At 41.4% G+C, this 144,179-nt stretch overlaps 1 protein-coding gene across 2 annotated transcripts; it reads left to right on the top strand.

Moving 5' to 3' along the window:
• The first annotated feature begins 56,762 nt into the window (after positions 1-56,762).
• On the top strand, positions 56,763-138,027 carry GCP1 (glycoprotease 1). 2 transcript variants are annotated; one of them, XM_087691624.1, is made up of 13 exons: positions 56,763-57,058; positions 57,190-57,234; positions 100,323-100,397; positions 102,414-102,510; positions 102,618-102,708; positions 103,479-103,528; positions 103,712-103,902; positions 134,590-134,690; positions 134,768-134,846; positions 135,186-135,269; positions 135,351-135,465; positions 137,182-137,270; positions 137,350-138,027. In XM_087691624.1, exons 1-13 carry the CDS (start codon positions 56,807-56,809, stop codon positions 137,506-137,508), a joined length of 1,428 nt encoding a protein of 475 aa, XP_087547750.1. In that variant the 5' UTR covers positions 56,763-56,806; the 3' UTR covers positions 137,509-138,027. The 2 variants fall into 2 exon arrangements, with proteins under 2 accessions (XP_087547750.1, XP_087547751.1); XM_087691625.1 differs by having other exon boundaries at positions 56,764-57,058; positions 134,590-134,675.
• Positions 138,028-144,179: the final 6,152 nt, after the last annotated feature.

Here is a 144,179-nt window from a genome sequence, read left to right as displayed (position 1 = left end):
TGCTAGCGACGAATTTCCTATGATTCCTTCAACCAACTACCTCCCTGGGTGCTGCCACGAAGGACGAAGGACGTGTGCTGTGAAGACACTTTGTTACCTCCAGCCGACAATGCCTCCAGACGCAATCTCGATAGTCGACATTCCTCCTCAACAATATGGGCCAAGTTTTTCTAACCCTACGCCTTTTGTTTCTCAATACTCATTATGTCTTAAGTGTGGGGACGTTTGTGGTTGGTCTGATGTGAGGTGCCAAGTCCTTGATGTTTGGTTTATCCTTCCTGTTAAGGTCTTAAGTGTGGGGATGCGTCCCTACGCATCCATGTTGCATACCCCCATGCATATACCCTGTTCTAATCATGCATCTATGCCCTGACTTTATTTTACCCTAATGGGGTCCCTTCCTCACCCTTACATTCTATTTCACCCTGTCATCGGGGTTGTTCCTTGACCGGTTGCCCTTATTCTTGGTTTTGTGCTTCTTTCATACGAACGGACCTTACGTTCACCGGAATCCCAATTTAACCTTACAGCCATGTTTGTCCCTTCAAATTTCCTATTTTTCCTTTTTACCAACCCTTGTTCCGACAGACGGTTTTCAAGTTATTCATTTTTTAAGCAATTCCCGTAAAATTGGACAGTTTTCCATGTGAACGCATCATGATTGCTTCAGAACCCTGATTTGATGAGTCAAGCCTATCTTACCCCTTCCCCCTGACATTTTTCCTTTTTATTCCATGTCATTTCGATACATGGTTCATCCATTATTAATTTTTGCGAGTTTTCGAGTCTTTTTTGTGCCTATTTTTTACATTTTTCCATGTGAAACTGCCCTATTTTCATCGAAATTCCAGTTTGATTTGACAGTTGTGTCCTACCAACCTTTCCCCCACTTTTTCCTTTTCTCTCTCCCCTCTTTTGCCTACCGTATTTTTAGTTATTAATTTTTTTGAGCGTTTTTAAATGTATTTTTCATGTTTTTTCCACGTGAATCTATCCTAATTTTTCCTAAATTGAGCTTTGATATGCTAGTCCTGTGAATTCCTTTCTTTCGGACATTTTTTCTTTTTACCGGCTGCTATTCTGATGCACGGTTCTTCTCGTATTAATTTTCGAGTCTATTTTTTGGCCCATTTTTGGGGTTTTTCCCATGTGAACGCATCCTATCTCGATCGAAACTGTGTTTTCTTGTGATAGGCTTGTCGTACACATTGTTTTTCCCACTTTTCCTTTTTCATACTTCATTCCAATGCGCGGATCTTTCGATATTAATGTTCGTATGTGTTTTCGAGTTTTTTTTTGTGTTTTCTCCATGTGAACACCATGATTTTGTCCCGAAACGTGCGTCACATGTTTCCAACATTTTCCCCTCGTCTCTCGGCCCATTTTTCCTTTTTACAGATTTTTTATCCGACAAACAGTTTGGATTTTATTAATTTTTCTTCAATTTTCCCGTTAACCACGTTCCTCGCCTCGCGCGTGAACACACCTATTTTTGGTTTTACGCACCTCGAGACGCCCCGTGGCGTTCGTGGATCGCGCGTCCTTGTCCCTGCCTGTTTGATCCTGGCATTGCAAATTTTTTTTACCCCTGCCCGCGCATGCGCACGGGTCGGGGGTGTATTTCTTGCCCGTTTAGTTTTCTTTTTTTTATTATTATGAATTTATTTTCTATTTTAAAAAAACAAAATTATTATTTAAAAAACAAACCAACATTAATTAACTTAAAATGAATTAATTTCAACATTGTTTTTTAGAGGAAAAAAAAAACAAACAACCAAACTTTAGATTATTATTTTTTTTTTTTAAAGAACAAAAAGAAAACGGACATACATGTTCGGGTTCCCCCTTTTCCGCCTGTGCTCCCGTCGCCTGTTGCTACTCCCTCCTCCCTCCTCAGTGCTTCCTCCTCCCTCCAGCGCTCCCCCTCCTCCCACCATCACCTTCTTACCCGCCCATCTGCGGTTTCCTCCTCCCCCCAGTGTTACCTCCTCCACAGTCGTCTCTCCTCAGGCGGTCCCTCCTCCAACTGCCGTCTCCCCCCAGTGTTACCTTCTCCACCCGTCGTCCGCCCCCGGCGGCCTCCTCCAACCACCGCCTCCCTCTCTCTCTCGCGGTCGTCCCCCCCCCCCCCCACCTTCTAACTCCGCCCCTTTCGCCTCCTGGCTCCCTCCATCTCCTCCACCCTCGCCTCCCAGCGCCACCGCGGCCTCCTTCTGGTACTCCGCCATCGTCCACCACCTGCGTGGCCGCCTACTGGTCCTCCGCCACCCACCATCCGCCAACCGGCTCCCCCTCCTTCTCCCCCACCTCCACCTCCTCCTCCTCTAACCACAATAAGGTTAGAAACTAACCTAAGTTTAGTTAACCACTAACCTAAGTTAAGTTAAAACTAACCTACGTTAAGTTAAAAACTAACCTAGGTTAGGTTAAAAACTAACCTAACTTAAGTTATTAAACCCCCTTTTAGTTCCCCTAAACCCACTAGGATTCCACTAACCTAACTAGGGTTAGGATTCCACTAACCTAACTGTAGTCAGTCTGACTAACCTAACTCAGGTTAGTTCCACCCCCACTAACTAACCCTAGGCTAGTTAGGTTAACCCTGGTTAGTTAAAACTACCCCTAGACTAACTTAACTTGACCTAACTGACCCTAGACTAACTTAAGTGACCTAACTAACCTAGCCTAACTCAAACTAACCTAATCAACCCCGACTAACCTAACTAGATCAGACTTGACTTACCCTGACTTACTTGACTTATCTAGACTAGCTTGACTTAGTTGACCTGATTTGGCCTTACTTACCCAACTAACCTGATTTACATCATTTAATTGATTTAGTTAATTTAAAAAATTCATTTAAATTCAAAAAAATTACAAGAAATTTTCTAAAAATTCCCCTATATTTTTGCCATTTTTTGGAATATTTTGTCAAGTGGAAATTTAAACAAACAAAATTACAAAAAATTAAAAATTTGAAAATTCATTCAAAATGACCTGAAAAATGGATCAAATTCATTTAAAATTAGTAAAAATATAGAAAAATTTCAAAAAAATCTCCCAAAAAAATTTCACCCATCCCCCTAACCTTTTTCCACTAATTTTTCACCTCAAAATATTTTCATAAAAGATACACATATTCTTTAAAAAAATAAAAAAAGCATAAAAATAAAAAAAATCATAACATAAATTGTGGATATTTCCTCCATGGTTGAATATTTATTTTTTCCCTTCATCATATATTTATGTGCTATATATCTTGATTTCATTATTATTATTATTTAAAAAACAAACCCAAACAAAAACCAACCACCAATAATAACAAATTAAAAAAAACAAATAAAATAAATAAACCAAACCACACTATAAAACCAAACCAAGCACACCTAAACTACAAAACAAACAAAATACAAAATAAAAATTAAAAATACAATAAAAATACTAAGGTGTTTTCTTTTTTTGTTCAGTCAGTGGTCTTTGATTTTATTTAACTGGATTCATTGCTTTTGGGGGACTCCTCCATGCGCCTTCCGGCCATTGCATACACACCCCTACCAGATATTTATTTTGTGAGCTTTATTTATTTTTATTTCCCCTTAATCACAATTAAATGCTAAAATGAACTATTTATTTATCCACATTTTCCACGTGCATTCGTGCTACACACACAATTTAATAATTTTAAAAATCAACCAGCCATTCACTTTGCACGCACTATGTGCGCTTCAGAGACACCTTAATTGTTAATAAAAATGAACCAGCCGTCACGAAGAAGCACACGCTGGCAAAAAAGCGCTCCACATCACTATTAATTTTTAATTAAGGAATTTGTATTTAGAGACCCAGTCTGGGAATCATAGTCCGGGTTGCGCTAAAGCACTGTTTCACCATAATAATTTGTAATTAAATTTTTATAAAGGAACCGCCGTTTTCTTATTAAGGTTTATCACCTAATAAAATTTACCCATTGTTAATAATTTCTTAAAATGAACCATTCATTAAAATAATTTTCCCTCACTGCACTTTTTTTTTCCCTTTTTAATAAACACGCTTCGTGGGATGGGCGCATCACAGTCTTTTTAGTTGACACTGATGATCGAGGTTATGGTCAAGTCTTGATGTACATTTTTATGGTAGTTTGATTTGTCTATGTGTTATGATTACGGGTACGGTGTGTAGTTCTTTCTTTCTTGCCTGATACGGGGATTTGGGTGCTTATTTGTTGCATTGCATGAAGTTTTCGGTCGCATATGTGTAGAGGTCATGCCAAATTTTTTCTAGGCTATGTATTGTCTGGGGTGGTAAATGGGTTAGTTACCTCTATGTCTGTATAAGTGTCCTTCTTTTGGATTGATTCCTTTTTGATAGCCCTTTGGTTGTTTTGCAGGCATTCTTTGTGATTGTCTGTGTTGTGGTGTGTGTGTTTTCCATCTGAATGGCACCTCACGCTCCTCCCCCTATCCAGTATGTCCCACTGGTTAGTAGGGATTACTCTTTCCTACTCACTTTTGAGCCTATCGCGAAGGCAAGACTCGTGACTTTCGTGGCTACCTCCTTCCCCTTGATTCCAGCAGATCCATCCATGTGTGATGAGTTCCTTGCTTCATACAGCAAGAAGTTGGGACCGGTCCATGGTACTTCCATGACATTGAAACCCCGAGGGTTAGGGAAGGCCCTGTCTCTTCCCTACAAAGGAGATCCCTTTGTTGTAGCTCGACAGCTATTCTCTAACTATGAGATTTTGAAGCTGTTACAGAAACAGACCAAGGAAATTTTGGATGTCAAGAAAGTGATCAACACTTCAGGAGTTTCCTTTTCCATGATCACTAATCCTGTGTGGAAGTTGGTCTGCCAGTTCCTCCAAGACAGGTTTATGCCTGCCAAAACACCATCCCATTACTTGTCCAAAGAGCTCTTTACAGCTTCCAGGATGGTGTTAAAAGGAGTAGCTATTGATTGGAGCACTTACCTACTCACAAAGATGGGTCAACATTTCATTAAAGTAACCAGGGGCAATGTCACAAACGCCACCTATGGATACTATCTGTCTGCTTTCTTGACATACTCAGGTTTAAAGAAGGGTGTGCCTCCACCTCCTCTATCTGATCCAGTACCTCCTCCTCCACCTTCAGAAGAGTCACAACCTATTGATATAGAGGATCTGGATTCTCCTCCTCCATTGGTCATTCAGCGCAAACGCTTGAAGCGGGTGGCAGATAAAGCTCCTTGTGTTCTTCCTTCAGTTACAATTCCTGCTACATTTGGCAGTGATCTCCTTGCTTATCTCACATGTAACAACATATTCAGGGCACATAGAGAGGGTTCCTTGGACATATCAATCCCTTCACTGAACAGTTTAGTGTCGGGAGATGCCATTCCATTCCTATGTAAAGACATCTAGAGTTCAATTGAACTTTCAATGATAACTTGTGTTCAACAGCTGTATGCTTCCTTTTATGAAGAAATGATGAAGTCCAAAGACCAGTTGCATAAGGCAATATCAGAATTAGCCTCTGCCAAAGAAACCCTGGCAGATCTGTTTAAGCAAATGGAGCAACAAACCCAACTGATTGAGACCCAAAGAGAAGAGATATCTTCTTTGAAGATTCAGTTAACAGAAGCTCAATCAGAGGTCACTAGAATCTCAGAGGAGAAGGAGAGGATGTCCAAAGAAGCACAAGAGTTTCAGACTCTTTTAGATATAAAACTCTCAACCTTACAAACTGCTAATGACACAGTGGAATCACAAGCTTCCCAAATCAAGCAGTTGCAAGACCAACTGGCACAGTCACGGTCTGCTCCTCCCAGCCCTAATGTTCCACTGATCCCTTCTCTCTCACAGCAGGACTTGGCAGTTCTCCAGAGACAGGCTACCTTGTGTCCTTTATTCCAAGATAAGGTGGAAAGATTGCAATCCAAGATGGATCTGCTATGGTCTACATTTGAGCATTTCCAGGAATATGTTCCTCCGGACCATTCTTTCTTTGTCCACTATCAATTGCAAAAGTTGGCCTTTTACATGAAGCTTTCAACGATGGATCTTCCTCTTCCAGAGGATGGTTGGAGTGGAGCTTGGTCTCCTGAGTTACTGACAGAAGTGGTCCGTATGGTGTTTGAAGATTCTGTCACGATGGACACCATGTTGCTGTCATATATGTATCTACGGGGAGATCTGTTGATTCCAAATGAAGTAGACATGGCCTGGTATGTGGGAGACGTGGTTTTACAAGCTGTTTTGTATGTCAACTATTTGGAGTTGCGAATAGATGACATGTTCCAGAGTTACTCCTCAAAAGTGACTACTTGTCCTGATAATTCCTAGCACTCAATGATTGATTCTGTGGTCCTGAATCAACGACAGAACACAGCTTCTACCTATGTACAGAGCACTAACCAACTGAGGGTGGATCTCTTAGCTCACCTTTCCAAAAACCATCCATTTGATTCAACCTTTTTTTATGCCTATAAGAGAAGATCTATCTTAGGTCCCTCTGTTCCTAGCCTACTGTACTACCAACAAATGGCTCACCGTTATGATACCTATCTTTTCCTTTATCAAACCAATTCAACAGCAATTTTACCCCTTCTTTTCCAACCTCAATCTTTTCCTCAAATTTCCATATTTACATATTGCTCTTTTATCCAAGATAGAGTTTTTTTTCCTTCTCCACCATGCCCTTCTCCATCCATCCATATACCTTCTACCTTTCCTATTTATCGATTAACACCCTTCCTAGCTGATTCCCTAAAATTTTCAGACACTCCTTCTTTAACCTATTCCTCCTTTTATGATTTTGCCTACCCATCTCTTCATCCACTTTTACTTATTCCACTTTCATCTCCTGCCACTTCTATCTCTCAACCCCCTCAATTGGTTAGTGAATATGAAGGATTTGATCAGCAGATTACCAGAAGACGAGGATGGAGCTCGATTGATTCTTTTATGGGACCTTAGATAAACTGGCCAATAATTCCAGGAGATTGGACAACTGCCAGTCAAGCATACCAGAACTACCTTCATTTTGCTCACCAACATTCACAATTTCTAGATCCTTTGATGAGATTGATAGCTCATTTTGCTTGGTATCTAGCACATATGCATAGGCATTCCCATAATGATCAAAAGGCCATTCCAAAACTTTGTATGAATGTCAATGTAAACATTGACTCCCACCAGTTGGATATCCTTTATTTTCATGCCCTATGTCTCCCTAGTAGATACCTTGTCTTACTCGAAAGGATGTGCTACTTGCAGTTCTTTCAAAATCCTCCAAAGACATTTGTAGATGAATTCTTCTCCATGGATCGTTTTCAAAACCACCAAGCCTTCAAAAGGGATCATCTTCATTGATGCCTTTGCAATGTATCTTGGATGATTCTTAATGATAAATATCTCTTTTTGGAGGTGTCATTCAGATGGTTATGTTAGTATTTGTGTGTAATGTAATAATTGTATGTGATGAGTTCGTGTTGATTGAGAATACTTTGTTCGAGAGCTCTTTTCATAAGATTGATGGTGGATGAAAAGCCTATGGTGGAAAGCTGAAGCGAACCTTTTATATCCTTTACAAAATTGTTATGGTTTCTTAAAATGATTAATCATATGAGTTAATGAATAATGGGAGTTTTCCTTTAGTAGTTTTTTCTATCAGATACAGGTGATAAGTTGGGGTCGTGTTTTGGAGAGATTATTGAAGATTCTACGGAAGATCCAAATTGAGCTCTTTAATGAACTTATATTCTTCTTTTCCTTAGGTCACGAGGATACTTTCTTTCTAAGTGTGGGAATATGTTGAGAGTGGAAAAAGACTCAAATTTTGACTAATTTTTGTTGTTTTTGAGGTCTGAATGATTGATTTTTGATGGATTTAGAGTGATGTATGGTTGTTAAAAGAAGTATTTGAGAATGTTTTAAATAATATTGATTATATTTTGGAAGTTCATGATTATTTTTAGTAGAGATATGAAGCTCTATGAGGTTCTATTGAGGTTCTAATTGGTTCTGTATACCTTTTATATAGCTTCTGTTTTATTCTGATTTTCTTCTGTATAAAGCATGGATTGATGATTGATGAAAATTGAGATCTTTTGAAAGCCCATTGAATAGTTTTTTATAGTTTGAAATGGTTTGAGTATGAGTTACGAGGTTCTGATGACCTTCTGTAACCCTCTGTAGAGCTTCGATAGAGCCTCTGTCTCTGCTCTGTCTCTATACAATAACTGTACCGTAGCTGCTCTGGTGCTGTACTGTAACTGTTCTGTAGACCTTCTGTAAGTGTTCTATAGAATGTATGTGTGACTTTGGGAAAGTTTTTTAACCTTTGGAAAGGATTAATCTAAGTTCAAAAGAGCTAAAACAAGTGGAAGAAGCAGCTGCTGAAGACTGAAGAGAAGACTAAGTGACAGTGACAGAGGACACTGTAGTGGCTCTGGTGACTCTTCATATCAAACATACCTCTTGGGAGGTGCATTCACGACCTAAGAAGGATAATTGAGGGTTATTATGAGAGCATTGTAGTGAGGAGATGATGTACTATTGAGAGAGAGAGAGAGAGAGACCCAGAGATAGTCAATTCTATCAAAACAGTATAACTGTAAATGAGAGATTGAGAGAGAGAACTATGAAGACATTGAAGATGAATACTATGTGATTGATTTCCATTCAAATATGGTGTATTCTTTTGTGTTCTTTGTTATATTGGTGGATTCTATAAAGATGTTGAAGATTATGGTTGATTCTATCAAATCCGTGGGAGATATCTACTATGATGTTACGTGAAGAATTGCTATTTTCTTTGTTTTGGTTATCAAAAGAATGAAATAAAAGCTTGTTGATGTTATAAGATGGATTTTCTTGCAAGAGAATTTCCTTTTCCTTGGTGTTCCTCTTGGGGCTCCGTTCACCCTCTTGATCCCTCACTCCCACACACTCACTCCCTCACACTCTCACACTCCCTCTCTCAAGAACACACAAGCAAGGAGAAGAGAAGAAGAGAAGGAGAGAATAGCTCTTGTTAGCCACACACCAAAGAATGAGCTTCCATTCACTTTTTGAACTTTATATATACAAACCCTAAAACCCCATGGGCGCCCATCCCTTTTTACATGACCGGCCATCGTGGCAAGGTCCCTTTTTCTAATTCCCTCTTCTTACTTCATGCCCTAAGCCTATACCCGTCTATTCTTTTACAAGTGGCACAGGAGGGAGCTTGGTGCTCTTTTATAAGAGTTTTTAGAGTTTTGAGGCACCTTTCATTTAAAATTACGCTTTTGGCCCCGGCTTAGCTTTAGAGGCTGCCTGCGTGTCTTTGCTCCTTTTCCATCTTCTTCCCGCTTTTTCATTCATTCTTCCACCTTCTTGGCTTGGGGTTTAACATTACCCCCCTCCAAGACGGGTGCCAATCCCATGGCACTCTTGCCGACTGTTGGGTTTAAGAGGCAGTTGGCGAAGTAGTCATGTAAGGAAAGGGCCACGTGTAAACTCGAGTGCTCATGGAATCTTGGTAATAAGGTTTGTTGGAGAATCCAAACGGATAGCAAGTGGTTGATGGGGGCCTCCGAAGTTGGTGGTTGGTCACCTTTGTGATGCTTGGAAGGAAAGGGTGCGATGCTCTACCTAAGGGGCGTGTCTACCTTATTGTGTAGTGCATTGTGCTTGTGTTGGTGGGATGGGGAGTTGGGTCTAACCACAGGCTAGCCTGGGTAATATCCCACGCTTAGAGACCCCATTCGTGCAAAGGGAGATGCAATGCAAATAGCTTAGGGTGACAGGTCTAACCATAGGCGAGTGTTACCTCCCTAGGTATGTCCTACCCTTGATGGGCCCTAAGCATGAGGTGGGGGAGCAAAAAGGGCTAGGGGGTTAGGAGCAGAGCCAGCCGACCGAAGCCACCGGGCACACCTAAGTTGAGGACCCCAGGTGCAGTGATCGTGCTTTATGTGGTGCTAAGTGCTTCTGTAAGTGAGTCGTTTTGTCCATTCCATGCGTAATGTTCCACTTGCTCTTCCTTGGATGCTTTTTCTTTTTCTTTTTCTTTTTTTGGAATAGTATTACACTAGTAGAACGACAACCTGTACCTAATCTTCCTCGTCTAATTTAGGCGGAGAAGGGGGTTGGATGGATTTGCTCAAAAATTGATGACTTTGCATGTATCCTTCTTCCTTTGTTTTTTCTTCTTCTTGTTTCTTCTTCTTCTCCCTCTTCTCGGCCTCCTTGAGGGATTGTCTTTTTGCCTTTTCCAAATCCTCTTTCTCCTTCTTGCGGCCTTCATCTGGCTTCTTTTTCTTTTGTGATGTCTTTTTCTTGGGTTTCTTGGCCTGCCTTTTGCTCGATTGTTCTTCTTGTTCCTGTCCTTCCTTATCAATCTCGGTCCTGTAGCTGGATCTCTGTTAATTGTTAGACGAATAAGGTGGAAAATCTAGAAAAGCAAGCGCATCATGATTTAATTTAAGGAGCGCCGAGCTCTCACTCGTGCAATTTGTAAATCTAGACGGGCAATGGAAAGGAAGCTAGGAAGATAGAATGACAATGGAAAAAAGAGCCTAGGCCACGGTCGGCCATGTAAAAAAGGGGATAAGGGGATGACCGCCCAAAAGGGATTTAGGGTTTTGTATATAAAGTTGAAAAGTGAATGAAAAGCTTATTCTTGTATGTGGCCAAAAGTGGGTCTCCTCCTCTTCTTCTTCTTCTTCTTCTTCTTCTTCTTCTTCTTCTTCTTCTTCTTCTTCTTCTTCTTCTTCTTGCTTGCTTGCTTGAGCCTGTGCTTAAGGGAGGAAGTGTGAGAGTGTGAGGGAGTGAGTGTGTGAGGGTGAGGGACCGAGGAGGAGAAGCTCTCCATCTTCTCCTCTCTTCTTCTCTTCTCTTCTCTTCTCTTCTCTTCTCTTCTCTTCTCTTGCTCGCAACGATGGAGCTTGGAGCGTGGAGCTTGAGGATGGAGCTTGCTTGAAGCTTGTAGTTGGATCGTGGAGCTACTGGAGTACGCGAGAGAGGAGGTAACTCGATCGGCATGGAGGTAAGCTCACTACACCCGTAGATATGGATGGTGCATCAACTATGTGAGAGGTAGCCATTAGTGCTCAGCTCGGAATGCTTGAAACAATAAGCGGTCCGTGGGTCTTGACGGTTGAGTGAAAGCTCCCACATTTTGGTTCCGTTGCCGGGACCAACGAATTCAAGCCTTGAGCGCTTGCGCGCTTCGAATCGAGCATTGTAGTAGGGTTTTCCCTAAACTGGTGCTTGAAGTAGATAGGTAGGAAGCAAGGGAGTTTGAAGAGATATTCGATCTCCTTAACAAGTAGGTTTTTGTTGTTCTAGACTTGGGAAAGTATAATGGAGTAGTGTAGGTATTTTCCTTATGATTTTTTCTTGCATTTAAGAAGGATAGAAGAAAAACATTGGAGCAAACATTAGGGTTTTTTATTGCTGTATAATAGGCTGAAACAGGGAAAAGAATGGCTAAAAATGAAATTTTGGGTTAAATGTTAGTAAGGGAGGCAAGATTAAGGTGAGTACATGCTTGGGCAAGGTGATAAGGGGCCAGGAGTGGCAAGAAAGGCCACATTATGCATTGCAAGGTTTCAGGAGAGCAAGAAAGAGGGAGGAAGCTTCGTTGCATAGATCCGCTTCGATCTGGCCATCCGGGAGTTATTTGCCCAGCCCAGGTAATTCTACACATTTCCCTACATGAGTAGGTTGGATTTGGGGCTGCTCGACCAGGGGGAAGGCCTCCAACGCTCAGCGCGGCGAATTTCGTGAAGTCTGGGAAAAAACACGCCGCGCTCGGCGTGTTCTAGTGATAGTGATTTTGGGCCCAGTCCCAGAATCGGCCCTCGGACCGCTCAGCCATTCGGCCCTCATCCCACTACCACTCGGACCACTTGACTTGACTCACTCAACTCGAACACCCACCGCTCAACCCATCCGAATTGATCATTCGGACCAACTTCAAAATTCGGCCTCGGCCCACTGGACTCGGCCTACCTGACTCGGCCCTCGGTCCACTCAGCTCGCGGACAACCGGGGCCGAATTTGACATTCGGACCAGTTACATTCGACCCTTTCTACTCGGCCCTCAGACGGTCCGAATCGGGCACTTGACCCCTGGAATTCGGACTTGTTGGGCCGAATTTAGATTTTTTCGACTTTTACCTTGAAGACAGTGAAACTAACTGAGAGACCATATAGAGCCGAAACCATATCATAGATCGATCACTGGGCTGAAACTTAGAGGCAGTAGTTCAAAATTTGGCTATAAATGATCTTTCAAATCATGTATGGCATTTACCATAACGGCCCTACGAGCCGAGGCTCTACCCCCTCCGCACCTCCCCCGAGTAGGTTAGAGAGAAAACGCGCGCCGTGACAAGTCCTCCAAAACAGACCCTAGTGTAGTAATGGCTCTACATGAGCATGGATTCTCACTTGCAAAAGAGCAACCAAAAGCCCGTACCCGAACAGAGACAAACAGAGACCCTAAAACCTCAATGGACCCATCTAGCCAACAAGGGCAAAAAGACCACACTGCAAAAACACATACATGTTGCATTCAGACTGTATCTAGTCAAAGCGGAAAGCAACAACATCAAGCTACAATAGCGAGAATGACTAGATATGATAGTCCTGATGATAGATGCTCCTTGAATAGCACTACACTGAGACGATCCAAGACACCAGTGGATAATCCATATCTGGTCGTGCAGTCGGGGACTCAAGGGCATTTGTCAGAAGGCTTAAATTTACAAGCCAAGACCCGGAAGATGAAGACATAGTACCACCTACTTATCTTAGGGTCAAACTCACCGCGAAAAGAGAGCATACTATTGATGCTCTGATTGATGAAGGAGCAGATTTTAATATCTTGACCTATGAATCATGGACCCTACTAGGCCAACCAGAGCTCACACCGACTAATGCAACTCTTAGCCCTTACGGGGGACACCCACAAGCACTCATAGGGAAGTGCAAAATCCTTGCGATAATTGAAACTGACAACTTGCCTATCATATTTCATGTTCCTCCAAATAGTGCTAATTGCGAGAAGGGAACCCTCCTTGGAAGACCCTTCAAAAGGGCTACCAAGTGTGAGGCCGACTATGTAGCACACAGGATACACCTGACACTACCGGGTGTAAGGATAGTCACGACCTTTAGCAAGGGTGACCTCATTAAACCTCGAGGGAAAGGCAAGGAAGGTGCTGACATAACAGTCAAGCCTGCTAACGAGAGCAAGGACTTGTTGGAAGAGTTGATACAAGCACAGGTCGAACAATGAGAACCAGTGAGTGAGGCCATGCCTGAAACAAGAAGGTCAAGAGACAATGCCAAGGACGGGCTTTGGACTTACAAATATCGTAGAAGACCCCAAAAGAAGCCCAAGCCTTACAGACGAAGGCATCGATGGAGGATCAGCACAATGCCGCGATGGATATCCAAAGCGTTGCTATGTGCTCAAGGATATTACGTAGCTAACCGATGGATTTGGGTGCCAAAACCCCCTACTAAACCTCCTCTGTCGACTAAAGGCCAGATCGTATCAAGAGCAAAGAAGTGTAGGAGGAGATCTAAATGAAAAACCAAGTCTCAAGTCAAAAACAGTGGAGTGACCGAGCCCCTCACGATCGAAATCGAGAAACCAAATAGGACCACTCAAAGGGTAGATCCTCAGCCTAGCATGCTTCACAAGCAGATATCAACTGTAATCCTTGAGGATGTACAAAAGCCATTAGTGCCCAAAAAGCCTTTGATTTTCCAAGAGGATAACAGGCATCATAGGCACAACATTGCTCATGGCAAGGTTAAATGTTCAACAAAGCGAATAGCAAAATCATCTAACAGCCACGAGCAAATCTCCTAGCCAGTGTTAAAGCCACTTAGGAGTCCCAAGTGTCCTACACTCTCTTTCCCTAAACGGACACAAGAAGCACAACAATCATCAAGTGGTGTGGCTACTCAATCCCAATCTCTACCTACATCTGAGCTTCCAAATGTCCAAGAGGCAGGACATGACACCATCCTTAGCTCTCAACCTAAGGATATGCCTATGCAATCCACTGTGGCTAGCTCAAATGATGCTCGATCTACACAAGTGAATGCTCTAAGGGCAACAAAAGACACGACCACTTCCAATCAACCCAAGGACTTGACACCGCAATCCACCAAGAGTAGCCAGCCCACTGGACTAGCTACTACTACTTCCAATCAAGGATCACAGCAGTCACAGCCCTTGGCCGTGACAATGCCCCTTGTGAAACGTGTCCTTAGTAGTTTACCTGTGGAGGAGGTGTCACAACCAACTTCCTTGACAACTCCAGTACTTCCAAAGCGCCTAAAGCCTAGGCTGGATGAGTTAAATAGAAAGGAATTGGCTAAAGAGCTAGACTCTCCAAAAAGGGAGGCAGTTGTACCCTCACAACCTAGCGAGGCTATTCAACAGGCCACGACTATGCCCCATGAGGACACACTAGAGAAAGAGAATGCTGAGGCTCAGCCAAGCATATCAACAACTGACCTAGTTCAAGGTCCCGAGTCTTCAAGGGATACACCTCGATTGCCTAAGAAAAAGAAGAGAAAAGAAAGAAAACAACAACGACAATTGCAAGTGGCTGTAGACCCCGAGAATATTGAAACCAAGAGTGCTGAAGAGCTGAGGAATAAAGCATCGAGACCATCCACCAATGAACCCATTGATATCTCTCCTAATAACGGTGAAACCTCAGACATATCTGTGTGCTCTAAAAAATCAAAGTAGCCGCTACTATCAATGGTTGCTTGAGGGCATGCGACCCTCATTATCACCATACGAAGCTCTGTTCAACATCTTTGATGGTGTAGATGGGGCACTGTCCCTTTCTATATACCTTTCCCCTTTTTCGGTCTATCCTTCCAGGGATTAGCCCTATTCCACTCCATGACAACTAGTCCACACAACTTAGCATAAGCCAAGATCTGCTAATGGCTGGAGGCAAAACAAACATCATCATGGGGGCCATCCCTCTACAACAAACACTACTTGCCTCACCTCTCCCCTCCTCATCATATGCGCTTGATAACCCACTATATAATCCCTTTCATGCCAATAGTTTTATTCTACCTCAAGGCCTAATCCTTGGTTCACATTTTGCAGGTCCCCCTACAGTAGCCGACATGGAGCACCCAGTGTAGTTGGCTTGCAAGGATAATATCCGTCGTCGAAGGGAGCATGCAGCATAAGCTCCTCCGCCAAGACGCTATGTACCTACCCTTAAAAGATACGCAAAGAAATGAGGCCCTAAACGACATCGCCCAGGATGTAGGCCGAAAACCCCCCAAACCAAGAGGACGAGAGCTCAAGGGAGCATGCAGGGCGTGGCAACACCAGTCGTGCAGGCCCCCAACAGACACTCGGGCACCAGGTGCTCGAAAGAGGAGAGGGCAGCTCAAGATAAGCAAGAATTTGATGCATTGTTTAAAAGCATTCTAGAAATAGTTATGGCCAGGGACTACACCATCAGGGTCCCAATCGACATCTTTCCTGTCCAACCTCATAGGAGCCTCGCACTAGCAGAACCTCAGTCGCCCGACCATCCGAACTCGCCCCGCCTCGTACAAATAGAGTAGCCCCATATTGTATAAAAGGCTTATCAAATGCTACCTAGCCATGACTTTTTGTCTTTAAAGGGTTAAGTGCTTACATGTTTCCCAATTGTACAAACTTTTCATATTTATGTTTAATATATTTTACGTCTTTAGCAAAAGAAAAAGCTAATCAAGCATAGGTGATAACTAAGTCAACACCATGGAATTCAGATAAGCGATGTCTCCTTGCATTGCACTAGTTTATTATAGTTGTGGCATATGCTGTGCATGTACTCTCATGAAGTGAAAAATGGATGCAGGATGACGCAGGTCTTTGTGCGAAAGTGTTCAATGTCTAAGTCACCACAAGACCATCGACCCCACAAAGAGCCGTGACAAAGCCACGCTGCCGAAAGCAAAAATCACCCTTGCCGATCATCCACATCGCATGGCCCAAAATATAGTCATGGGCTACGCTCTCTTTTTGGGTCAAGCTCTACATTTGGCTCACGACAGTTGTTATCTTAATTGTACCAACATTGCGTGTAGCAAAGAGGTTTGCAAAATCTCAAGTGTATCTCCCTATCTCAACAATTGGTTCTCTAACAACGAAGCTAGGGCACAATCATCGCTGTAATACACACTTCCTGAGCCTTTGAAGCTCGACATTTTCCAGCCCATGGAAAGGCTGATAACCTCAACATATTGCAATGGTTGTACTCAAGCAAGTCCCAAAAAAAAAAAAAAGAGAAGAAGAAGAAAGAAAGAAAGAAAGAAAGAAAGAAAGAAAAAAGAACAAGAAAAGGAAACGAAAAAGAAAACGGAAATTTAAAAAAAAGAAAAGAAAAGAAAAGAAAATAACGAAAAGATACGAAGCACCCACGATCACATCACAACACCTAGGGGTCCTCAAATTAGGTACATCCAGTGACCTTGGTCAGCTGGCTCCGTCCCTAGTCCCCTAGCCCTTTAGCATCACCCACAATTGTTCAGGGCACATCAAGGGCAGGACATACCTAGGGAGCTTGTCTCGCCTATGGTTAGACCCGTCACCCTGACCCATTCGCACGATTCCCTCTTGCACTTTGCCTTAATACCATTGCACCTTCAGGCGTACTTCTTCTCCACATGGACAACTTTGCTTCATCCACACATTGTTACGAGAAACCAAGTCGCGGTCTTCTAACTACGTAATATCTAAGTATGCACGAGCACTCATATAATATCTGCACTAAAATATATACACAATTTGGGTCCTCAAGTGCAGGACAATACTCTCAGCTTGCTTAGAGTTCAACATGTCTTCCAAACTAATTGAACTATGTCTTGTGCGCGATAGAGAAGACTAGCACTACCCCTAGGGAGAGACCACTTATGAGAGGTTTTCAAATTGCAGGTATTGAACACTCCAACGAAAGTGTCGTTTGCTCTTTATCGACACCCAACTCTGAATGCTTATCCTTTATCATCCTGCAAGCCCGCAAAGAATCGTCATGTGCAGAATCCCCAACAAACCAACACTTGTGCTAGCCATTAGTACAATCCCCAACAAAGAACAGCCCTACCACCAACTCCAACAACCCTTCCACTAGCCACCTAGGCCACCAACGTGTCCCCAAGGACCTTCCTCCACACCACCACCAACTCCTCCACGGCAACCACAGGCGTCCTTGCCACCCACGTCTTCAGTGTATGCTAAAGCCTGCTACCTACAATGGTGAGTGCCATGGGACTGGCACTCGTCTAGGAGGGGGATAATGTTAACCGTCAGATGAAAAATGTGAAATTTTTGGAAAAGCTAAAGCAGAAGACAAAGGCCAAGGCAAAGTGAAATGGAAGACGAAGGCACGCCAAGAAAAATCTAGAAACATGAGAAGCACAGAAAAGTCCTAAATAAGGGAAAATGCGCACAAGGAAAAGCGTAAGTCAATACTTTTGTAAAAGAACGCAAGCGCATCATGATTTAATTTAAGGAGCGTCGGGCTCTCACCCGTGCAGTTTGTAAATCTAGATGGGTGGTGGAAAGGAAGCTAGGAAGATAGAAGGACAATGGGAAAAAGGGCCTAGGCCACGACCGGCCATGTAAAAAAAGGGGATAAGGGGATGACCGCCCAAAAGGGATTTAGGGTTTTTTATATAAAGTTGAAAAGTGAATGAGAAGCTCATTCTTGTGTGTGGCCAAAAGTGGGCCTCCTCTTCTTCTTCTTCTTCTTCTTCTTCTTCTTCTTCTTCTTCTTCTTCTTGCTTGCTTGAGCTTGTGTTTGAGGGAGGGAGTGTGAGAATGTGAGGGAGTGAGTGTGTGAGGGCGAGGGACCGGGGAGGAGAAGCTCTCCATCTTCTCCTCTCTTTTTCTCTTCTCTTCTCTTTCTTCTCTTGCTCGCGGCGATGGAGCTTGGAGCATGGAGCTTGAGGATGGAGCTTGCTTGAAGCTTGCACTTGGATCATGGAGCTACCGGAGTGTGCGGGAGAGGAGATAACTTGATCGGCATGGAGGTAAGCTCACTACACCCGTAGATATGGATGGTGTGTCAACTATGTGAGAGGTAGCCATTAGTGCTCGACTCGGAATGCTTGAAACAATAAGCGGTCCGTGGGTCTTGGCAGTTGAGCGAAAGCTCCCACAACCTCTCTTGGTCCTGGTGAGGGGGTGACCTGTCAGGCATTTCTCCTTCCCCTTCTTTTGCATCTTGTGTCTCTTTCACTACCTCCTGGATGATGCAGTTAAAATGCTTCCATAGGCAATAAACGAGGCCTTCTTTCTTTCTATGGCCTTGGAAGCTGGGGACTCTCCTCCTGCTGCTGGTGTGCTTCCTAAAGCCAGTGCTTTAGATGTCTAGTCGATGGTTTTGTACACATAACTGTTCCAGTCGACTTCATGCAGGGTGACAGCTGTACATTCTCTAGCACGCACTGGCATGCTGATTTAATCAATTAAGGCGTTGTAGCACTGGCTGGAGAAGAGCGCATATACTAGCTTTGCTTGTAGTCTAGCTTCTGCATTAGGGATGTCTCGGATGCTGATGCTGTCGTTAGTTAGCACATTCTCCTTTTTCATTTTTAGCATGGTGTACACATCTCTCTTCTGCTTCTTCTCTATCTTTGGCTCCATTCCCAATGCCTTTTCCACCAAGGCAGGGGTTAAGTGAACATGTACTCTGTTTGGCGTTTTCTCCCCTTCCTACCGTGATGGTGCCGCACTCATTGTCAGGGTCGTAAGACCTGAGAAACTTCACATACTTTGTGTGGTTAGGTTCTTGCGCAATTTTTTTAAGGTACTTGGTGAAGTTGCATTGTTCAATGACTCTCTTGGCCACTTCCACTTTGGCCACCACACCCTCTATGTTGTGAATGGTTCGGAACTTAAGCTGGTTGTAGGCGTGGCTCTCAAGAGTGATGCTATATTGTGCTCTTTCCTCTTCCGTGAACGGAAGTCGGTGGGCACAGTCTTGCTATGACATCTTTTGTTCCTGTCATAATCCCAAGTTTCCATTAGTGCTTCCAAATTAACAATTCGCAAGAAAAGTCATAGTTTAAAAAGAAAGACTCTATATGTTTATTGAATGAAAGCATTAAAATCCCATCCAATGTAGAATCTTCCCTTCCGACTTTAACTTTTTGCCCTTTATTTCAAAGTTCTCTTGCCATTTTCCTACCTTGCTCATTGTTTACATGTTTATGCTCTTTGCTTGATTTTCCTTGGTTTTAATTTAATTCACCTCACTCCCCTCCCCTCCCAGCTCGAGAAGAACCCTTCCTAGGATTGAAGGTTTTGGAGGTTGAAGACATTCTGCAATGGGCCTAGGAGTTATCAACATAGGAACCAAGTGTAGAAATCAAGGTTGTACTCTAACTGAGCTGTGCGATCTAGATCAAAAGGTCAAGTGTCCACGTGTGTAATGTAAGTGAGGGCTTGCTCTTTAGAGATCTCACTATTGAGCAATACAACAGCGGAGTTTGTTGCCTTTGCGAAGGCAAGTTCAAACGTCTCCCAAGAACAAGGCATCGTCCGAACTTCGGTTGCAAAAGGCTCGGGCAACAAACCTAAGTCCAAGCGATCGTAGCTTAGAGCTAGCTCTCTAAAGGTGGCATCGAGCCATCTAATGAAATCAACTACGTCATCCCCTTTATCTTCGGCTAGATCTGAGGCCAGTGTCAAAAATGATTTCCGCTCATCATAGGAGGGTTTAAGACGTGCTAGTGGTTGGGGTTTGATAGCACTAGAGCCTTTGACAATGGACAGTTGTGGCTACGGGTGTTCTTGAGGTTGCGGTTGGGCTTCCTAGCTTAGGGCTGGGGAAGTAGCATCTACTTCTAATGGACTCCTGCCTTCAGAGTGGATCATTGTAGTCGGATGGGCTCTAGCGGGTAATGGCTCATGTGACGATATCTGTCGTTTGGGCCGATAGGCTTGTTCGACTCTCTTGGGCATGTGTGTGGATGAGCTTGATGGATGTGGGCTTGGGGAGCACTACAGTTTATGGTTTTGAGGTTCTATGGGGCTGGGGGTGATCAGGCTTGGGGGTAGCGTATGAGTGGTGCCCTTGGCCATGTGAGCTTTAAGGATCCATATCCAAGCATTCCCCTCATAGTAGCCTTGCGCGTGCAAGAGGGCTTTAGGGACCCACCTTTGCCTGATTATACGCTAATTTTTGTAACTGTGCCTTGGTGTCCTAGGTTTAGAGCTTTGGGTCTTATGAGGTTGTGTGTGATGACTCCTAGGTGGTGGTTGTGAGTGTTTAGGTCTCCATTGAAAACTAGGTTGTCGAGCCTTAGCTTTTGCTGCCACGAGCAGCAGTTCTTGAGAGGTGGTGGATGGTGGCCGAGCACTACCCTTCTCCTTAGATTTGGTTGCTAATAGTTCTACTGGTGGCTGTGTGAACTAGGATGAGATCGTGCAGCCCTTGCTGAAAGCTGTATCAATGTAGATGTTGCCTATGGCAAGGTGAATGCATTGCAACTCATAATCAACGTTGCAATGAGTTTGCTTCTTGAAGGTTCGCCCTAGCAGCATCTTCTGCCTGCATCCTTGGCGTCTGGCAACACGTAGAAGATCATTGGTACAGTCTCAGACTCGATAAAAATGGTGACCCTGCACTTGATGAGAAGTGCGTATGAGCAGTCCCCATATGGGCTTAATTTGGAGTTAGTGGGTTGTAGTGGTGGTTTACCAAGTTGGGTCCAGTGATCATGAGTCAAGACATTGAAGTCCGCTCCCTCGTCAATTAAGGCATTGAAGATGCATGTTCACTTGGCAGTGACCGTGATGTGTAGGTATGCAAGCTCCATGGTTTCCTTATCCTGGTCATCGATTTGGGTGATGGTGGCTACTCGTACCTTGACAGGCGGTTCCAACATTGGTGGCTCATGCAAAATATGCATGGGAGGATAGTATTTCTTGACATGACTGCCATTGAAGAAGCCTATTCCCTCACTATCTAGAGTCTTGAGCTCGATGTTTCCCATTTGGTTGATCGTATGGACTCTGAAAGGTCCAAGACCCCTAAACTTCATTTTTTGCTTATGCCCCTTAACTGAGTATAGGAGCACTAAGTCGCCTTGTTCAAAGTCGCGTTACTTGACATGCTTGTCAAACCAGCTCTTGCATCATGCCTTCTCACATATGAGTGCATGAGTGGATAGAAAGCAAGTCTCCAAGAGGCATTCGAGCTCAACTAGGCATTGCGTCCATGCCTTCTTTCCTTCCCATCGCTCTTGAAGTGCAATTCACAGGCTAGGCATGAAGAATTCTACGGGGAGAATTGCTTCGGTTCCATAGGTCAACCTAAAGGGGGTCTATCCAACAGCCGTTTTATAAGCTGTGCAGTAAGCCCACAAGGCTGCCATCAGCTTGTTATCCCAGTTGTTGTGTGAGTCAGAGACTACCTTGGTTAGGACATTCACAAGAATCTTATTTGTGGATTCTGCCTGGCCGTTTGCTTGAGGGTAATATGGAGAGGATTTCCAATGGATAATTAGGAAGGTGGATAGGAGATGCGCTATCACTTCATTGATGAAGTGTGTCCCCTATTCACTAACTAGTTCGATGGGGCATCCGAATCGTGAGATCACCTGCTCCCACAAGAACTTGGTAGTCGTTCGAGCATCGCTCTTTCGTGTTACTCTCACCTCTACCTACTTCGTTAGATAGTCTGTGGCCACAATGATGTATTTGGCTTGCGAATACTGTGTAGTGGGGCTAATGGGTCCTATGAATTCGATTCCCCATTTTTAAAAGGGTTGTCATGCAATGATTGGGGTCAACTCCATTTAATCCTTGCAAATCGGGACCTTCGTCCACTAACACTCGTCGCAATGCTTAACAAATCGTGCGGCATCATGGAACAGCGTTGGCCACCATAGTTGAGACTGCAACACCTTGCGGGCCATCGCGTCTCCATTAAAGTGCCCTCCAACAATTCCACTGTGTGCCTCTGAGAGCACGTTGTGCATCTCATGTTCGCACACGCATCTGCACAGCAATCCATCTTGCTCTAAGTGATACAGCTGGCCTGCTATCAATTGGTAGGGTTGGATTTTGAGAATAAGTCACCTCAGCCTTGCCTTCTCTATCGGTCGTTCAGGCAGTCCGTGCTCAAGCACTTGGACTATGTCATCTACCCAATATGGCGTTAGATCGGCCTTGAATAAATCTCTCTCGCGGGAGAGGTTAAAGATATGGGCGTTTGGTAATTCATTGGTAATGCCTTCTCCAGCGGCTTCTCCTGTGGGGATGTGTGACGTATGATCAGCCATGTAGTGCTATTTTCCCTTCCGTACAACCACGGAGAAGTCAAACTCCAAAAGCAGAAGGAGCCACTGAGCTATGCGTCTTGTAGCGCAAGGTTTATTCACTAGGTATAGCAAGGCTTGATGGTCCACAAAGAAGGTAAAGGGTGTAGCCAATAAATAATGCCAGAACTTCTTTATAGCAAACACCATGGCCAAGCCCTCTCTTTCTGTCGTCGAATAGTTCATTTTCGTCTCAGTGAGTTGACTGCTAGCAAAGCTCACTAGATAGTCTAGGTTGTGCTCGCCAGGTTGGCACAACACTGCCCCCACAGCAAATTTAGAAGCATCGATATGCACGTGGAAGGTAATGGTCCAATCTGGGGCTCGTAGAATTGGTGCTGTGGTTAGAGCCTTCTTCAACTCTTCATATGCTCGTTGGCATGCTTCAGTCCATTCAAAGACAATCAGCATCTTGTATAAAGGTCTGGCCATCAATGCATAATTCAGTACAAACTGCCGATAGTATCCCATATGGCCTAAGAAGCATTGAACTCCCTTGTAGTTGGTTGGGGGTGAAAGGTTGACAATAACCCTGACTTTCGAGAAGTCAGTGGCAATGCCGTTCTTCGACACCATGTGGCCAAGGTTGCATCCATGCTTTACCCAAAACTGGCATTTCAAGGGATTCAAGGAGAGACAATATAGGCGACACCGCTCAAAGACTGCTTGGAATTTGTTTAAGTGTTCCATCTAGGTCGAGTGAACGTAGAGGTCATCGACAAAGACTTCCAACTCCTTGCAAAGCATATCTTTAAATATGGTGCACATGAGACGTTGGAAGGTGGAAGGGACATTAGTCAACCCAAAACGCATGACTATGTAAGCAAAGACGCCCCACTCGGTGGCGAAGGCAATCTTATGCCTCTCGGCAGGATGCACTTGCACCTAATTGTATCCTGAGAAGCCATCCAGAAAACTGTAGGCCTCCTTGCCCGCCACTCTTTCAAGGATGTGCTCAGTGTATGGCAATGGATAATTGTCCCTTTTAGTAGCAGCATTCACCTTCTTGTAATTGACACACACTCTAATTTTTTCGTTTTTCTTCATCACGATGACTATGGGTGATACCTAGTTCATGTGCTCAATTTTGTAAATGAATCCTGCTCTCATCAGCTTATCAATCTCTTCCTTGACAGCATGAGAGTGCTTTGGATTCATTGGATACGGTCACTGCTTCACCGGCGTTGCGTCTAGTGTCATGGGTATATTATGAGTCACTATACTCGGGTCTACCCCTTTAAGCTCTTCCAAGGACCAAGCGAATACATCTACATACTCTTACAAGAGAGCTACAAGACTTGTTTCCTCTTCCTCAGTCAAGTCATCGGCAATGAAGGCTAGTTCGGGGTGTCTCCCCTTCCTGGGCTAAGTTCACCTCCTTGACCCTGGTTGGTCCCTCGATTGGTTCGCTTTTTTGCCCTTGCCGTTTGGCACCCAACAGGATTACTACCCTATCTCCTTTCTTGAATTTCGTAAACCTTTTAGGGAGGTCCCGCGGTTTTCGTTGTTCGTCTGTTTGTGTGTCCTTGGGTTGTTTCGCCCTTTCCTGCTTCAATTGTCTACGCCTCAGGTGGACGGGTAGGTCCCCGTTGGTGTGTCAGGTCTTGGGCGGCCTAGGTATTTCTGGGTCTCTATCCGAGCTTACCTCCGACTCAGAACTCGTCGTCTTTGCTAGAAGAGGGGGTCTCCCCTGGTGGTCGCAGTTCAGATGGTGATTCTGCCCTAAGCACCGGTGTCACTCCAGGTTGAGCTAGACCTGCTTGCTCAAGGTCTATGGCTCCTACATGTTCTAACCAAGCGCGATCACAATCCATGCGCATGATTCCTCGCTTTATCCTGTAGACACTCTTTTTCTGTGGCTTGGAGTTCGCCCATATTTGTTCTATTTCATGTCCCTCAGTGTCGTATTCTACCGTGTCCATCTCACCCTTACTTCCATCACTGAAGGATTGGCAATCTTCGTACTCGTCATCAGAGTACTTTGTATCAGACTCTCATTGTCTCCTAGGGCCTGGTATATCTCTTGTCGTTGATCAAGGACTAGGGCCCAGTTGTACATAAGGTTCAAGTCATGCACCCTGGTCCATTGCCACTTGGATTTGCCTAAGAGATCGTGGAGTGGTTTGAAGTTTGCTGCTAAATTGTCAGTCAGCTTGTCTTTTAAGTATTCCAGAGCCTCCTGGAGTTATCTCTTCTTGCTTGGCACTTGAAAGGTGACTGGCTTAGGTCTCCCAAGAAGGACTCCTTCCATCATGCAAACTGGTACAGAGGGCATGCCATCAGTCGTGCCCATCATCTTGATGGCTTGCTCATATGCCTCTTGATCCGAGAATAGCAGGTCGACTGTAGCAAAGACATGCATCCAATCTCGCTCATCCTCTGGACATGGGATATACTTGGTCAAGGACCCATAAGACTTCTCGACTTGAGCGCCACCCTTGAGCATCGCGGAGATGGCATCCAAGTCGACTAGTGAGGTCTTCCAAGTGTCCATCTCTACCCTCACAGCTTCCGTCCTGTTGCCTAAGAAGATCAAGCCGTTACCCCAATCTTCAATAACTCTGGCATTGTGCATCCAGGGTCGGGCTAACAGGATATCGTAGTCCACCCCCTTCATGACTATAAAGTCGACAAAGAACTAGACACCTGCGATTTTCACTGGCCAGTTTTTAAGTACCCCGAATGGCTTCACTCTCATGCCATTTGCTAATGTGACATTAAACCGAGCCGTCTCAACAGGTGGGTTTCCCCAGGTCTGTAGTACTGCATGGCTCAACACCCCAACCCCGGCTCCCGTGTCTACAATCCCCTTTCTCGTTGTGTCACCTAAGGCTAGGACTAGTAACACTGCATGCATCTCGGTGCCTTCCCAGAAAGCATTAACGTGCAAGGATTTTGATACAGAGTGCAGTGTTAGACTCGGTATTTGTGTTTCTACATCATGATCATGCAGATCCGCAACTTGTTCTCGTGACCCCTCAACCCACTGCTTGAGGTCTTGCCATAGGGTGGAATGCTGCTTAAGTAGGTCTTCCAGGCTTAACATCACACGGGTGGTCACTAGCGTGGTAAGGAGGTTGTCGGCTACTCATCCCTCTCCTAACCCGGATTGTCCTGGCTAACGGCCGTGACTGATTTGTGGGCCTACAGCATCAAGGCTTGGCCTAAGTGGTGCTGCCTGCGGTGCGGTTGCATCTCTTGACTTTGGTCAAGGGGGTGAGACCGCCGTGTTCATGCTAGTGAGATCATCGATCTCATCCTCTAGGATGGGCTCAGCATCCCTTAAGTGCTCTTGGGTCTCTTTCACCCAGTCCTTCACTTTCTCTATGGCCTCGAGTTGGCGCTTCGGATGCGTGTACTCCCCTACCTTGGCACTTCCCTTTTCGGCCATCTTGGGGGCTGAAGTTTTTGCCTCTACGTTCGTGACCTTCTTTCCAACAGGTAGAGTCAGAGCACTCTCAATTCTTAGTGCGGTCTTAGCCTCCGACCTCTTCTTCCTTCGCTTGCGGCTCTTCTTTCCTATCGAGGCTACATCAAGGTTGCTGGGTCCTGGTAGTGATATGCCGGCCTGCTTTGTCTAGGCATGGGTCATGACCCGCAATGGGATGGGTATGGCCTCCCCATCAAGGTTCTCGACACTAAACAGTCCCAATGGAACAGATGGTATGTTGGTTGAACTTGAAGAAGGTTTCCGCTTTGGGCAATCGATGAAGAGATGGGTAATTCTGCACTCAACGCACCTTAGGTCAGCTTTGTTTCTGTTCTGCTGCTCCCTCTCGGGGCAATGTGATGAGACATGACCCGAGTGACCACAAGTCCAATAGATGATTGGATCCTCGTCTGCTCTCCTAGGCCTCTACCTCGTCCTCTCCCCAATGCCATCACTACTACTGGTCGATAGTCCATAAGGACTGTGTTGCCCTCGTCGTCATAAGAGACATAAGGGTATAAGTAAGTCTCTTTCTCATTTGGGCTCTTCCATGTAGTGGATTGGAGTGTCACTCGGTGGTTGGATGGGTCACATAGGGACCAGGCGGTCTAGGTATACCTGTAGGGTTTATGTCCACCCTAGGGACAGCCGACTTAATGTCATTAGGCACAGGAAGGGCCAATGGGGCTCCCCTTCCAAAGAGTGGCTGCGGCTTGTTTACTAACCGTATGGTTGGGAGTATGGAAGTCTCCTGGGCAATTTGCAATGCACGATGTCATGACCGAACCTGCCGTAGTTAGCACAAGGTCTCAACTGAGGGTCTTGACACTCGAGCAGCAAATGGTTTCCACCATAGTACACACACATTGGACATGTGGGCGCGTTGGTCATCTCCAAAGGTCTTGCAGCTTGACTATCTCCATCTTGACATCATCCAAGTCTTGGTTCGTCTCGGTGGCCTTCCCCTTATCTTGGGATGATGGGGCTGGTCGTTCACTAGAGGCTGACACTCTTTTCGAACTTCGTGAGTTGGCTTTTTCTAAGTTGGGGCTCCTGGAGCTCCGCTCTTTCAGCTGATCATCAACTCTAATACCTTCCTCAAAGACCCTAGCTAGCGCATCTTGCTGCAAGCTCGAGTTGGCTACCAAAGCCTTATACAATTTCTCATTTCAAATTCTGCTTATGAACACAGTTGAAACTGCTCTTTCAGTTGGTCGTTTGCCTGTAGGGATTCTCTTGAAGAGGCTCCTCACGTGGTTTACATAATCGCGAATGTCCTCCTCTTTCTGCTTGACATTCATCAGTCGTACTAGCAAATTGTCGGAGTATCCAGGCTCGGCAAATCTCTTGATGAAGAGATTTTTGAGGCTATTGAAATTTGCTCACTCTACGACATCTAAGCTTGTATACCAAGTCTTGCCCTTGTCACCTAAGCAGAGCCCAAACGCTTGAGAGTGCTGAGTCAGGTGGATGAGGCCGTTGGCTTCGCAGACTTGCTCGAACTGCTCTACAAAGCTGTATGGATCGTCGTAGGGTTGGTACTTGTCGTGCTGCTTTTTTGCGACTATTGGGATTTTAGACTGGCTCTTAGAGCCTTGGGTTGCTCCTAATCCTGCCAACAGTGAGGTCGCCAATGCTGCAGCGCTTTGCTCTACTGCAGTGTTGTCTAGCAATCGCTTTATAAGAAGCTCGCTCAGCATTAAGTCTCCTTCTAGGGCTCTCTCGTGATCCATTCGATTTCTGCTAGCTAAGTTCAGCACTCGTTGCACCTCACACAACTCCGTGCTTTGCCTTTGACTCCTGGCCTGCTTGTCTCTATTGTATGTGGCTATTCTTTGCAATGCCTTGTGGGCTAGCTTTCTCTCTTCTTCTAAGTCTGTGATGATAGCATATGCTGTCCACCGCGGTGCTCATACCAAACGTGCACATCGTAGCTGCTAACCAATTACTGAATAGCCTCTGGGAAGACACGTAACTCGAGTTCCTCGTTAGACCTGCAGTCTGAGCTTTCTTCTGCCATAGTCGAGTTCTCGTGCTCCACCAAGCTATCGATCAGGTTGAGTAGGTTTGTCAAATCCACTTCGTTTGCGCCGCTTGCTTGGTCCTACTTCGCGTGTTGATGGTTTGTCTATGTTTGTGAGTTCTCTCTTATTCGTGGGTTCCTTGAGTGGCTTATCTGAGTGAGTTTCTTGACTTATTAAATACAGTCCTCAATTTATCTCCACTTAGTGCATGTGTTCTTTCTAGTGCACTTATACTCAATCAGGCTTTTAGTTTTCCTTAAGTGCACTTGAAGTGTGGAAATTCAAGGTGAGTGCGACAAACAACTCCTAAGCGTCTTACGCACCCTCACTTTGTTTTGGGCCTGATAGGCTTTGTCGCTCGATTCTCTGGCCGTCTAGACGGGATTTAGGATTTTTCAGTTACGTTGCCTTGCCCGTTTTTGGGTCCAATCAGGGTTTTATGGCTCAGTGGGTTGCCTCTAGGTCTCTAGGTTTCTAGGCATCGCGATAGCCCACTCAAACTGCTAAGCGGCTGCTCCTTACGATTTTGTCTCTCCCGCACACCAGAATCAAGTTCTGAGCATCAGGAGTGCTTGCGACAGTTTGCGCTGCTGAGCTCCAGCTGGGTCATGTCAAATTTCTGAAAGGTTGAGGCAAATACGCACTTGGCCCAACTAGTCCGAATTGCAAGGGCCGAGTGGGTGACTCGGACGGGCCGAATTGCACTGGTTCAAGTACAAAAAATTTTCGCGGGCCGAGGTCCGAGTGGCATCACTTGGACGGGCCGAGTCGTGTTGGGCCAAGGGCCAAGTCGGAGCCTGGGCCGAGGGCTGAACTGGTAAATGGGGCCGAGTGGACTTCGGGCCGAGTGTCAAGTTGGTCAAAGGGCCGAGTGTCGTCACTCGGATAGGCCGAGTGGACTATGGGCCGAGGGCCAATTAGGGTTTTCGTGTCGAGGTCCGAATGGCAGGGTTCGAGGGCCGAGTCTGGGACTCGGCCTAACAAAGGTTGCTCGAACAGGCCGAACTGGGCACGATGAATGCCGCGCGATGACACTTTTGATCAAATCTCATGAGTCAGGCAATCACTCCAAGCACAAACTTCCAAATCCTAACTAAGGCACCAAGGGAAGTGAGCGGTAGGCTCTCCAATGACGAGATCGAATCGAATCTTTGCAGGGGCTCTCTCTCTCTCTCTCTGCAATGGTTGCAAATGAGCTCTCCCTTAGCCTCTTGGCTCTTAAACCCCCTCCCGAGTAAGGCTTTGACGCTCCCAATCACTCACTTGCCGACATTAAGCATTCGAAGCAAGCTTTTTGCCATTTTTTGCATGATTTATGCCATGTTTTGCAACAGTAAGCCCTACCCTTTCCCAGTTTGATTTCCTAATCCTATCCTACACTAAATGCAACAAGAATCGAAAGCAACAAACTGAAATGATTTCTCCCTGTTTTCCAATCATCAAACTAACTAACTAACCCAAAATACTTACTTGTTTCGAAGATCAAAACACCCAATCTTCCTACCTATCTCAAGCTTTGTTTCGGGGATGAATCCCTTACTTCGATGCTCGATATGAGGCGCGCAAGCGCTCAAGCTTGAATCCGTTGGTCCCGATAATGAAACCAAAATGTGGGAGCTTTCGCTCAACTGCCAAGACCCACGGACCTTTTATTGTTTCAAGCATTCCAAGAGAGCTCTAATGGCTATCTCTCACCTAGCTGACCGCCGTCGATCCTACGAGTGAAGTGAGCTTACCTTGATGTCGATATGAGTTGCCTCCTCTCTCACACACCCCGGTAGCTCCACGATCCTAGAGCTAGCTCAAGCATCCTCAAGCCTCCTCCATCTCCAAGCTCCATCCACCATACCGCACATGCAAGAGAAGAGAAGAGAAGAGAAGAAGAGAAGAGGAGATGGTGAAGAGCTTCACCCTCTTAATCCCTCACTCCCACACACTCAGTCCCTCACACTCTTACACTCTCTCTCTCAAGAGCACACACAAGCAAGGAGAAGAGAAGAAGAGAAGGAGAGAAGAGCTCTTGTTAGCCACACACCAAAGAATGAGCTTCCATTCACTTTTTGAACTTTATATATACAAACCCTAAAACCCCATAGGCGCCCATCCCTTTTTGCATGACTGGCCATTATAGCAAGGTCCCTTTTTCTAATTCCCTCTTCTTGCTTCATACCCTAAGCCTATACCCATTTATTCTTTTACAAGTGGCATGGGAGGGAGTCTAGTGCTCTTTTACAAGAGGTTTTAGAGTTTTTGAGGCGCCTTTCATTTAAAATTACGCTTTTGGCCCCGGCTTAGATTTAGAGGTCGCCTGCATGTCTTTGCTCGTTTTCCATCTTCTTCCCGCTTTTTCATTCATTCTTCCGCCTTCTTAGCTTGGGGTTTAACAATCACAAAAATATTAAAGGATTGCCATGCAAGAAATGGTTTGATGATGAACGTTAGGCTACACGTAGAAAGCTGAAAATCCTCCCTAAGGGACAAGAATGAAGTGAGGCGGAAAAATGATATAATGCTCTCACGCATAAAAAGCAATGACGATATGTAGTGGCCAAAGAAAGTGAAGATGCTAGGGAGTTTGAGAAATGTCCAAGGCAAGCATGGTGAAAATTTCAAACCCAACATTCAAATGTTATGGGGGATTTTACAGATGTTGACATGCTATCATATGTTACAAAAATTTACATTTATGAAGGGGTACAGCCCATCAAATGTGATGTACATACGCAACCATTTAGTGCTATGTTCACTTTAGAGACATTGAAGGCAGGCCTCAACAAGATGGCTAATGGAAAAGCATGTGATACTTTGCAATTGAATGTGGAGATGTTGAAATGGACAACAAAGGAGACGAGACTGTTTATGTTGCATGTGATACATCATGCTTTTGCATATGGTTTTCCCCAAGAATGGAAGGAGAATTGGATACAACCGTTGTATAAGGGAGGAGATCACAATTTTCTCACAAACTACCTCACGGTTATGGTTAGTTCAGCCATGACAAAACTATTCAACACTATCTTGGAAATGCAATTGAGTAAATGGGCAAAAAGTAATAACAAACGAGCTTATGGACAAGCAGGTTTTCACCTTGGTCATAACACCATAGACCATTTGGTTACTTTGTGTGTGCTTATGGATGAGAGTCAGCTTGAGGGAGCAACCTTGTATTGCTGTTTTGTGGATTTTAAGAAGGCTTTTGACACCATATCAAGGGTTGGCTAATGGCAACGAATGCAAGAATTAGGGGTCCCAAATGATCTATGCATGGGAATTTATAGGATATATCAACGAGTGGTGTGCCGCCTCAGAGGTCACAACGGGCTGTCACAAGTATTTGAGAGTAATATGGGAGTCAAACAAGGTTGCCCGCTCTCCCCTACATTGTTTGGTTTATGCATTGATAAGCTAGAGGAAATACTTCTCATGGCTATGAATGAAGAGGAAGCCAAAAGCTCGCATATTGGTATGTTTGCCATCTTGCTCCTGCTTTATGCAAATGATGTGGTCTTCTTTACATATACTGGGGAACATATGCCACAATTCATGGGGATTCTTGAACGATTTTGTCAAAATAGTGGTTTGACGGTGAATATATAAAAAACAAAGCTGATGGTTGTGTGCACCAAGCAATCAAAGATCCCACCAAAAGTAAATTATGCAGGATAGTCTATAGAGGTAGTATCTACTTTCAAATACTTGGGGATTGAGATACCTGCAGACCATAGATGGCATACATATGTGGAGTGGCGATTAGCAACATGGAAAAGCAAGTATTATCACTTTGAAAACGATTGCAACTGTACAGATACTAAATGATGGAAAATACATTGTATGATTTTTTATGCATATGTTCTACATATGGTATTATATGGAGTGGAAGTGTGGGGGGAGCATCTCCTCATCTGCATGGAACGACATTGAGAAGCTGAAAAAAGCTTTTATTCGTAGACATTTGGGCATTAAAAGCACCACACCATATGTACTTATGCTTTTGGAAATTGGCCGTCAGTCAATTGAGGTACATGCTATGATCCAAGTACTGAGATATACCACTCGAGTGTGTCAAATGGATGATAGTAGGCTCCCCAAACAAGCATGGGGTGCTAGCATATGCCTACAGAAAACGTGGAAAAGTGAAGTGCTTTCAACAAGATGGGTGCTGGATATGCAAAAATGGTTTAAAGGGTAGGGAGTGGATAGATATCTAGATATGGCATCCGAATATATATGCATGGACACATTTCAATCAGACCTCTTATGAGTGTATCAATCAAATTGTTAGCATTGTCAATATTAAATATTTTTTGGGTACTTGTAATCTTTTCAACTAAATAATGGTTGTAATTATATTATTTTGAAGAGAGATAAGCTCACTCTCGTGCAAGTTGTAACAAATTGTCAAGTTAGATTAATTAATCACAATATGCACAAGGTTGTGAGCATAGATATTCTATTTGCTTTAGTTGGAGGGGGCCCAATTAGCCTAAGCTACATGTATAAATCAATGGAGGATTAGTAGAATGCCAAATAGAAGGGTCCAACCTAACAATTTTGAAAGAGCCTACTCTTAGGCTCTCTCCCTCTCTCTCTCTCTCTCTCTCTCTCTTCTTCTTCTTCTTCTTCTTCTTCTTTGTCTCTCTCCCTTCTCACCTCTCTTCTTCTTCTTCTTCTCTCTCTCTCTCTCTCTCTCTCTCTCTCTCTCTCTCTCTCTCTCTCTCTCTCTCTCTCTCTCTCTCTCTCTCTCTCTCTCTTCAGCAAGGGGGGAAAAGAATAAGGTTTCCCTTTTTGCTTAAGGAGGGAGTCCATAAGGGTTTTCATGAATGACTTTTGTATTTACAGCTCAAAGAACATACATCTACGCAAGGTTGATGAAGGATTTACTCGCTTAGCTAGGTTGGGTGGACAACTAAATAAGGATAAATGTCACATTGGGGAAAGCAAGGTTACACTACTAGGGCATGTAGTGTCAATTGAAGGAATTGAGGTAGATCCAAAAAAGGTAGAAACATTGCTAGCTCTACCTTCCCCAACCTCCATCAAACAATTAGTCTCCTTCTTACAAAAGCTAAGATATTTGGGTAGATTTATACACTTACTCTCTCAGGCCATATATCCCCTACAGCAACTGACATGCCAAGAAACACTTGTATGGAGTGAACAAAGTGAACGACATTTTAAGGAGATAAAGAAAATGTTGGGATCACTTCCTATTATCCTCCAGCCTTGTTGGGAAGAAACATTCTTTGTAAACCCTAGCATGGGAGAAGAGGCCATTGGTGCTACTCTCCTACAAAAAGATCTAAAAACATCCTTCATGAGGCCTGTGTATTTTGCCAGCCGCCTCATGAAAGCCTCAAAGAAGGCTTACACCTCCATGGAACAACTAGTGTTGGCCATCATGTTTGCAGTAACCAAATTTCGGCCATATTTTCTCCCAAAGAGGTTTGTGATCATCACTGTGGAGGATATGTTTCCCTATGTACTACAACATATGGAAATCTTTGACAAAATAGCAAAGTGGGTGGTCCGACTTCAAGAGTTTGATTACACAGTGCAGGTTGAAAAAACAACTCGAGCATGCATGGCTGACATTTTGACAAACATGTGCTATGAAAAAAATCTCAGGGTGAAAAGAAAGGACCTTCCACAACCCCCATCCATAAAGACTCTTGTAGATGCTTATAGCCTCTACTTTGATGGTGCATACAAGAGAACTAAGGATAAGGCAGCCACATGCATTGTTGTTTTCTATCCTTTAGGAGAGAAAATCTATGGTGAAGGAATCATCTTGGAAGGTGTCCACTCTAACAATGAGGTAGAATATCAAGCTTTAATTCATGGTCTTTGTTGGTGTCTTAGTAATTCAATCCAGAGGTTGAATGCCTTTGGAGACTCCATGCTATTGGTAAGGCAGATGCAAGGTACATGGGCATGCAAAAATACAAACCTCTCTAGTAAAATGAGAGAGGCCAAATCTCTTATGAGAAGATTTAGGGAGGCACAAGTACATCATGTGCCAAGAGACAAGAACAAGGATGCCGACCATCTAGCATCATCAAAGCTAAATGAGTCAATGGTGGGAGCAGTGGCTATCAAACCCCCACTTCAGCAAGGCAAGGAAGACTTAAAAGATATTCTACACCTCTTAGAGCAAGGAGAAGCTCCCAAACACCTGACTAACGGAGAAAGACAGTGGCTAGCTCAGAAGGCTACAAGATATCGCATGGTAAATGATAGTTTGCATTTTCTTGGTAAGGATGGTGTGCTTAGGAAAGTGCATTCAAAGTGGGAAATTGAAGAAATCTTAAAAGCTTGCCATGATGATGTGTATGGAGGCCACTTTGCACACGACATCACAAGTAGAAAGGTTCTACAAGCCGACTTTACTTGGCCCAATCTACATCGAGATGTCAAATATTGGTGTCAAACATGTGAAGAATGTCAGAAATCAGGACCACGACGGCTCATAGCAGAACCCCAAACCCCAATCAAGGTCTATGGACCATTTGAGAAGTGGGGAATTGATGCCATAGGGCCTCTACCATGCACTCCATCAGGAAAATAGTATATTATCATGGGGGTAGATTATATGACTAGATGAGCCGAGGCTATGCCAACTAGAAGAATCACTGCGAAGGAAGTCAATAAATTCATCTTTGACCACATTCGTTGTAGGTTTGGTACCCCTCTTGAAATACTATCAGATAGAGGACCAGGGTTTAGAGCTAATGTGGTGGGTGAACTCATGCAAAAGCTAAATATTCAACGACAACACTCTACCGCTTACTATCCTCAATGCAATGGATTGGTGGAGAAGGTAAATGGAATGATTTGTAAAATCATCAGCAAACAGGTACATTCAAGGCCCCGGGATTGGGACAAGCACCTTAGTGGAGCTCTATGGGCTTACAGAATCTCCTTCAAAACCATGTTAGGGTTTACACCTTTGCATCTAGTTTATGGACAAGAGGCTCTTTTGCCTATTGAGGTGAAATTAGCTAGCCTTCGGGTATTAGGTGGCACAGTAGGCTCTCAAAAGAAGAAGTTACATCAAAGATTACTGGACCTAGAGAGGCTACAATTAGATCGTGAAGAAGCCATCAACCACTACTCCCAGGAAGCTGAGAAGCATAGAGAAAAGTTCAACAAGAAGCTAACAGATAAAAACATCAAGGAGGGATCTTTAGTGCTTCGATATGACAATCACTTTGATAAAAGAAAGGATGGCAAGTTTCTCTACCGGTGGGAGGGACCATTTTAGGTCACAAAAAAATTCAACAATGGCTCCTACAAACTTCAAAACATTGAGGGAAAAGTGCACAAGACCAGGGTAAATGGATGGTGCTTAAAACCCAATCACATTAGGGTGGGGTTAGCTCAAGATACCAAAGAGTATCTAGAGGCATAAATACCTCTAGCCAGGTTGGGGGGGCTATATGATCTGAGAAAATCACAAAAAAATATTTGTCTAATATTTTATTGATTTTTTTTACATTTGGAGGTTTGAAATAAAGAAGAGGGTGGGAACAATCTCTTGGAAAATCCAAGAAATCATTAGATGGAAATATTTCATGGACCGGTTTACTAAGGGGGGATGCAGAGTAAAGATCAATGGAGGAAGATGAAGGGAAAATGTGTAATGTGAAAAGAAAAGACATGAAATGGATTTGGAGCCATCCAAAGGGCATGTGAGGCTCATAATGTCATGGCTTTTGAGCCTTATGATAATTCAAACAAATGGGACCCTTCTTGGAAGCATTAGTGGAAGAAAAATCAGGCACATGATTTTGTAAGATTTTTTAAAAATACTTTCACTCCAATCCAAAAAAACTTTTCAACATGAAAGTTGTAGCGCGTGAGCTGAAGTTTTGACTAGTATTTTTTTATAATTTTTTGGAGCTACGAGTCGGGAGATATGGGCAAAATGGTGGACACCAACTTTTTTCAACTACGGCGGAGACCACCTCCCAATTTTATACACACCCACACTTTCTTCCCCGCACTTAACACTTCCATAAAACATCATTCATTAGACTCCCAACCCTTTCCCCTCTCTTATCCTCTCTCTCAAGCTAATAAACCATTATAATTCCCCTCCTAAATCACCCTCAAATCATCCTTAATTGTATTAGCAATATATGAATTCTCACTACTCTCTCTCCATTATTTCTAGATATGCTCTTATTTTATGAAGATTCTCTATTTTTTTTTTATAGGAGAGCTCTTGGACTCAAGCTATGGGGGGGAGAATGGAGACAACTCACCTATGATGAAACTTGATTAAGTACAAAATTGGTCAACAAAATATCTAGATGGAGCTTCCACATTGGTGGAACCGCCTTAATGCAGCTTTGGTGGTGTTAATTCCTATTCTATCTTAACCTCCTCCCTAAACACCCTCAAGGCCTATATAAAGAGACCTTCTCCTTTGTAATTTGCAAAAAGAGAGAGCCAAGAGGCCTTCTTCAGCCCTGTTGAGCCTTCCCCATTCTCTCTCATGAGCTTATGTAGTTCATTCTCTTACTATAGCTTATGCATGCTTTACAGTGTAATAAGCCCATGCTATTGGTGTCCATATTGTGTATATTGGTTATGTCTTGAGGGTTCTCCATCTCTTGTGCCCTCTTAAGTTTTATTGATTCATCTATTTTTTGTAGTTCTCTCTCTCTCTCTCTCTCTCTCTCTCTCTCTCTCTCTCTCTCTCTCTCTCTCTCTCTCTCTCTCTCTTAGTTTTCCTCTCTTCTCCCTCACAAGCTCCTCTCCCTCTTGCATAGCATCCTAGTCCGCTCTTCCATGACTAGGTGGTGCCCTTACCTCATTCACTTTGTGGTAGAAGGGAGTTTGGCATAGTATAGAGGCTGCCATACCGAATTTCCTTCATCAATAGTAAAGCTTACCATAGGTAGATGCCACAAAATATATCTAGCCACATGTATTCCCACACTTCCTCTTTGTCCACATCTTCTATCATGCATTCCACACCCAATACATTAGAAAGTATTGGTAGCGAAGAGTTCTAGCCTCTTGATAAATGTGATTGCATGCAAACCATTCAATAAGAGTAGTCTTTTAGAGGTCTTTATTTTGCACAACATCTAGTTATTATCTTTATTTTAGAACACCACATAATTCTCACTAGGTGAGTGTACTTGTAACCATTATATATCAAGCTTTTCATTGTGCAATAGCTAATTATAGATTTGCCAACATGCCTCAAAAGTTGGTGCGCAGATCGGACGCAGGTAGCTCACGTAGTGAATTCCCAAAGGTCCCCAAGAACAAAGCACTCTACTTTTTAGCACAAAAACCAATGTAAAAACAAGCACGACATGAGACAAGAGACAAATTGGGTTGAATCTCCCCCATGCCTTGTGTGAGCGCTTCACAAAGCATGTATTTAATATATATTTCCAATCTTTTTGCTCAAAAATAGCCCAATTACAAAAATATGACAAGCTTTTAGCTTTTGAGTTTGCTTTCTACCAAAAATAGGAAAATAAAGCTAATGGACGGTGCCCAAAGAGTCTGGCACGCCCAATCTCAATGTCCAAATAAAAATAACATATCCAGGCGCATAAGCGCATACAAAATAATAATAAATAGTCGATGTCTCTATAGACATAATCAAAATATAGGCGTGGCGCCTATCAAAATATAGTCGAAAGGTCGAAAACCCGCTAGACTCCAATGCTTTCCTCCGCCACTACTGCTATCTCTACACATCAACTGAAGCATTCACAATTGTTAGTAAAATAACACAATTAAACCGACAAAAGTGAATACCTAGCAGTCTTCAGCTACATAAATAAATCAACTGGTTAGAAATAAATCCTAACCTTAATTTATTACGAGTGCGCACTCTAAACTCATAAGCGTTTATTAATTTAATATGCATTTTGCGGAATCACCCGCTATGGAATCACCCATGTACACACTAAATTAATGAAACGCCCGAAAAGGACAGGCGTCCCCATCAACTTCTCGCACAAAGAATCCTCTTTGCGTATGAGCCCCGGTCATCTAAGTTTACGGAATCCACCGTAAAATCTCACGGAATCCACCGTGGAATATGCCTCCTGGCATCATACCCCCGGGGTGGGATAGCAATTGACCTCAATTGCTATTAGCTCAATGTGGAGCTAACAGAGTGGGGAAAGCATTTAGGTCTCTAGCGTGCATCCATTGTGCTTCTTCTACAGGATGATTCTTAAATTTCACGAGATATCTAGAGTACCTTCGGCCAGTTCTAGTGGTCATGTAATCAGTGTCTATAATGGCTTCTGGTTCAAGGATTTCAGTCTCTTCTTCTAATAAAGGTGGGTTTTCATAGACAGGGTGGATAGGTAATTGTCCTCTAAATGGTCTCAATAAACTAATATGAAAGGTATTATGAATTTTCCAATGAGATGGCAATTCTAACTTGAATGCATTGTCATTAATTTTATGAATGATTCTAAATGGTCCATAGAATCTAGGGGCTAATTTGACAACTGGATGTCTATCTACACTTTGTAGTCTACGCTTTTCTATTCTAAGCCAAACATAATCATCAACTTTGAAATTCATGGCTTGTCTTTTCTTGTTGGCTTGTTTGGTATATGATTGTTGGGCTTTAGCAATCATATCCTTTACCTCATCAAAAATAGTGTTATGCATAACAGCAATATCATCGGCACTTTGTATTCTATTAGACAAAGATGCAACAGGTGTAGATAATCTATGTCCATAAATAACTTCAAAATGTGCTTTCTTTGTAGATGTGTGAGGTGTATTATTATATGCAAATTGTAATAAATGTAAATGAGTATCCCATGTCTGAGGTTTAGAGATAGTGTATGCACGTAAAAGATCTAAAATAGTGCTATTTGTGGCTTCTGTTTGTCCATTTGTTTCTGGATGAAATGCAGATGAAAAATCAATCTTTGTGCCTAGATTTGCAAACAGTGTAATCCAGAAATTATTACAAAATCTAGAATCTCTATCTGAAATAATCACTTTCGGCAATCCATGGTTAGTAAAAACAGTTTTCAAAAATAATTGTGCTGCTTGTGATGCTGTTAAAGTTTTCTTACATGCAATGAAATATGCTTGCTTACTAAATCTATCTACAATTGTCCAAATCATGTCATGGTTAGATTTAGTATTTGGTACGCCAGTAATGAAATCCATAGATATATGTTCCCAAGGTTTAGATGGAATAGATAAAGGCATTAATAACCCATACTGTTTACCATGATGTCTCTTTATTCTTTGACAAATCAGACATTCAGAAACAAAATTAGACACATCTGCATCCATATGCGGCCAATAAAAATCTTCAGTTAACATGCGTAATGTAGAAATGATACCTCTATGACCTTGATATGGGGGACAATGAATTTCATTCAAAACAAAAGATCGGAATGGAATAGTAACACACTGTCTCTTTTCAAAGAACATGAATCCATCATTATATGACAATGAATCAACAGGAATGAAATTATTTTGAACTAATTTTTGCCAATCAGAATGAAAAGTAATATCCTGGTGATATGTGTATTTCATAGCAATCAAAGAATCAAAAGATATGATAGAAATGTTATGAATTGCAGGTCTTCTACTTAATGCATCGGCAACTACATTTTCTTTTCCAGGTTGGTATTGAATGATAGGATGGAAACTTTGAATGAATGAAGCCCATTTGATATGACGGTCAGAAATTTGGGGTTGGCTAAGTAGATGTCTAATGGTTTGCTGGTCGGTCTTTATCATGAATTCTGAACCCATTAAATAATGCTTCCATTGTTTCAATGCTTGGACAACTGCTAAGAGTTCCTTGTCATAGGTGGAATATTTAAGCTCAGAGGGTTTCAGCTTAGAACTAGAATATGCTATTGGATGGTTATCTTGCATTAACACGGCTCCTATTCCTGATCCGCTAGCATCAGTCACAACTAAAAAGAATGGTCTGTTAAAGTCAGGCAATTGTAGGACAGGGGCATTGGTCAATGCACGTTTAAGTAAATCAAAGGATTTCTGCTGGTTTTCAGTCCATTGATAAACAATGCCTTTCTTAAGAAGTTTGGTCAGTGGTAAAGCAAGTAATGAGAAATTACGTACAAACTTCCTATAGAAACTAGCAAGACCAAGGAATGAGCATAGTTCATGTACATTTTTAGGAATAGGCCAATGCAATATTGCGTCAATTTTCTTAGGATCAACTTTTATTCCTTCTTCTGATACAATATGACCTAGATATTCTATTTCTGTCTTAAAGAATTCACTCTTGTCAGGATTTGCAAACAATTGATTTTCTTTCAGTAATTGAAAAACTAATGATAAATGCTCGTAATGCTCTTTTTCACTTTGACTGAACACTAAAATATCATCAAAGAAAACAATCACACAATACTGATATTTTAGAAAAATACGGTTCATCATTCTACTGAAAGTAGCAGGTGCATTAGTTAATCCGAATGGCATAACTAAGAATTCGTAATGGCCAAACTGTGTCCTGAATGCAGTCTTAAATATGTCGGATCTATCTAACCTCACCTGATGATATCCAGATTTAAGGTCAATTTTACTAAATATAGAAGATCCTTGCAGTTTGTCCATAAGGTCATCAACTCTAGGTATAGGATACCTATTCTTTACAGTGATCTTGTTTAATGCTCGGTAGTCAATACACATCCGATAAGTATTATTCTTTTTCTTGACTAAGAGCACAGGTGCACCGAATGGGGAACTGCTAGGTCGAATTAAACCTCTATTTAGTAATTCTTCTACTTGACTCTGGATTTCTTTTTGCTCTATTTGATTGTGCCTATATGGGGCTTTGCAAGGTGGTTGTGTGCCAGGTATTAGGTCAATCTTATGGTCTTCTGGTCGTGATGGAGGTAAACCTGGTGGTAGGTCTTCTGCAAAACAATCCTTAAAATATGCAAGAAATTCCTTATGCCTAGGGTGCATATGAGTTTCTTTTGCGTGCAATTCATTCACCCAAATGAGATATGATTTAGTATTCTTGCGTAGTGCACGTTTTGCTTGAGTATGCGAAAGCAGTGGAAACATATGAGATGCATGCATACCAAATAAGGTAATAGATTTTCCTTGAAAATTAATATTCATTGTGTGTGTGGAATAATCTATATTAGGATTATGTTGGTGTCTCCATGGCATTCCTAGAATAATGTCGCTAGATTGTAATGGGACAACTAAGAAATTTCTTCTTTCAATATATGGACCAATTTGAATTTCTAAATCTTGAACTTCTTGTGTGCCATTGTACCTAGTGCCTAAAAATGCAGCTTTTATGCTATAGTGCGTAGGTACTGTATGCAGTTTCAATTCCTTTACCAATTTTGCTGAAATAAAATCATGCGTACTACCGTCATCATGCAATATAATTCTTTCTTTTCCATGCACCATACATTTCATAGTCAACAATGAATGTAAAGTAGGCATACCTGGTAAAGTGTCGGAAGTAGTAGTAGGATCATCTTCTTCTTCAGTGAAATCCGGCATATCCTCATGCTCGTCTTCGTCCATAGCTCCAAGGTAGTTGATATGTGCTGATGGCTTCTTTGAATGACAATTTGCTGCGAGATGCCCTGGCTGGTGACACTTGTAGCATACGATGGGCTTGGCTTTGGTCACATTATTTGCAATGGCTGGGAGTCTGGGTATATTTGGATTTGCTTGTTGGATAGGCTTAGGATTTGGATTGACAGTGGATGGTAATGCAGGTGGTTTAGGCCAATTCTTGCGGAAAGATGGTGATGAAAAACGACCTGGATTAAACCTTCTGAAATTTGAATTGAATTGTTTAGATCCATAATTACCGTTTGCTTGGAATGGCTGTGGTCGTCGATCTCTTCCGCGTAACTTATCTTCAGTGTCGTGAGCTAAGGAGATGGCATCTTCAAGAGTAGCAGGCTTGAACATATTCACCTCAGCGTAGTAATGTCCAAGAAGTCCAGACATGTACTTCCGCTTATGTGTCGTCTCTGGTACGTCTTCAAGCATGCGTAGCTGTAAAAGTGCATTCCAAAAACGCTCTGTATACTGTGGAATAGGCTCACGATCGCGTTGTTGAAGTAAATCCCATTGCTTGATAGCCTTCTCATGAAATTGCGGTGGAAGGAAATTTTGCATGAACTTCTTCTTGAAATCTTCCCATGTAGCAGGACATTCTATACTCTTGCGGACTACAGTCCACCAAAGTGATGCTCTATCTATCAGATGATTAGTAACACACTTGATTTTATCTTTCTCAGGATAAGTTTCCTCATGGAAATAGTCATCAAATTGGCTAATGAATGATAAAACAGTCTTTCCTTCTCTTATGCCATTGAAAGTGCGAAACTTGAAACTTCGTTTACTTATCTTGGATTCCTTGCGAATGGTTTGTGCTTCAAGAGTGGCGTCGATGGTACGGCGTATCAAATCTTCAGCTTGAGGTTCTTCTTTATCAGTGGACGCTCCTTGTAGCTTTGTCAATTGCGCTTGCAAGGCTTGCCTAGCTCTTCGCTCTTCGTCCAATTGCAACATGATAAGATCCAGCTTTTGCTCCATGGTAGGCTCGGGTAGGTCATCTTCAGCCATAGGATCATCCATATGTGGGGTAGTCATCCTGTAAAACTCAACAAACCTTTCTCACTCAAAATCAGTTAGCGGGATGAGCGTAGCTCAAATTTGGGGTTACAAGGCTATGTATTTTGGGTATTTTCTTCTTCAATTTTCAGAAATTCTGAAATATTTCTGTCTCCGTTTGCTGAAAGTACTTCAACGAACTTGTAGATAGGTAAAACAGCTTGCTGCGAACAACTTTCCAGTTCAGAGTTTTTGCAAACGAACAAGTCTTCTAGGAGTTTCGAACGTTAGTCAGTTCTGATTTAGTCTGACTTGCAGAGTTGCAGACTTAACAGACTTGCAGGGTTGTTGACTTGCTGAACTTAGTTGATTTGCAGGACTTGCAGTACTTGATTAGTGTCGACTTACAAAACTTGTCTTCTAGAGTGCGTGACCGAGAGTTTGCAGACTTGTCTGACCAGTAGAACTTGCAGAGTATAGTAGGATTTAAGCTTAATTAGTTAAGCTTAAAGCTTAATAAGCTTAAGTAAGAAGCTACAGTCCGCCGTTTTTTTCGTGAAGAGGGGGGGGGCCGTTTTTTTTTTCCGCGTGATTTTCGGACCTCCCAGGATGCATCGATTTGTTGATTTGAAGCTAATCAAGCTTCTCTAATACCCTTAAGCTTTATGATTAAGCTTTTGATTAATAGGATTAAGAGCTTTTCTCACAGTTTCATCACGACTTGTTCATGGAGTTGAGGGAGTGGTCCTCCGCCGACAGAGAGTGGTCCTTCGCGATCTGAGAGTGGAAACAGGGGTTCTTGATCGCCAGAAGTCTGCCTGTATCGACGGTTCGCGACGAGATTGACTGTAGAGGCCGTTTGTTCCTGGAGCTCCGCCTTCGCCCGAGATTGGTAGCGATTGGAAGCCCTTGATCTCTGCTCCGCTCTGATACCACTGGTGCGCAGATCGGACGCAGGTAGCTCACGTAGTGAATTCCCAAAGGTCCCCAAGAACAAAGCACTCTACTTTTTTAGCACAAAAACCAATGTAAAAACAAGCACGACATGAGACAAGAGACAAATTGGGTTGAATCTCCCCCATGCCTTGTGTGAGCGCTTCACAAAGCATGTATTTAATATATATTTCCAATCTTTTTGCTCAAAAATAGCCCAATTACAAAAATATGACAAGCTTTTAGCTTTTGAGTTTGCTTTCTACCAAAAATAGGAAAATAAAGCTAATGGACGGTGCCCAAAGAGTCTGGCACGCCCAATCTCAATGTCCAAATAAAAATAACATATCCAGGCGCATAAGCGCATACAAAATAATAATAAATAGTCGATGTCTCTATAGACATAATCAAAATATAGGCGTGGCGCCTATCAAAATATAGTCGAAAGGTCGAAAACCCGCTAGACTCCAATGCTTTCCTCCGCCACTGCTGCTATCTCTACACATCAACTGAAGCATTCACAATCGTTAGTAAAATAACACAATTAAACCGACAAAAGTGAATACCTAGCAGTCTTCAGCTACATAAATAAATCAACTGGTTAGAAATAAATCCTAACCTTAATTTATTACCAGTGCGCACTCTAAACTCATAAACGTTTATTAATTTAATATGCATTTTGCGGAATCACCCGCTATGGAATCACCCATGTACACACTAAATTAATGAAACGCCCGAAAAGGACAGGCGTCCCCATCAACTTCTCGCACAAAGAATCCTCTTTGCGTATGAGCCCCGGTCATCTAAGTTTACGGAATCCACCGTAAAACCTCACGGAATCCACCGTGGAATATGCCTCCTGGCATCAAAAGTAGAAACGTACCATGCATCCAGGTAACTCTGGATCTCATCTACTTCAGAAACATTGCCACCATTTTATGCCGAATCAACCCCACCAAAAAATTTTATGGTTACATGCTCATGTCCCTTGAACACATACTTGTGCAAATACTTAACAACCACTACTATTGAGCACACCTCCACATTTATGTGTATATTATATTTCTTACTCAAGTAACGATTATATAAAACAACCCATTGATTATCAATACCATTACCATTTATGATCATTGTGTTTCCATCATCTCATCTTCGATAGATGGGATAGCAAAAACTATCAACTGTTGCCATGCCCACTAATTTTTCAAGGTAATATCTAGTATATATTTACCCTTTTCCATGCAAGAACTCTTGGGGTTCAACTGTTTGCAAGGGCCATGAATATTGCATTTTGAAATTGTCTCGAATGAAGTAGGAAACTTAACTTTATCACGCAACTTAGCACAAACCATTCTATTGTAGTGACATGCTTCAAAAGTTTTAAAAGACTGCTCTAAAATTAGCAATGTATGAGAATGTGGTAGCCCTCTCTTTTGGAATTTAATTACGCTAACATAGCCTACAATCTTTTCAAAGAGGTCTTTTCGTACCAATGTGTGTATCAAATCAGCATGTTTTTTGTTTAACACTCAAGCAATCGAATTCAAACGGTCATAAGCACTTTGTCCAAGTAATAAAGCATTAGTTATCTCCAATCATTTTGGATTGCATATCATTGTTATAAAAATGTTAGATTTCCCATTGCATTGCACTATAGCCATGGCATCTATTAACCCTCAAACGAACAAGGTGGAAAATCTAAAGCGGAAGACAAGACTAAGACAAAAGTGAAACGAAAGACGAAGGCGCACCAAGAAAAATATGGAAACACAAGAAGTGCAGAAAAGCTCTAAATCAAGGAGAAAGGCACACAAGAAAAAGCGCAAGTCAATACTTTTGTAAAAGAGCACAAGGCGCACCATGATTTATTTTAAGAGCGTCGGGCTCTCACCCATGCAAATTGTTAAGGTAGATGGGCGGTAGGAAGGAAGCTAAGAAGATAGGAGGACAATGGGAAAAAGGGCCTAGGTCATGGCTCGCCATGTAAAAAAGGGGATAACTGCCCAAAATGGATTTAGGGTTTTGTATATAAAGTTGAAAAGTGAATGAGAAGCTCATTCTTATATGTGGCCAAAAGTAGCACTCTTCTTCTTCTTCTTCTTCTTGCTTGCTTGAGCTTGTGCTTGAGAGAGGGAGTGTAAGAGTGTGAGGGAGTGAGCGTGTGAGGGTGAGGGACCGTGGTGGAGAAGCTCTCCATCTTCTCCTCTCTTATTCTCTTCTCTTCTCTTGCTCACGGAAATCGAGGTTGGAGCATGGAGCTTGAGGATGGAGCTCGCTTGAAGCTTGCACTTGGATTGTGGAGCTACCAAAGTGCTCGGGAGAGGAGGCAATTCGATCGGGCATGGAGGTAAGCTTACTACACTCGTAGAGATGGATAGCACGTTGGCTATGTGAGAGGTAGCCATTAGTGCTCGCTTGAAATGCTTGAACAATAAGCAGTCCGTGGGTCTTGGGGTTGAGCTTGAGCTCACCTCTACATTTTGGTTCCATTGCCAGGAACAACGAATTCAAGCTTGAGCGCTTGTACACTTTAAATTGAGCGTCGAAGTAAGGGTTTTATCCTCGAACCGATGCTTGAGGTTAATAGGTCGAAAGCGAGGGAGTTTGAAGACATATTCAATCTCCTTAGCAAGTAAGTTTTTGGTTTTTTGGATTTGGAAAATCATATTGGAGTAGTGTAGGTATTTGCTTTGTGATTTGGATGCATTAGGGTATTAAAAAAGAAGAAGGAAAACAAGCATTGGGGTTTCTGCTGTCATAACATGGCAAGAGGGTTTGATTTGTTTGCTAATTTGTATTTTGGAGTTTATTTTCTATTCCATGTATATACAATCCTTCATTAGGGTCTATTCTTACATTCTAGAAGTTTGTGTGACCCCGCGCAACCAAAATCATTAGAATCGAGTTGATTTTTGTCATTCCTAAAACTCATCCATAGGAATTGGACACTGCTACTAGAGTCTGATTCCCAAAATCGTACTCGGTCTAATACCCAGAATCAGACAAACCCATCATGTCCAATCGAACATACCCTGTCCAATTTTGAAAATCAAACATCCCAAAATTGGACGCACGAAAATTGAACCATCCAGAATCGAGCACTCTAAAATTGGACACTTGTCAAATCGAACATCCCAAAATCGGACGCATGAGAATCGGACACTCCAACATTGGATACCTATCAAATCAGACGTCTAATTCCCAAAATCAGACGCACAAAAATCGGACTAACCCATTATCGGACCACCTGAATTGAACCAACCAAAATCGAACCACTCGGACTCGAATCGTCCGACTGGTCGATCGGACCAACCCAAAATCAGATGTCCGATTCTAATAATTAGACTCCTAAGAATCAGACCTCTGAGAATTCGACACAAAATTGTTAAAATCAGACATGTGAATCGAATATAGATTTGACACATTTAAGCCCTGAAATCGACCTAAAGACCGTATACAGCCGAAAGCACATCATAGATCTATCACCGAGCTGAAATCTAGAGCAAGTAGTTCAAAACTTGGCTGCAAACGATTCTTCAAATCGTGCATGGTTTTTAGTGTAATGGCCATGCGGATCAGGGGGGACTGTCCCCTCCCCCCCCCTCGAACCCTCGCAGAGGGGCCTCTGCCCCCTCCACACCTCCCCCAAGTAGGCTGGAGAGAGAACACGCACCGTCACAGGTCCTCAAAATTAGATCCTAGTGTAGTAGTCGCTCTACACAATCATAGATTCTCACTTGCAAAACAACAACCAAAAGCCCATACCCGAATAAAGATAAACAGAGACCCAAGAACCTCAATGGGCCAATCTAGCCAACAAGGGCAAAAAGGCCACACCACAAAAGCATGTATAGGTTGCATTTGAACTGCATCTAGTCAAAGAGCAATGCAACAACATTAAGCTACAATTGCGAGGATGACTAGAGATAACAGTCCTAAGGATAGATGCACCTTGAACGGCACTGCACAGACAACCCAAGACATCAGTGGAGAATCCACATCTGGTTCTGCAGTTAGGGACTCAAAGGCATGTCTCAAAAGGGTTGAATTTATAATCCAAGACTCGGAAGATAAAGACATAGTACCGCATGCTTATCTTAGGGTCAAAACTCACCATAAAAATAGAGCATAGTGTCAATGCTCTCATCAATAAAGGAGTAGATTTTAATATCTTAACCTATGAAGCATGGACTCGACTAGGCCAGCCAGAGCTCACACTGACTAATGCAACTCTTAATCCTTGCGGGGGACACCCTCAAGCACTTATAGGGAAGTGCAAAATCCTTGTAACTATTGAAACTAAAAGCTTGCCTATCCTATTCCATATTCCTCCAAATAGTGCTAATTGTGGAAAGGAAACCCTCCTAGGAAGACCCTTCAAAAGGGCGACGAAGTGTGAGGCCGATTATGTAGCACAAAGGATACACTTGACGCTACCGGGTGTGAGGATAATCACAACCTTTAATAAGGGTGACCTCATCAAACCTCGAGGAAAAGACAAGGAACATTCTAACATACCAGGCAAGCCTAGTAACGAGAGCAAGGACTTGTTGAAAGAGTTGATACAAGTGCATGTTGAACAGAGATAACCAGTGAGCGAGGCCATGCTTGAAATAAGAAGGTTAGGAGACAATGCCAAGGATAGGCTTTGGACTTACAAATATCGTAGAAGACCACAAAAGAAGCCCAAGCCTTATAGACAAAGGTATCAATGGAGAGACAACACAATGCCGCAATGGATATCCAAAGTGTCACTATGTGCTCAAGGGTATTACATAGGTAACCGATGGATTTGGGTACCAAAACCCCTTGCTAAACCACCTCTATCAGCTGAAGACCGCATCAAAAGCGAAGAAGTGCAGGAGAAGATCTAAACGAAAATCCAAGTCTCGAGTCTACAACATTGGAGTGACTAAGCCCCTCATGATTGAAATCAGAAAACCAAAGAGGGCTATTCAAAAGGTAGATCCTCAACCTAGTGTGCTTAACGGGCACATATCAGATTTAACCGTCAAGTGTGCATAAAGACCACTAGTTCCCAAGGAGCCTTTGACTTCCCAAGAGAATAATGAGCATCACAGGCACAACACTGCTCATGATAAGATTAATTGCTCAACAAAGCAAATGGCAAAATCGTCTCATAGCCATGAGAAAATCTTCCAGCCATCGCTGCCAAGTCCACCTAGGAGTCCCAAATCTCCTACACCCTCTTTCCCTAAACAGACACAGGAAGTACACCAACAATCGTCAAATTCAGCTACTCAATCCCAATCTTGATCTCCATTTAGGCTTCCAAATGTCTAGGATGTGGGACATGACACCACCCATAATTCTCAGCCTAAAGATGCGCTTGTGCAATTCACCTTGACTAGCTCAACTAATGCTTGATCACATAAGTGAATGCGCAAAGGGCAACAAAAGACACAACCACTTCTAATCTGCCTAAGGACTTGACACCGCAGTCTACCAATGGTAGGCAGTCCATTGAACTGGTCGCTATTACTTCCAATCAGGAATCATAGTAGTCACAGCCTTTGGCCGTGATGACGCCCCTTGCAAAACGTATCCTTACCAATTCACCGGTGGAAGAGGTGTCACAACCAACATCCTTGACACCTCCAGCACTTTCGAAGCATCTAAAGCCTAGGCTTGAGGAGAAATCTCTCAAAGATTCGGCCAAGGAGAAGGCACATCTAACCAATGAGCCAAAGATGAAGTGTCTGATGAAGGTTGATCACAAGCTGACAGCCATCACACGTGCGTACGTCCATGTGGACATTGGCAAGCCAACACTAGAGCACACAAAGCTCATAGCTGAACCCTTGACATGGGACGAGCAACAACATGTTTGCTCCCGCTATGTAGCTATCGCTGAAGAAGTCATAAAGGATATCCCAAAATCCACAACTAGAGAACTGCACATGATACCCTCACTCTATACTGCTCAATGTGAAACAAACAAGGAAAAGCTTGAAGCAATCAAACGAAAAGGGAAAGGACAAGGTAACTTTGTGCAAAAATGGTACTGCAACCAAAGTTTGGCAGCCAAAATTGGCCACCGACTAATGACACCCATTGAGCAAAGGAAAGCCCTTTGGACATCAATACACAATCCCACATACATTGCCCCAATCTCATTAAGAGTATTGACAGTGGTCCATGAGGTCTAGCTTTCTGCCATTGTCCAAAAACATCCCTTATATGATAAACTACTTCTAGAAGAAGATCTAGACATGGCTAGCAGGCTAGGAGTAGGGAGCATGATACTTGATGTTAGCACATATGTCTTCTATCTCACTCAAGACCCTTCCTAGATCTCTATGCTTTCCATCAATACAACCCTGACTTCTTCAGCTAGTTTCATCCAAGACTGCATGACAGGAACCCTAAACCATCTCTTGGTTCTACACTAGAGTCACTCAAACCTCTTGAGCAAGAGAAAAACAGCTTTAAACACGGCACCCACTCTGATAAGAAGCAATGGAGGCATGTTCTAATGGGTAAGGACAAGAGTCTAAAGAAAACACCTGACTAGGAGCAACTGGCAATGCAATTGGATGAGGAACTAAATGGAGGGGAATTAACTGAAGAGCTAGACTCTCCAAAAAGAGAGGCAATTGTACCGTCACAACCTAGTGAGGCTGTTCAGCAGGCCGCAACTATGTCCCATGAGGACACACTAGGGAAAGAGAATGCTGAGGCCCAACCAAGCACATCAACATCTGACCTAGTTCAGGGTCTCGAGTCTTCAATTTGCTAAGGATGAGAAGTATTTTTCATACAGATTGAGATGGAGTATTTGGGCCATATTGTTAGTGAAAAAGGGACACATACTAGTCCCAAGAAGGTGCAATGTATTAGATGTTAAAAAGATGAAGGGATACACCTCGATCGCCTAAGAAAAAGAGGAGAAAACAACGAAAACAATAGCAGTTGCAAGTGGATGTAGACGCAAAGGGTGATGAAGAGCTGAGGAATGAAGTATCGAGTCCACCCACGAATGAACCCATTGCCATCTCTCCTAACAGCGGTGAAACCCCAAACACATCCGTGTGTTCTAATAAGTCAAAGCAACCATTACCATCATCAACCATTGCTTGCAATGCTCAATCCACCAATAGTAGAACTTGCATTGACCAATCAAGAGTGGACACAACACGGTCACAACAAGTTAATAAAACTACACCAGTCATATTTGAGGAGAACCATGACACAATAGCTGCAGAGCCTCAAGAGAAACATGAAAACCTCAAGGATATAAAAATCCTAGCAGTGACCAATCTTGCTCATCTAGGCCTGAGCCCCCAGCTATGCTAAAGCTTAGGGAAACTCTTAGAACATTGCATGACATAGCAATCGAGAAAGCCCTCATCGAACATAGAAGTGTCGCAAAGAGTGCTTGACCGAGTTGGATGCTAAACTCAAATTATTTGCACGTGTCTATGTCCTTGTAGACATGGGCACATTCTTTAGGGAGCAGTTTGAGGAATACTTGCTATCTGGGGAAGAGCAAGAATATCTTAATGAGCACTATGACAAGCTCCTACATGAATACATGCAATTCATCTATGACGAGGAGACTAAAGAACTACGCTTAATTATGACATTCAACGAAGCGCTTTGCCAACCAAATCTCTTAAAGATAGAGCAACTAAAGCGACAATCAGAGGGTCGAAGTTAGTTTGAAAAACATTGGTTTGAAAACTGCGCTACAATGGCCGAACTTGGAGCCTAGATTATGACAGTCTCACTGGAGTGACTAGCCAAATGGCAGTCTCTAAGAGATCTAACCTATGTGGTGCCAACTTCCTTTCGAGTACTAATTGTCATTCGGGGTATAGACTTAGTTGGAGCTAGCCAAGAGAAATCTCTGATTGATAAAATTCTCTCTGAGGAGGAGCTACATGTTACTAGTAGACTCGGATAAGGTACCATGCTACTTGATGTTGTAAAATACTTGTTGTTATTGAGTAGGCTGCCATGAGTACTAGATGAGTGTGCCACACTCTAGTACAATTCTGAGTTCTATAATTGATTTTTGTCTCATGAAGTGATATGGATTCATAAATGTGTACATAAAAAAAAACAATGAGTTTTGTGACTGTGTATAGATAATGCCAAAAAAAAGCAAAGCCAGCACACACACAAGCAACGATAATCAAGCGTAGATGATATGCATCGAAGTCAACACCATGGGATTCAGATAAGTGATGTCTCTTTGAGCTACACCTGTCCATTATGGTTAAAGCATATGACTTGCATATACTCTCACGAGTTGCCAAGTGAATGCAAGATGACATAGGTCTCTGTACGAAAGCGTTCAATGTCCAAGTCACCACAAGACCACCAACCCCGCAAAGAACCATTATGGAGAAAGCGACAAAAATACCAAGAACAAAGAGCCACGACGAAATCCCCACGAGAAGAGAAAATCACCCTTGCAGAAAGCACACATTGCATTTGAGCGTGGCCCAAAGCATAATCATCGACTACTCTCTCTTTCTTGGCCAGACTCTACATTCGGGGCAAGATTAAGGTGGCAAGCTCCCATTCATGGCAGCGGGAGAGCAAGCAAAGTATGGCTTAATGGTGGAAACGAGGGGTTTCAGCTAGTTTACATTCAAGCTTACCCTAAACCTAAGATGGCATCATGGAGGAGCTAGTGGTAAAACAACTCTTAAACCAGTGCAGTCTATCGAAGTATGTAGAGAAGGTTAGGTAGGCTATCGATTACAGCAAGTGTGCAGAATTTTCGAGGAGCTTCGATGCTGAAAGAAACTGTGGCATGGTGACGGTAAGAAGAGGAGAAGAAGCTTGTCAAGTAGAGGTGGAGTTGAGCCCTGCGATGGTGGAGAAGGCCTTGGGTTTATTAGCCAACAGTAGGATTGAGAAACGCCCAAGGAGGGATGTGTATAATATGCTGGGAGTGAGCCATCACCAATCTAGAAATATGAGGGAGACAAAGTCCACAAGGAACATCGGGACAACATGGAGAGAGTTACTAATAAAAAGGAGAATGACCAACCATCTCAACAACAAGAGAGTAAGAGGATAATTCGTAAACAGCAAGGCTAAAAAATTGTCAACTCAAGTGGAAAGGAAGGATCACACTCTCAAGATCCCCATAAGAAGAACTTGATCCACCTCAAAAGAAAATAGAGAGCTGCAAAGGGTGGAGGAGGAATCAAAGAGATTAGAAGAAGAGCGCAAGCAAACGCCAGAAGAGGAGGAAGAATGACTAAGGCAAAAAGAGAGGAGGAAATTACACTAATGAAGATGGAATCAAAGATTTAGCCTACAAGCTGGCACATCACTACAACATGGACTCCATGCCATGACACCTAAGCCTAACACTGGCTTAGGAGTAGAGAAGCAATGTGCTCCCCTAATCTCAACTAGTTGAACCTCACCGGAACTCTCCTTGCAAGGGGCTTGGGGAGCCAAAACAACAAAAAATGCCGCCTCAATAGGAGAGTCATTGGAGCTGGTCCACAAAGAAGAGCGTGACTCTAAATCAGATCAACGAAAGAAAGAACGAGTGCAGGAACGAAGTCCCCCTCCATTGCCATTATCCTTATTGTGAATAATCCAAAAGGATAATGGCAATAAACAATAAAAACTAGGTTGAGATGTGCAACTATGTTGAGATAGTGGAATTCTTTGTTTTTTTGTCTATAATATTGATTTTGAATATTCCAATGGGACCTTTGTTTTTAATTACATGCCAATAAGAGGAAATGTTACTAACATTAGATACAAATTTAGTGTCTCAATGACAAAAAAATCACATGCATAGATGTTTCCTTTTTTACAATATTAAATGAAATCTTAACATGTTATGCACAAGAGAGAAATAGAGAGAACTCAACATTCCCATTACATATTAAAATCTTAAAATGTTGTGAATATGTGAGAGAGAGAGAGAGAGAGAGAGAGAGAGAGAGAGAGAGAGAGAGAGATCTACTTTGCTAACAAATTGAAATCACATAATTTACGAAGAAGAGTAAAACTATCCCCTTTCTGATAAAATAAAAATCCACTCAAACGGGATTCAAACATTCAAATGCCAATAGTAAAGTAAATATTTTTAACATTAGATATTATTCTAACATTACTTAACTATTAACAAAATACTAATTTTATATCATATGAAAGAGGGAAAAATCAATCTCACCCAAGAGTTGTAAAATATATTTTATTATCGACTCACAATCACACGATCAAAGCTCTAATCACAACATTCCAATAATTAGAATCTCTCTCTCTCTCTCTCTCTCTCTCTCTCTCTCTCTCTCTCTCTCTCTCCACCCTTGCCCCCCAACAAACAAGAAAGCCCTCTCTCTCTCCCTCCCACCCCCACATTACATCACATCACATATCTAATTATAAACAACCTTGCAAATTGATAACTAGCTAATAAGCTAGTCAATTAAACGAACCCAAACTAACTAATATAGTCAATAAACTCATCTAAAGTAACATAAACCAAGCAAATAAATAAATGAACCAACAAATAAACACATGGAACATTACACCACATCACTCACTCACTCACTCCCCCCCCTGATCTCTTCCTCACACACACACACACACACACAACCCCCCTACTCTCTCGCTCTCTCGCTCTCTTGCTCTCCCCACATCACATCACATCACATTGTACCCTGTCCCTTCTCTCCCCTCCCAAACTAAACATCAATATAAACACAAAACCACGTTTATCTATCTCCTCTCTCTATTCTCTTTCATCACATATTAAAAAATAATTAATCTAATTTATTATTAAATTAAATTTGACTTATAAAAAATAAAAATCTAACCTCTCTTTCTCTCTCTCTCTCTCTCCCTCTCTCACTTTCACTCCTTGCCACACACACACAGACACACACACACACACTCTCTCTCTCATTGTCACACACACTCATTCTCTCCCTCTCCCTCTCTCTTTCCCTCACTCTCTTTTCTCTTTGTGTGCCACACACACACATATATAAACACACACACTCTCTCGCACATCACATTGTACCCCCTTTCTCTCTCCCCCTCCCAAACTAAACATCAACATAAACACAAAAGTTTCTCTATCTTCTCTCTCTATTATCTCACTCACTCTCTTGCCACCACACACTCTCTCTTCCAAATTCTCTCTCTCTCTCTCTTTCTATTACAAACTCTCTCCCTCACTACTACACGCACACACACACACACACACTCTCTCTCTCTCTCTCTCTCTCTCTCTCTCCACATTGCACCACATTACATTGTACCTCTTTCTCTCTTTCCCCTCCCAAACTAAACACAAAACTAAGTTTAACAAAACACTAAATTGAACTAAACTAACTTAAAAGAAAACTAATAAATAAACCAATCTCACACACACACACACACACACACACACACATTAACATTAACACAAACATCAACATATACATAAGCAATAAAAATGAAACTAAAAACTAAACATAATTAAACTAACTTAAAAAATAACAAACTAATCAATTAAACTAAACTAACTAATATAGTCGATAAACTAAATAATTAATTAAACTAACTTGAAAAAACTTATATTAATTGATTAAATTAATAAAATATTAACATATTAATCGATTAATTAATCAAATTAATAGATACCAACTTGGAGAGAGATACTTCACCCATCTTATTTACTTAAATACTCCCTCTCTCTCAATTATATAAATAAAATAAAGTTAATGATTTAAAAATAATTATAATTGTTATCTATCTCCTTCCTCTCTTCTATTTCTATACATATTAAATGAAAATAATAATCAATTTAAAAGTTAAATTGATAAATTTAAAAATTAATCTAAAATAATAAATAATGAATAAAAATCCAACTTCTCTTATTCTCTCTCCCTCTCTCAATCTCTCACTACCTCCCCACACACACTCTCTCATTGTCGCACACATCCTCTCTCTCTCTCTCACACACACACACATGCTCCACTTGGATGCCATGGCAACAACGGTTGCTTATCTCCATCGGAGCTTACACACATGTAGCTATCCCTCTCCATCCTGGGGAGTCCACCTTATAGAACATGTAAGATGCCATGTGAGTTTAAAGGAAATATTATATTATTTAATAAAATTTACATGATTATATTTACAAGAGAGATTTTTTATTACAAATGTTAAAAATCAATAAGTTTACTAAAGTAAAAGGGATCATTTATGGCTTTATAGCATGTAATGAAAGGATATTTCTTAATACCCTTCGAACGCATGCTATATAGACGATTTCTTATAGATGCACCCCCTAGGCTTTCCATCTCCTTTGTCTTCTTCTTCTTCTTATTTTTCTCTCTCCCACCTTCTTGCCCCTCCTCTTTTTGTACCCCCTTCATGTTGCTCTTCTCTGTTTACTTCTCTCTCATCATGTTCCTCCACCCTTTCTTCTTCCTCCTCTCTCCCTCCTTGGGTGGATGCATCCCTTATGGTTTTGATAGTGGTTATGATTCATATATTTGAATTGTGTGAAAGGAACCGATTTAAATGTGCAATAGAAGGGAGATGGCACAAGATATGGAGGCTCAATTCATCATCATCTTCTTCTTTATTCTTCTCATGCACATGATGGACACTCCTCCTCCTCTTCTTCTCCTTCTCTTTCTCTCTCACCTTTCTCCTCCTTCTCCTCCCTTCCTTCTTCTTCCTTTCTCCCTCTTTGTGACACACTCCTCCTCCTTCCTCCCTTCTTCTTCTTCTCTCCATGCTCCTCGTCCTCCATTCGTCTTCCTCTTTGCCTCCCTGCATCGTCTTGGTGTTGCCACCTAATGTCACTCCTTGCACTATGCTACCTCTTGCCTCGCCTAGTCGCACTATCGGTGCCGCTCGAACCATGCTACTCCTTGGTAACATTGCATTGTGGGCCAAGCTCAAGGCTGCTGTGGGCTAAGCTCAAGGCTACCGTCTAAGTGGCCGCCATCTAAGTGGCCACTTGTTTGAGTGTTAGACAAAGTCTTTCCTTATTTCTTTTCGCGCTCTGTAGCAATTAGCTTTTATAGCTGGCCTCCATGTGTGAGAGAGAGAGAGAGAGAGAGAGAGTGTGTGTGTGTGTGTGTGTGTGTGCGTGTGTGCTCCATCAATGGCTCCCTCCAAAACACACACACACCCCCCTTTGCATGGTCTTGCAAGAGCATGGGCTGATGTTGCTCGTCCACACACACACACACAACCTGTGGCAAACCTGAGTAGAGGCAAATATACATGAGCAATGAGTAGCAGGACTAGCACTTGCGTCATCCAAAGCAAAGAGGTAGGAGGAGGAGTGGGTCATTAACTACACTCTAATCATGATGATAAAATGAGCCAAAAAAAAAAATCCCATTTGAATTTTGAATTTAAAGAATCTCTAAGAAGGTGCAATAAGAGGCTTGAAACCGAGGCCGAGGAGTTAAACAAAATAGTACATTAGTATAAATATAGATATAGATACGTCTTTGAATTTGGACGGCTCATCACCGAGCATCCGTCGTGGGCATGCCGACGGCTGTTGATCGCTCCTCGACCATCCCCGAAAGGATGCTGGTGCACTCCAGGGTTCTGGCGACGCGGGCCACGCAGGTCCTATGGTCTCCTCGGACGAGCTTCGGAGCAACGCCAAAGTCGTGGCGAGGACTGCGACTGTCCAACGTTTTCGCTGCCCTGTCGACGCCGTGCAGCAGCAATGACCTCAAAGGCTTGGTCATACTTGGAATCGAGACTAGCTGCGACGATACAGGCGCTGCCGTGGTACCTTCCTATACTTATACCATATTGTGCCACAAATACTGTAATCTCGTCGAGTTCTGAGTCTTTTCTTTGTCGCCTTTTCGTCCTTTTGTGTCGCTTCTGTTGATCTCATACTGTCATGCTTTCGCCAGGTTACAGGTGATGGTGAGATTCTAGGTGAAGTCGTAACCTCCCAGGTCCACATTTCTTCCTTCCTTTCTTGCCTTAGGCGAAGCACTAGTATCCCGGCCTATGGTTTTTGGCCTTGTCATGTCGCATTACCACTTCAGTTTGTGTAAAATTGGTCCCTTGAAAACATTGTAAACGTGCTTAGATGCGGTGATTTAGCGACATTGGATGTTTATATGGAAGAAGAAAAAATGTACTTTGCTATATCATACTTACCACCTAGAAAACCCATAAATCAAGTAAGAGATGGCACTAATATGGAATATGGAGTGCATCAAGTAAATTCAAAGTCAGCTAGATTTCCCACATAGTTTCACAAGTAGTATCGTCCATTCATGCTGGTGATATATCGCATCTTGTACATTTTTAACTGTTCAATCAAAAAATAATCTGGTCTTGGCATTAGTTGTATTCTTAACTTTCACCATACCTTTAGCCGTTTCATATCTTAATACTGTAGCCTATTGCCCATACGTTATAGGTTTGCAAATATGCAGGAGAACTTAGTGATTGATGAAACTGTTGGCATTGTGAGTATTGAATTGAAATACTCAGCATTTGAGTCAAAAGGAGTGGAGTCTCCAAGAAAAGAAGTTGAAGTCTATCCTAGGAAGCTAAGCAAGCAATGCTTGCCAAACTAAGAACCCTTGGGTCGTCTGGAACCTGACATGAATCATTACACTGCTGCAAAGGCTGGATGTGGAAGTGCTGGCTGAAGGTCTAGACTGCAGTGGTACTATCTCTTGGACTCTAGGGATCGGATTCATCGATGAAATATGCCATCTAATTGGCCCATGTACTATGTAGGAACCTACAAGCCACAAGTATCTCATACATACTGCTGTTGAGCATCATCACATGCATTAACATCTAATTGTATTGCATGTATCTATTAGCAATTATTGTACATGGTAGGACAAATGGTTCCAATATCCCCTTTTTTTTCTTTCATTCTTCATGAGATGATTTTTCCTCAACACTCTCTACTGCTGTCCACATCCCTATAGCATGATCTCTTAGTAGTTATTCCAAGTGCTGCTCTCTATTTCCAGAGATTGTCCAGCCTACCACGGCCTGTCCTGGATGTCCTTTAGTGCAGGTGACATCAGTCTACTACTGTGTTTACTATGCTGCTGTCCCCCAAGTTCCAACATTGATGCGACATCAGCATTTTGCTTGATGGAGACTCTCTTCTTGCTGTCAATTGCATTCTGCCTTTTTGCAACCAGCTGAATGCTCTCCTTTTGCTACATTTTGAATGGGCAAATGATCTACATGAAGGTGACAGCCAATCCTATTCTACTGCTGTGTTCTACAACATTCCTTTCTCCTACAACAGGGAACTTTTTGCTTACTTTCTGTTTATACCAGGGTGTTGTTGCCAGAAACACCTATATAGGGAATAGTAGTGGCTTTGAGCCTTGCTTGGTTTCCACTCTATGTGTGATTCCCCATACCAAGTAGTGAACCCTCACATGTGCGGCACCACAAGAGTGTAGTCTTAGGATATGCCTATGTTGTATTGTTTCTTTCTTTGAATAAAATAAGAGTATACCTTGCTCTTGCATATCATGTTATCTTTATGTGTCATGTTAAGTGAGTGATTGAGTGCAGGTGCATTGCACCTGGTATTAGAGCAATTCTTGCTTAAAGTGAAGAAGTGCTCATGGAAGTAGGAGAGAAGATCCAGTGTCTTGAAATCGTATTGTGATGACTTACGTTGTGATGCCCCATGTCGCGTCGCCCCATGTTGTGTCACCCCACGTTGTGTCGCCCCCCGTCGCATCGATCTCTATCACGATGTCCCTCGATGCGATGACCCTTGACATGTGATGCGGCTTTCTCACGGCACAACCATTATCCAAAGGTGAAATGCGGCTTCCTCGTGTCAACAATACCAAAGAGTAAGTATCCCATGCCCTTGGTTGAAGACCTATTAGATAAACTATATGGAGCTAAATATTCAGTCGTATAGATCTTAGGCCTAGGTATCATTAAATCTGTATAGTGGAAGAAGACATTTTCAAAATAGCCTTTCGTATTCGTTATTGAAGTTATGAGTGGATCGTTCTAGGGTTTGGATTGAGCAATGGGTCGGGTATCTTTTGTGTTCTAAAGATGGAGTATTCCGGTCTAAGATAGATGTATTTATCATTATCTACATAGATGATTTTCTAGTGTATAGCAAAACCTTGGAGGAACATAAGCAACACTTAAGATTAGTCTTTGAGAAGTTGAGATTACACAATTTGTAAACCAAAATTTAAAAATGTGAGTTTGCAATGAAGGAGTTAAAATTCCTAGGGTTCGTCGTAGGCAAGGAAGGCATCAAAGTAGACCCTAGAAAGTAGAGGCAGTGAAGAATTGGCCTATGCTAAAGACCATTAGAGAAGTTCAAGAATTCCTAGGGTTCACCTTGTTTTGTAGAAGATTTGTCAAGGATTATAGCATAGTAATTGCTCCACTATCCCATCTAACCAAAGGAGATGGAAATTTTACATGGGGAAGTGAGCAACAAGCTGCTTTTGAGTTGATGAATGAATGTACGAGTCAAATCCTCGTACTCAAAGTCCCAAACTTTACCAAATCCTTTGAAATCTATATAGGTGCATTAGATTATGGCACAGGGGGAGTGTTGGTGCAAGATGGGCACCCCATAGCTTATGAATCCAAGAAGTTCATAGATATAGAGTCTAGATGGAGCACATACGAGAAGCAAATGCTAGTAGTAATTCACTGTCTTAAGAAAATGGAAGCACTATGTATAAGACAAACACATAGTTGTATTCACAGACAAAATATCACTCAAATGCTTTTAGTTTCAAAGCTTGCACATGAGATGCACTTGATTTGTTGGAGTTGTATTTTCATAAGTATCCATTAACTTTTTCCATACAACATACGCTATATCATGATGCTTAATGTTTGTAAGTTCATCATCAGATACAACCATTTTAATGTATGCAAGGCCTTCTTGTTGAGTCTAGTAGCCCAGTCCTCATTTGCCATAGTTGCAAGCTTAGTTTTCGAGAGAGCATCATCATAGTCTTTGAGAAACAAAATGACTTGCGTACATAGATCAAAGCCAATGCCATCAAACCTCTTGATTTTAAGGAGGGATTTGTCACTATTGCCAGAACCATTAGTGGCCATTTGTTAGCAAAGTGCCAAGTATCGAGGCTGTAATTTATGACAGCAAATAACAGGCTGAATATTCAGCTAATTTCAGCCCAAAATTTTAGGAAATAAGAGCAAGATTTAGTGTCATTGTATTATAGACACAGTGTCCAAATACCAGTACAGTAGTAGAGAAAATGACTTTCAGCAATATAATTGAAATTTCAGCATACATTACATGCATACATCAGTGCTAGGTGACTCCCACTTTAGCAATGTCACCAAAAATACATCTACAACGATCCTAGATTTGCAAATGATCTCGAAGATTGTTGCACCATGAATATTCGGCAATACATCAACTCAATAGGAGCTGCTTGATATGTATACCACATATATATTTGTCCAAATCAACTTCTGATACACAAAATATACACAATAATTCTTTTTAATTTCTTTAAAACCTCGAAAATGGGGGATAAAACACTCAAATTACTATGCTTACATCACCAAGATTGCTTCAGCAATGTTACCAAAATACATTGCACACATCAATTTTGCTAAAATCCACAACATCACCAAGATTGCTTTAGCAATGTTACCAAAATACATTGCACACATCAATTTTGCTAAAATCCACAAATTTCAACAAAAGCCCTAAAATTTCATTGACTAATTTGTCCCAATTGCATTAATGTATATTCTTGAGAGTATAAAAGGAGTAAATTTAGCAAGTTTTCACAAAAATTTACAAAAGCCGTAAATTTTTAGGTCCAAATGTGCACCAATGTCAATAAATTCAGCTCAACTGAACAAAATTTCACTGATACATGAAAAGTACCAAATTTTTTAGAGTCAATGTGCACTATATTTGTAATTTTTAGGTCAAATGTCATTGTATTTCATGAACAACATTACATCTGGGAAAAGGCCCAAATTTTAGCCATGAAATTTAAAAAAAAATCTCAATTGTGCTTTCATGTGTGAACCAAGGTGTGTATAGATGTGCCAAGTTACACAAAAAAGTCAAATGGATTGTCGATTGATTGAATGCTAAGATGAGTGTACCAAATTGTGACGGTGCACAAAGAATAAATAATGTATTTATATATTAGGGTACAAATAAAGGTGTGTTCATACTCATATAACTTTATATGGAGACAAAAGGACTTTATATCCAACATTCGTGTCCTTTTTTTTTAGTTAGGTCATGCGCTTCCGCGTTTGTTGCACTTTGATGAAAATAATATATATGGCCGTGGTTGCATATGTTCATTCTCATGTATATAGCAACCTATTGCAATACAATAAATAACAAGTGGTCGTGGTTGCATATGTTCATTCTCATGTATATAGCAACCTATTGCAATACAATAAATAACAAGTCATGTTTTAAAAGGTATCAAATGTAGAGATAGTTAAATAGCTTGAAACTCTAATGAAGGAACAACCTTTATGAAAAGATTTGTCAAAATATCTTTTGAATAATTAGTCTAATCATGATCCATGAATCCATATATAAGTGAAGAAATAACCTTGAATAAAAGACTTAAATCCTTGGTTTCCATGAGATATGTGATGACATTTTTCATTGCTTACCTATGGTTCATAAAAGGACGGTCAATAATGAAGCTTGATTGGAAAGTTGAATGATGGAAGAATCAGCCTTTCTCCATCGTTGATCAACGATACATTGATATGGCTTGCTTCTTTTTCTCGAAATGTAAGAAGAGCTAAAGGAGGAGTTGTAATGAATTTACAGGTCTGCTCTTCTATAAAACGGCAATGAAAGAATAGGAAATATGGACGTATTTGATGATGGAGGAGTGGATGAAGATGATGTGGATAGATGGGGTTAACTTTAGACTATCTTGAGGAGTTGTACAAGAGGTTATAGCTAAAAAAATTAATGCAGAATGAGAAAAAATGAGCTCTTTTTAAAGAAGGAAGGAGAGAGCTAGTGCAAAAAGGAAAAGTGGAGTAGTACAAGACAAGTGCCAAGTCACAATACAATGAATGATAAGTCATGTTCTAAAAGGTATCAAATGTAGAGATAGTTAAATAGCTTGAAACTCTAATGAAAGAACAATCTTCATAAAAAGATTTGCAAAAATATCTTTTGAATAATTAGTCTAATCATGATCCATGAATCCATGTATAAGTGAAGAAATAACCTTGAATAAAAGGCTTAAGTCCTTGGTCTCCATGAGATACGGGAAGATATTTTTCATCGCTTATCTATGGTTCATAAAAGGGCGGTCAATAATGAAGCTTGATTGGGGAGTTGAATGATGGAAGAATCAGCCTTTCTCCATCGTTGATCAACAATACATTGATATGGCTTGTTTCTTTTTCTCGAAATGTAAGAAGAGCTCAAGGAGGGGTTGCAATGAATTTACAGGTTTGCTCTTTTATAAAACGGCAGTGAAAGAAGAGAAAATATGGACGTATTTGATGATGGAGGAGTGGATGAAGATGATGTGGGTAGATGGGGTCAACTTTAGACTATCTTGAGGAGTTGTACAAGAGGTTATAGCCAAGAAAATTAATGTAGAATGAGTTAAAATAAGCTCTCTTTAAAGGGGAAGGGGAGAGCTAGTGCAAAAAGAGAAAGTGGAGTAGTATAAGACAAGTGTCAAGCCACATGCCATGAGGTGTGACAAGTGGTAGGATACTTGAAAGCTTGTGTGATAAGTGTTCTGACACTTGTCTCTTCTTTATAACCTTTTCTTTTGTGTTGAGTATTATTAAGAATAAAAATAGTTACATTTAGTAAATTCTATTGAAATACTAAACTTACTAGTTTTAGAATGTTGATTTCTGTTTTTTTAGAATTAGTATTTTTAGACCAATTAGAAGCTTCTCAAATTTAGAGACCCCATGAGTTTTAGGCATCTCTCATTATAGGTTTCATATGAAAACTTTTTATGAGTATATTATAAAAGTAGTGCTAAAAATCTTTATACGAGTTTTCTATGTAAGGATATGTGCATTATAAGCATATATATGCACATTGTACAAAAATGCTTTCTGCTTACACATGCACATTGTAGAAATATTTTATAATCATACTAACTTATTGATTATACTATCTCTTCTGGTGGATCTAGCTTATACTTCAAGGCATTAATTCTTTTTGTGTATGAGTTGACCTTGATATGCTTATGTTTTGATCACATTTTTGAAGTATGTATTCAATGTGGTTGGTCTACTAGGATGTGATGTTAGGTGAATCTTATACAGTGAACTGATGTGTCCTAATTTTGAAAATTAGGATTTTTAAACCTTAATTATTATATGCTGTGGATAATAAGTTGATTTTATTGTTTAGTACTTAGATTCGGTCAAGATAAGTAAAGAGAGCTTCTTGAATGAGTGCTAGATAAGCATGTTCAAAGCATGTGGTTGGAATTTAGGGTTAAAGCTTATTGGAAATGAAGAGAGAGACCTTCAATATATAGGTGTAGGGCTTGGATAATCAAAAGTGAAAAGTAGAGGTTATAAATGGCAAGTGTTTGTTGAAAATGATAAGTGTAGAGACATTGTCTCTTCAAAATGATACATGTCATATTCTAGATGCTACATGTTACTTTTCTAGAGAAAGAAGCTTCGAAATCGTTTATACTAAAAATCTCTCAAATAGTTTTAAAAAATTGAGATAGTAATTGAAGACAAATTTGTTCCTTGCAAAATTTTAGAGCCTTTGATACAAATAGAATTTTTATTTAAATAACTTCCAAAAATAGCAATCTCTTAAGTTTTAAGAGTTGCTAAATTTGAATATAGGAGAGCTTAATTGTATAGGCTCCTTGGCGTATGGTTTGTTTCTTTGATAATGACCATTTGGTTTCTCTTTTTGAAACCTCTCATTATGCAGACTTCTAATCAATGTAACTACTCGAGTTTTGTCTTAGTCATCCAAGCTTTTTGATCAATCTAACCGCTCGACTAAACTTTTTGATTTCTCTTGGGTAGCTCGTCAATGATAACCCAAATATAATTAGAGGGCATTCTAGCTATTGGTTACCCTTGTATGAAAAGATAAACATATAGCCAAATTTTTAAAATACTCAAATAATATGTAAGCCATCTTTCAAGGTATATAATCATGAAATTAATTTGAATTATTAAGCCAATACATCTTGGTAATGACTGATATACAAAAGGTTGGTTACAATTGTTGTTGTAAGTTTCCAGCCATTGGTAATTAACCTAGCCATTGGAGATTATCAAAGAGCAGCTCCAGTTGATTAGGAGGCCATTGGAGGGAGATAACAATCCCTATAGGCTTTCTAAAAGTAGGTAACTTTAATTTTGGGACCTACAAGAGCAGGAGACTGCATGGGGGGCTCCTATTGATAGTTGGCTGCAGTAAACCAGTCATTCTCAGTAGGACATCGTCAAATTTCAGCCAATTTTGGCGATGAAACTTTGAATTTTCTCTCTCCAGCTTTCTCTCTATTCTTTTAGTCAGTTCATAGCTTTTCTTAAGATATCTTAGTCAAATTCAGTTCAAGAAGAGTGCAATTGAAGAACCTCTGCTGGTAAACCCTAATATTGTAAATTAGGGTTTACAAGTCATCGTAGGAAGAGTGCTTAGAATTTGGGGCCTAATACTTGGAATTCAACAGTTAAATTAGGGAATTTTAGAGAATTTTAAGAGGTTAGTGAACATTAAGTTTGTGAAATCATTTGTCTTTCAAGAAGCAAATTGAAGGTCAATTATCAAGCAAACCAAGGCCAAGCAAACCAAGGGGTAAATTGGTTTGAAGGTTTGGTGGTTGCTATGGATAGCAAGATATATTGAAGGTTGAAGGAAGAGTTGGTTGGATCTCAGTGTACTTTAACCTTTAGTAATACAAGTTAAAAAAACACTGCAAGGGGGGCCAGTAGTAACATTTGCATTTTCAGTTTATGTGAATATTATGCTTGCCATAATTAGTGCTCAATCAGATTATTTACGACCCTTGCTAAGAAGGAAGGCTAGTTTCATTGGGTACATTCTTTCATTGTATTGATCATTACTCTCAGTTCAAGACTTTATTGTCTTGATTCTTATGATAAACAACATGCTAAGATTTCTCTTAATCATACTCCTTTAGTGAGTGATCTTTTCATGGCATATTTTTCTTCAACATCTTATATTTCAGATTTGGTGATTTCTATTGTACGTATTGCCATGACACAACTAAAAAAACATTTATGTCATTTTTATTAATTTGTACACTTAATTGTTTATTCAATAAGTTTTCTTTACACTCACAAGATATAAAGAAAAGTGCATTAGAGTTGGTCGCTAATGAGTGGCCACCGGTTATGGTGGACCCATGCAGTGGACTAAAGAAAAGATAGTATATACTTTCACCTTTATGATTGGATTGGGCGTCAGTGACTAAAACTCAAGTATATGAGAGTCAGACTCGCACATAGAAATGATTAATGCCTTGAAGTATGGGTTAGATGTTAGAACAAATGGTTACAATTAGCAAGATGGCATGATTGTGAAATGTTTATACAATGTATATGTGCATGCTAAAAGTTTGAAATGCATATATCTGTGCATGGAAAACTTGTATGAAGATTTCATTACTATTTTTGTAACGTACTTGCAAAGAGCTTTCACATGACACTTTGTTTTTTGGGTGACAAGAAGAAAGTGGCTAGTTATATTACTTAAAAGACTTTACGACTAAGGACATGTGCTCAACAACTTAGTTGGAGTTCATACAAGGTCATGTTGGAATCATATATACAAGCCTCTCATGATGGTTTGAGGGAATGGGGGATAGAAGCCATGGAAGAGAGTAACGCCACTTGGGGTTGTCTAACTATATCATGAAGAATAGACCACCTGAGGTACGTAAGAAGTGGTGTTGGAGATCCTCAAGAGCTTAAGAGTCACCTTGCATGTGATTCCAGTTGCCGCAAAGAGAGTTGATAATCAAGATCTAGAGCTTTGTCAAAGTCTCATATGTAGACAAGTACTCATTGCCCAGAATCAATTGGCAGCGTGCCTTTTAGATGTACTAAACCAAGGCTTCTAATAAGCTCCCATACCTCTAACCGCTCTATTTTTCAACTCTAGTAGCTGTTGGATGGGTAGTGTCTTCAAGCCGACCATAGCATAGGAACTTGTCTCAATAATAAGAATGTTATCATGCATCTCAGCCTCATAGAGTAGGTGGCGATTGCTATGGGGATGTGAAATTTTGAGATGCTTTAATCTTGTTGATGACATTTGATTAAGTTATTAATCAAACGTGCAAGGTTGTTTAGCACAGATGCACATGATAGTTATTTCATGGTAACAGGCCAAGGATCCCGAGAATGCAATGGGTATCAAAGGTAAAGTTGTGATAAGTTATGTCAATTGGGTTTTGGTGATTAGTAAGTGTTAGTTTTGACCATTATGATAGTTAGTTGGCCCATAAATGTCAGTGGTGACACTAGGGACTAGTACTAATTAATTAATTAATGCTAGTCTAAGGGTCAACAAAGGTTGGGGACCACTGTAGATTGCAAATGGCCTAATTTGAGTAGGGTTAGAAGGACCGAAATTTATTTTCAGGAATATTTAATTCTGAAAATTAATTAAATAGTTGAATAATGCTGAAAAATGGGTTTAGAAGGCTGCCACTTGGCGAAAATGTCCATGTAAATTAAGAAAACGTTTTTCAGGTTGGGTCTCAATCATTCAGTTAATTTATAGTTTGGGGGAGAGAGAGAGATGGAGCTGTTGGTTCATTTTTTAATCAAAGAATAACAATTTGCTATAGAAAACAACCATCTGGGAGCCTTAGCAGGCAAGGGATAGCAGGGAGACACCTTCCAGGGGCTGGCAATAGCTTTGTTGATTAGGTGACAACATTTTGGAGGGGTTTAATAGTAGGTGACTTCATCAAATGCAGGTGGGAGCAAGTAGCAAGCAAAGTTTAGGGTTTTCTCGTGAAGAAAATCGAATCTCTCTCTCATCTTGGCTTTCTCTCACCTTCTCCAAACCCTTCTTAAGAGATCTCAGCATTTCTCAGTCCTTTTAAATAGATCTTTGTCAATTTGGTGGACAAGAGAGGGATCTCTACTATAAATCTTAAATTTTTGTAAAAATTGGGAGGTTAGTAGTCACCTTGGGACCCGTACCAACAGTATAAGGTATCGTACACTGAAATCAACACTTGCAATTTGTTGTATGACAGGGATTTCAGATGCCAAGCCATCCATTGTGAATTGGGATAGCATTTGGCTAGTTGGTGGTTTCATTTGTGTAAGCCTTAGGTAAAAATCAAGGGGCAATTGCTGCAAATTGCTTGTTGATTGTTTATATAGCAAGGGGATTTTGGATTAGCCAAGGAGATTGGAAAATCTTAACTTGTAATTGATACATTGGCAATTGAAGTTAAAGAAATACTGAAAGAGACACTAGTTTTGGGATCAACAAGGTGTTCCTTCTTCAAGATTGTTAGAGTAATGTGTGCATTTTAGTTTATGCTCAATTATTAATTGCTGTAATTAAGTGCTTGGTTAGGGTTTATCACCCTATTCGAGAAGGAAGGTTGGCTTTAGTGACCCAAGCTTATTTTCTATTAGCAGACACTTGCGTAGGAGATAAAACCCAAGCTAGGTGCTATTCGATAAAGGGTGTAGCATACTCCTCTTTTTACCAATTGCACTGTCTCATAGGACTAGAGGCAATGCATTGGAGTTTCCAAGTGCTACAGTTGACAGCGCTTACAAACTCCATGTTGTTGCATTTGAACCGACCAACTCTCAACTGCCAAGTCTCCATGTGTCAGTAACCATAGGAAATAAGACACCCTCCGCAGCCTCTAGCTATCCCACAAGGGTTACCAAAAGTTGGTTGAAAGGTCTCGATAGTGTTGTGTTTTGCCCAATGTCTATTGTATGAGGGTGCACAATCCATTTTCTCTTGTAGCAAGGCATGCTTGTCAATTTGTGTTGTGTAGGCCAAGAAGCCTTATGGCTTTTTGGTGTAACAAACCTTTTATATATCAATTGTTACCGAGACATATTGGCTCAATGATTTCAAATTAATTTGATGCTCATGTATTGTGAAAGGTGATTTGTATTATTTAAGTGTTTAAAAATAATGTTCATCTTTTTATTTAAGGGTAGCCAATGGTTAGAATATCCTATAATTATACTTGGGTCGTCGTAGACGAGATACCCAAGACAAATTAAAAGTTTAGTCGGACAGTCAAATTGACCAGATGCTTAGATGACTAAGACTTTTACACTTAATAGTTATATTGACTAGAAGCTTATATAATGAGTGGTTTCAAAAAGTGAAACTAGATGCTTATTGAAGAAATAAACCATGAACCGGTGAACCTACATAATGAAGTTTTTCAGAAGCTAAATTTGGCGACTTCTAAAATTTAGAAGGTTAATATTTTTGAAAGTTGTTTAAATGAAAATTTTGTTCACGTCAAAGGCTTTGGGGTTTTGCAAGGAGCAATTTTGTCTGAACAACTATCTCGAATTCTTAACAATTTGATAGATTTTTAGAGTAGAAGGTTTGGAAGTTACTTTCTCTAGAAAAGTGACATGTGGTATTTAAAAGAGGACATGTGTCATTTTAAAGAGACAAGTGTCCCTATACTTGTCATTTTGAACAAATACTTGTCATTTGTAGTCTCTACTTTCCACTTTTGAGCACCCAAGCCACCTATATATTGGAGATTTCTCTTCATTCGAAATAAGCTCTTACATTGAAATTTCACCCACATGCTTTGTATTTTTCTATCTATCTCTCATCCAAGAAGCACTTTTTACTTAGTTTGATTTAATCCATGCACTAAAGAAGTAAGTCAGCTTGTTGTTCGAGTTTGCTGAAATTAGGATTTCAAAATCCTAATTTTTGAAATTGCAGCAAATCAATCGTTTTGTATATGGTTCAATCACTTAGTGCCCGTGGTTTTGTTTCAATAAATTTGTGTAAAGGGGAAGGAGCCGGTTTTCCTCTAAATGTGGTATCGACTCTTTTCTCTTCCTCTCTTTCTCTCTTTCTCTCTTCTACCTTCTAATTTTCATGGTGATAATTGATTGGGTTGGTTAAGTTCAAAGTGTTGTCATTCTCTTGTTTTTCTCCTTGCTTACATTGGTACCAACACAAGGACTTATTCTTTACAAGAACTTTTCTAGTTGACAAGATCTTTGGGTCCAACTTTCTCACCATGTCAAGAGGCGAAGAGAATTTTGATGAATAACCAGAAGGCTTCCAAGACTTTGCATCTGTATGCTTTTTTGATTATGAGAAGATGCAAAGATACAAGGAGTTGGAAGCTGATCCAAAAATTCAAGCGTTGATGGAGAGACAAACTAAAGTATGGGTTGAAGCGAAGGTCTTTGAAGATTTTCTTATTGAGAAGACACTTGAGACAGATGGTATTACAATTGCAAAGGTCTATCTCAGCATGAGAGGTACCAATGTTATTGATAAAACTAAGTTCATGAAAGGTAATATATCACGTATTATTTGAGGATCCACCGAAGTGGTGACTTTGGAGTCTCATCATACACAAGTTGCCTCCTCTTGTCCCAATAATCCCTTCATGGAGAAGGGCAAGGAGAAAGTCAAAGAACCTACTATTGTCATGGTAGTTGAATCATGCAATGCATTGAAGTTGCTAGTTACTGTCTACGCATATCCAAGGCAACATTTCATTGAATTTTGGGCTGTAAGTTTAAAATGTTATTAGTTTCTTGAAATTTCTTTGGAGAACTTTGGGGCTTTTGCTTGTCACGCATCCTAAGACAAGAAACAAGTGCTGCAACAGCATTATCTTGTTGTTTGTGTAAGATTTGATAGTCAAATATGTAAAATTTGGAAATGTCCAGCATTAAGTTGCTGAAATTTGTACTTGGCATACATTTTGAGGCAAATGCAGGGTTCCAGCAGTGAATTGCTGTAAATTGTAGGTTGGGTACTGATTTGTGCAATGTGAGCATGCTTTTTGAGGTATTTGATAGTTTTGAGAGTTTTGTACTTGCATTATGACCTTGTGTTGGGATTCTGCTACTTAGAAGAGTACATTTGACACTTAAGCTTGGAAGTCTTTGGTTGCTGAATTTGTGCATTTATTTGCAGCAATGGCAAATTAGGAAACTAGAGATCACATCAATATTTTGGGAGTCCTCACTTAGGAGGATAAGTTGGATGGCACCAACTACTTGAGGAGTTTCATGGTGTGAAATCTACTTGTTGCAAAGGATCTTTGGGACTATCTCCCTGGTGATCTCCAGAGATCAAGAGGGCTTGCACCTCAAACACCTCAATGTGGTGCTAGAGGACAGCAAGCTGCTGCCCTTGATGCTGCCCCTACTCCTCCTACAACGGATTAGAGGGAGATGGGATGTCTTGAAAAGCATGTTTGCAGGCCAAAATGAAGCTAGAATCTCTTACTTGCGAAGAGAATTGGCTAATGTGCATGTGGACGAGGGTAGCAATATGTCTGATCACCTTACACACTTATAAAACGGTAGTTCCTTCAATTAACACTTGGACTTTACATACACACACATAAACAGAGACCTCTCTCCCTCGCTCAACACCAGATTGGCCTCAAAGACCGGCCCTTCCTCTCGGTATTTTTAAATCAATTAAACGATAGAAAATTACAAAAATGGTAATGTTTCAAAATACATAACCTGTGAATGGTTGGTTTTCATCTCTTCTAAGTAAATCCCAGCTGCATAGGAACAATACAGCATGTCCAGATCAACATCCCTTACCATCCAGCATATGCAGAATTCACTGTTTTTACTGTCCAACACACTGTTCTTACTGTTCAGCGTGTGCAGAGTTCACTATTCTTAATCAGCACGAGCAGAGTTCAACATGTGCAGAGTTCACTGTCCAGTACACTGTTCTTACTATTCAGCATGTGCAAAGTTACTGTTCTTAATCAACACAAGCAGAGTTCACTGTTCTTACGATTCAGCGTGTGCAAAGTTCACTGTTCTTATTCAGCATGTGCAGAGTTCACTGTTTTTATTCAACATGTGCAGAGAAAACACAGAATTGTACCTTCGATGGAATCAATCCATCATGCAAAGCATTTCTTCTGAGAATAGAGAGAGAGGCGATCAGAGGGAGCAAGCTCTACCTTCGTGCTTGAGTCAGAGACGTAGAAGTACTCTCCATGGCTGGTTTTCTTGCAGCAATCTGCCCTCAGCTCCTCAAAACTTCATTCTCCCATTTGTCCCTTATGCCTATTTCGTTTTTTTAAAATGCTCTCTCTCTCTCTCTCTCTCTCTCTCTCTTTTGGAAATTTGTGCCACATGGTATATATGTAACAATTTTTTCGTTTAAACCTTCCAGTCTAAGATTCTTCATGATCGGTGCAAAATTTGACCTCGGTATAGACCAGAGAATTAATCATCGTGTAAAAACAAAGACAATGACGCGAACAGATTCTGGGGTCCAAAAATAGTAGCTCCCTAAATTTTAGAGATGGCGACCCTTGCATTCCTCAAGTTGTTCTGTGTAACTTTTATCATTGCGACCACATCAAAAGTGTAATGTGGCTCAGTTACAAGGACTTTTATTCCGTGAGCATTTTCACATGTGCATCTTCTATCTTGGCTAGGCTCATTGTCCTGCACCATCTCCAGTGGCTAAGCACACAGTTTCAAACCACTGGCATTCTATTCTTCAGTGCCCATTCAATATGGAACTGGTCCTAAGGCTTAGATAAACCATTAGTCCAATTTGTCCCAATGGCTGCCTCTTCTGGCCATGCAAAGATCCCGCTTATTCCAAGAGAACTCTGGGGGTAAAAAGCAACAGCAACAAAAGAAAAGAAAAATAAAATATTTATATAAGTAAATAAGAAAAGCAACTCTAAAAAGTATCACCACTTGGTGACAAAGTTAATAATGTTGATTTAGACTTAAATGCGGGTCGTTCTAGGTCTTTAGAAGTTGATGATCAACAACAAGAGGAAGAGGAATTTGATGACCAATGTAAAGATCAGTTGTTGAGGACAACAACTGAAATGTTAATGCAGTTGGCAAATGATCCTCAGTTTATGTGTTTTTTGATTCCCTTAAAGGAGGGCAACAAAGGCAAGAAGAGGAAATCATATTTGAGAGCTTCGGGGGACAGCAAGATGCATCAAAGGAAGAGTCAATATAGCAGCACAATGTTCTAAATGTGGGTAGTGAGCATAAGCAAATGATGCTAGTGGGACAATTGATGCATATGCAAGGCCAACTTGGAATCACCAATCCAATGCTTTTTGGACAACAGGGCATGCATGCAATTATGGGGCAGCCAGGTTACTTTGGTGGTGGCACTAGTTTCCATGCTATGATAGGTCAAGAACCACATACAGGGATATATGAAACAACTCCTTATCATATGTAGCAACCAATGCGTGGTATGTGCAAGACCCAACATATTTAGGTATGGCTAGTAATATGTACAACCCCATGTATAACAATGTTGGCATGTTGTTGGGGCACAAAGTGGCAAGTTTGGCAATGCATATATGCAACCACTGTGTGTTTGGGATTCATGGTATTAATGTTGGTCATGAAAATGCTTCGTATAGTGTTGGTTATGAGGATAAATGTAGTTAGTAATGCCTGCAATATATGGAAAAATGTATCTTGGTATGGTTGGTAGTATATATATTCCCATGTATAGTCATATTGCAATGGTTCAAAATATGTAAACAAGATTATTTCCGAATGCATCTGGTACTCCTAGTATGCCAGGTATATATTAGGGGCTGGTCAATTCGATGCAATGTTGCATGTTAGTTAACTTGGAATTGTAGCAATGTGAAGTAAAAAGCATGACAATGCTTAAGGGAAAGAAAGACAACCTAGTGGAGATTTTGAGGCAACTAAAGTTGGAGATAAAGTTTTGATATGCTTTTTAGTGAAGCTTTAGTGAAGTTTTTATAGATGCAAAGTGGATGAAAGAGGATGACTTGACAGACCATTCTCAGTTGTTGCAACTTTATTGAGATGCCTTTTAGTTAGAGTTGATTTCAGTTTGAGCTCAGTTAAGTTGAGCAGAGCAAGGGTTTGGAGTATTGCCTAATGCTCAAGGGAAAGGTAGTAGTTTCACTCCTCGTGTTGTGGACAACTTTTATATGTAGTGAATCTTAGGTGTATTTAGCATGTATCCAAGGTATTATATTGATAGTATGTGTGCCATGGGGTCACTACTTAGTGTACTAGTGATTGTAAGATGTATGTAGATGAGTATGGTTGTTATTGCGGTTGTGAGACTATACTTTTGCACTAGTTTGGGATGAGTTCATGATTAGTTGGACATGAGTTTTTGCCTATTAGTTTTTCATAAGTTTTTGCCATCAACTTGTGATCAATTTAGGGTCACATTTGTAGTAGTTTGTGATTAGTTCTTAGATCAGCAAGTGATCAATTCATGATTAGTTTATGCTTGGTTTTCAATGGTATATAGTTGGTTTTAGGGATAGTAGCATGTTAGTAAATGCTATCGATAGTTTCAGCCATGGTTTATGCTTAGAATATGCTTTACTATAGTTGTGAAGTTGACAGTTGAGAAACATGGGTTATGGATGTATCTGATGGGTTTCCAGCAACAGTTTTGGACTGTTTTTCAGATTTATGTTATATTTATGCTGGCAGAAAATTTTTAGCAAGGTTTGGGGTATGTGGCATAGTTGGACAAAAGTGGCCAATGTTGTGACTGTGATGCCTTATGGAAATTCAAGTGTAGTAAGCTTTCCTTTGGCGCAATGTAGTGCAATTAAAGACAATTGTAAGGATTTCAAGGGGGAGGTTTGTCATTGGGATGTGGAATTTTGAGATGCTTTAATATTGTCGATAACATTGCAAGGTTGTTTAGCACATGTGATGCATATGGCAAGTATTTTATGGTAATATTAACATGCCAAGGACTCCAAGGATGCAATGGGTATCAAAGGTAAAAGTTGTGATAAGTTATGCAAACTGGGTTTTGGTGGTTATTTGGCATAAGTTTCGACCCTAGGATAACTCTTTGGCCAATAAGTGTGTGTGGAGACACTAGGGACTAGTACTAATTAATTAATTAATGCCAATCTATGGGTCAATAGAGGTTGGGGACCATTGTAGGTTGCAAATGGCCTAGCCAATTTTATTATGGATGGGCACATTTAATTTTGGACATGATTAGAAGGGTTGAAATTAATTTTTAGGATTATTTAATTTTGAAAAATAAGTAAATATATAGATAATGTTAAAAATAAATTTTGAAGGTTGCCATTTTACCAAAATGCCCTTGCAAACTGAGAAAACGTTTTTGGGGATTGGGTCTTAGCCATTCAGTTAGTTTACAGCCACAGAGAGAGAGAGAGAGAGAGAGAGAGAGAGAGAGAGAGAGAGAGAGAGAGAGAGAGAGAGAGAGAGAGAGAGAGAGAGAGAGAGAGAGAAGCCCTCGCGAAAGAGAGATGGCGATGGTGAAACTGCCCGCGGCCTAAGGTTTCTGCTGCAGTCATCTTCCCTGGGTTTTCTGCTCGCCCAGGACAAGGGGTTTGGCTGCCCTATTTGTCACCTGCCTGACGCCCTGCTTATTGCAGCGTGCAGACTCAGTTCTTCTCTAGCAGAGACAGCGACAGAGTGTTGATCTGTGTGCTACACCTTGTGTTGACCTGCGTCACCTTGCAGGCAGCTCGATGAATCAGATTTTGATCTTGCCCATTTACTACTGTACTCTGTGCACTCTATGTGACTTTGCAGGCAGTCGTGTTGTTGCAGCCCTGCTGTAACCTGGATTTGTAGTTGTGCAGAATTTGCGCACAGAGAGAGAGAGAGAGAGAGAGAGAGAGAGAGAGAGAGAGAGCCCTGCAAATAGCTTCAGATCTCTTGTTAAAGCGGCGATACATGGCTGGTTTGGACATGGCCTTTATTGACCAAACGGTGGGAGCCCTTGGTCCGGATTCTGAAACAGAGGAACTAAAGGATATGGTTCCTTGCACAGAGGAGATGCCACCTGGTCTTGACTTCCAGCCTGCGGGCAAACGCACCAAGCATACTTCGGAAGATACAATGGATCATCAGGAACGTTCTTATGTTGTTGCTTTTGATTCTGTGGATTCTCAGGATGTTGATTGGGAGCATTTGTTGGAGTTTGCCAACACTCTACTTGGTGATTATATTCAACATAATCATGAAGCGTTCTTTGACTTTGAAACTGAAGATGTTCTGGAAGCCAGTGTGGATCCTAAAAATGTTTTGCGCTCATTCTCAGTGTTTTATGAACGTGCTGTTATACTCTTCTTCATTGGTAGGATCCCAATGCTTTTTTATATTCGCCAGTGGCTGCAAAGTCTACTACAAGGGGAGTGTGTTGAAGAGATTTTTGTTGGGCCCCCGAGGCTTTTATGAGGTGCTGTTGAAATCCGAGAAGCATGGTGCTGATTTGCTGACTAAACTGCTATTATTTTTTGATCGCCGTTTGGTCCATGTTGTGCCATGGCGCCCAATGGTAGATTTTCAGCGCTTGCTTCAACATGAATGCCTGGTGTGGGTTGAAGTGGAAAACTGTCCGGTTGTCTATTGGCCACTGTTAAAGGATGCCATGGCCGTTCTGGGCACTCTTTTGGTTTCCCCGAGCCTAAGGGCCACGAATCGTAACCGTTTGTGTATGTTATGGGACACTGTTCGGAAAAGGTCTGCTTGGTTACGTCTTAATTGCTCTGGCATATATCCTTTGCACTTTCGTTTGAAATGGGGCAACTTTGCAGGGCTTTGTTTTTCGTGTGGAAAATTGGGCCATTTTATGACCGAATGTCCAGCGAAGCAATCGACTTCAGATGCTGAGCATGTTTTGCCTCCCATGGAAGATATGGTGCTTGATGCTCTGTCGCAGGATGTGACGATAAAGGCAAACATGTTTCGGGTTTGGATTCCCGTGACAATGACTGGGTAGATGTACATGCCAAAAAAGGTAAAATGTTTGATGTTGGCATGGCGGATACTGTGCCTAATGCTTCACAAGATTCCTTGCATACTTATGAGCAGGAAAGACAAGTTGTCTTCAGAGCACACTACTCATGCTATGGTTTCTTCTGCTCCTCGCAATCAGCCCACTAGGAAAGTATATTCGGATGGTCCGAGGGGCCCACCTGCTAGGTTGGCTTTTGATGCTAGAGGTAGTGTGATTACCCCCGTTCCATCCCCAAGACAGTGGATATACCGTCTACCTCTAAATCTGACCGTCAGAACTCTTTTGCTGTGTTAGTTGATTTTTTGGATGAGGGAGTCCTTGACATTCTAGCAGAAAAGGTTAAATCAAAGCTTTGCCTCGTTCCTGACTTTCTTTTTTGAATACATATGAAGATAGCCACGTGGAATGTGCGAGGCATTTGTTTTCGCAAGAAGCAACATGCCATGTGGAGTTTATTGCATGAGAATCAGTGGGATGTCTTGTGTGCTGTTGAGCACAAGAGTCACGGTGAAGCAGGAAAAGTTGTGGATTGCCATGGTTTTACTTGTTTTATGCAGGGACACATGCCATGCATTATTCTGGTGTGCTTATGATTGTACATGAGAAATATCAGCCTGTTCTTATAAAAAATGATGTACATGGTCGTTTTGTAGTGATTGAAGTTTTATTTGAAGGAGAGATTTTATGGTTACTTAGGCTCTATGCTCCAAATGACCCTTTATTCCGCCAGGATCTTTGAAAGACTTTGTAGACCTCCTTGTCACTTGGCAGACGGGGTTTCTTGATGGGGGAATTTAATATGTGTGTTGATTCTTCACAGTCCACATCAGAGCATTTGGTGATGGACACTTCGGAAAGCCGTGTGTGGAATGCGTTTGCTCTTGCCGTACTTAAGCAAGATCTTTGGTCTTGGCTACACCCTTCTTCTACAGGGTTTACTTTTCATTCTGTGCAGTATACAACTACATGGTCGCTTTTGGACCGCATGTACATCATGTAGAATGATACTTTTCTTCTTGAGATGCTGGAAATGAAAGTGTTGCAGCAATATGCCTTGTCGGACCATTTTCCTCTACAACTTGAGATGCTTGTACAACCCATTGCACCTTTTAAGCAATTTCTAGACAGACTCTTTTTGTGTTTCAACTCGTCTTATTTGAAGCATTCAATCTTTCAGGGTTATATGCAGCAATTGATTGATAGATTTTTATTGGACTTCTCCTCTGAGGGCAATGCTTCTTTTGAACGATTGCTCTCTAATGTGCAGCGGGTTGTTAGGCAGTACGGGATCCATCATGCCTCTCTTTGTCGGCGGCGTCGACAAGCGGCGGAGGAATTACTGGCTTTGGTTCGTTCTCTACTTGTGGAGACCTCCAGATGATGTATTTCTGCTGCCATTGGCTATGCGTTTGGCTGATCTTATTAAAGAGTTTCAGTTGAAATCTTATCAGCATGCCAAATTGCAAAATTTGACTGAGAATTTGCAAGATAGTGCTTGTGAGACTCTCAAGTTTTTTCGAGCTCTCCATGCATCTCCTGCTCGAGAGAATATGACTAGACTCCAGGATGCAGAAGGTCAAATGGTCATTGATCCTCAGACTATTGTGAATATGTGTAGAAATTATTTTCTAGACCTTCTTGGTTCTACTCCTTCACCTTCTGACCAAATTACTCATGCCCGCTCAGTTTTCTATGATTTGGTCTGCAATTAGGTTCCACATGACATGCAAACTACTTTGGAGACAGATATTAGTGAGGTGGAGTTTATGGATATTTTGTTACACTTGCCCAAGGATAAAAGTCTTGGTTGGGATGGCCTCACCAATGAATTCTTTGAGGTTTTTGCTACTCGACTAGTGAAACCATTGACGGCTATGTTTCAGTGGGTTTGGGAAACGGGGTTGATGCCTTCATGGAAAGGACTTATCAAATTGCTTTCAAAAGTTCCTTCGCCATCTATGTTGAAACATTGGCGACCAATTTCTTTGATGGGTTCTATGTATAAAATCTTTTCCAAAGTGATGGCGAATTGGCTTCATAAGCATCTTCCTGCCATTGTGCATCCTCTTCAATATGGTTTCATTAAGGGCCTAAACATTCTGCATAATGTCTTAAATGTGCAAATGGCTATTGACTATGCAAGGCACTCTAATCAAGAGGTGGTATTGATTCAATTGGACCTGGAAAAGGCTTTTGATTATTTAGACTAGTCTTTCATTGCAGAACTTATGTCTACTATGGGCTTTGGTACTCGGATGTCTCGTTTGATCTACACCATTAGTGCTGCGGCTTCTCGCGAGTTATGTTGAATGGTGGTGTTACCGAGCCATTTGTCTTCGCACGCTCTGTGAGACAGGGTTGCCCTTTGAGTTCTCTCTTTTTTGCCCTTGCGATTCATCCGGTTCTTTCGATGTTATCTCATATGGCAGCTTCTACTCAGTTGGCTGGATTGTCTCTTCCTTTTGGACAGCACTTCATTAGTCAATCCTTGGCTGATGACACCTTTATGATTTTGCGTGCGGACAAGGATAATCTTCGCAAAGCATTAGATGTTTGGACTCTCTTTGGTCATGCTTCTGGTATTCATATCAATGCTTTGAAATCGACCATTCTCAGCTGCACAGAGTCAGATTTGTAGTCATTGGATTGGCAGGGAATGGTTGTTCCCCGTGGTTCCATTGTCAGGCATCTTGGGTATCCTTTGGGTGTTGATATTTGCCCAAAGCAACTACTAGAGTGGATCTCACAGAAACTGGCAGTTAAGTTTCTGTAGTGGAAGTCACAGGCTTGGCCTTCCATGTTCTCCTCAAAGTGGCTCAGGCAATTCTGTTGCCAATGCTCACATATTTCTTGCCATTGCTGCCTTGGACTACTACTACATTGAATGCTCTTACTCAGTACATTCGTTTCATGTTATGGAAGAAGGGCTCCTTGCATCCAGGCATTTCATGGATTTCTTGGTCGCATGCATGTACCCCCAAACGCATGGGTGGTGGGGCTATTTTGGATGCCAAAACTCATATGCTGGCACTCTGTTAGTCTCTTTTTTGTGCCATGTGCTTGGATCATCACTCTGGGTCTTTATAGGCTGTTATTTTCTTGAGGATCATGGGCTTGTGCATGGTAATACCCAAATTCAGAGCTCTTGGTGGCATGTTCTTAATGCAGACTCTCGGTTTTCTGGTCCTTCATCATCCCTGCTTGCTCATTTGGTATGTTCCTGGAAATTGGTTCTCCAGAAGGCTTAGTGGCATCTAGCGGAGGATCGCTTAGCTACTAACTCTTTTCAACTGGAATTGTTGGCAGCCTTGCGATTACTTTCTTGGGAAGGCAAACATGAGCTCAGACTGAAATTTAACCGCATAGCATGTTTGGGCTTGACTTTAGTTGCAGATGTCACCTTTGCCAGTCACAATGTGTTGATATCGTTTCGTACAGCCGGGAGGCTTTTCAGGATATCTCGTGGATACCGTGATATATGGGGACAGCTTTTGATGGTGCTCTAGAGCAAACAACCCTTTCTTGCCCTTGCTTCGGATCGTCCTTGGCAGGACTGGGACTTTGCAGGCCGGCTGAATTTGGAAAAGGCCTCAGCTAACCAGGTGTATCGTCTTCTGATTAAAGATCATCAATGGCTGGTTACTAAAGCTAATACTATATGGGGATTGCGTAAATCTCAGTCATGGTGGAAGGTAACTGTGATGGAGGGATGGTTGAACAAGACACCTTTCAAATGCAAGGTCTTTCTTTGGAGGGTGACGATTGGTGGTCTTCTTCTTGCTTCAGCTCTTTCCAAGCGTCGAATCTCCAGTGGTTGGTTTCTCGCTAAGCCCTTTGATTGGGTTTTTGCGCGGCCCAAATACCCCACACCGGCACAGTTGCATATGAAGATCTTGTTTCACTTTCTTAGATACTGGGGCTGTTGGCACAATTGGACCATTCAGAATGCTTTTCTTTTTGATTCAGCCTCTAATGTTCAGGGACATATTGCTAGGCTTAAAGGTCTCTTGCATTGGCAGATAGATCTCATTTGGCACTCTAACTTACTCCCTTGGGAGGACTTACTTCCGTGGCATATGGCAATTTTCTCTGCGTCTTTGCCATGATTTTTGTAACTCTTTTGTCGTTTAGTACTTTATAAATATAACATCCATTATGAAAAGAGAGAGAAAGAAAGAAAGAAAGAAAGTTATATTAACGTCTTCTAAAGACCAAAACTGGCCTATGAGACAAACTGTGATACAACTGATGAGGTCCAGCTATCCAAAATAAAAGTGCTGAATGAAAAGCTAAAAACTGGAAACTGAAAATACGGTGTTGTGAGTGTGATAAGTGTCGTGTATGTGTATGTGCGTATGAGAGAGAGAGAGAGAGAGAGAGAGAGAGAGAGAGAGAGAGAGAGAGAGAGAGAGAGATGCTAGTCCATTTTCTGATTAGAGAACGACAATTTGCTGTAGAAGACAACCATTTGGAGGCCTTGGTAGGCAACGAATAGCGAGAGACATCTTTCAAGGATTAGCAATAGCATTGCTCATCAAGGGATAACATTTTGGAGGTATGTAGTAGTAGGTGATTGCATTAAATGCAGGCTGGAGCAGACAGCATGAGGATTTTAGGGTTGTCTCGTGAAGAAAATCAGATTTCTCTCTCATCTTGGCTTTCTTTAACCTTCTCCAATCAATTCTCAAAAGTTCTTAGTATTTCTTAGCCATTCTTAGCAGATCTCAGCTAGATTTGGTGGACAGTAGGAGGATTTCTACACTAAAACCTAAACTTTTATAGAAATTAGGGTGTAGCAACCACCTTGGGACTCGTGCAAATAGGATAAGGCAGTTGTATTAACGAGGATTTTAGATGCCAAGCAATCCATTGTGAATTGGGGTAGCATTTGGCTAGTTGGCGGTTCAATATGTGCAAGTCTTGGGTGAAAATCAAGGGGCGATTGACCCAAATTGCTTGTTGATTGTTTGTACAATAAGGGGCTTTTGGATTGGCCAAGGAGATTAGAGAATCTCGGCTTGTAATTGATCCATTGGTAATTGAAGTTAAAGAAATACCGAAAGGGGCCTAGTTTTGGGGCCAACATTGTGTCTAAGGAAGGTTGGTTTTAGGTTCCACATAGGAGAAGATATGATAATGCTATTGTGGTTGTAAATCAGGCTGAATAGGTTGTTGTAATGTATATGTAGGTGGTGTAAATGAAGGCTAAGTAGAAGAATCAGCCATGGAGCCATTATGGAAATGCGGTAGTAGTAAGCATCAATTATAGGCTGTTTTTGATAGTCCAACAGCCATAGAAGAATATTCCATTCTCTACAAGCTTTGTCTTCTTTCTACCTTTGTATATCTCTTCTCGAATCAAGCCACCCCCGTTGTTGGTGTGAAGGGTTTGAATACGAAAGTTCATCCCATATACCCAAGTGAAATGGGATTTGTCACCAATAAAGATGACATAATATAGGAATCCACCAAGGGACTTGGTCTGCATAGGACCACAAGCATCATTGTGAAGAGGATGCAAAATAGATGGGGAATGAATATGAGAATCCTTAGGAAAGAAAAATTGATGCATCTTACCATGTAAATAGCCTTCACAAATGTGATTCAATGGCAAATGAATTTTTGAAAGATCTTTGATTGTCCTTTGACTAGAGCTTCATCAATGCTTGATAGTTAATGTGGCCAAGCCTCTAATGCCATAAATGTATATCTTGGAAATATTCCTTTGTTAATTAGGCACTATCAATAGGATTTTCAGCAAGCTACCTGTGACATTAATGTGACATTAATGTGACATTAAAAGGGATATTTAATGTCACATTAAGGTCATAAGTGGAGAATGTGACATTAAAAGGGATATTTAATGTTACATTAAGGTAAATTTAGGGGAACATGCACGAGAATGACCGTCCAGGCTCTTGGGCGCCCGAACGGGGTCAAGGGGAGCCTAGAGAGTAAGGGAGTCCAGAAATAGTAGGACTCCAGGAAGTTGACGGCTGGCAAAGAGATAAGCTTGAGGGCCAGCACTTATCTAGGCGTGGCTGGGAGGTGAAGAACACTCGTGCTTCCATCAGTCTGAAGAAATCTATCTCCCGTAATCTAACATTGGTATCAGAGCCTATGTTTCTGATCATTAATCGAACAGAAATCCGTCAGGATGTCAGTCGTTAGTTAGTTTGTCAGTATTTGTAACATTGCGTGAGCATCAGAAAACGGGCCGTCACTTCTGCCCTGCCCCGTCGCGTCAGAAAACGGACCGTTACTCCTTCTGTCCGTCGCGTGAGAATCAACGGGCCGTAAAGGAAAAGTAAAAGGGAGTAGCCACGTCACATTACATACATTAATGTGACCCATTTCGTTGCGGGCAGAAAACGTTACGCCACATTAAGGCGACCCGTCTAGTTACGGACAGAAAAGAATTAAAAAAAAGAAGAAAAAAGTGGAGTCGCCAGCATTTGAGGACCAACCACGTCCGTGAGGACCAAGAGTGGAGTCGCCAGCATTCGAGGACCAACCAAATCAGAAGGGAGCCGTCAGCATCAGATTACTGTTGACGGATAGGACTGCTCCTGAGGCGGATAAGACCGCGACTGCTGTGAGACAGGCAGAAAACTTCATACACAACGGAAGCTACAGTCTTCATACATAACTGAAGTCACAGCCTGCCACTAAAAATCAGGGAAGTATTTTATCTTGTATGCAAATTTCTTATTTTTGCTTTCCAATTCCAGTGTATTAATGGCAGAAAAAGGGAAAGAAAGGGTAATGGAAAGTCCTAGTTCCGGGGATCAACCTATGGCAGATCTCCATGAACCAGACATACAAGAAGAACAATGGGAAGAATTTTTTGCCACGAGAGAGCAATTTGATGATCTTTCTGCTCGTGTGCAAACTCAGGGGGTTCAAATGGAGTTTTTAACTCAAACACTTACTGAAATAAAATCTCAACTAACTTTATTGTTGGAAAGAGATAAGAATAAGATAGAAATCTCGGATGTCCCATCTTCATCGAAAGATTTAGATGTGACTATGCGAGATCCTAAGGAACCCCAAACCTACCATAAATTGAGGGATAATCCGGTTTTAAAAGATATGAAACCACCTCAATTTTACGGGGAGAAAAAAGATAGGAATAAAGATACAATCTTTAATTTCCTCCAAAAATGGGAAGATTTACATAAATTAAAAAACACCCCACCACATCTCCAAGCATTGGAGGCCAGTTTAACTTTGGGGCCCAAAGCATATAAGTGGTGGCGAACTTTAAAGGAGGCGAATAAAATACCTGAAACTTGGGCTCAATTTGAATCCGTATTTTTAAAAGAATTTCTTCTTGAAAATGAAATGGAAAGAAATTGGAAAGATTGGGATTATGTCAGACAAAAGGGACGACCCCTACTGACATATCTGGAGGAATATCGTGAGATAATCCTCAAACTGGAAGGAATTGATGAATTCCAAAAAACAAGAGGATTCATTAGGGGACTGGATAAAGCCTGTAAAAAGGAAGTAAAACGGAGTTTACCTAAGACGCTTGAAGAGGCAATTAAATTTGCATTAATTTATGAAGATAGTACGCGTCCAGGTACACTCACCAGTCTCACTGATATGGAGCCCAAGTCTAAGGAATTAGAAACCTCAAAATTTGTGGGCAAATTTAAAAGAAAAATGCCATTTATCAAAGGTAAAAAACAACCTTTTGAAAAGAAACCATATATGAGGCCAAAGCTAAGTCTTGATGACTTTGATAAGGCCAAAAAACAAAAATTGTGTTTTAATTGCCTATCCCCTAACCATGCTGCTTGGAATTGCCCTCAAAAGAAAAAGGGGGAAGACAAAGAAAAGGACAAGGGCAAGGGAAAAGAAAAACAAATCCATGTAGTGCAGACCTTAGAATTAAAGGGCCATGAAAAGTATAAATCTTTAGAGGTCTTGCACATGGATGTACAACATAAGTGTTGTATGTCAACTTCTTTGTGGCAGCCTACCTTTGGGCCACATGATTTACTTAGAGTACATGGATTGATAGCTGGAAAACGGGTTAGAGTCATGATTGATGACTCTGCTACACATAATTTTATAAATTATGCACTTGTCAAAAAATTGAAACTTTCCCAACAAAACAGTGAGCATCAATACGTTGTGCGTATGATGCAAGGCCAAGACAATAAAATATGGGATACAATGGTATTCAATTTGGGAATCGACATTCAAGGATATAAAGATAAGCTTGATTTCCAAATAATGAACATGGAAAGAGCTGACATTGCTCTAGGGAGGGAGTGGCTATGGGGATTGGAACCATCCTTAAAACGTAGCTATCACCATAATACACTGGAATTTGAAAGGGATGGTAAGACTTTTGTCATTCAAGGTGAACATGAAGTATCTGATAATCCTTTGCTATGTTCTACTGAAGTTCAGAAGCTGATAAAGAAGGAAGTTTGTGAGGTATATATGCTATGGTCTCTTCCTGTACAGAGTACTTTTACTTTTTGTAATATGAAGCAACAATTTTCCTATGTTTGCGAATTGAATGTTAATAATGAATTGAATCGTTTGTTAGATGATTTTAAAGATGTGTTTCCTTCTGATTTACCTAGTGGCCTTCCACCAGATAGGGGTGAAATAAATCACCCAATTGATATAAATAAGGATACACACCCAATTTCAAAACCACCATATAGGTTAAGTGAAACACAGCATCAAGAAGTTGAAAGACAAATTAAGGATTACTTGGATAAAGGGTTTATTCAACCCAGTAATTCACCTTGGGCTTCACCAATTTTATTGGTAAAGAAAAAAGATGGTTCTATGCGACTTTGTGTTGACTATAGAGCACTTAATAAAATAACGGTGAAGAATAAATTTCCTATGCTCAGAATGGAAGATCTTTTTGATCAATTGCAAGGGGCAAAATTCTTCACAAAGATAGACTTAAGATTAGGTTATCACCAAATAAGAATTAAGGCACAAGATATTTCCAAAACGGCATTTCGTACTAGATACGGGCATTATGATTTTTTAGTGATGCCTTTTGGTCTCACTAATGCACCAGCTACTTTTATGAAGCTGATGAATAGTGTTTTACGGCCCTATCTAGGACATTTTGTAGTAGTCTTCTTGGATGATATCTTGATCTTTAGTAAATCAAAAGAAGAACATTTGAAACACTTATTATTAGTATTCCAACTGTTAAGAACACATTCCCTTTATGCGAAGAAAACTAAATGTGAATTCTTTGCACAAGAGGTCAAATATTTAGGGCATATAATCTCGAAAGAGGGAATCAACATGGATCCAGAAAAAGTAAGGGCAATTATTGAATGGCCACCTCCACGGAACCTGGAAGAGCTGCAGATCTTCCTAGGTTTATCTGGATTTTATCGTAGATTCATTCGAGATTATGCCAAAATAGCTGTTCCAATGACAGACCAACTTAAAGGGAAAGGGAAAAGTTTTAATTGGGGAACAGACCAAAGTGAAAGTTTTCAAAAACTTAAGGTAGCTATTGCTACAGCTCCAGTATTATTAATAGTGGATCCCAATAAACCATTTGTGGTTGAAGCTGATGCCAGTGACAAGGCAATAGGCGCGGTCTTATTACAAGAAGGTCGACCAGTTGCTTTTGAAAGCAAGAAATTAGATCGTGCAAAACAGAATTATTCTGTTTATGAGAGGGAGCTGTATGCAATAGTACATGCAATGAAGAAATGGAGGCATTATTTGTATGGTGCCAAACTTTTGATTTTATCGGATCATGAAAGCATTAAGTGGCTTAACGATCAACCAGATTTACATGGGCGTAAAGCCAGATGGGCCGAACTCCTCCAAGAGTTCGACTATGAAATAAGATATAGAAAAGGAAAGTATAATATAGTAGCTGATGCACTCAGCAGAATGCCCATCATTAATGAATTGAGTTTTACTCAGTTCACTTCCAGCTTGCTTGAATCTTTAAAAGAGAAATGCCAGGTTGATCCGGCATATTCCAACATATGGGAAGCAATAAAAAATGGGGATCCAAATGAAAGTGCTTCTACTGAGGAAGGAATATCTGAGGATGTTCAACTAGGAAATGGAGCATCAGGGGTTGCTCAAACTGGATTCAAGTGGAAGAATTTTACCATTGATAATGGTTATTTACTCTACAAGGGTAGGGTATGTGTCCCGAAAGATATAGAAATAAGGTGCCAGATACTCTTTGAGTGTCATGATACCCCTAGTGCGGGACATCCAGGAGTTAATAAGAATTATAGTCTTATTAAAAGGCAGTTCTATTGGCCTGGAATGAATAAGGACGTCCTTGACTATGTGGTCAAATGTAATAAATGCCAGGTTAATAAAGCTGAAAAATTAAAAATGGGAGGACTTTTCCATCCATTAGAAATTCCTTTGGGAAAATGGGAGAGTATCTCCATGGATTTTATTGTTGCTTTACCTAGAACACAGAGGGGGCACGACTCTGTGTGGGTAATTGTGGATAGGTTAACCAAAATGGCTAGGTTTATTCCAACTTCAACTGATGTTAAAACACCAGAATTGGCTAGATTGTTCGTAGAGAACATATACCGATTGTATGGCCTTCCGGCAAATATAGTTTTTGATCGGGATAGAAAATTTGATAGCCATTTTTGGCGTGCGGTATTTAGGAAATTGGATACTAAACTTAGCATGAGTACGGCGGATCATCCGCAAACAGATGGGCAAACTGAAAGGGTTAACCAAATTCTTGAAGATATGCTTAGGGCATATGTAAGCAAAAGGCAAACTAATTGGGAAGAGTATTTACCGATAGCAGAGTTTGCATATAACAGTGCCAAACACTCTTCCACTGGATATAGTCCATTTATGTTGATGTATGGGTTTCAGCCCAGAGCTCCTTTTGCAGTAGGACTGCATAAGGAAAAGGTTTAGGCAGCTAAAGACTTTTTTGAGGATATGAATAATATGTTAAAATTTGCTCAAGAAAATATTAAAAAGGTTCAAAGTCGAGCTAGAGCATATGCAGATCCTCACCGAAGAGACATCTCCTTTGAAGAAGGAGAATTGGTCTATCTTAAGGTGCCTGAACAAACTAAAACTATGAAAAAGGGACATTGTCCAAAGCTTTCACCAAGGTATTGTGGTCCTTTCATAATACTTAAAAGGGTGGGAGAATTGGCTTACAAGCTCCAACTACCTGCTGGTAGTAAAATACATCCAGTTTTTCATGTAAGCAAACTAAGGAAGAAGCTGGGTGATTTGGATAATCTAATCTTAAATGATGATATTGAGGAGTTATTCTATGACCAATCTAATCCACATGAACCAGAAAAAATATTAAATGTTCGTAATAGACGAACGAGGAATACTATTTATCAAGAATGTTTGGTTAAGTGGAAAGATTGTTCAGAGGAAAGCTCAACATGGAAGCGAGTAAGTACTTTAAAGAAAAGGTTTCCCGATTTACAGTTAGACCTTCCAAATATCGTTTTCGAGGACGAAACCGATCCTTAAGGGGAAGGAAATGTGATATTAAAAGGGATATTTAATGTCACATTAAGGTCATAAGTGGAGAATGTGACATTAAAAGGGATATTTAATGTTACATTAAGGTAAATTTAGGGGAACATGCAGGAGAATGACCGTCCGGGCTCTTGGGCGCCCGAACGGGGTCAAGGGGAGCCTAGAGAGTAAGGGAGTCCAGAAATAGTAGGACTCCAGGAAGTTGACGGCTCGCAAAGAGATAAGCTTGAGGGCCAGCACTTATCTAGGCGTGGCTGGGAGGTGAAGAACACTCGTGCTTCCATCAGTCTGAAGAAATCTATCTCCTGTAATCTAACACTACCAATCATATGTATCAAGACGATAGAGACCCTTAGCGAGGGTGCTTGTCAAGACAATGGAAGAAGAAACTTGATCATCATATACTGCACATTGGAGGACGAAAGAAAATGATGTGAAACTTGGAAGTTGCAATGGTTGAAATGGAAGTAAGATCCTTCTTGATGCCGGGTACATAGAGAACATCATGCAATGTTAAAGGAGTGCTAAAAACAGAGATAACCTTCACATGACCAATGCCTTTAATTGCATGAGAGGCATTGTTAGCACACACAACTGTGGCCCCCTTAGGTAGGTGTCACACACACACACACACACACACACACACACACACACACACACACACAGAGGTAATGCTCGGCAAGAGGTGACGTGCTTAGATGCACCACTATCAAAATACCAAGTAGAAGCCACATCAATAATAGAAATGTGAGTGTGTGCAATGAAAGAACATGAACATAGAGAGAAAGGAAGAGAAAGACAGCAGGAAAAGGAAGAAGGTAATCTGTACTGACTGAAGATGAATGCTGAATACAACAGTGTGGACTGATTAGTCTCTACATGTAGCTTGAGGCGTTAGTGGGGGCACTAGGTCAGGCTGAGAATGACAGCAGCAGCATCAAAGATAGAGGAGAATGTTGGAGATGAAGTGTGCTTCCAAAATTCTGGAGAAGAATGAATCTGCCAAGTGTGGGGTTCTGGGGAGGGGGGGCAAGCCCTAAATAGCTGAAAAGCCCCAAATTTGGCCAACTGTTGTTCACGTATCCCTAGAAGCTGTCCGATCTGCAGTAAATGCAGTCTGCAATAATAAACAAAGTATCTTGGAGCAAGGGGGTCTACTGACAGGCAGCATTGATTGATAGACAATATAAATGCACACCAAGATGTTCACAAACTGAGAAATACACACCAAACTGTTAGAGCTCCCATGTCTCCGTTAGATTGGGATAGGAGCTCACAACTAGGAGATAATAGTTTGACAAACCCTAAAATAGGTAGGCTAACATGTGAGAGTAATGGAAGAAGAACATGAGCACAGAGAGAAAGGAAGAGAGACAACAGGAAAAGTAAGAAATCTGCACTAATTGAAGATGAATGCTGAATACAATAGTGTTTACTGATTAGTCACTGCATGTAGCTTGAGGTGTCAATGAGGGCATCAAATCAGGCTGAGAATGACAGCAACAGCACTAGAGATGGAGGGGAATGTTGCAGGCGAAGTGTGCTCCCAAGAACCTGTAGAAGAAGAGTGAATTTGCGAAGTGTGGGGGGCAGCTGTAAATAGCTGAAAAGCCCCAAATCTGGTCTACTACTGCCCCAAAGGCTGTCTGATCTGCAATAAATGCAGTCGGCAGCAATAAACAAAGAAAAAGAATGCTGTTGTGGCTGAGTGGGCAAAATTGCACCAATCTAGAGCAAGGGAGACCACTGGCAGACATCACTAATTGACATCTGATTTGCAGACACAAGAAATGCACACTAAGATGTGCACACACTGAGAAGTACACACTAAATTGCATGTGCAACACATACTTCAACATTTGATAAAAAATTAATCCTAATGTTAAGTGAACCAAACAAAATTTCATGTCCTCGTGATAGTGCCGATGTTGGAGAAGCCGACTTTTGCTTAGTGCCCTTGACAATATACCATAATTATTCTCAACAAGAACATGCCACATCACGTAAGCCCACATTGGGTAATTAAGCTTGTTGTTGGTGCGAAGCATACTAAACAAATCATTTAAGATGTTGAATTTGTAAACATCACATTGAACTCTCTTCGTAAGTCATAACTTGGCTTCCACATCTCTTTGATGCTGTCTTTTTTGGGGAAGGGGGGAAAGGGAAGAGCGGTTCCTTACATTTGTGGAGTTAGAAGGCCTCTTGCTACAAGAGGAATAGACTTGGAAGAATGTTGCATTGCGCTTAGATAATGTGGCTATACTTTCAAAGTAAGGGAAAGTTAACATATAAAAAAGTCGAAGAAAAAGAGAAAATGTCACTTATTGCAAGAATTCCGGTCATTATATTGATGAATAGAGGAAGAGATTGGCCAAAGCGAAGAAGAACGACTTTGGTTTGGCTGTCCAAGAGACATTAGGTATTGAATCTATTGATGGTGATGCTTAAGCTAACTTTGTGGAGGAGGACTATGCATTTCTCACATGCATCTTTGATTCTTTGATGGTTGATTTAACATTTAATATTGTTGAAACGCAATATACATGGTATTTTCATAGTGGGGCGTCAAAGCATATCACTTCCAAGAAGTGTTTGCTTACCTCTTTGCATTCAACCATTGTTGGAAAGTGTGTTACATGTGCGAACAACTTATGATGTATGTGGCATTAGTACAATCACTATTACTATTGTGGATGGTTTTGATTTCATGCTTCTCGATGTCTTGCTTGTGCTTAGCATTACAAAGAACTTGTCTATCTCTGCTTTTAATAAGCATGGCTTTTAAGTTATCTTTGAGGATGACAAATGCTTTGTTAGAGATAGAGATGGATTATGCACTCCAACTGTCTGGTATCTTGTATAAGGGGCTTTTTTTGTTGGATACCTACTTCAGATCTTACCCAAAATTAAATTTACTTAGCCATAACTAAATTGGCTAGGCCATTTGCAACTTGAAGTGGGTCCAACCTTTGTTGACTCTTAAATTGGCATTAGTCCCTAGTGTCACTACTGATGCTTATTGGCTAAACAATTGTCATAGGGTCAAAATTAACACCAATTGACCACCAAAGCCTAGTTGCGTAACTTGTCATAACTTTTGCCTTTGACACCCACTGCATCCTTGGGGTCCTTGGCTTGCTACCATGAAATAATTGCCATGTGTAACATGCGCTTAATAACCTTGCACATTTGATTAATAACTCAATCAAATGTTTCTAGTAAGATTTAAGCATCACAAAATTTCACATACCTGTGAGACACCAATGGCATGCTTGTTATGGACATATGAGTTTTGGGAGTTTGATGACCCTTCAGAGGTGTCATATGGTAGATACATTGCCTCTAGTGGAGACTCCCATCTCCTCATGTATGCGAGGCTTGGGCAAAATGCATAGATTTGCTTTAAAAAAAGATGGTTCAATGCGTGTTATTCGAAAAATGCAGCTTATTCACTTTAATGTTTGTGGTCCCATGAGGAGAAGTGCACTTGAACATTGGTGTATGGGTTGAAAGCAAAATCTAATGTGTTTATGCATTTTAAATATCTTTTTGCAAAGCTTGAGGTTGAAACTAGTGTGAAAGTGTAGACATTTCATATGGATAGAGGGGGGAGGACATGCCTATTATGGACATATGAGTTTTGGGAGTTTGATGACCCTTCGGAGATGTCATATGATAGATGCATTGCCTCTACTGAAGACTCCATCTCCTCATGTATGTGAGGCTTGGGCAAAATGCATAGTTTTGCTTTCAAAAAGGATGGTGCAGTGCGTGTTGTTCGAAAAATGCAGCTCATTCACTTTGATGTTTGTGGTCCAATGAGGAGAAGTGCACTTGAACATGGGTGTATGGGTCGAAAGCAAAATCTAATGTGTTTATGCATTTTAAACATCTTGTTGCAAAGCTTAAGGCTGAAACTAGCCAAAAAGTACAAACATTTCATATGGATTCAGGGAGGGATACATGTCTCGTGCTTTTGAGATATATTTGCTTGACCATGGCATTACGTATCAAGCCCACTGTTAAGATGACACCTCAGAAAAATGGTATTGTTGAAAGTAAAAATTAGACACTCACAGAGATGACTTGTTGTATGTTGAAAAGCAAGGGATAGCCTCGTAAGTTTTGGCTTGAGGGCCTTTAATGTGCAAATCATGTATCAAATCGTCCACCCACTAAGGCACTTAAGACAATCACATTGTTTGAAGCTTGTCATGGCAAGAAACCCAAAGTTGATTGTTTCGGATATTTGGATGCATAGCCTATGCACATGTTTTGAAAGAGCTTCATGGGAAGCTTGATGACAAGGCTGTAAAATGCATATTTATTTGCGACAGGTCAGAGAGCAAGGACTATTGCTTGTATGACCCACACATGAAGAAAATTTTTCTGAGTAGAGATATTCTATTTGCTGAAAATGCTGCATTTTCATGTGATTAGTTTCAAGTGCTAGCCACCCATGCCATTGGTGATGTCTTTAAGAGTCTTTTGCTACTTTCTTTGGAGTCCATGCCTGCTGTAAATGGCAAGATAGACATAATAGAGCAAGTTGTTGTTGCACCATATGCTCATGAACAATAGGATTTTGATGATGGCTTGCCACATGCAGTGGAAGAAGCAATATATCATGAACAGGCTCTTGTAAATGCCAGCCAAAACAGTCCCTAGATAGCTGTCATGCACTCTCGAAGAAAGAAAAATAAAGAGAGATGGAGAGAGAAATGGAGGGAGAGAGAGAAATGGAGAGACATAGGAAGAGGGAGAGAGAGAGAGAATAAAGAAAAGGGGAGAAAATAGAGAGAGGGTGTGAGAGAGAAATAAGGAAAATAAAGAGAAAATGATGCTCCTTTACCTCAACACATTAGAAGGGTTGCTAGGCATGTAGCACATGATGAAGGGGGGGGCCATTTGGCTGGTTTTATGGAAGTAGATGATTGTGATGAGTATGTTTTTATGAGCTCATTGTTGGGTGATGATGAGCCTACTTCCTTGGATGAAACTCAGCAAGATATACATTGGATGCAGGCCATATAGGATGAGTTAGACTCTCTTGCCACTAAGTCTACGTGGGATCTTATGGATTTACCACTTGGTAAGAAGGCCATTGGCATAAAATGGAGTTTTAGACTCAAATGCAAGGTTGATGGCACCATTGATAGGTACAAAGCACGATTTGTAGCAAAAGGCTTTTGCTCCTATATCTCGTATAAGTATGGTGAGATGAATAATTGTTATGCTTGTAAATTATAGCTGGAAAGTACATCATTGGGACATTAAGACAACTTTTTTGAATGGGGATTTGCATGAGGATGTTAATGTGTTATAATCTCTAGGGTTTGTGGTTAAGGGAAAAGAGCACATAGTATACAAGTTGCATAAAGCTCTCTATGGTCTCAAATAGGCTCCTTATATATGGTATCCTAAAATTGATGCTTATTTGGTTTGCAAGGGGTGAAAAAATAGTCCAATTGCTCTCATTCTATACATTAAAAAGGAAGGGGAGGCCTTGCTAATTATCATTCTTTATGTGGATGACATGTTGCTCATTAAGGCTGAATTAAACCATGCATTTGATTGCCTACACTATTGTTCGGGGATTCACTTTACCCAAAATCAGCATGCCATTATCATGTTACAATCACAGTTTGTAGATAAGCTGTCACATAGATTTAACATGCAAGATTGCAAATCTATGTGCACTCCTATGGAGCCAAGCTTAAAGCTGTCTATGCATGATGGTGAAGAGATGTTTTATGTTGCAATTTGTAGCCATGCTGTTGGTTGTCTTAAATTATCTTTGCAACACATGCCATGACATTTGGTATATGGTATCTCGGGTGAGCAAGTATATGTATAGCCCACGGACCATATGTTGGCTAGTTGTTAAGTAGATCTTTAGATAGTTGCAAGGTATCCAGTTATATGCATTACTATTTCCCAAAGGGGAGACTTACAGGTTACAATTAGATTCAAATTGGACTGGTGATGCAGACACTAGGTAGTCTACTAGTGGACATTGTTTCTTTCATGGCTAAGTAAGAAACAACCTACAACTACCTTATCTTGTGAGGTTGAGTATAGGGCAGCCTTTACAGCAAGAGTGGAATGTGTATGGCTAAATAGATTGTTGGCTAATCTACATTTACCATTGGAGAGTCCCATACCTATTCTTTTTGATAGTTAGAGTGCTATTGTAGTAGTAAGAAATCTTATATTTTATGCTTGCACGAAACACATTGAGGTGTATTACCATTATGTTAGAGAGATATGTTATGTAGGAGACATAGTTGCTTGAAACAGAAATGCTTCGGGCCGAAAACACGTTTCGCGATAGTTGCCTGAAACAAAAATGCTTCGGGCCAAAAACGTGTTTTGGGATAGGCATTTTAGCGGACAAGGGTTTTGACCCAGTTTATAGTCACAAACAGCATTTTGCCTTCCTATGTGAGCATTCCATCTTCTTTTCCTTGCTGTCCACCCCCTTTCTTTGTGGATCATTGTCCTTACCTGTTGTTTGCTCCACATCCTGGCCGTGAAACTCCACATTCTTCATCCTTTAGCTGCCCAATTCCTTTTCTTTTCTCTCCATACCATTTCTAGCTGTTTTCCCTTAGATTTGGTGCTGATTTTCACTATTTTGAGTGAGCAACCCCTCCCCTCTCTTCCTCTTTCGTTGTACACATTGATTTGACCAAGTTTTCTCCACTTTTGCTATTGGTTTCCCATGTTACCAGCAAGGTACAACCATGTACGCACGAGGAGCGTTACGAGTGAAGGATCATCTTGCTTGTGTTAGTAGTAAGGATATTGAAAATTGCCCCGATGTGCCTAATGATGTGTATGCTAGTTTAGAGCATTGGAGGTGGCAATGCCTTGTGGTTAGTGCACCATATGAGGATGATACTTTGCAGCCATGTGCACTTCCTATGGTTCCACCTCCTCCTGTAGGTGGTATTGTCCCAAAGAGGGGTAGAGTGTGCATGGATGTTGGTAGCAATGCTTTTGCTAGTGCTAGCATCTCTATGGATAAAGATGCAGAGGCCACTTAGGCAAGTGCAAGTACTTTTTTCAAGGGTCCAGTTGCTTCATGGATCCCTTTGCCACATGTTGGGGGTACGTAGGGTGGTAGTACTTCGTCAACAGGTGCACGTATCACTGGGGTAGTAAAAGCTGCAAGAAGATCATTAGAAATGACAAGTGCTATAGCAACCCTTAGAAAGCAAGCGAAGGTAGAGGCTACACATGAGATCATGAGATTGTTTATACAATGCACCATTCCTTTTCATGTTGCTTGTACAAATAGGTGGAAAAGAACCATTAGGGCTATGAGTTAAATTGAATGTGAGTGGGAGGGCCCCTCCTATGAGGCTTTGCACACATGTGAGCTTGTTAGAGAGAAACATGTTGTAAAGCTAGAGATGCAACATTGGAAGATTATTTGGCAGAAGTATGTTGCACTATTTTGTGTGATGGATGGATAGATGTGAGGATGAATAAGTATGATATCTTGGTGTTCTCTTGCAAAGGGACCATGCTTTTGTGTGCCATAGATGCATCTACAATAGGGATAGTGATTACAAGCGAGTACGTCTATAGGTATATTAGGGTTGACATTTTGGAGATTGGTATAGAGAATGTAGTGTAGGTTATCACTAACAATGGCAGTAACTGTGTGACTATGGGTGCTTTGTTAGAGAGTGAGTTCTCTAAGATCACGTGGACTCGATGTGCATTATGTTGTTTGGATCTACTCATGGTGGATTTGAAAAAGGTTAGATGGATAGATAACCTCTTCAAGAGAGGTAGAAACATGGTAAAGTTTGTGACAAAGAGGCCTAGAGTGCATGCCATTTACAATGATTTGAATCTTTTGAAGCTATGAGCCACTCGCTTCGTTTACACGCGTATTGTTGTGGAGAGACTTGAAAAGAGTCTAGGAGGGCCTCTTGAGGACGGTTGTCTCTAGAGAGTGGGCTGCATGGGATGAGGGAGCAGCCTAAGGCTTTGACATTTATCAGAAATGTCATGGATGATGCCTATTGGGAGGATGCAGCTCCATTGATGAAATCTTTGACTCCCATTTACACAGTTTTGAGAATCATTGATATAGAGGGTAGTACTCTAGGCCTTTTGTATGAGTATATGGATCAGATTGGAGAGGTGCTGGATAGAAACATTTTCTTATCTTGAGATAAGTAAGTGAATCAATGACCATTCATTCCAATTTCACCTTTTTAATCAAATGTATGAATCTATGATATATCATGATTCATAATTTATATTGCTGTGTGGGTAACATGTTAACTTCATATATGTTATAGAGTGTAGGACATTCGTGTAGTATGGAATAAAAGATCAATCCATGCTATTGCACATTGCTTACATCCTCTTTGGTGCAATGAATATTAATATGCAAGTGAGGAGCTTAAAGAGGGGTTGCAACATTATTTTAGTAAGTGGGTTGATAGAGATGTTTTCATCACTATGTGACTTGAGGATGGTCTCCTCAAGTTTCGTAACCACACTCTCTCATTTGCACCCCTCACAACAGAGTTACGTGAGACACAGCTTGAGCCTGTGTCTTGGTAGAAGTATAGAAATTGTGCTCCGACATTGGTGAGTAAAGTTTAAATGATAAACATGTTACATGATACATCATATAATGATACATGTAACTTGTAAGTTGTAATATAAATAAGTGTGCTGAATTTCATCTTATTTTTTAATCCGAATTTTGTAGAAAAGGATGGCTGTTTGTGTTCTCTCGTAGGATTGTGATAGTGGTCGTGCTGAGAGAAATTGGAGCACGTGGACATTGTTTCACACAAAAAAGAGAAATAGGTTGAAGATTGCTCAACTCGAGAGATTGGTTTTTTGCCATTGTAACTTGTGCTTGATTGAGAATTCAAGTTACACACTTGAGCCAAAGCAGGTAAACGTAGATAAGATTGACATAGAGAAGGCGAGGGACATTCCTATAATTCTAGAGGAGGAGATAGACATCTACAATAAGCTATATGAGGAGATGTCTACACCTGCAAATTGGACACGGTCCAGGCGTACATCAGCTAGAGCGAGAGGATCTCAAGTTTGACGTGGAGTTACTTCTACATCTATAGCTCTAGTGGCTCATGATGATGATGTCCTCTCTTTCCTAGTAGCAATACTAGTGCTCTTGCTAGTAGCCCTAAGAAGGCCAAGATAGAGATGTCTTTTGATGATATTGAGTGACTCTTATGAGTCATTAGATGACAGATCATGATACGATGATTCATAGACTTCTTGTACTTTGTAGATTTGTTGTAAGTTGATTATGTACATTCATGTTTATAGTTTAGTGGCATTTAGATGACTCATGACTCACGAGATACTGTGATACACTATACATCATAATATTTGTATTTCTTTTTTACACATTGTTTACTAAGTTACGACTCACAAGTATTCTCTTTTTTGAGTTTATATGACATGATATGAGTCTATGACTAGTCACTTTTGAGCCTTTAATCTTGAGTTTATTGTTTATGACAAGTTATGGTTTACTTTTTTAAATTGAATCATGATTTTTGTATACTTTGAACTTGTCAAATCTCGACTCTCTTCTAAGTTCTAATGTTATATTATTGAGGAATTTAGGTGGTTTGATGTAGGCGTTCAACTAGTAAGTGGTATTACTCTATTGTATACTTAAAATTATATTTATGACTATATATATTTTTAATTTTATACTTATATTTTTTGGATTCCCGTTTCGTCGTTTCGACATTTCAGACTAGGATTGAAACTGTGTTTCGTGACTTCGAAATATATTTCTATCTCCTCGTTTCCGAAACTCTTGGCAATTATAGTAGGAGAGATCAGCTTGATGTATGTGCCCACACAAGAGACTGTTGTAGACATTTTCACCGAGGCACTCCCACGTGAGAAGTTTGAGGGTTTTCGAAAGTCCTTAAACTTATTATCCTTTGGTGATTGATCATCGTTGTACTTCATCACATTGATAGTGCAAGGGGTTGTTAGAATCTGTCAATTTTGGGCAGTGCCCATGTAATTTGTGTGGTGTGGACACTTTAATAAGTGTCACTTTAGTGTGTGTGTATACCTAGTATCTTGACATTAAAGTAGTGACACTAGGGACTAGAGTTAGTTAACTCTAGTCAGTTGTTGGTGGAGGGTTGGTTAGGTCAACCCTTCACCTAACTTAGGTTGTACCTTTATCTTTCTCTTTCAATTAAGCAAGTGGATTTGGCGCAAGAGAACGTAGCAGTGATGTCTTGTTTAGATCAAAGGGCTAGGTTTCTTCGAAGAGATCGTAGCTTAGATACCATGTAAAGAAATACCTCGACGCAAAAACACAAATACAATCATACGACAAAGCACAAGTTGAATAGAACATAGTTAGGGTTAGGGTAACTCAAAGACAATGGACATAGTGAAGATAACAAATGAATGAATGTGTATAATACAATGCCCATGTAGCAAACACACCATGTAGTGAATGAATAATGTACCTCAAACTCTTGTGTCTTGAGGATTGAGGTAGAGATAGTGAGTTGGAGAGTGTGTTGTGTTCCAAGAGATCTCAAAACACAGCAACGAAGTCTCTAAAGACATTTGGTAGCAGCAAATGCAGCAGTAGAGATGTTGGATCATTGTTAGATAGGTATAGAGGAGAGAGAAAACCACCAAACGTAGGGTTTTGATGATGGTGACAGCTTGGGCAGCAGTAGGAGGAGCAAAAGGCAACAATGTGAGTGATCTAGAGTGCAGGGTAGCAACTAGAGAGCCCAAACACGGCAGTAAGGAGGTTGCCAGTGCTCGTGGAGCCGCTGAACAACAAAATACAGCTTGGAGGCTGGTTGCTAGGTGCAAATAGAGTAGAGTGATGGGCTGCATCAGTTGGCAAACGTAGTATGGGATGCAGGCAGTGAGGAGAAGGTTGGAAGCTGGTGCCATATGGATGTAGACAATGTGGGGCAGCTTCGGTTGAGATGTCCTTTGTGGATGGGTGCAGACAGTGAAGTTCTAGCACCGTAAACCTACAAAAATGAGATTAGGATGAATGGGAGGGTAGGCTGTCTATTTCTAGAAAGTTTGGGGCCTCCGTCAAATTCATTAATTAACTTGAGTTTTGGGGCTGTTAAATGAGAGATAATGGTAATTTAGCTCAACAAGTTGCTAGCCCATGGCTGTTGCATGACATCCGTAGTTGCCCGAAATGCCGTTTGGGCTGCCTAGAACGGAAACACGAAATAGCCCAAAACATTTTGTTTCTGAAACGCATTTTGGGACTGGTAGGGGAAAACTCGAGTTTCGGGCTGCTGTTCCCATTCGAGCCTGCACACATAGTTTTCGCCTATTCTCCTTTGCTCTTCACCCTCTTTCACTACTTCTCAATCTCTTTAGCTGCTGTTTGCTTCCCTAACTGCAGATCTATTGCTGTCTATAGCCCCTAAACCCTAAATTCCTCATCCTTCAGCTGCCTAATCTGTTTCCTTGTCTGTCCACACAATTTGCAGCTCTTTTTCACTGTCTCCATCAAGCAAACCTTCTCCTCTCTTCGTCCTTCATTGTCCTCACTCATTAGAGTTGGTAATCTATTCTACATTTATAATTTGTATTGTCAAGGAATTGAAGTGTTTTGATATAGAGGTTCAAGTTACCAATGGTATAACCCCTTCATAAATGTCTAATATTAAGATATTTCTATAAATAGACATAAATCCGTTTTCCCATTTCACAATTTTGGCCTCAAGTCAAAACTCACATGTTTTCATTTCCCAATTTCCAAAACTCCAAGCAACTATGATGACATCACCCTCAACTCTAGTTGGTTCCATCTACTCGTGATTTGATGGTATTGCTGCACTTGGGGCCCATTCTCAGATCCGTTCTCTAGCACCTTCCTTAGTTGACTCCCATGAGAGACAATTACTGTTAGTCATTTCTACTCCTTGAGCTCCATTTGTATCATATATCTCAATTCATTCATTACATTCGTACTCTCTTTTGCATTCTTGTTTGAGTTCTTTGTCTTTTAGTTGTGCTGCACACTCGAGTGTTTTCTTTATGCAAATCCTAGCATATTTTCACACTATTAACTTGGGATATAGTACCTCGAGCTGCCATGCTAATACCTTGGATTTGTACTACATCGCTGCATCGCATGCCTACACAAGGATTTCCAACATCTGGCACTGCATCAAACTACTTCCGATGTCCAAACTGAAACTTAAGAACATTTGGTGCCCACCATGTCTTTTCTTCATCGTGAAGATATCAGATGTCCAATGGACTTTGAACTTTCAATGCTGGATATGTGGATGTCATTGAAGTTTCCAAGAAATATGATAATGCAAATCAGCAAAACAGAACGTTAAAGGAACATATCATGTTAACATTCAGTGGAACAATTTTTTGACAGGATAATCTGTATGCATTCCGTTTTTTCTCGTTGATCTATCACATTTTTGTTTAGGGATATTTGTAGCCAAAGTACTGATATGCTGTTGGTCTTTTTTGAAGGCTGAGTTATTAGGTCAATTTGGAGGAGTGTTTCCAAAAATGGCACAGGAAAGGCACGCAAAATCTATTGACAAGGTCAGATTTCTCTTATACAAGAAAGATTCTATCTATATATGTGAGGATGTGCATGAAAATATCGTGCTCACTTTATTTTAAAGGAAGAAGTGGCAAGCGAACATGATTGACAAAATTAACACGTGTGAGGGAATATAGACCAAGCCTCTAAGCTATTTTTAAAAGTAAGGTGAGATCCTTGGGGAGAAAATTTTAGGAGCTCTTTTTACAATCAGCTGGGATGTCTGCAAACACTTAAGTGCATCTTAGACCTTGTTGAGTGCCTTCAACACCAATGCTGATCCTCCTCTCCGAAAGGTACTTGAAAAATTATCAATCTTTGATGTCAATCATGTAATGAAGTACCTTTTTGTTGCCTAGAGGAGGTGGTGAAAGGGAGGAGAGGGCAAGTGAAGGAAGGGTTTTTTTCCCCCCTTTTTTTGGGGGGGGGGGGAGTGGGTAGTCTGGATGGAGGTTCTGGGAGAGAGTGAGGCGGAGTAGAAAGAGGGTTGAGATGAAGGGAGAATGTGTTTTTTTGGGGGGCAGATGAGTGGGATGTGTGGGGCAAGCTTGAAGGGAGAAGATGAGTATTGGGATAAGGAGGTGACAGAGATAGGTAAGAGGCTTGTTGGGGAGGATACCTAGGAAAGAAGAGGTGGGAGAAGGAGAGAAGGCAGGACTGAGAGTGCATAAGAGGGCTGAGAGGTAAAGCTAGGGTGAGGAGGAATAAGCTGGGTAAGATGAAAAGGGTGCTGAGGGTCTGCAGCAGGATGCATATGCAACTTCCAATGTTCATATTTTGTTTGGAATGGTGATTGCGTGGTTGCTTTGAACAACTTCTTTTAGCTGTAAGCTACTTGGTTGGGAAGTCCAAGTGTGCATTATTGCATTCAACTTGCATCACAGGTTTTGAGTTCCTTGTTTCTCAGTGCATCTCTAGTTGGCTTAGCCTTTCTGCAGTTGTAACTTTCAATGTTTGTATTTTGTTTGGAATGGTGCTTGCATGGCTGATTTGAACGACTACATTTAGCTGTAGGCTACTTGGTCGGGGAGTCCCAAGTGTGCATTCTTGCATTCAACTTGCATCACAGGTTTTCAGTTCCTTGTTTCTTAGTGCATCTCTAGTTGGCTTAGCGTTTCTGCAGTTGCTCAAGCTAGACATTCTGCAGCAAGGAAGATGGGATGGAAGCTCTTCTTTTAACCTCCAAGGTTTTTGAGGTGGAAGCTGTACTTTTACCATCCAAGATGTTTGAGAAGCAAAGTTCAAGTCCAAGGTTCCAATTCAGATTTTCTGTCTTGTCCCCAGAAAACATTTTTATCCTTAAGGATTGCTCGTAATGCGCTTGGATCCATTACCTGTAAAGATGCTCATCAATTTGTGAAAATCCTCTTCTTGATTTTTTTTCACTAAGCATTCGTCTAGCTTCTGTCCCTTAAATTTTTTTTGTAATATCATCAGAAACTGATGCTAGATCGAAGAGGAAAAAACCCCAGTCTGGTTTCGTGCTAGTCATATTCTTTTCACTATGTTGATGCAATTTGTTAGCCTGAAATTTTCCTGTCTTGCTTTAGTACCGTAAGTTTGAAATTATGCAGTCAAAGAAGGGCCTGTGATCCCTATCATTATATATAGCCCTCAAAAAAGTGCAAAAGTCAGCCACAACTTTCGAAGGTCTGTATGTGTGAACTGACAGGTTTGTGTTATAGATGTGAGCCAGATTATTGAGCTTAAATTTTTTTGTTTAATCAAGTCATAGAGCTGAATATGAAAGAACTGTCATTAGATATTATTGACATATATGCCTGTGGTGGGTTTCTTGTCTGCAACTTTGCAAGAGGATCTGTAAATTATCCACCTGTCCCACCGAGTTAAATGATGAGCCCTCCAGTAAGAAGCTTAATTATATTGCAGGACTCCTCACAACTTCCTGAATGCCGTAAAATTTTCTCCTTGCATGTGCTCCGAATTTAACTCTCTTTGGATCATCAAAATGATCTTACAGATTCTTTAGTTCCCCTAATTTCAGTTTTGTACAGGTTGTAGCTGGAGCCATTTCACAAGCAGGCATTAAGGAAGCAGACTTGACAGCTGTGGCTGTTACAATTGGTCCTGGTTTGAGTTTGTGCTTACAGGGTGAGTAAAATGAATAGAAACTTTGGTTAATCCTTAATGTGCTTGATTGAGTTTTCTAAGAAAGAATCTGGATGATGTTCTAATTTAGTGTTCTAATTAGATTGCAGTGGGTGTGAGGAAAGCCCGCTCTATTTCACGTACCTTTCGCTTGCCCTGGATTGGTGTCCATCACATGGAAGCCCATGCTTTGATGGCTAGGTCGGTAAGATCAAAGGTGGTGAAGCAACTGAATTTTGATGAGTGTAAATATAATCATGATATCTAGCAAGAGAACTATCATGTGTTGATCTGCTTATTATCCTGACTTGTCAACTATCTTCATGTAGAATTTTGATGAGTGTAAATATAATCATGATGTCTAGCAAGAGAACTATCATGTGTCGATCTGCTTCAGAAATATTGATGTTGTGTCAGTGTAAAGTAAGGAAAACAGACAAAGTATATATGCTGACACCAGTTGTAAAAGTCAGGTCATTAGACATAAAGTTGGCAGTATAATCAGTAATATTTGCAAAAGACATTTTCTAAATCAACTTGTATAAGGTGTGGATTTTGACATGAAATGGGCAATATAATTAGTAATATTTGCAAAAGACATTTTCTAAATCAACTTGTATAAGGTGTTGATTTTGAAATACCTCGTCTATGCTGAAATTTTTTCCTACGAAGCAAAGAAACAGCTGGGTGAACCTTGGTCCTTTTGGGGAATTCCTCCTTTTTGATTATGCTAGTGGCTTAATTTCTTATGGGAAGGAAATAAAAAGCTGGTTAACTTCCTCAGAAAATTCCTTTTCTCAATCATGCTACTGGTTTGTGCAGAGAATCATCCTATTTTCATTTTCTTTTTGTTGTAGCTTTTTCCTGTCTTTTAACTGTCTTGGTTGGCACTTTAAACTAGTGCTACAGGTTAGCAAACCGAGGTTTGTAGTTTCCCTTTCTTGTCCTAACACATGAAACTATTGGTGCAGGTTAACAAACCGAGGTTTACAGTTTCCCTTTCTTGTCCTCCTTGTGTCTGGTAAGTGGGTAGGGGCCTTTTCTAATTTTGTTGTTCTATTGCGTTCTTTCTTGGTTGCTGAACTAGCCCATCTGAATCTCTATACCATTTCTTTGGTTTGTATTTGGTATTGAAGAATAAGAAGCATATCCAAAACACTTTTACCATTTTTTGTTCCATATTCTGAAATGTTGACGCTAACAGGAGGCCACAGCCTCTTGCTACTTGCTCAGGGGGTTGGAGATTACATACAATTAGGAACAACTATAGACGATGCAGTTGGAGAAGCCTATGATAAGACTGCCAGAATGTTGGGTTTGGACATGGCAAAGGGGGGTGGTCCAGCTCTAGAGGAACTTGCTCTTGAAGGGGATGCAGAATCCATCACTTTCAGTGTATACCACGGTTCCTTGCTCCTTTTCAAAATTATTATTAGGTACCAAGGATTGCAGTCCTTTTTATCATTATAAGCTGGTTTGAACAATAAATAAAAGGATTCAGAATTTGTTTGACTTTTCCAACAATTATTCTTTCTTCTAACTCAACTGAGCTCAAGGGAGAGCATAAAATGAAATCAGGCCATAATGCCTTGATATTTGCAGAGAAGTATTATTGTTATCTACTCTTCTGTCCTTAAGCTGAAAGAAAAAACATGAAAACAGTAACAGTAGTCATGCTATAGATTTATTGGAGACATCCATTGTAGAAACTCTCTTGGAATTTAAGACGCATCGTCCATAGTCTCCATGTAAGATGGGAGGGTATACAGGGCGGTCTGAGATTATGAAAAGGAGGGATGCTTTTCTTAGGATGTGGGATTCTTGCAGGAAACTTCCCCTTTGTTGTATATTTTTTTGACTTGAAAGTTCCTTAATATGGCTATGTTCTTGCTTTGCCTTGGATACTTTGTGCTGAGTGATTGGATCCTCTTAGAGTTTCAAAGGATAGACCCAAGGGCCAATTTGTCTACCAGATACTACGGGTTTTAGTAGATTATCCATACCATCGAGGATGTTGTGCTCAAATGAGAAATGGCAGAGAATTGGAAAAATACGTGATGCTTCCCATGGAAAAATGCATGATGCTTCCCATGGTGTGAGCCAAAGATAATTTTGGCACACAAATAGTGAACCTTGCTCATTGGACATGGTCAATAAATTATCAGAGGTGGTCTGATGGGGGTACTTGCACATCACCATCATCAAGCATCACCCATCTGTCCAATGGATAATTGTAATCTCTAGTGAATCATGGCTTTGTTGGGTAATGGAACTTGCATGTGTCCAGCATGCCATGGTGGATGGAACTCCATATAGATAGATAGATATATATATAGATAGATAGATAGATAGATAGATAGATAGATATATATATATATATATATATATATATATATATATAGAGAGAGAGAGAGAGAGAGAGAGAGAGAGAGAGAGAGAGGGGGGGGGGGAAGAGAGAGCGGGGGGAGAGAGAGAGAGAGAGCGGGGGAGAGAGAGAGAGAGAGAGCGGGGAGAAGGCTCGCGATGGCGTCGCCTGCTTCTGTCGCCCTACTGACGGTCGTTTGACCGTCGCGTTTCGCCCCCCGCTTCAGCCTGCGCCCGTCGGGCGCCTGCTCGCCAGCAGTCGCTATCGTCCGTCTGGTTGGCGCCCGTTCGCCCGCGGGGAGAAGGCTTGCGATGGCGTCGCCTGCTTCTGTCGCCCTACTGACGGTCGTTTGACCATCGCGTTTCGCCCCCCGCTTCAGCCTGCGCCCGTCGGGCGCCTGCTCGCCAGCAGTCGCTATCGTCCGTCTGGTTGGCGCCCGTTCGCCCGCCCTGCGCGTCAGGGTTTCTGCCCGCGCCCGACCCCTGCCCTGCGCCGTTGCTGCCTCGCCCGTCCTGCAGTCGGACCTGAGCCCTGTTGACCGTCGCCGCCCCTGCCTTCGTTCGTCGCCTGTCCAGCCCTGACGTCCTTTGCCCCCCCTGTGGTTCGCCCTCTTGCACGTGCACTGTCAGGGTTGTGCCCTGTCACTCGCGATATTGGGACAGGCTACGCCTGAAGCCGTTGCTTCAGTACCTGTTCTGTTTTGCCTGAGAAGGCGCGAGAGAGAGAGCGAGAGAAAGAGAGACGCTGCCCTCGCCCGCTAGCCACCGTGGTGGTCGTCCCAGTTTTTTAACGCCTGCAACCTGTCTGTGTGACGTCCTGCGGGTCGTCCTCAGCCGTGTGCGCAGCCAGCTTATAGGGGTGCAGCTTTCTAACGTAGTTGACACTGATCTGCACTGTCAGTCAGTCCTTCTTCGAGATCAGCTCGTCGTACACGATGGCTGGTTTGGATCTGGATTTCATAGACCAAACGGTGGCAGCACTTGGCCCGGACTCTGATGCTGAGGAACCGGAGGATATGGTTCCGTGCCCTGAAGAATTGCCCCCGGGTCCTGACATCCAGCCTGCGGGTAAACGTACCAAGCATACCCCGGAAGAGATAGGTGTTATTCCGGATCGTTCCTATGCGCAGGTTGCTTCGGATTCTGTGGACTCTCAGGAGGTGGACTGGGAGCATCTGTTGGAATTTGCCAACACTCTGCTTGGTGAATATGTTCAACATAATCAAGAAGCCTTCTCTGACTCTGCTCCAGACGATGTTCTGGAAGCTACCGTCGACCCAAAAACTGTCCTACGCTCCTTTTCGGTATTTTATGATCGCGCGGTGATACTCTTCTTCACTGGTCGCATCCCGCTGCTTTCCCGTATTCGCCAATGGCTGCAGAGTCTGCTACAAGGGGAATGTTTTGAAGAGATTTTTGTTGGATCCCGCGGTTTTTTTGAGATCCTCTTGAAAACAGAGACGCACCGTGCTGCTCTCCTGTCTAAACTGCCTTTGTTTTTTAATCGTCGGTTGGTTCATGTGGTTCCCTGGTGCCCGATGGCAGATTTCCAGCGTCTCCTGCAACGTGAATGCCCTGTGTGGGTAGAAGTGGAAAATTGTCCGGCTGTTTATTGGCCGCTATTGAAGGATGCTATGGCCGTTGTGGGCACGGTTCTGGTCCCTCCCAGTCTCAGGGCTGTGAATCGCAACCGCTTGTGCATGTTATGGGATACTGCAAGGAAACGGCTTGCGTGGTTACGCCTCAATTGCTCTGGTATGCATCCGTTACACTTTCGTTTGAAATGGGGCAATTTTGCAGGCCATTGCTTTTCCTGTGGACAGGTGGGGCACTTTATGGCTGAATGCCCAGAGCAACAACACGTTTTAGATACGGGTCATGTTGCTCCGCCCATGGAAGATATGGTGTGTGATGCTCCGTCGTTGGATACTATCCACCCGCCCCAAGTTCTGGCCAAAGGCAAACAACAGGTTTCGGGTCTGGATTCCCGTGCCATTGATTGGGTTGAAGTTCGTCCAAAAAAAGGCAACAGGATTGGTGCTGGTATGGAGAGTACTGTGCCTACTACCTCACAAGATTCCATGCGAACCTATATGCGCAGGAAGGAAATGATGTCTTCCGAGCGCTCTGCTCTTGCTATGGTTTCTTCAGCTCCCCGTCATCAGCCCGCCAGGAAAATGTATTCGGATCGCCTAAAGGGTCCACCTGCCCAGCTGGCTTTTGATACAAGAGGCAACGTTATTACTCCGTGGGACCGTCGTTACCCACGTTCCAACCCCAAGCAAGCAGATATGCCGTCTACTTCCAAATCTAGTCCTCAGAACTCTTTTGTGGTGTTGGCGGATTTCTTGGATGAGGGAGTCCTGGATATTCTCGCCGACAAAGTCAAATCGAGGCAAGCTGTGCCTTGTACCTGATTGTGTTTTGTATACACATGAAAATAGCCACGTGGAATGTGCGAGGAATTTGTTCTCGCCACAAGCAACATGCCATGTGGACTGCATTGTATGAGAATCAGTGGGATGTCCTGTGCGCTGTTTAGCACAAGAGTCACAGTGATGCCGGTAAAGTTGTGGATTGCCATGGCTTTTGTTTGTTCTATGCAGGAACACAGGCCATGCATTACTCGGGTGTGCTCATGATTGTACATGCCAAATATCAGCCTGTTCTTGTTAAAAATGATGTTCATGGCCGCTTTTTGGTGGTTGAAATCTTATTCGAAGGGAAAATCCTATGGTTACTTGGCCTCTATGCTCCGAATGATTCGTTATCTCGCCGGGAGCTTCGGCAGACTTTGCAGACTTCCTTGTGACTTGGCAGACGGGGCTTCTTCATGGGGGATTTCAATATGTGTGTTGATCCTTCCCAGTCTACATCGGAACACTCGGTCATGGATGCGCCGGAAAGTCGTATGTGGCAAGAGTTGGCTCTTGCTGTTCTTAAGCAAGATCTTTGGTCCTGGCTACACCCGTCTTCTCCCGGCTTTACTTTCCATTCGGCCCAGTATGCCACAACATGGTCGCGGTTGGACCGTATGTATATCATGCAGAATGATGATTTTCTGCTTGAGATGCTCGAAATAAAAGTGTTGCAGCAATATGTCTTGTCGGACCACTTCCCTCTGCAGTTCGAGTTGCTTGCACAACCCATTGCCCCTTTCAAGCAAATTCTGGAGAGACTCCCTTTGCGTTTCAACTCATCCTACTTAAAGCATACAATTTTCCAGGGCTATATGCAGCAATTGCTTGACAGATTCCTCTTGGACTTTTCCTCTCAGGGCACTGCGTCATTCGAAAGATTGCTCTCTAATGTGCAGCGGGTTGCTCGGCAATATGGGATCTATCATGCTTCTCTTTGTCGCCGCCGTCGACAGGCAGCGGAGGACCTGCTGGTTTTGGTTCGCTCCCTGTTGGTGGACACTCCGGATGATGCATTTCTGCTTGCACTGGCCATGCGGGTGGCCGATCTTATTAAAGAATTCCAGTTGAAATCGTATCAGCAGGCCAAATTGCAACATCTGACAGAGACTTTGCAAGATAGTGCATGTCAGACCCATAAGTTCTTTCGAGCTCTCCATGCCTCTCCTGCTCGAGAGAATATGACCAGACTCGAGGATGCACAAGGCCACCTTATCTTGGATCCACAGACTATTGTGCATATGTGCAGGAATTATTTCCGTGACCTTCTAGGTTCCGCTTCTCCACCTTTCGCCCAAATTACTTAGGCCCGTTCGGTTTTTTATGACCTGGTCCGCAATCAGCTTCCGCAGGACATGCAAGCTACTTTGGAGTCAGATATTGGTGAAGCAGAGGTTATGGATGTCTTGTTACACTTGCCCAAAGATAAAAGCCCGGGTTGGGATGGTCTCACCAATGAGTTCTTTGAAGCTTTTGCTACCCAACTGGCGAAACCATTGCAGGCTTTGTTTCAGCAGGTGTGGGAAACGGGGATCATGCCTCCCTCATGGAAACAAGAACTTATTAAACTGCTTCCAAAAGTCCCTTCGCCATCTAAGTTGACACAGTGGCGCCCCATTTCTTTGATGGGTTCAATGTACAAAATCTTTTCCAAAGTAATGGCGAATCGGCTCCATAAGCATCTCCCTGCCCTTGTGCACCCTCTCCAGTATGGTTTCATTAAGGGCCGAAATATTCTACACAATGTTTTGAATGCCCAATTGGCCATTGATTATGCCCGGCATTCTAATCAGGAGATGGTACTGATTCAACTGGACCTGGAAAAGGCTTTTGACTATCTGGACTGGTCTTTCGTTGCTGACCTTATGTCTGCTATGGGCTTTGGTGCTCGGATGTCTCGTCTGATCTACACCATTAGCGCTGCGGCGTCTTCGCGAGTCATGCTGAACGGAGGTGTTACTGAGCCATTTGTCCTTGCCCGTTCTGTCAGACAGGGGTGCCCTTTGAGCCCTTTATTCTTTGCCCTTGCGACACATCCAGTTCTTTCCATGTTATCACATATGGCCGCCTCCTCCCAGTTGGCCGGACTGTCGCTTCCTACAGGACAACACTTCATTAGCCAATCCCTGGCGGATGATACTTTTATGATTTTGCGTGCGGACAAGGATAACCTTCGAAAAGCATTGGATGTTTGGGGTCTCTTTGGTCAGGCGTTAGGCCTTCGTATCAATGCGCTCAAATCAGCCATTCTAAGCTGCACGGAGTCGGATTTGCAGTCCTTGGACTGGCAGGGTCTGGTTGTTCCTCGAGGTTCCATTGTCAGGCATCTTGGATACCCTTCGGGTGTTGATGTTCCCCCAAAGCAGCTTCTGCAGTGGATTTCTCAGAAAATGGTGGCCAAGTTTATGTATTGGAAGTCTCAGGCCTGGCCTTTTCATGTTCACCTCAAAGTAGCCCAGTTCATTATGTTGCCAATGCTCACATATTTCTTGCCATTGTTGCCCTGGACTCCTACGACTCTGAATGCTCTCACTCAGTCTATTCGCTTCATGCTATGGAAGAGGGATTCATTGCATGCAGTTATTTCCTGGATCTCCTGGTCGCATGCATGCACCCCCAAACGCATGGGTGGCGGAGCTATTTTAGATGCCCAAACTCACATGCAGGCACTTCGTTGGTCCCTTTTCCGTGCCATGTGCTCGGATGATCATCATCCGTGGGTCGCTATCGCCCGTTATTTCCTCGAGGGCCATGGGCTTCGGCATGGCAATACTCAACTCCAGAGTTCTTGGTGGCACGTTCTGAATGCTGATTCGCGGTTTTCCAGTTCTTCTTCATCGCTGCTCACTCATTTGGTGTCTTCCTGGAAACACGTCCTTCAAAAGGCTTAGTGGCACCCACCGGAGGATCGCTTGGTTGCTAACTCTTTTCAATTGGAATTACTGGCAGTCTCGCGTTTACTTTCGTGGGAAGGTAAACATGAGCTTAGACCGCAATTCAACCGAATGGCACGTTTGGGCTTGTCTTCAGTTGCGGATGCCACCCTTGCCAGTCGCAATGTGCTTATATCGTTTCGTACTGCTAGACGGCTTTTCAGGATCCCTCGTGGATATAGGACTTTATGGGAACAGCTTTTGACGGTGATCCAGAGCAGACAACCCTTTCCTGCTCTTGCTTCGGATCATCCCTGGCAGGATTGGGACCTACAAGGACGGCTGCATTTGAGCAAAGCTTCCGCTAAGCAAGTGTGTCATCTTCTGATCAAAGATAATCAATGGCTAGTTACTAAAGCGAATGCTTTATGGGGATTGCGCAAATCCCGGTCATGGTGGCGGGCAACTGTGATGGAGGGCTGGGTCAACAAGACACCCTTTAAATACAAAGTCTTTCTTTGGAGAGTGATGATTGGGGGTCTTCTGCTTGCTTCGGCTCTTTCCAAGCGGCGAATCTCCAATGGCACCTGTTTCTTTTGCACCACTACTATGGAATCCGCCCGCCATCGATTTATTTCTTGCCCCGTCGCTAAGAAAGTCTGGTTATTTTTGTCGGCCGTTTGGCGAGGGGTGGTTGGTATCACATTGCGCCCCTTTGATTGGGTTTTGGGCCAGCCCAAATACCCTACTCCCGCACAGCCACATATGAAGCTCATGTGTCACTTTCTTCGATACTGGGGCTGTTGGCATAACTGGACCATTCGGAATGCTTTTCTGTTTGACTCCGCCCATAATGTTCAGCGGCATATTGTAAGGCTTAAGAGCCTCTTGTATTGGCAGTTAGCTCTTCTCCATCGTTCTGACTTGCTCTCTACGGAGGACTTCCGTCCTTGGCATATGGCAATTTCCTCCGCATCCTTGCCATGAAATTGTAACTTGTAGTACTTAGCACCTCCTCACATGATGGCTTGGATTGTCGTCATGTTCTTGTAATCAAGTAATCTTGTATTTTTTTTCGTAATTAATACAATTACCTTTTACGAAAAAGAGAGAGAGAGAGAGAGAGAGAGAGAGAGAGAGAGAGAGAGAGAGAGAGAGAGAGAGAGATTAATGTCTCTAGAAGGCCAGGATGGCCTCTGAGACCATAACCAATACAATTGGTATCAACAACTCTCATCAGAGAAGAAAAACAAAATTATGTCTAGATCTACATGATAAACTGAAATGAGAAATGAAAAATAAGAAAGAGTATAGAGTATCTCCCTCTCAATCTATGGAATCCACCAAAACTTTGCCAGCCATCTCGGACTGAGTTAGCGTGGTAATCTTTGTGTAGTGAGCAATCGTGGTGCAAATGTGTTGCATATGAGCATGCCTACATTGTTGAGGAGGTACCCTAGGGTGTGGTGCTTTGCATAACGTTGTAGCTCTATCTATTGTGATGCCACCTGATGATGTCCCTCGATGGTGCCTATCAGTAGGAGATGTAGTGTTTAAGGTGGTAATGGCCAGGGGGACTAGCTATATTGAAAAAGTCTATAACTACTCTCTGGAGGGGTGGACATGGCTGGGATTGGCTCCAATCTCGTAACAATGCTACTTTGCGCCATTGGAGCTCCAATAAGAAAAGACCTCCATAAAGAGGCTATGGTCCAAAGCCCTCCATAAAGAGGCTATGGTAGCAACCTTGGATATCACAGTATACAATACATCTACAAATGTAGTGTTCCTCCATCTCTCGCTCCCATCCGCAAAGCTGGCATATCCTCTCATTTGTTGCAACATGACTCCATCAACCTGTCTCAATCATTAGCTGATGTGATGAGGTGCGGATTTGTCCAATAGCAACTTGAAGCCCGTGAGAGAGTTAAGCATCCATATATCTCGGCCTCCTTATGAAACCATCATGGGAAAGTTGCAAGAAGTGACATTGGTATTGTGCTATCTTCGTGCCTAATGGGAAAGGGGGTTTGGACCAAGTCCTCTTTGTCTCCACTTTAGTGATGTCTACTCTAATCACTCTATTCAACTTTGAACGGCTGAGACTCAAAAGTGGGACAATCAAGGCTGTAATTGAACAGTGGCAAATTGTCTATATTCATGCCATGCAAGTTCAACCATGTGCTCATATGTGCGTACCAACATTGTCTATCTCCCTCTGTTGCAAGCTGTCTTGAAGACTCCAAAGCTAGCCTAGGGTATTGGTCTTTAGGTAGCTGCCATATCCTCTAGAGGAAAGTGATTGCTTGGAGTAGTGCCTCCATCACCATGGGTGTTGCACCCAACTCTGCTTGGATGATCTCTTGTGATATTGAGGCTTTCACTCTTATCATATGTGCTATCATCATGACCAGCGGTCACTCCATATGTTCCCAGCTATCATAATGTTGTGCTTCAGGTCCATTACAGTCCATGAGAGGCATCCGCCTAGTATGATAAAGGCTTGGGTCCCAAATGGCTGCCCCATAGAGTAGCGTGGGTATAACTAAAGTGTCAAAGAGCCATAATTTGGTACGGGGGTCTTGGAATTGTGTGTGTGTACACTGTCGCTCTAGATTGCCCAAAGCTACATATGCCCGTGCAAGCCTAGCCTTCGAAGTCTTCTTCCATGAAAATTGTGGCCCTTTGAAAGTGACCCCAAGGTATACATATTGTCTAACCATTTCCATAGATTGACTGACATACATAAAGTGATGCTCTGAGCATGTCACCCAAGTTGTTGAGGTATTAAAGATCATAATTTTAGTCTTTTCAAGATTAGTCTTGAGGCCTTCCTCTTCACAAAACACATGCAGTGCATCTAGATGTCGCTGAAGCCCTTGAGGTGAAATTGAGATGAGCACAATATCATTTGCATATAGCAAAATTGATATTAATACCCTTGCCAAGCTAGATTTCGTACCACCCCATCTCTGTACGTAATCTAAAATCTCGTCAATGTACAATCCAAATAGCAAAGGAGAGAGCGGACAAGCTTGCTTTACATCGATTGTGCTAGACATTGAGTTTGTTGTGTCTCCAAGCACTCATAGTCTGTCAAAAGATGACGTACCAACGAGACAATAGGGTTGGCAGGGAGGAACATGGAGTGAATTCGGCAAACATGGAGAAGAGAAGAGAAGAGAAGAGAAGAGAGAAGAAACTCAGATGAATGGAATGATGAAGTTCTGAATCATGGAGTGAATGTGATACAAGGAACCAAGGGTGTCGTAGCACAAGGAAGATGATGAAGATAGCCATAAACCAGTAACCGCAATGTTCTTCTGAAGGGGTGTGAGGGTAGTGGAGAGGCTGGAGAGAAGAGGTGACGGACTGAATGAATCAACCGTAAGGAATGAATGAGAGAGTGGCCTATAAATAGGCACAGTGAGTCTAGGATGGCACTCCTTTTTGGGGCTGCAAACCCTAAACGCAAACCCTAAACACAAAACGCAGAAACACAAAAACGCAAATTGCGGGTGAAGGGTTTCTCAACACCCCCTCTTAGGCCCAAAAAGGGGAACAAGAGAAGAGTGAGGTGGAGATGCAATGCCACATACTGAAGAATACTCATGCAGCATGTGCCACTTGGATAGTGTCCCTCGTGGGGAAATTGTTTACTTGTCCAAATGCCCTAGTACAAAGATGATGAAAACATGCAATGTATAGGAGGAATGTCGGACTTTGGGTGGTGCCGAGAACCATAAGGATATGCCTATACTCGATCTCGGGAGGTGGCTCCATGTTGACCAAGTGACCAAGGCAAGAAGAAGATGTAGAGGATTCCTAAGATTCAAGATTTCCACCAGAAAGGGAACCTGCAGTAAAGAACAGTAGACAAAGTGAATTGGAGAATCGGAAACTCAACCCTGGGAGAGAAGCCACAAGCTCCGTGCATCCATGCTGGAAGGAATACGAAGGTCTCGTTACCAAGTCGTGGCTGAACCTCCAAGGTCTCGATCTAGGTGGTACTTGAAGATTGTAGATATCAATAGAAGAGATGACTAGTTGAAGACAGCTACCCTAAGAAAGTAGAGGATGGGCGAAGAACTTCATGTGGAGTAGGTTCCCCCTTTGAGGTGGGAGGTGGAGGAGCCCCCGCTGAAGTCAAAGAAGTAGATGCCCCCTCTGAGGGCAAAGAAATAACATCCCTCTTTGAATCCCCCTTTGAAGTAGATAGGGAATCCAAAAACTCATGGATCATGGACTCTGAAATGTCTGATGACGAAGGAAGTGTCGCCAATTGTGCTCAAGAAGGTATCTGGGGTGCTAAAGAGCTTCCAGAGGTAGTCTCTCGAACTTGAGTAGTCGAGGGTGGGGAAGGGTGGGGCTCGGAATGAGAAAGAGGTGGGCAACAGTCGCTGTCTCTTAGTGGAGCAAACTAGGTAGTTGAAAAAGAGAAAGGAGTCGAGCAGCCACTGTCTCTCGAAGGAGTAGATTGATGAGGAGACGGTATCAAACAATCACTCTCTCTCGATGGAGTGGACTGCAGATCCGTAGGTCGTGGAAGCCATTGTACTTGAAAATAAGTGGGAGAAAACAATTGTTGACATTGTGATGATCTCCAGGAGGTCGTAGCGCCAATCGATCCTCCACGTGCTCGAAATGACTTAGTGCGCATCGGATGCGTCTTATTGCCTTGAGCATAGTACTTTGATAGTCGATGTAGAATGATCTCTATGGCCCAGAAAGGAGAGGTGGCACAAGGAGTGCCTAGTGGAAGACGCATGTACACGGAGGGGTGGGGAGCAAAGGTTGAAGTCAGCAAGCATTGGTGGTGTGTCCCGTGATGCCACAGTAGAAGCACCCAGTAGTCTGGTCATCTATTGGTAAAGAAGCCATGGATATCAGTGTGTCTTGTTGAAGAAGGAAGAGGTCAGCTACCATGAAACACGAACTGCAATGCCTACCTCAAGGGGTGTGAGGGCAATGTGAAACACGAACTGCAATGCCTACCTCAAGGGGTGAAAGGGCTGGAAGTGAGCTGCCTGTGGGAGGATGCGACCAGTAGTAAGAGGTTGCAACCAATAGAAAAACGTAGGTGAGGAGAGAGAAAGACTAAAAACGCAGGCAATAGGGGGAGAGAAAGACTAAAAACGTAGGCAAGACAGGCAACAGGAGAGAGAAAGACTAAAAACGCAGGCATGATAGCTTGTAGGAGAGAGAAAGACTAAAAACGCAGGTAGCAGAACTGTGATGACGTGGCAGGCTGTACGACAGCAGGTCTGCACAGGAACAACAGTCACTTGGCTGGAATCAGCTTCAAACAGCGTGAAGAGGGCTGGAAATTAGACGCCCATTGATGGAGACAGCAATGGACAGCTTTAACTAACATGTCCTCCGTGAACGGGGTGTGGGCAGCAAGCTGAAACACTTGAAATCTGCAAAAACGAGATGTTGATGCAGCGGAAGAAGAAGAGAAGTGGATGCCGAACCCGCTACCAGTCTTTGCCTTCACTGAAGTGGAGGATCTTCATTGCTAGGTGAGCAGATCTAGCTCTGATACCATGTCAAAAGATGACGTACCAACGAGACAGTAGGGTTAGCGGGGAGGAACATGGAGTGAACTCAGCAAACATGGAGAAGAGAAGAGAAGAGAGAAGAAACTCAGATGAATGGAAACATGAAGTTCCGAATCATGGAGTGAATGTGATACAAGGGACCAAGGGTGCCGTAGCACAAGGAAGATGATGAAGACAGCCACGAACCACGAACCGCAATGTTCTCCTGAAGGGGTGTGAGGGTAGTGGAGAGGTTGGAGAGAAGAGGTGACGAACTGAATGAATCAACCGTAAGGAATGAATGAGAGAGTGGCCTATAAATAGGCACATTAGTCTAGGATGGCGTCTCTTTTTGGGGCTGCAAACTTTAAACGCAAACCCTAAATGCAAAACGCAAAAATGCAAAAACGCAAAGTGCAGGTGAAGGGTTTCTCAACATACTCTACGTGTCACTGTCTCATACAATGTATAAATACACCATTGCATATTCATTGGGATCCCAATGGTTTGCAACCTCTGCACGAGTCTTGCACGTGGTATCGTATCAAAAGCTTTGTGGAAATCCATGAAACAACAATAGATTTTTTGCCTTAATGATCGTCCCTTCTCCCTTAAGGCCCTCAGTGTGAATATATGGTCTAATGTATTATATCCTTGGCGGAAGCCATCTTGTCATGCAGACCGTATCCCCTTTGTTTCAGCTCACCAACTCAACTCATGCTCCACAATAGAGTGTATATAGCTTTGCTAGCATATGGCCAATCATAATAGTACGGTAATTATTAGCGACGAATGGATCTTCGCTCTTAAAAATCGGCACTATTGTGTGGTTACACCAACTTGCTGGAAAACCCTCACATACATCTCTATTAAAGATATTTGACAAGATAGGGGCCAATGCGTAACATGGATGTGCAAAAGATTCTACCACAAGGCCATCTTGATCATGCTCTCTCACATTCTTCAACCTTCAAATGGCATATCTCACCATTTTTTCTGTAAAGAATCCACATTGTGTTGGCCTAGAGTTTGATGGATAGGGAATCTGCTCTTGTGATGGAACATCATATAGTGCACTAGCATGTTCATGCCATACCATACTACCATGAAAGTTCCTCCATGCCTTCTTGTTGTCCCTGCTAAAAAATAGCCTTTACATCTGAGACTTTAGTTTGGATGGATAATCCCTCTTCTTTTTCCCCACAAGACGATGGAAGACATTCCTTGCATGCTTGTGTGTGCATGTTCCTAGTGTAATATCCCTCTTTAGGCAGGTCCTAGTCTATTTGTACTCACCATCATACCAAGCATCTTGAGGGGCAGTGCATTTGCGTGTGAAGGAATCGATTAGGCACGAAGATCGAGGCAAATAGTCATTACGCGCAGTGAGAGAGACAGGGAGAGGGCGAGAGAGCAGAGTATAGAGTGAACAAGTTTATATGTTCACACCCGTGCACATATAAAAGGCACGATGGCCCTTTATTCCCAACAACCTCCCACCTAAAGGCAATGTGCCTTAAGAGGAGGCAAACAGTCATTACGCGCAACGCGAGAGACAGGGAGAGGGCGAGAGAGCAGAGTATAGAGTGAACAAGTTTATATGTTCACACCTGTGCACATATAAAAGGCACGATGGCCCTTTATTCCCAACAACCTCCCACCTAAAGGCAATGTGCCTTAAGAGGAGAAAAGAATCATCTAAGTCTAAGTATGTACAAAGCTGAAATAAATATACCTATCCAACTCCCATCATCTGTCGACAATGAGCAAACCGCTCTACTGGAAGGCCCTTCGTGAGAAGGTCTGCAAGATTATCATCTGTATGCACTTTGACAAGCTCAATGCTCTTGTTGTCAAGTACATCTCTAATGAAGTGATACTTCACTTGTATGTGCTTTGTCTTTGCATGAAAGACAGAATTCCATGCTAGCATAATAGCACTCTGACTATCACAATGGAGAATAGGTAACTTTGTGTTTCCAAGCTCTCCCACCAGATGTGAAAGCCATAAAGTCTCCTTGCATGCCTCAGTGGTAGCTACATACTCTGCCTCTGTAGTAGACAATGCAACACACTTATGTAGCCTGGAGATCCAAGAGACTGCTCCTCCTGTGAAAGTAAACACATACCCAGAAGTGGACTTCTTGTAGTCTGCATGACCAGCATAGTCTGCATCCGTAAAGCCAACAACAGATGCTTTCTGCTTTCCAAAGCAGATGCACAACTCCTTTGTGCCTTTGAAGTATCTCGTAATACCCTGCATTGCATCCCAATGCTTCTTGCTAGGGGTTGCCATGTATCTGCTAACCACTCCCACTGCAAAAGCAATGTCAAAACGTGTAGCAACCATAGCATGCATCAATCTGCCAACATCTGAAGCATATGGTATCTTGGCCATTTCAGCCTTCTCATTATCAGATATAGGGTTGTCCTCTGCACCGAGTTTCACATATGAGGCAATGGAACCCTAATTGTGTTCCCCCTCTCCATATTGAAACGCTGCAAAACTTTCGAGATATACTCCACTGAGATAGATAGAGTAAACCTTTAGATCTATCTTTGAGTATTCGCATGCCAAGAATGTGATTTGCATCACTGAGATCCTTCATGTCAAAGCTGCCATGAAGACTTTGCTTCAGTGAATCCAAGGCATGAGTATCCTTGCCAGCAATCAGCATGTCATCAACATACAAAACCAAGATATTCAGGCTACCATCTGCTGCCTTCTTGGTGTACAAGCAGTGATCCACTTGGCTTCTATGAAAGCCTAGGGACTGCATGAATGTATCAAACTTATGATACCATTCTCTTGGTGCTTGTTTCAGCCCATACAAACTCCTTTTGAGTTTACATACCATTTGTTTTTTTCCTTGTTCAACAAACCCTTCAGGCTGTTACATATATATGTCTTCATGCAGATCACCATGTAAAAACGCAGTCTTTACATCCATCTATATGAGCTCCATATCCTCAACTGCAACCAAGCCCAAAATGGTTCTCAATGTAGTCATCTTGACTACAGGAGAGAAAATCTCATCAAAGTCAATTCCATGCTCTTGCTTGTATCCCTTTGCAACCAATCTTGCTTTGTACTTTGGTGAGGAACCAGAAGTGACTTTCATTTTGTAAACCCATTTGCATGGAAGGGTTTTCTGCCCTTTAGGCAACTGTATCAAGTTCCAAGTGCCATTTTTTTCAAGAGATTCCATCTCTGATAGCATGGCTTTATACCATTTCTTGCTGTCTTGTCTGTCCATTGCTTCCTTGAAGCAAGACGGTTCACCACAGTTTGTCAACATGACATACTCAGCCACATTAATTGCACGAGGAACAAATCTGTCAGGTTGTCTAGTAGCCCTAGATGATCTCCTAACCCAATGGTCATTGTTTGCTGGCTGTTCCTGCAAATTTCAATTTTCGGCATGCTGTGTTGGCATTTCAGCCTGCAAATCAGCATTTACAGCTTGCTGTCCTGGCTGTTCCTGCACATGTACGGGCTCATTTTCATGGGCAATAGCTGGCTGATCATTTCCAGCATCATTTCCTGCATTTACTGGTTCATTTACAGCAGGTATTTGCTGTTGTACAGCGGGCAGATTTTGCTGTCCAAAAGGTATTTCTTCCCGGAATACAACCCTACAGACCTCCTCAGTCTTTTCGGGTTGTTTGTGCATGTGATCTTCCCGGAAGATAACGTGAAACCGGCTTGTTCACTGGGAAGAGCGGTAGTGTACAACCAAAATATATAAATACTTTCACCCAATTTAACAATCGCCCACTTAACCTGAACTTAAAGACACAGAATCAAGAAGAAATACAGGAAGCTAGAATGCTCCTGTTGCAACATAGACACCCTGTTGGCCCCTAAGTTAGGCGCCCCTTGCGGTATTTCTTTATTTTTAAAAAGAAAAAGTACAATGGGCTATCTTTCACCTATTCTGGGTGAAATTTGACAGCATAACAGTACAATTACTGACCCAAATCAAGTTGACCAGAAGGGGAAACTCTGCCCAAGTCTGAATCTTCTAGTTGGAGTGCAGAATTGGCCATTTCAACCTGTTGTATTTACTGGTTCAGACCTGTTCTGAAACCTGTTCACAACTCATACTGTTTCCTGTACTGTTCAGCCCACTGTAATTACTGGTTCAGACCTGTTTTGACACCTGTTCTCAGCTCATATTGTTCCGTGTACTGTTCAGCATCATCTGGGCCAAATGCCCCTTGATTCTGACATCAATTGGGCTCTGAAATAACCTCTGAACAGTCTAGAATCAGAACTGATTTAATGTTGTTTCAGACACTTGCTTGGTGAGGTTACCACCCTCACCTGTTTCTGCTTGTGGGTAGCAAACAATTGCTCCTATTCCTGGAGAATAGAGGCTCTTGCCTCACGCAAAAACAACATATTCCACACTGCTGTACTTGAATTAGAAGAAAGGCTCTTGATTCTGCAGCATAACCATACTGTCAGGGAGAGAAAGAGAGAGAGAAAGAGTAGGAAGCAAGCTCAAGGCTCTGTGCATCATAGACAAGGTAGACCAGCTCTCAAGAGCTCTCCATCTACAACAATCCATCTCCCTTTCCCAAAAAATGAGCCCCCCATGCATTGAAACTCGTTTTTGTGCTGCCTCTCTCTCTCTTTTGGGAATTTATGCCCAAATTGTGACACATGGCATACATGTAACAATTTTCTTGTTTAAACCTTTCGGTCTAAAATTCTCCATCCTCAGTTCAAAATTTGACCTCGGCACAGACCAGAGGATTAATCCTCGTACAAAAACGAAGATAATGACGCGAACAGATTTTGGGGTCCAAAAATAGTAACTCCCTAAATTTTAGGAGTTGCTTCCATTGCATCCCCACTAGTCTTCTGACCATCTTTGTAGACTATGGCTACATCCAAATCTGTAATGTAGCTCAATTGAAAGTGAATTTCCACTGATGATCCCTCATGGACTAATCTCTTGAAGATTTGTCCATCTTCACTTTGAACTAGTCTCTTCCAGGCTAGTTCTTCAACACACTTGTCCATATACACTTTCACAAGTCTCTTCCAGGCTTGTCAATCTACAGTGCCATCAGTCTCTTCCTGACTTATACTGGACCTTAATTGTCCAGTCTTGACTCACTAGACATTCCTGTCCGTTTCACATACTGGCCATGCAACTCAAGCGTTTAGATTTCAAGAGGGATCCTTCCAAAAAGAAAAACCAAATAAAATATATAATAAAGAAATCAACAAAAAGGTAATAGTTGTCACAGTCTTGTGACATAACGTCATTGCTGCGTACTATTTCCCTTTTCTTGGGATCCCACAATTTATACCCCATTTCACCTTTGTCACCATATCCTAGGAAAATGCATTTACAGGACTTTGGCTCAAGTTTGTTACGTTTTCCTTTACGAATGTGTACAAAAGCCTCGCAGCCAAACACTTTCAAATGAGCATATGAAAGTGGCTTGCTCGACCACGCTTCTTGGGGAAACCCCCCCCCCCCCCCCCCCCCAAAGACAGCATCGTACGGACCTTATCCTGGATGGTCCGATTCATATGCTCTGCAACTCCATTTTGGGGTGGATTATGAGGGGCAGTGAGCTCCCTCTTTATCCCTTTGCTGTCACAAAATACTTGAAAGGCTTTGGACACATATTCCCCACCATTGTCATAGCGAAGACACTTAAGTGTCTTATCTGTCTGATTTCAGCCAATGCCAAGAATTCTTAAAACTTGTCAAGTACTTCATCCTTGCTATGAATAGGGTAAACCCATACTTTTCGTGTAGCATCATCGACAAAGGTGACAAAATATTTGTTTCCCCCTAAAGATAACCATGGCATTTGACATATATCTGAATGTACTAACTCTAGAGGAGAAGATTTCAAAGAAAGAGACTTTTTGTGAGAAGTTTGTGCATGTTTGCCATAAATACAATGATCACAGTGGTCAAAATCAGCATAATGAAGACAAGGCAAGTAACTCAAACGAGAAAGCACTTTCATGCACACTAGATACGTGGAGTGGATACAACGTATCACTCTTGCAACCTCTGGCAATAACCCTGGATCCCTTATAGATCTTCCATTTTCCATCACCAAAGGTATAAAACCATCATCGTCTAGTTGCCTTGTGCTGATCAAGCTCTTCTTGAGCTGAGGTATATGCTGTACATGCTGAAGTGTAAAGATAGAGCCATGCTGAAACTGTAACACTGCACACTGCCAATAACTGCAATCTCACATGCATAGTTGTCCCCAAGATGGACAACACCATGTCGACCCCCTGTATATGCGGAAAACCACTCACGATGAGGGGTGACATGAAAAGAAACACCTGAATCAAGAATCCAGGTATGCATGTCATTGTTTGTATCTGCAAGTAGAGCATGTGCACCAAAATGTGAAGAGACAAAGAGTACATCTCCCACTGTCACTGTCATGAGTGACTACATTCACCTCTTCAATTTTTACACTGCTTTTCTTAGGCTAACTGTCCTTCTTCTCTTCCTTGCAATCATCTGTCTTCTTGCCTTTTCCTATCTCTTTCTTCCATTTGTAGCAGTCACGTTTAAAGTGACCCTTCTTGCCACAATGATGCCATTCAACATCTTTGCCACAGGATTTACTTTGTCCCTTGCCATAGTATTTTCCCTTTTGCTGTGATCTGCCCCTAGTATGCAAAGCACTGGAAGACTTGCTGGATGCATTGTTCTGCCGATTCATCTCTTCCAAAAGTAGAGCACTCTCTATATCAGCATACAAAAGGATCACATTAGAATTGGTCATAGCAGTCCTGAATGTATCCCAACTCTCTGGTAGAGTGCAAAGCAAGAAAGTAGCCTTAATTTTTTCATTAATCATAAATTTCAAGGCAACCAAGTGGCTGAAAATGGAGTTAAACTCCCTCAAGTGAGTAGACATTGCTGTACTTTCTTTCATACACAAATCCATAAGCTTTTTCAGCTAATACACTTTACTTGCAGCGCTCTTTTGTGCATAGAGTTCTTCTAGTATAGTCCATATCGCATATGCAAAATCCAAACCTTCAATGTTGAAGAGCAAGGCATCAGAAATCGATAGCTCTATGTTTGAGCGTGCAAGCTCATTCAACTCATCCCAATCATCTTGATCCATGTCCATAGGCTTTGCTCCTTTAGTTTTGATCGGCTTTGCCTGCTTCTTTTGTAACAGGATATTGTAGCACTGTTTTTGCCACATTGCAAAATTATGTGCGCCTTCAAGCTTCTTTATATGCATCAAATTACTGCTGTCATTGCTGCCAGCCATGGTTTTCAGCTCAAAAGTGACCAAAAAACCGGTAAATGCAGGCCCAAATTGTCACCCAAGTGACCAAGGTACAAACAAGTACCAATCAGCAATAAATGACCACATAGAAGTACAGATTTCAGATCTGTAATTTAGTTTTCAGAAGCACCAAACCAAGTGTTACAGCTGTTCCAAAAGGCATGTACATCACTTTACATGAGAAATCCCAAAATTTGAGCTGCAATTTCTGTTGTACATGTACCCACGGGCATGAAATTTGACACGATCGGTCAAAAGCCCCAAATTTTTGTGCTTGAAATCGTCAAACACACATCTGCATTTTCTCTGTCATGTATAGGGCTGTCCAATTTTGCCAAAATAAAGTAATTTCAGCAAAACCCCCAAAATTTACCAAGTGTTGATGTCCAAATTGCGCGAAATTCAGCTTGCATGTACATAAAATGATCAAATGCTGCACAAATTTTGCCCAAATCACAAAAGCCCCAAATTGCACGGGGTCCAATGTGCCTCAATGTCGAGAAATTGGGTCAATTTTGGCTCAATTTGTGCATGTACATGGAAAGTCCCAAATGTCGGGGACAAAATGTCACAAATTGCTGGCATTTTTGAGACAAATATCACTGTTGCATCTTGCGCGCATGAAATGTGGATAGATCTCCAAATTTTGCAGTCCTGCGTGCGCGTGCACTAATTTTAGTGAAATTGAAAGAATTTCACTAAAAATGTGAAAAGCCCCAAAATTTCCGGGCAGATGTGCACCGACTTTGCAATTTGTGAGTTAGATTGTTCACTTCTATGTTGAGATCCCCAGATTTGAGAAAAGCCCCAAATTTCTGAGCCAATTTTGCACAGATGTGAAGTCTTGTGCTTTGCAAGCAAAGCCCTGTCAGTGGGTGAAGCAAATTTCAAAGAAAAAAAAGTTGAATTTTGGGAAAGAAAAAAAAATCTAACGGGTCAACCGACCCGTCAGTGGTGCGATGTGATGCCCGCTAGACACGGCACCTTTTCGCCGTCCCGTGACCTCGTCGTTGGCGTGGCCTCTCGCCCGCGTGTCCTCCATTCCATGACGCCTCGTCCCTGGCGTGGCCTCTTGCCCGCGTGCCCTCCGTCTGGTCGCTCTTCCTTGTCGCCTGTTGCCTGTGGCGCAGCTTTACTAGTCACGCAAGAACAGCCTCCTCGTTCATCAGCTCTATAGTTGCGCACGCTTGGTCCACGCCTGTCGTAGAGTCACTGCCTGCAGCTTACACTTGTGACTCTCCTGCTCGCCTTTGAGCTCTCGCTTAGCCTGACGACTGTCTGCAGCACCTTACGCTCTGATATCAGTTTGAAGGAATCGATTAGGCATGGAGATCGAGGCAAATAGTCATTACGTGCAGTGAGAGAGACAGGGAGAGGGCGAGAGAGCAGAGTATAGAGTGAACACGTTTTTCGGTACAATGACGAGTGTACCACTTTAGGTTTTAGATAGATATATATATGAAAGTACAATGTGCTAAGGGTGTGTTCACACCCGTGCACATATAAAAGGCACGATGGCTCTTTATTCCCAACAGCGTGGTGCAATAGAGCTCATTTTACATAAGAATGCCTCTATAGCTACTGTATGTAAAACCTTCCCCAGATATTTAGTGACATTCTCTAGTGGTTCAGGTTGGTCTAGTTGGCTTAAGCCATCTCGTATTGCATCACTATAGATATGTGAAGTTTGCTCTAGAAGCTTATAGTGTGGAAATGTGTGTACACGTATGCATATTTCTTGTATTTGACCACATGTTAGGGTGAATTTTAGGATTGCATGGTCGATTGTTGTACCGATCGGCTTGTTAGATATCTCAAAATGCTTAATTTGTGGACTTAATGCTGACGACCCCATTACATAGTCCACAATGTTGGCTTCCTTCTTGCTGTTCCAATAAGTTAAAGCATGTGCTCGTGGCCATCTTGATAAGCCATTGAATATAGCTAATCCACGAGCACTTTCTAATGCAGCAAATGGGATCCATATGATGTCATCTCCTTATCTTGAGATATCCTATCAAGCCTTAGTTCGTCCATGCCAATTCCTTAAACATCTCATGTTCAATATCATAAAAGGGCGATTGCTCACTTCTTATTCGAGCATTAAAGTCTCCCATTAGTAGTATGTCCCCAATGCTTGCATACCTCATAATGTCCTCATGTAGTACTTTAAATGGTGATCCCTCCCCAAGGGCAAATGTTGAATTGGTAGCTGGGAAGTAACATACTACAACATATAGATCCCTTGGGTGCCCTATCCTCAATCTTATCCACATATGTCTAGCTTGCACATCTCATGACACCACACGAATCATGTCTTGGAGGCTCTGACAAAAAAGAATAGCTACCCCACCTGACCCTCTAGTTCCTCCTGGCCTACAAGATTGAGGCTTGTAAACACTCCCCCATTTGTATTCCACAACATTTGTAATCTAGAACTTATACATTGATGTGTTCTTGTATACATAGCTATATCAATCCCACGGAAAGTATCCTCAAAATAACATGCATCAAGTCTCATTGAACCATTACAATTCCAAAGGGGCATCCTTAACGTGTCATAGGTCGCGTATCGTCATTGTGACCTTCGTTCTGCTATGATTACTATGCCATCTCTATAAATAGCATACTTGCCTTCTTTACGTGCCTCCAATACCATTGACATGCTAGCCCTTCTATGCTCTAACTGTGCGGCAGTGTACCTCGAAATGGCGTTTCGGCAGGTCTGAAACGGACCGGCCGTTTCGGACCGGGACGGAAACAAGAGGCCGCCGTTTCGACGGTCCTGCGGCCTGTTGCGGATGGTTATCCAACGCCAACGAAACCCGTTCTCCTTCCCGACTTCGGACTTGCGCGCGTGGCACACTAGCAGCTCTCGTCTTCTTTTTCTTGGAATTTCAACTCCCACCTCCGCCTCCTCTTTCTCTTCCTCTTGCTCTTTCCTTTCTTATTCCTCTTGCTCTTTCTTTAAGCTCTTCTTCTTCTCCTTCTTCTCCTTCTGCTTCTACTTTTTTTTTTTTTCTTCTTCTTCTTCTTCTTCTTCTCCTTCTTCTTCTTCTTCTTTTTCTTTTTCTTCTTTTTCTTCTTTCTTGCTCCTCCTCCTCCTTTTTTTTCTTTTTTTATTTTTTATTTTCTTTCTTTTTTATTTTCATTCTTCTTTTTCTTCTCGAATCTCCTCCTCCTTTAATCCATTATCTAGGTCCTAACCCCTAAAGGCTAATCATATCATGGCGTCGGACCCATATTGCAGGCACGTCACTCCAATCAAGGGATACGAGGGCTTCGGTAGATCAAAGAAGTGGTGATGTAACTGTTGTGGATTGGAGAAATTTGAGAGTGTAATGCGCGTGAAAGACCACTTGGCTTGCGTTTCCAACAAAGATATCAGGCCTTGCGCAAATGTGCCGACAGAAGTAAGAGTATGTCTCTATCTTTGGCGTTGAAAGCGTATGGGTATTGAGCTAGAAGAGAATGAATCGATACCACATTGGGCTAATAAAGCACAAGTGGGACAAAGAGAGGCTAGTGGGCCTAGTGGCACTAGCCAAATTGGAGGTGCAAGTGGCCCGTAAAAAAGAAGTGCATCCATATCCGTATTGGGAGCAAGTGTAAAAAGGAACCCGTTGCCATCTTCTAGTCGTGGTGGGCAAAAGAGCTTCTTGCATGGTGCAAGTGTCCATGCAGGACTTCAGAGGTAGGCAATTGTGGAGGTAACTAGGAAATTCACACGCTTATTTATTCGGTGTGCTATTTCTTTCAATGTAGCCACCACACATCAATGGAATAAGACAATCAGGGCAATAAGCCGTATAGGGTGTGAGTGGGAAGGTCCATCTGCAGATGCATTACACACACGGGAGATTTGAAAGGAGAAAGCATCGATAGAGGCTCAATTGGAGCCCTTGAAGGAGAGATGGGTGAAATATGGATGCACAATACTATGCGATGGATGGTCAGATATGCACCGAAGGAATGCTTATAATGTTTTAGTGTCTTCATGTAAAGGTCCCATGTTCATTAAGGCCATCGATGCCTCTGTCTCAAGTCTTATCTTCATAGGAGCTTTCATTTGGGAGCACATGCGACAGCTCATCATGGACATAGGAGTCCAAAATGTGGTGTAGGTACTGATAGATAATGGAAGCAATTATGTGTCTATGGAGCGTATACTTGAGGAGGAGTTTTCTAATATAGTATGGACTCCATGTGCATCCCATTGTCTTAACTTGCTTATTGAAGATGTTGGGTAAATATCTTGGGTGGATGACATTTTCAAGATGGCAACAATTACGGTAAGATTTGTAAAGAAAAGATTATCCATCACAAGTATGTTTCGAGCCAATAGCACACTTGAGCTATTGAAGCCCACCACCACTAGATTTTCTTATATGTTTATTGTATTGGAGAGGCTTATACGGGTCCGTTTAAATTTGATACGGACCATTGCATGCCAAGAATGGCTCATATGAAGTGAGAGAGAGTCTCCAAAGGCTCTTTCTTTTAGACGCAATATTTTAAATGAGAGTTGGTGGGTTGAGACAGAGGCATTGGTGAAAAGTCTCACCCCTATTTATACTGTATTGCACATCATTGATATGGAGGGGAGTACTTTGGGGCTTCTATATGAGTATATGGATAAAATTAGCGTGGCCTTGCTTTGCAATAGTTTTTTGCTCCAAGACAAGTAAGTTTTTATTTAACTTTTACACATGTTATTATTTAGTATTAACAACTCGATGATTGATCATTATTCTAACTTCTAAGTTTTTAACTTATTTTATCTACAGGGTTGATAAGATTTGTGCAGTGTGGAATTACGATGGGATTGGTTCCATAAACCAATTCATGCTATCGCACACATCTTGCATCCCCTTTGGCGTAGCAAGGAGCAGTACACTAGTAAGGAGTTGGAGGAGGGCATAGAAACAGGGAACGGCCGTTTCTGCCTAATGCGTTCCATACCCTCCAAGGAGTTGAAACGGCCAGGGAACGTCCCCTGCCGTTCCTAAGGCCCTTCCCTACCGTTTCTTGCTATTCCCCCTATCGTTCTTTATTTGGAATGGCCGTTCCAGGCTTGTTGACCGAAAATTGAGTTTTTTTAATTTTTTCTTTTTGCTTGGGTCACACTCCTTCCACCACATGTTCACCCATCTCCATTGTTTAATGTGCATACACTAATCTCTCTCTCTCTCTCTCTCTCTCTCTCTCTCTCTTTCTCTCTCTCTCTCTTGGATTTAAGATTCAAAGTGTCAAGACAACCCACAAGCTAATTAGGAGTCCATGCAAAGTTCAAATTTGATGCATTATCAACTCTTTCAAATCACAATCAAATTTTAGGCTATCCTAAATTCTAATGTATTCATCCATTTATATTGTCTCATTTCAAGGAAAATTAGGATAATTGAGGCAATTCAAGTCAATTTGGAGTTGTGGGGATAATTGAGTCAATTTTGGGACATTTGTGTCAATTTCAAGCATTGAGGGGTATTGGGGCAATTAGAGGGACATTCTTTGGGGCAATTTGGGTCATGTAGGGCATATTTGGGATACTTAAGACATGTGTCGTTCCCCTCGTTCCCGTTCCCCGACCTTGGACATTCCCTCCGTTCTCCTTCTCGTTCCTCATTCTAGGTAACTATGGAGGAGGACTTCATGGAGTATATGAGACGTCTCGCATGGGATGATATAGATATGATGAGAAGATTAGAGGATGATTTGCTAGCATTCCGTAATCATTCTCTTCATTTTGGCCAACTCACAGCTAGGCTTCGAGACACACAACTTCAGCTTGTCTCTTAGTGGGAGAAATACGACAATTGTGCTCCTACTTTGGTAGGTGATTGGTGACTTTTATATTTTAAATCTTGATTATCTAATGCATTATGCAATCTAGGTTAGAAGTTCTGTAATCTATTGTCCACTCAAATGTTGATTTTGCGGTATGCATATTAGCAATCACCAATTACTTAACTTCAATCTCTTAAATTTGAATCGAAACATATTGCTATTCGGGTTCTCTCGCAAGATTGTAGTTTAAGGCCTGTTGAGAGGAACTGGAGCACATGTGCCCTCTTTCACACAAAAAAGAGAGACAAGCTCGCAGCTGCCCAGCTGGAGCGTTTAGTGTTTTGCCATTGCAATCTCCAGCTTCTTGAGAGGACCGCTTTTTCCCTTGAGCCTTCACAAGTAAACTGGTAATGACTAGTATTATGTATAATTAACTTTTTAACCCTAAGCCCTTGATACTTGACATTGCTAATTTACTTGGAAGTTGGATTGCAAATTGTGATATGTATGAATATTGAACATATTGAATCTCCTCTCATATGATATATCTTTGTTTCGTTCACTTGTATAAGTGAATGTTGACAAGATTGATATAGAGAAGGTGCATGACATTCCGCAGATACCATAGAAGGAGCAGGATATCTACTCCATGCTTTATGAGGAGCTATCGACACCGGTGCATGAGACTCGTGCATAGAGGAGGGTTAGAGTGAGGGCTACACGTGGTCGTGCGTCACAGGCAGAGGTAGAGCCAGAGTTTATAAAGAAGAATTTATTATCTATTTCTTCTTTGGCATGGTGTGGCTTGCAGGTCACCTTTGATGATGACATATGCATGGTGCGAGATAACGAACATGTCACTTTGGTCTTGATTGGCACTCTTATGTCATGAGTTATATGAGTTGGATGCTCTTTCAGTTGATCAGTCGGCCTATTTAGCGTCCGCTCTTACTCCTGCTATGTTACAGGCGGAGTTATGGCATGCTCGCATGGGGCATGTAAAATATGGTAGCTTGATGCTTTTACAGCGTATCCAGATGCTTGATGGATTACCTCTCTTGAAGAGACCTCGTAAGCACTAATGCAAGGGATGTATTTTGGGGAAAATGCATCGGTTTTTGTTTCCCCATGATGTTGCTTTTAGAGCCATAGCTAGGTTACACTTAGTGCACTTAGATGTATGTGGCCCTATGGAGACAAAGTCATTGGGTGGTGTTACTATTTTGTGACTTTTATTGATGACTTGCTTTTGCCAGGTCTATTCTTTAGTAAAAAAGTCAGAAGCGTATGATGCATTTTTGGCTTTTGTAGCACTTGTTGAGAACCAATTTGACTGTAGAGTGAAGACTCTTCATTCGGACCGAGGGGGGGAATTTATGTCCTCTATGCTGAATTCTTTTTTGAAGCAAAATCGGTCACTATGGAGATGGCCAGATGTATGCTAAAAGCAAAGAGCTTGCCGCACAGTTTTTGGATGGAAGCCATTATGTCTGCTTGCCATGTTTTGAAAAGATGCCCCACCAAAGCATTAAAGAATATTATGCCTTTTGAGGCTTGGAACAGTCGGAAACCTTTTGTTGGGCACTTTCGTACTTTTGGGTGTCTTGCATATGTACACATTCCCAAGGTACTTAGAAAAAAGTTGGATAACAAGGTTGTCAAATGTATTTTTGTGGGATACAGCGGTTAGAGCAAAGGATATAGATTATATGATCTTGTCTCTAGAAAGGTATTTGTCTGTAGGGATGTACTTTTCGATGAAAAATCAGAATTATCTCTTGCTAGTTTTGACACATATCAGGCTGCCAATGATGTATTTGAAGGGTTGCTGCCTATTTCATTTGGTCATTTAGCTGGATTTTCAGCAAGTGAACTTAATGTTCAGCCAACTGCTTCATTGGATAATGCAGTAAATCAGCCAATGGCCGATCTGAATATTCGGCAAAGTGCTGAATCTAAAATTCAGCAAGAGCTTATGCACAGTCAAGAGGCAAGACAAATGCCTAGATGGTATTAATAGAGTATGAAAGATAGTTATTTGGATGCTTCCATGGCTGGTGTACTAGAAGGCAAGCTCGTATGCATGATGATGCACATACCATGGAGTTTGTTATGGCAGCAAATACAGTTGATCATGAGGAGCTTGAATGTTTTGAGGATGCACAACATAGTACATATTGGATGGCAGCAATGCGAGCTGAGTTTGATTCTATCATTAAGAATCAAACATGGGATTTAGTGTCTTCGCGTATTGGGAAGAAAGCCATTGGAACAAAATGGGTCTACAAGCTGAAAAGAAATGCAGATGGATCCATTGACAAATAGAAAGCTAGGCTTGTAGCCAAGGGCTATGCACAGAAGAATGGCACTGACTATGAGGAGACATTTGCTCCTACCTCCAGCATGACTACCATCAGGTCTATGGTTGCTTTGGTTGCCCCAAAACGCAGCAAAGTAGCCTCTAGATGTCGGACATCATCAAACATAGCGCTATGTGGTGTTGGATTAGTGTCGAGGATCAGTGTTGAATAGATAGAGGAGAGGAGAAACAACATAGATTTTGATGATGACGTGGGCTGTTGGACGGGAAGACCAAATACAACCTTTTGATGATGTTTGAGTATAGTGTGGCAGCTAGAAGGGCCAAACAAAGCAGTGTGAACAATTGCTAGGCTGAAATCAGCAGTAAATGCAAGGCAAGTGTTTTGCTAGGCTTATGTGCAGCCACATGAAGGGTATAGGACAGCAAGTGGTATCTCCAGGGGGTGTAGATTGCGAAGGGGAGGCTGGAAATGGACACCAGAATGATGTGACAACAAAGATTAGCTTTGGCTAAGATATCCTCCACGAATGGGGTATGGGCAACAAAGCTAGAGGGCTTAAAACCCCACAAAAAGGAGATTGGGATGAATGGAGGGCAACAATGCTTATTTATAGAAAGTTTTAGGATCTCATACCACACACTATTTTTAAAACTTTCTCGAACTGCACACCATTTTAGGGTTTTCATTAATAAAGCTATTGGGGCTGTTTGAGTGGCTAATTCAGCATGTAATGCTTATGTTATCTCAACAAACCGATGAGGATTTGCCCAGGCATTTGATGCATATGGGCAAGACCTATGTAGTAGTCATGTGGTGAGAAGCACCGTTGTCCACAATGCAGTTACGAGGTTATGGGGCCATCATCATTGCATTAGAAGAAGATGGAGTCGAATCCTCAATCAGTTCCAAATGTAGGAAGGTTGCTAATGAAGGAGTAGCCATTGCTCTTGAGTCCCTCGTAGATTTCTTTTTCTTCGTATCTGTTTTGTTCTTCTCGGGGCAATGCTTCTTCCAATGACTTGTCTTGCAAGAAATGTGACAAGTAGACCCTTTTGCTTTGACTTGATTGGTCTTTTCTCCCATCTTTTTCTTGTTCTTTTTCCCTTCCTTTGGGAAGATTGACCTATTAATACCTTTATCTTTGGAGTGTTGATTTCTTTGAGTTGTTCCTTTTGATCTAAGACCATCAGAACGAACTCCTTCCACTTAGTAGTGTCTATTTGCCTTGAAGCAATCAAGGTAGAATAGAATGCACTAAATCGGGGCAGTAATTGCGAAAGAAGAGTTATAACCATGTTCTTCTGAGGTAATTATCTTCTTTGCATTCCGGACTTGCATCTGCAATTACTGAAGCTTATTCACATTTTCTTGCATGGAAGCGGACTTGGTCGGGTTCAAGGTCCGTATCTATACCTCCAAAGACACCCTTTTCACTACGGTCGTATAGTTGTACAATTGATCCAATTCTAGATATATATGCCAAGTAATAGTCAAATGTTGTATGTGGGCTATCACGGCTAGTGTGTATGAGATGAATAGGGATGATTGGATACGAGCATTTAGCTTGTCCCAATGTGCCCCAAGTCGGCTTTGTCATTTGACGAAAGCTTGGATAGGTCATGGGTGATACAACAATCTATGGCCTTGGTCATGAGCTTCCCTAAATCATAGGACTCCAAGATGGCAAGCATCATCACCCGCCATATGCAGCAATTCTTCCCAATTAATTTCTTATCTTGAGGAAGAGCTAGTAATATAGGGACCTTATGGTCTATAATAGCTTGAAACTTTAGGTTGAGCTATGAAGACATGGCACTTGAATGACCTGCACAAAAACAAGGGCAGCCCTCTCCAACTCCAAGATGGCAAGCATCATTACCCGCCATATGGGGTAATTCTCCCCAGTGAGTTTCTTATCTTGAGGAAGAGTTAGTAATATGGGGATCTTATGGTCCAAAATAGCTTGGAACCCTAGGTTGAGCTCTGAAGACATTGTCACTTGAATGACCTGCACAAAAACAAGGGCAGCTCCCTCTTGACTCCAAAAACTTAGCTTGCTAGGGCATCCTTTGCTGGTCCCGAACCTGCTTTAACCACGAAAGGTGATGAAAATGAAAAATCTGTAGAAGGCGGCTGATAATGCAGCCTTTTCTCCTTCATCAACAGTAAAACCTACAAAAATTCAGCAACTTTGCTCCTTTCCCATGCTTCTCTGTTCATTTTAGTCTCATGTTGATGCACAACCCTCCTATTCTCCCCTGGACGCTAAAAATGTAGCCTCTTGTTGTGCTGAAATCTCTTCTTCAGGTCTCAATCAGCCCTTCAATGCTGGTTTGATATCATGTGAGAGTGCATTGAATGTGGAAACCGGTGACCGGACTGAAAGAAAGGAAGGAACACAAACACACACACACACTTACACACAGATTAACATCTCTAGAAGGCCAGAATGGCCTATGAGACCGTAACTAATAGAATTGGTATCATCATCTCTCATTAGAGAAGAAAACAGAATTATGTCTAGGTCTACATGGTAAATTGAAATGGAAAATGAAAAATATGGAAAATCGAAAAACTGAAAAGAGTTTAGAGTATCTCCCTCTTAGTGTATGGAATCCACCAAGACATTGCATGCTGTCTCTGACGGAGTTGATTGAGTTGTCGTGGTAATCTTCATCTGTAATGAGCAATCGTGACACGAATGTGTCACATATGAGCATGCCTATGTTGCTGAGCAAGTACCCTAGGGCATCGTGCTCTACATAATGCTGTAGCTCTGCACGCCTATGTTGCTGAGCAAGTACCCTAGGGCATCGTGCTCTGCATAATGCTGTAGCTGTGTCTACCTTAGGTCTGAGAGAGAGAGAGAGAGAAGACAAAAATCTGCAGTGAATGAATGCTGAATGAAGGAAGCAGATACGCGCAACAGGCTATTGAATGTATCCCTACTGGAGATCTCTCTCAACAGTAAATTGCAAGTGAGAATGACTGGGGGTAGGCCAGCCACAAACAAGCAGAAATAAATAATAAAAAATGGCCAGGTTGGCCAGTAAAAACTGGCTGACTGATAATCACCAGCAATATAAACAATTAAATAATGCTGAGAAAAAATGTTGCATGCAACATGGCCTCCAGCCCGCCGGCTTGCACAGCCTGTCCAACCTGATCTGCCTGCCCCGAAACCTGCCCAAATGCTGCTGACTGCCTAAACTGCTACAAAACTGTTTGACCTGATCAGGATATGCATACATCTGCCCTAAATACCTGTATCCTGCCTTTGCCTGTATGACCAAATCTCGAACAGAAACAAACCTATTCGATAAAGTTACTATGATTTGCCCTAATATACCTGTATCCTGCCTGTGCCTGTATGACCAAATCTCTAACAGAAACAAACCTATTCAATAAATTTACTATAATTTGCATCGCCATATTAATAACCATGGTTGAAATATGATATTTGTTGAATTTTCAGGTCCCCATGCGCAATCATCGGGATTGCAATTTTTCTTATGCAGGCTTGAAGACTCAAGTAAAGTTGGCAATTGAATCCAGAAACATGTATTTCTTCTTTGGGTCATCACCTCAAGACTTTTGTATCTTTGTATAGTGATTATTATTAGAATGAACATAACAGCTTTTGTGAATTACAGCCAATCAGCTTCTGTACCCTTATCAGCTGCAAGCACTGAAGATCGTCAAGTTCGAGCCAATATTGCTGCTTCATTTCAGGTGTAGACTCTATACCTTCTAGTGTTGTGACATGTTTTAGATTTTGATCTGTGGATGCACATATAATGATTGTACCCAAACAAAAAGTCTGCTGTTCAAAGCTTCATGATTAAATTCCTGTACTATAGATAAGTATTCTATGAAACAACAATTTTTTGAAGGAAGCTGGTGCTGTCTCGGAGGAGGGGCATGCTAGATAGTGGATATGTGGTTGGAAATAGGCCTTGCTATCTGCATGACCCCTCCTGTGTTTTAAACAGCTTGGGGGTTTTAGGAAAGTTACATTCTTTATATGATGTGTGCTGATTGCTATTTTCTTTGGAGTATTTAAATGATCAGAGAGTTGCTGTTCGTCATCTGGTGGAGAAGTGTGACAGAGCAATTGACTGGGCGAAGACAATAAGCCCTACAATAAAATCCCTGGTGATTAATAAAAGATTTGATATTTGGAGTTTCAGAAATTTTCCAAGTAAGCAAGTTATGATGGCTGGATTACTTTACCAGGTTGTTTCAGGCGGTGTAGCATGCAACAAGGTGGTACGGAAAAGGCTTGGAGAGCTAGCTGAAAAACATGGACTTTGTCTCGAGTGCCCTCCTCCAAGACTCTGCACTGACAATGGTGTCTCAATCTCACTTTTGGCTTTTACTATGTTCTTTCCTTCCTTCTGTTGAATTTTGCATCCTTTAAGTGATAGTGTTGCACGTTTCATATGTTGCTCCGTCAAACTTGCTTTGTTTTTGAATGAAAACATAGTGCATCAACAAAAAGGCAAGAAGCTAAGATTTCTGAAGGTGTCAAACTCAGAAGATCAATATGTGGACTTGAGGTCTACAAAAATGTTTGATCACCTTTTGCAGAAGGTTTAAATGCTTTTTTTACAATAAGAAAGTAAGCCAAATTGGACCGAGAATACTAAAAAGACAGTTTGTAAAACAAAGACACATTTCCTCTCTTCAGCAGGTGATTCTTTTGAGTTTTGGCTCTTGATTCAGAACCCATCCCTGAGATTAGAATCGACATTCTGGAGTCAACATGTATTGGTGTCATGACTCATGAATGTAAGGATTTCTTCGTGAAGCAGAGAAGGGGCAGCAAGAAATGTTGAGAGTTCAATGTAGGCATAGAGTAGATATAAGCCTCCTGAATCTAGATAGAGCAGGAGAGTGGACTTATTTACAAAAGAGAGGCATGTTGAGTCTCAGTAATTGCAGAAAAACACTACTCTCTATCAAATATAGAGTACAAGAAATCTTCACTGTGGGCCCCAGAACTCTGTGAATCTGCCCGAATAAGCCACTATGCTTGATACAGTGATGCTAAGGACAATGGTAGGGGTGGTCCTTTGGAAAGAACCCAACCTGCTTATGCTGACATTAATTGGAGTTTGAAGTTCAAGCACACCTTGCATTTTATGGGAGTCATCTTTTTCTCTCTGAATGCTTGCATGCAAAAGCTCTTGTTCTACATATACTAACGTTCCGTTCACTTGATGTGAATATTGTGCCTATTCAATGAGCTTATGGAGTTGGGAGTTTTCTTTGAATGACTCTAACATGGCATAAGTAGTCTACTACTGTGTAGCTGGTTATCAAGAGTTTTGACACAAACCCCGGACAACATGGTTCAAGTTCTCTGAAGCTTAATCTATGCAAGGTCCCTCTTACTAAGAGTCATCACTGGTATATCTGTTAAGCTCTGTTGTTTTGACTCTCCCTGAAAATTTAAAGAGAGAAGATAGAATGAAATTTGGTATCTTCAACTGCTGGATGAATGCAAAAGAACCTACTGAGTTGCTTAGATATTGAGATTCTTAAACGTATAGTACCAATCAGCATATTGCTTTGGGAATCAGTTAAGGTAGGTGGCAATATGGTTAAAACGAGATTGATGTCCATTTCTTTAAAAATAGTTGCTTAAATTAACTTAAGTGATTTGGTTTGACAATGGGAAAATATATTTTTCTTGTTGATTATGTAGCCTTGATTTAAACATTATTTAATCATGCTGAAGATTATAGCTCTGTTAGAGTGTAAGAAGGTAGCCTATCAATTGTCTGTATTTCTGACATGTTAAAATGAGTTGACATTCCATCACACTTGTGCATCCATCTCTTATGTAGAGGATAACATGAAGTTGAAGATCCTAAATGCTTTATTGTGTATGTCAGCAGTGCTTCATTTGACTAATAAGGTGTTCTGGTTTCTCATTAAACATTATCGGCTGCAATAAGTAGTCCACATTAACTTGTCTTTCTGCTTTAGTTTAGGGAAATGTCACCACTTTTTACAATTCGTTGAGTTACACTGGCTTACAAAAACTTGGGCTATCATCCAGGTGTAATGGTGGCTTGGGCTGGGATTGAACATTTCCAATTTGGGAGATTTGAACCTCCACCACCTATTGATGAGTGTGATGATGCCCGTGTAAGATAAGTACAGCTTGACAGTAGCTTAATCTCTTGCAATGTATGTTGCTAATACTCATGTGTCTGTCTATCTACAGTTGGACTTGAGGCCTCGTTGGCAGCTGGGTGAGATATATGCAGTTGGGAAGAGCAATGCTCGCTCTTTAAAATCAGCTCACGTCTGTTCCTCGCTAACAGCAGAAATTCGTAGAATCCAGCAGTCCCCTACAGTTGACGTGGCTGCAGAATCCTCCTAGATGCATGAAGTTTCCAAGCCTGTTACAGAAGATGTTTTTCATATTTCTTGAGAAAATGACTATAAGTTATGAATGGTAGGAGCACAAGTCATAGAAAAACCATGCTTTGTTTAGTGTTCAGGGCATCTGTTGTATTAATCAAAAGCTAGAACTTGTAGATCAACCACCTCAGAATTGTGCGAGCATTGCTCAAAGGTCAGGACACGTGTCAGGGGTCTGAGCACAATTCTATGCAAGACAATCCGGCTAGAGATCTGCACATTTCACCACTGTGACAGCGGCATTGGGTCCCTTGGGTTGTCAAAACTAACATTATGTCCCATGCACCTGAATCAAGCGGCAAACTCACAAAAAGGGTGAGCTTGCTGAAGTGTTAGATTAGACAAAGTCTTTCTACGTAGTATAACTCTTTATCTTGATTCCAAATACTTGGAAGAGATTTGCAAGTGTGGTTACACACAGGGCAGGGGCTGCTTGCCAGTATGATTAATGACCAATGATAACATTGCTTATATGTCGCACTTTTGGGTAGGGCCCTACATGAATTCCACCAATGAATGTACAAGGGCTAGATTATGCTTTGGTGCCAGTGTGTGAAGACCAGTGCACACAAGCCCACCGATTATTTTGATGTTAACAAGTTATCCACTGCCCTGCATACGAAGGGTAGTGGGCAAGATGACTGCTCGCCATTGGAACACATTCCCACATAAGCGACACCCATGGTGGTGTATAACCAGCCTGAAGGATGAAGAATAATATATGCATTATAGTTGGTTGCCTGTTCATTTAATATGCAGAATTAATCGACGTGAGGTAAATCTCTCTTTATCCACATAATACAATCTCACTTAAAAGCTCTCTTTAAAAAAGAGCTTGGCTGCTACCTGTTTTTACCAGCCATGTCTGATATACCTTATGAAGGGCCAGGGTAACCCTAGTGAAAGACACTTGTATTAATCCATGTAGTTAAGGGTCGTCAGCAGGTGGACCAGGTCCATCAACTTGACCTCGGCTGGTGTGTGTGCACACACACATGCATAGACGAGTTGATAGATAGATGAAGAAACAGACTGTGTTTGGCTAAGTTTGTGTTTTGGGGTGACTGATGGAGTTCAGAGAGTACCATAGTGAAAAAAGTGATAAATTTAGAAATATTGCAGTGTCAAGGTATCTGCTTTTGATATGAGAAGGTGGTAGATACTTATGTGATAGGAAAAGGCTAAAGTCCTAGCTTTCTTGACATGTAAAAGCAATGGAAAAGGAAGACAACATTCGAGCATCACTCGAGCATCGATTCTTGAGTGTAGGATGCTTGAAGGTGGAATGTTTGGGGAGTGCGAATTATCATATGGCCTATGCTGCCATACGTTCCAAGTCATTTCTAGTTCAAACCATTAGCATATATCACAATAAATATTATAATATATCCATCTATTCAATGCATCCAGGTTATATGCAACAATATGTAACTTTGTAAATAACACAATATCACATAAGTCTAGTTGAGGAAGTTTTCTAGCTGAGTGGGTTTGAGAACGGAAATGTGGGGGAGGATCTCTAGAAGCGAATGTGGAGATTAGCTCCCTTGTCGGACTATCGTGGCTTGACGTAGTGTTGCAAAACTCAAGAGACTTGATTGCGCCATGCGAAGTCAAACATGCATGTATACCATGGCTAGGAAACGGCAACAAACTGAGACAATGAATGTGAGATCCTTACTAAAGATGGAAGGAATGGAAGCACAAGAATTGAGAGTATTGTAGCTAAGCCTTATTCTTTGAGCATGTGTTTCTTAAAGAGAGTGAATGAATGCTAATGATGGTCATCATCCTTCAATACTGGATCTCTGCAAACTAGGATCAAAGGTGCCTTGTGGAGCAATGTGTTGTGGTAGTACTTGATTATAAGTTCTCGTTTGAAAATTAGGATTCTCCAATCTAATGTTGCCCAAGCACTTGCATATAGCTCGCAAAGGATTATTACCAATGTAGACGAAAAGTCCAAAAATTTGATGCAAGGTAGCTCAGCTCTCATTAGGAATATAATATATGGTTTTTCTTGTTTGTTTATGATCCCTCCTAGGTTTTAATTCATAGAGATGCTAATATGGCTAGGAGATTGCATGAGAGGGATCATAGTTTGGAACAATATTTCGGATGATCTTGAATTCCATGGAGCAAATTGCTAATCATTTTCAGCCAACTAGATCATCAAATGGAGAAGCATATGTTTTGGGAATGTTTTCATGTCTCCCCAGTTTGGAGAATCGTTATTAAGAGGTTGAAAACCATGCCAATTTGATTGATAACTTCAACATGGTGGTAAGATTTTTCACTAATTATGTTGGTTTGGATTACACTAGTTGGAAGCTTGTTAGTTGGTGTCCATAGTTTTAACAGATGCTCAAGCAAGGATAGCCCTTGGTTCATATGTTAGTTGGTACATTCCTTGTTCCCATGAAATTTTTAGAAGATTCGAGAAGATTTAAGAAAGTACTAGGCGATTCTAAGAAGATCTAGATAAGTCTTTGAATAGTTCTAAAAGAGGCTTACATCAATGCTCACATCAACATTGTTTATGTCATCACTATGTCAATGTTTGTTATGTAATCAATGCTTTCATCATCTAGAAGCTTTCGCTCGATCTCAATTCTAGTATAAATAGGGGTCTTGGGCTACAAGCCCTTTAGTCTTGCCAACTCTAGTTATGAGGCTCTTGCACAGAAAATGCTCTTCCAATTCTTGTCTTGTTCTAGTCTTGTCTTGTAATCAAGCCATGCTCTTGTGAGCATTCTCTTGTAATGGAGTTATCTTGCAATCAAGTTCTAGTTCAATTTCTCTTTCAAGTTTTTCTCTTGTAAGTTGAGAGAGCAATCACCTTACTCTTGAAGAGCACATGTTGTGCTCATTACAATAGTGAGACCACTAAGTTTTTATATGGAATAAGAGAAATAGTCTCATATTTGGTACTAATGCTAATGCCAAACCAAATGTCTTGATTGGATAGTTTAGGTTAGAATGGTTAGTCATGTTTAGGGCATTAAAAACCAAGTACTAGATATTTGAGTTGTTTTACAAGAAAGCAAGCAATATGGTCTAGATACCTTGCTATATCAATTGGATATTGCATATAATTACATTAATTGTTAATATAATGTGCATTACAAAAAAAAGTCATGGTTGTATATTAACCTTGCATTAGCAATCATATGCATATAAATCACCTTTGACCAAATAATTCATATCAATCACATAAAAATGGTAGTTTGGTTTGTCATAAAAAATGTCAAAGAAATTTGAAAACAAAAAATAATTTGTTGGATATACACACGTTTGAGTTTTAAAGAGTGCTTTGAAAATTTTAGTATTGAAACTTTAGTGTAATTGAGGATAATGAATTTAGATGAAATTAGCAAGTATTGTTAAGGATGAATAATTTAAGTTTCCTTTTTGAGCAACTCATAGGATTGGAGAAAGAAAAAGTAACTCTATAACATTATCAATTCAATTTTCCTTTCTAAGCTTTGAAATGAGCCATTCAAAGTCAATCACATTCAATTCCTTGATTTGTGAATTTGAGAGAAATATTGAGTCAACCTTGTGGATATATACTTCAATATTAGTTGATAGGATGGATTCACGCATTTTTTAAAACATGTTGTGTGCTTGATACAAGAGAGTTGAATGATGGAAGCATGTGCATGCATTTCCAAGCTATCCTTTTAAAAGTTGCATTAATTTTTTTAAAATGAGTATTTTAATGGTTGTGCCTTCTTAATATTCCTTAAAATTATAATTTGCAAAATCATTTTGCTATAGCTTAGCAATTCTATATATAAAATTGAGTACTCACAACAAAGCATGAAAAAATAAATTAGTAAAAAAGTGTGCAACATAAGATTGGATGCAACCTCTCCCCATGCATTGAGTGAGATTTTAGTGTGTGCATGTATTTGAGTGGACTTGTATTTTAATGGTTGTGCCTTCTTAATATTCCTTAAAATTATAATTTGCAAAATCATTTTGCCATAGCTTAGCAATTCTATATATAAAATTGAGAACTCACAACAAAGCATGAAAGAATAAATTAGTAAAAAAGTGTGCAACATAAGATTGGATGCAACCTCTCCCCATGCATTGAGTGAGATTTTAGTGTGTGCATGTATTTGAGTGGACTTGCTTTTGTTAAAAAATAGTCCTTTATTAAAAATAGAGCAAGCTTTTTGTTGATTGAGGTAAATATCAAGTTAAATAATAGTTTGATGTAAATATCAATGTCTTGTAAGGTTATCAATTCTTTGAGAATATGCAAGGACATATAGACAAGAAGCATTCAAGGCCATAATATCTCTAGTTATACATAGAGTAACAATTTCAGATCATGATATCTTTAGCTAATGGTCCATGGCAACATATTCATAGAAGTCAATGTCACATCTCATCTATTTTTCATTTGCCTTATTATCTATGATAAACTCATCTATTATGCAAATTGTTTTCTTAGTTAGATGAATGCATATCTATTTACTTTTGATTGCATATTGGTCCTTTGGGCACCTAGAAAGCATAATGAAAGTTTGAGGTCTCAAAATCACCTTTTAAGAGAGAGAGAGAGAGAGAGAGTATTAGAAGAAGGCTAAGCAATGTCAATTTATTTATACCTATTGATGTGCTTGCGGAATTCTTTTCTAATGTTGAGATTAAAAAATCAAAGGTTAAGCTCTTAGTGAAAAGATCACCATATAATCATGTCTTGTAATTTTTTGATAAAAGGATGGGAGACAAGAATAGATAGCAAGATAACTTGTAAGACAAATCATAACTCTATTACTTGCAAATATATGGTGGTTCCTCAAATTATCCCTAGATTTTATTATAAATGGCACTATGTTGGTGGCAATTTGGTTGCTTTAGATAAAGATCTTGATAACTTTAGCCAAAAGGCATCTTTGAAGATATGTTGGTATTAACATCTTTGGATCATAACTTTCAAACCAAGTTTGAGGTCAAATGGAAAGGCCCCTTCGTAGTGAATTAGAGCTTTACCAATTCCAACTATTAGCCAAAAATTGTAGATGAAACTCTACATAAAAACAAAGTCAATGGTGAATGGCTTAACCTATATTACATTCAAATTGCTTAAGAATGGTTTTAGAGAAATAAGCACTTGACAAGCTAGGCTTTGAATTAAGGGGCTACAAGTAGTTGTCGATTACTTACATGCATAGCATATGACATGATTTCAACATGGTTTGGAACTTGATATGTAGTGTTTTACATACTTGTCTCTTTACAGATGTTCTATACAAGAGAGAGGGGATAAATGTGTGGCAGAATTTTGAAATTTCACTCTCTTATGTTTTATGCAAAAATAAAAATATAAAACTTGTTGCTTTAGGTGTCAAAATGTCAAAGTGATGCTTAGCACACATTAAATGCTAGGCAATTTTTTGAAAATAGGGATTTTGAAACTTAGTTTGTATAAAGACAAAAAAAACACCTTACAAAATTGGAGGATTAGAATAATCCCACAAATGCAATGATTGTCTGCATGTGTTAGAGATACACCCAAAGAAGTGCTCATCATTGAGAAGAGGAGCAATGATACATGAGTGGACAACAAACAAGTTATAGCAATTATAAGAAGAGGATGAAACAAAGGGGATGATAACAAAAAAGGAGGAAGAGAATGCTAGTTTGAGCTTTTGGACTAAGGAGAATACTTTTTTAGACCAAGTTGGAATTTGCAAGTGATGGTTGAGTTGGTCTCCCTCTTTTGCATAGCTCATGTGTTGTTATATGTGATTAAATCAATTGTGAAGCTTCCATTTTTATCTTTCACTTTATTAGATTACAAGTTGTATTTCTTAACAATGCTTTGTAGAAAGTGTGATATATTATGACAACTAGTCTATTACTGCTCTTTCTTAGGCTATCCATCTTGTACTTTTTGAGCAGATGTCTATATTTCAAGTTTATAATGATGAGTTCCTTTATATAAATTAGAGAAGATTTGTCCTTGTCATTTTGTTTCTACAATAATAAATAGTTATATGCAACCTACATAATCTCTTTGATACATTCATCTTATTCTTTATCCTATAGGCCTATGTGCCCATCTTCTCCATAAATGGGATGAATGATCTATATTAGTATTTTCATATTTCTAGCAATAAAAATCATATTTTATTTTTTCTCAATTAGCAACTCATAAGACAATAATGAAGGTAAACTTGTAGAAATTGATATGCAACATTATGGATAGTCCTAAAATTCTTATAGCAACAATAGACAACTTTCCTATATAATTTATTCACTTAGAGTACACCTATTTGTTGAATTGTAAAAAAAAAAATTGACCACTCAAAAAGTTCAAGTACATGAAGTAGCTAGTCTACTTTTTATCAGAGTATGTTCACTGAGTATTTTGGCATAGATTTATTATACATCTCATCTACATTATGTCTTAGTTAAGAGTCAATGCCTATCATCTTTGTAGTGATTCACTTATATGCTTATAGCTTGAGTTCTATTTCTAAGTGGCTTTTCTATCTACTAGTAAGGATTAGCATTGCATGCTCTTCATAAATTGGTAAATGAACATTAGATTGTATTAAGGGTTTCTTATACTAATATATATGCAATGCAATAAATCCAAGGACATGAAAG

This window comes from Lygodium microphyllum, chromosome 13, assembly GCF_053477565.2.
Source record: "Lygodium microphyllum isolate KBCC chromosome 13, Lygodium_microphyllum_v1.1.10, whole genome shotgun sequence".
Classification (NCBI taxonomy): domain Eukaryota; kingdom Viridiplantae; phylum Streptophyta; class Polypodiopsida; order Schizaeales; family Lygodiaceae; genus Lygodium; species Lygodium microphyllum.
This window is presented reverse-complemented; position numbering and strand designations above follow the sequence as displayed.

What these genes read in the sequence shown, in the direction of transcription:
- GCP1 (XM_087691624.1), top strand. Translation starts at nt 56,807, where the DNA reads ATGCCGACGGCTGTTGATCGCTCCTCGACCATCCCCGAAAGGATGCTG. An exon ending in TTTGAGTTTGTGCTTACAGG is followed by an intron (nt 102,511 to 102,617) that starts GTGAGTAAAATG and finishes ATTAGATTGCAG; the next exon opens with TGGGTGTGAGGAAAGCCCGC. An exon ending in TCTTGTCCTCCTTGTGTCTG is followed by an intron (nt 103,529 to 103,711) that starts GTAAGTGGGTAG and finishes TGACGCTAACAG; the next exon opens with GAGGCCACAGCCTCTTGCTA.